The sequence below is a fragment of the Sinohyriopsis cumingii genome, unplaced genomic scaffold (assembly GCF_028554795.1).
Source record: "Sinohyriopsis cumingii isolate HCF-2022 unplaced genomic scaffold, ASM2855479v2 utg001870l, whole genome shotgun sequence".
Taxonomy (NCBI): domain Eukaryota; kingdom Metazoa; phylum Mollusca; class Bivalvia; order Unionida; family Unionidae; genus Sinohyriopsis; species Sinohyriopsis cumingii.
In genome coordinates, this window is record NW_028316076.1 from 674,655 (window position 1) to 796,550 (window position 121,896).

Genomic DNA, 121,896 nt, shown 5'->3' on the forward strand with positions numbered 1-121,896 from the left:
TCCTCACATTCCATCTCCAAAGTTTCTCCACTAGGTAAAGAGGGATAACAGTCTTCCATAGATTCTAATAGTCTAGAATGACCTCTCTCAAACTGTTGATTTCTATGGTATTGTCAAATTCTGCATACAGGAGGACGTTCACTGTGTGATCTGGAGGTGGATTTGCAAACTGAAGTTTCACACGAATCTGACCGGATTTTATAGGGTGGAAATGTCCCTCGTCGATGCTTTGGTCTAGAGTGAAATCAAAACCCCACAAAGCATAGCCTCCTGCATAATCGTCGTACGAAATACCGTGACTGGGGTTGGTTCCTGACTGTCCGGTGGCTTCGTACAGGGACAAGTACGATCTCAAATAATTCTTCGCGACACCAAAGTTAGGCTCAAAGGGTCGGGTACACAGGGTCTTGCCGTCGCGACTGACTTCGATCTTGGACACATTGTAATGTTGAAACTCAAAAGGATTTTGATCGTGGGTTCCGTTGAAGACTGAATTCCTGACGATACCAACAATCAAACGCTTGGGTAACTCTCCTTGGAACAGATGATCTTCGATCATGGATCGCTGTCCAGCGGTAATGGTGAACGTTTTCACTTCTACACGTCCTATCGGATACTTGGAGGTCGTTCTGCTCAACGTCTGACAGACGTAGTTTCCCACTTTAGGTAACACTTCCACACGACGCACGTAAAGTCGGGCTTCTTGAATGATAGTTTTGTATTCATTAGCATGGGCCATCAAATGCAAAGCGGCACTGCTACGATTCAGTCTCAGACGGATATCCACCCCGTTCAGCAAATACTTTTCTTGTAACCACATGTCCAAATGCAAACGATCCATCAGTTCTAAACTTCGCCCTTGCAGAACTTTCATACGACGGTCGTTAAACCCCACATTGTGAGGATTGTCATCTTCTCTGAGGACTGTGTCGCTAAACGTGCCTACACCTGCCGTGTCAGGTTTCCATACCACGCAAGCGTCCAGATGAGTATTCTTGGCTTCTTTTCCGTACGTCAAGAGATTTTCCAGGTAGGCACGATATGGGTAAGTATCCATGCTGCTGCTGACCACTTTGTTATTCAAGTACAAGTCCACTTCGCTGAACAAGGAATGCATGAAATTGTTGACAGGAGCTACTCTAGCATCGCCTCCTGGATTGGTCTTGTCCGTTTTGATCACTTTCACTTTCAAATACAGGTAACTGCTATTCAGATCGATGTAATCTTCGGGTTGTCCTTTGATTTCAAACTCGATGGGAGCGGAATCCGTCAAAGAGGAGACGGGATGAAATTCCACCCACTGGGATTCTTGCATGGTCATCATGGCAAACAGATCCAGTTCCGACTTGGAACAGGCGCAAGACTCTCGGTGCATCATTGTTTTTCTCTTTCTCAATAATCGAAAAGGTCTAAGTCTCGAACGGTTCTTCTTTTCTTTGCCTTTCTAGCTTTAGACGTGTGAAGTCTGGTGAAAGGGTGTTTTCTTCGTCGTCTCTTTCTGCCTTGTCCTTGCTGAATGCTTGACTCGGTAGCATGCAGGGCATTTATAGGTGTTTCTCGTCGACCCAAAAGGTTTTTGTCCGTTTGCAGCAAGACATTTTTGCCAGCCCTCATGAAGGCTTCTTTAGGATTTTGTTTGTCGATGATGACATTTTGGAGAAACTCTTTGCCTTGCGTCAGTGCCGCATCTTTCAAGGCGTGCAATCCGCGTGTCACCATCGGTTTCAACACCGGGGCCACCGAACGAAAGGCTGATTTCAGCATGTCTCCTAAACCGTGTCCTCGCTGTCGAGCAACCCCTCGGTAGACTGGATACATGACTTACGAGTCGTGAGATAACCGTTTTGGAAAATGGAGTTTCACCGTGACTTTTCCTTTGGTGAATGAAATATTTTGTCCCGGATCTCCTTTTATAGCAATGTTGACCTGTCCAAATAAGACTTACTGGCAGGCAAATAGTGAGGATGTACAAATTCGCGGTGACCGTGGTAAGTGTTTCCACCTTCCTCGTCAGCGGTCGTGGCAGAATCCACTTTGAAAGGAGTGACACGCAGTAACCGCACAGAGGTGTGTCCCACCACGTTGTACTCCACCACATCGGAGTACACGAACATCAAATTCAGTCCTTGGTTCAGTTCTACCGGGTCACGAAATAACTTGCTAAAAGACTCGTTGTCGTAAATGATTGGTAATTCGTTTTTCTTGAGCATGGCCTTTCTCATGTTCATGTCTCCTCCCAACATGTCAAACAATTCAGGACAAAATAAAATGGACAGGATTTTACTCCCGTCAAATTTCATCAAGAAGCGACGAGCTGCTTTGTGGTATTCCATATTGACACTTTTTTTACACTTTCCAAATCTTTCAGAAACACGACATTAAACCTAGAGGTTATGGTGCTCACCAAATGTTGACCACTAAAATAATAGCCTGGGGGAACGAACAAGAGATAGGTGGTGTACTTTTGATTTTTTGTGCCAGGTGTTTTCTTGTCATATTTGCCATAGGTATCCAAGCACTGTTGCAATTGTTCGTCATGAACGTCCACATCAAAAAAAATTTGATTGGGAAGGACATTGAGGACTTGAGTCGGGTGAATGATTTCCACTAAAGCCACTTCCCAATGGGCTTCGTGATCTAATGGGATGGTCTGAGGTAATTTGGCCGTGTAACAGCACAACGTGTTCTTGGGAAACACCTCCAAGGAACTGTCACTGGGTAAGGTTAAGTAAAATTGCTTTTGGTGACTCATAACTCCAGAGTTCTGTGGCTGTCCGAGGGATTACTGGACGTCAAAGGCGTGTCTCCGCCCAAAATAGGGTTGTTGTTGTTATTGGAGTGGTGGCTGACACTGGCACTGGACACAAGGTTCCTGTGGTTCCCATTCGAGGAGAATTTCAGGGAGGGATTGGGAAGCAGGTAACCGATGCAACTGCTCAATAAAATGGTCCACAGTTGTTTGTCTCCTTGTTGCAAACTCAAATTGGCAATGGCTGCCCCGACGACACAATACACCACGAAGATTTGGCAGAAAAAGACGATTTGCGTTTTAGGCACACATTCAAAACACCACACCCACAAAGGTTGTTTTTTGTAAATCTTGCAGAGAAGAACTAGGTGAAGGAGTGGTTGACGTAGGTGCGTCTGTGTGAAAGGGCATGATGGTCACTTCTTCTATAGTCGATGACTTGCGAAGCGTCGATCCAAGAATCAAAACTGGGTGGATATCCTTTCCAACGTACTTTGACTTCTTTGACACGTCGTTTGCCCACTTTACGAGTTCTGCGTTCGAGAATGCTTTCGCTGTCTTACACGTCGTCTTCTTTTTTGGTGACACGTTGTAACTCGGACAAATAAAACGTTCCTTTGAGCACTTCTCCGTTCATGTCTTCCAATTTATAGACGGCAGGATCACGGCCATGCACTCGTCCAGTGACGCGAAACAATTCGGTCGTCCAGTTAGGTAAGTAACCTTTGTCGAAAGTGCGTTTGGTTTTGCCAATGCGTACCCAATCTTCTACGGTCAACACTCCACTTTTCTTGGGGGCAGCCCTCGTCGGGGACGTACCAAACAGACGCTCAAACACTAGCACTTCGCTCTCGGGAGTCACTTCTTGCGGGGCACGTCCGATGCTTCGATGGTAAGAATGGTTGTACGCTTGCACCAGGTGCGGTAAGATGTCGATGTACTTCAGAGTGTGGTGATGCGTAAAATATTTCCACATGCGTTCTTTCAAAGTGCGTTGAAAACGTTCCACGATGCTGGCTATGGTTTCAGGATTCTCGGTGGTACAAAAAATGCATGTCACTTTTCTTTAATTCTTTTTGGAAAGCTTGGTTCAGAAATTCGGTGCCTTTGTACGTTTGCCATCGAAGAGGGTGACGACCGCTTTGTTTTAACCCTCGTTGCACTTCTCGCACTAACTCGCTGCTCGATTTGGAAGTCAAGGGCACGACCCAGGCAAATTTGGAAAAGACGTCGATGACACAAAACAAATATTTGTAGCCACGATTGTAGCTGGCCAAATGAGAGACATCGGCTAAGTCGGCTTGCCATTGATGATCGATGCCTTCCACTTGGGTGCGATTTGTGGAAAACTTGCGTCGAATGGGTTTGTGTAAAGTGTAGGTACCTTGTTCTTGTAACCATCGTTGCACTTGAGGTAAACGGAGACTTTTCAGTCGAGTTTTGGCAGCACGATACAATTTTTAAACTCCTGCGTAACCTGCAGGATGGGAGGGATCGTAGTAAATGCTGGCTTACACTTTTCCATTTTGTGTTTGTGTGTTAATAAGGCATCCACTCTTGGAAGATGCTACTCTTTTTCTCTTGGGGTACTTTCTTGGATTGCAATGCTTTGCGTGTGCGACCAGCAATAGATGTCGCAGAGGAGGATGTCGGAACAGGGGATATCGGTTCTTGTTTCACTTCTGTCTTCACTTCTGTCTTCACTTTCTTTTTCTCTTGTAATGAAGAAGGGGTGGTCATCATCTTTTTAATCCATTCAATTCTGGAGGTAGGTGGTGTTGTTAACTTGCGTACTTTTTCTAGTGGAGTTTGAAACCCTTCTTCTTCTTCTCCTTTTTCTGTCTTGGTCACTGGTAGTGGTGGTGGTGGTACTGGTGATGGTGCTGGACTTTTCATCAAGGTCTTAAAATCTTTCAGAGTGGGTAGAGCTGTTTCGTCTAAAGCTTTCTGGTGAAAGAGTTGCAGTCGTTGCAAGAGTTGACCGTACTTTTGCGATTTTTCTGTTTCGGACAAATCTTGGCGATCCATCAAGGACTGCAATTCGTGTTGTAACTGGGACATTTCGCTCAAATGGGGATTAGGAGGTAAATGCGGGGTGCGTTGTTCTTGCCAACGATGGTATTCCATCCATCGTTTGTAAGGCACTAAAGCTAGTTTTCGTCCTTCCATGGGGTTGCCAAGGGTCGATTCTGAGATCTTGAGACTTCAGAGGGCCTTTTTATCTTGCTCCCATTAGTCCTCCCAACATGGTTCCCAAGACTCCTTTCAGTAAGGGGCCTAACAAGAGGGGTAAAATGCCTCCACGTTGGACCAACATCTTCTTCTTTTGACGAAGGGGGATTTTCTTTTGAACCATTTGGCGAAGAACGTGACGATGTTTGCCTAAGCATTGTTTCTGGTGTTTGGACAAAGGGATCGTACCTTTCAAGACGTTCAAACAACATTCGCACACGGTATCGATGACCTCTTTGGAAGCTGATTGAATGAGTTTTTTCGTAGGGGTGGAGAAGCTTTGCACAGGACAGATAACATGTACCCGTGTTTGACTAAACGTGGAGGCAGTCCTTTCCTTTTCTTTCCTTGGTGCTGTTTAGAAGAGGGATGTTTTCTGGAGGGTGACATCTTCAGGAGCACCAAAACACTGATACCCTACTTGGTCACACTCCTTTTTTATACTGGATCGCGTCGCCACTGATTGTCTTTACGTCGGATCAACTTGAGGACAGGTATGACATGTCCTCCAGGGGTACGTAACGGACTAAATCGAGTCAGTTCTTGCTTGGACAAATCCAGTAAACTTTGTAACATGCCCGATCTTTCTTGGACTTTGATTTTGGGACAAGGTACTTTGTGAGCAGCGGCCGTTGCCACTAAATTGGAGGGTCCTGCCACTGGAGAAGTTCTTGGGGTCATCAACGGAGGAGTTCTTTGTGTGATCAACGTCTAAAAGTACTCTTCAGTTCTTGGTGACATCAACGGAGAAGTGAATGAACCTGAGGTTACCGGAGAAGCGGTAACCGCCGTGGCAGGTCGTGGCTTGCGAGTGTAAGGTTGCGTCCTGGCCGAATTGCCTCTCTTGCGGCTAATTTTCTTCTTTGGACTTTTCTTTTTCTGGGAGTTTTTCTCTGTTTCTTTTTCTGGGGGATTTTTTTCTTTTTCTGGGGTGGTGTCTGGTAAGAGGAGGGTCGCGCCACTGGAGAAGTTCTTGGAGACACGGGTCTCCTTGGGGACCTGGTCTTTTTCTTCTTCATGGAGCTTCGTTTGACTTTTTTCTTGGGGAGAACATTGGGGGCATTAGGATCCCATCTTAAGAGAGAGCGAATGATGACCCCTCCTAGAGTACCGCTCCCTCCAGGTTTCAAAATGATTTGTTTTTTGGTTTGAGTGTCGATGCGGGGATCGGCCAGTTGGGTCAAAGCGACTTTGGTTCGATCAAAAAAGCGTTTGGTTTGATGAGGAATCTGAATGATCCCTTGCAGTAATTGACGTGCCGTCACCGTGAACAATCGTAAGACTTCTTTGAGACTAGCTTCTAAGACACTAGCTCGTGTTTGTGGATTTTTTCTCGACTGATGCCATACAAGGCACGAATCAATTTGACGGGAAGATGCGACTGAAGGGACGTCATGTTGACTTTGTGTGAGACAGACGAAAAGTGTCTGAGGTTTTTATAGATTTTTTTGTGGAATGAAGTTAAGTCGAGGACGGAGACGTGTACAGGACAGGCCCTCCGTCTTGGCCCCAGTAGTGAAACAAGTGGGTACGAAATCGCAAATCATCGGGGGTCGTAGGTTTCAAATCGACGAGTAAATAGGCGTGTGGAGTTTGAGTGGCATCGTCGTACGCCTGAGTGATCCAAGGCGTTCCTAACTGTTTGGCTAAGACGTGAAAGTGAACATCCACCTTTAAAACGAAACCCAGTAAAGTGTCCAAGAGGACGAGCGGCATCGCTTTCGCATCCCTCAGGTTTGACACGCACAGCATCCCTTTCCATGATAGGGGTAGTGAGAACAAAGTTCCCATGATGCTTTACGGCATCGCTAAGGTCACAGCGTACAGCATCGTACCCATCGTAAGGCTCACAATCGCATTCCACTTCAGAAGCTCCACACTTGAATTGTGCCTTTCGAAACTTGTTTTGTGTTTCTCTGAAAGTATTCATCTTGTTCGCTTGGTCTTGGTAGTCACAATGAACTATCGATCTTGCCTAGGGTTCCTTTTTATATACAGACCAATACCGACGTGTCCATACGGTAAGGTGAAATGATTGGGAAGTCGCACTCGCTTCTGGTACACGATTTGATAGACTTTTTCCTGCCTTCGTTATTCTCGATGTGATCTAAAGTAATGCCTTCTTGTGCCCAGTATTTATCTTTGAATGTCTTTTGGTCTTCCGGAGTGTGATATCAGGAAGGATAGCCACTGGCTTCTTGTTTCAGTTTCAAAAAGGCATCCACGTAGTCAGCAAAAATGCGTTTCTGCGTGGGGTCACCCTTGTGGTATTGTTGTGTCTTGGGAAAGTGACAAATTTCGTACACTTCTAACAGTTGATATCCCATGTCCAGAGCTTTGAACAATTCTACGCTGACCCAGGTTCCCGTCAAAGCCCGTTCTTCCTGGGTGTGCTGACAAGGCTGATCTTAGTTGCACGTTTCGGCACAAGTACGGCACAAAGCAAACATCAGTTTGCCTTGGCAATGGTGAGGTAACACGGGATGGTACAAGTTAGTGGGAGGCAAGACTTTGCACTTGATCAGACCTTCGTATTGTCCAATGTTTTTCAGGTCGATGTGTTCGGTGAACAATTGTGGGTGTCCTGCAGGAAGGCGACAATATTTGCACACGTAGGGATACAGCGAACACACGTCCAGGTATTTGTAACTTTCCACGACACATTTTAACGCGGGATCGGTTTTCAAACGGTGATCGTATTCGTGTTCCCACATTTCCACCACTTGGTATCCTTCGTGTTCTAACTTTAGGCGTCGCTGACAAGTGGCCTGTACAAGTCTTCCATGGTTCGTTGTAAAAACTGACTTTTAGTGCCACGGTTAGGATAACAGACGGGACATCTGTGAAATAAGCAACCGTTAAACTCGTACACGATCGTCGGGTTTTCTAAGTCCCAACCATCGACCGAATGCGTTCCGATGGTCTTTCCCCCCCCCCCCTTCCGTTGCGGGCATACTGAATCCACTTGTCTTCCTTGTCGCACAAGTAATGTAACCAGCGTAGGACTTTGACCGAGTATTGACGTTTGACATAGTTGGTCGTTTGAGGACTGATGACAGCTACGGTGTTTTCAGACATGAATCGTTGCCGGTACACTAAGGAACACGCTTTGGCAATGGTGCAAGCTTCTTTCAAAGGATCGACCCCTCCATGTTCCATGAACAGTTCTCGAAATTTTCCACAGCAACGTCGTAAAATGTCCACATCGGAACGACAATACTTTTACATTTCTTGCTGAAAGTCGAATGGGTCCGAGGCGTGAGCCTGGTACCAAGCGTAGAAAGCTTCTCGTTGTTCGGTACGCATGTTGTCAGGGTCGTAATAGTGAGCCTCAGGCAAATGGGGTAGAACGGCGTGTTGATTGGCTTCCGTACTGAAAAGGTGTGGAAAGTACCTTTTAGCCATTTCTGTCATTCCAAATGTTTTAGGCATTCGACTCAAAGGCATGGCTAAGTAACTCATCGAATCTTTAAACTGCACTTGTCCCACTTGCATGATAATGATTTTGGCTCCGTTCAAAGTGACTTTAGGACGCTCGGTACCTTGTTCCGTATAGTATCTTTAAAGAAACTGTCCATCGTATCCGGAGAAATTGTGAGCCATCACTGTGTCATGACGATGACAATCTCCGTAACGTTCGATGTCCTCATGGCTCCACGTCTTGTCGATGGGGTCTAAGACCCATTGGGCAAAATCGGTTAGCGTATTCGGTCCCCGAAATATTTTTTCCCGTCCTCCAGGAATCTTGCTGCAGTGAGGGCAATGACTGAAGATAGGTTCTTGAATGCACTTCTCGCACGCTCGGTGAGCCACGCAGAAATTAGGAATGTGAATGCCAGTCTCTTGCATGCATTCGAAATCGAAAAAGATGAAATTACCTTTCTTCTTGTGATCATCCTCTTTCTCTGGTTGGGGTTGGTATTTTTGCACGTAGCATTGGTGTTCGAAGTCCACGATGTGGTGACAAATGTGACATTTTTTCTTTCCTGAACATAGGTGTGCCTTGGCACTGTTGGTACGTATGCCTTGTCCACACGTAGGGCGCAATCTCAGGAGTTGACAAGCACATTTCTGCTGTGAACCTTGCGTCTTCAGATGTTTTTGGTAACAGGCAGGGCTGACAAACGTGCGCAGACAAGCAGGACAATGCACTCGTTCTTGCCCTTCGCTCAGTCAGGGTGGAGAGGCCAAACATCCTGAGCATTTCCATCCGCAATGTTTGTGTTGCTCTCGATTTTTATAGCCATAGTCACATTTCTCACAGTAATAACTGTATCCCAGGAATGCAGTGATACTGGTAATGGTATCGAAATGGTCATCGTGATAATAGACATGAATGTATTTTCCATCCTTAAAGTCTTTCCCTCGAAACAACAGAGGCCCACGCACTTCTTGCGGGTGCACCTTCAAGGTGTAGAATGGAGCTAGGGCATCTTGCAAGTTTTGCATTTCAGGAATGCCACAGGGTGTGTCTTTGGACAGGCCGGCATGTTGCAACAGGAGTTCTGCTTCGTTTCGTTGTTTGGCTCGGTTCGATTTTCGAATGTTCTCCCAGTCTCTTTTCCATTGTGCCGTGTCGTTCTTGTCGGCATAGGTTCGTCCCATCACGATGGCTCGGGCTAAACACATCTGGTCTTGAGAATTGTGAATTTGGACGAGATTCTTTTTGGTGCTGCGAAGGTCGTTCACCAATAACACGTTATTGCGTTGTCCAGTCCCTTGAGGAGGAGAGACGTGGGTCATGTCGAGTGTGGCTTTTCCATCGGTGATGTCAATCTGGTCATTGGATTGTTGCACGTGTCCAATCTTGTCCATGACTTTGGAAGCAGTCAATTATGCAGGGGTGCTAAACTCGATCCAAACAGGGGATTTCAAACCGTCGTGTTGTATGGAGAGTCTCAAGCGATCGTCTTGTTTGGGTAGACATTGTCGCTTGAGTGTGGTGAGCAAAGAATCCCACACCCCAATGATGAACCCTTCTGCTTTCTCTAACGGTACTTCGGACTTGAAATCTTTAAACTTCACCGTGTATTTGTAAGCCGTGGTTCTAAATTTTCTAGACGAGCGCCTTCCGTCTCTCGAATGGAATAGTATTTTTCAGGGTTGACTAAGGGTGGCAAACTTGGTTTAGAGGGTTTGGATTCTGGTTCACTCATGTCCTCTTCAAAATCACTGGCATGAATTTGTGCCAAGACTTCAGCTCTGGTACGAGGCGATAGATCACGTTTCTGCCTCTTACTCTCTTCTTTCTTCTCAAATGAATTGGATCGTTTCATCTTGAAAGCAAAAAAGTCAAATGACTAAAGTTTAAACACCATGTGCTACTTTATAGTCATGGCAGACCAGCGTATATAAAAGGGTATGTGTCTTGTCCTTTCACTATTCATTTCACTCTCTAACCGAGCACAACGATGGAAGAGACTAGCCAAATCGAATGTTTCATCAGAGCTTTGCGAGGGGTCATTAGAAAATTCTCTTCAGACCAGTCGACAGACTACTCTCCTTCCTAGCGAGATAAAAGTCAAGATACTTGCTATATCTGTCAGAAGAAAGGGCATTGGTCTTCAGAGTGTCCAGACCGTCAAAAAAGCAAAAAAGGGGTTAGAAAAGACAAAAGTCAAGATACCTGTTATTATTGTCAAGAAAAAGGACATTGGTCTCCAGATTGCCCAAAATTAAACAATAGCAGTCAGAAGAAGAGAGGAATTATTTAGAGGAAGAAGAGGAAGAAGAGGAGGAAGAAAGCAGACAGGTGAAGAAAAAGAAACAGGAAAAGAAACGAAGAAGGGAAGAAAGTGAGGAGGAAGAGGAGGAAAAGACTGTGACGGTGAAGAAATTTAAAAAACAGTGAGACTAAACAGTGAGACAGAAGAAGTGAATGTACTTTTTAAAGTGCTCTGCTGTGAATTGTCATTTGGATTGTAACTATTTATAAAAGAATAAATTAGCTATAAAAAGGTAAATGTCTTTGAGTTTTGATTTTAAATAAGAAGCTACACTCACGCACTCATATACACGTACTATATGAGTAAAATGTTTTTTTTTTTAGTTATTGGCAATTGAAAGTCTATCTCTTTTCGAGAGCCGTGGGTGGCCCTGAAAAGGGCCTTTGGTTTGTGGTGTAGGGGTGAGTTTCAGCAATCAACTTTAACTGCCTAAGCCTTTGCCACGGCCGAGGCCTACTTCTGATGATGATGATTGAGTTGAAATCACTAAGGGTGATACGGTAGGCTTAGTCACAGGGTTGGCGTGTTTAGCTCGGGAAGGTCGTATTTTCTTCGGTCGTGATAAAGAAGTCTGATACATTTGTTTCAGACTTCTTAACTCCGCTAAAATGTCTAACAGTACCGTGACCGTTTGATTTTCACCCTCTTGTTTCTTTGCTGCTGCTTCTTGTTGTTGTTGTTGTTGTTTTTTGTTACCTCTTCTTGCTGTTGTTGCTGTAAAAGAAAAGCTTGTTCCGCTTCCTTTTGTCGTTGTATAAATTTCTCCAATTCTTCTTTCTGACTCTGTCTAAAATTCTCCACGAATGGTAATGAAGGTGACGAAGGTTCCTGAACAAATTCTTGCGAGGTAAGAAAATCCACAAAATCCCAATTCACCTCTTCTGAAAGTAAGTCCGGGTTCCCTTGGGTGGTCTCCACTGCTGGCGCACCCCAATGGATCGTTTTTTGAGTTTCCGTCATGTTGAATAACTGTCGCATAGATTGACTGCACACAAGCGCTAGCGAATCTATATAGACCACGTGACGTCACAGACTGCTCTCTTCAAATTGGATGCGGGCTGACTGAATTTTGTAACGCGTGTTTGGATTGGTCAACAAACTCAATCCGTTTCAATCCTACCTCTACCTATAAATAACCTCAGTTCACTGCATTGATTCGCCTGTTCTCGGCGCCTCAAGATGTGGACCGATGTGCAATCTTCTACGCTTGTGTCTTCAATGATATTCCGGACGGACATACCCATGTATGTCCGATCGAACTGGACAGTTGTCCACAGGACAGACACCAGTCTGTGCATACGGATCATCTACGTAGAAAGACAAGGATGCCTCAACAGTCCTGATTTACGGTCCTACAGTGAGACGCAGCCTAAGGACAATAAGAAGACCAATGCGGTGCCCCTTATGTTAATGGCAACATTAACATAAACCCAAAGACCCTTTTCAGGGCCACCCACATTTCTCGAAAAGAGATCGACTTTCAATTGCCAACCCATTTTTTTATTTTTTTTTATTTTTAAAAAAAAAAAAAACAATCCCATGTTCAATTCCCCTTGTCCCTAGAATTGCTTTATTCTCCCATGTTAAATTGCCCTTGTCATTAGACTGACCCAAAATATATTCCCATGTTAATTCCCATTGTCCCCAAAGTGCCGGGCCAGTTTTCCCCATGTTAAATTTACATAGTCCCCAAAGTGCCGGGACCCTGTTTTTAATGGTAAGTCCCATTGTCCCTGAATCGCCCCCATTCACTACTCAAGGAACATATGGCAGTATTTCACACAAATTGATAACCCAGATTCTTTCGAAGTATCATGAAGCAAAGACGTTTAGAGGCATTATTCAACATTACCTCGACAACTTCAAAATGTGATTCACTCTGCCAGACTACACTACATCATAGCAGAGATTATAAATGACATCATAAATGCCTCGCCAGTTCGGTCGTACTCAACCCATCCGCAATTAATTAACTTGTGAAATCAGCAGAGAGGGCCAATTATGTCATCCAGAGTTTGGCAGCCTCCTTCAAGAACTTGTCACGGATATTATTACATCTTACAACACACTCAGTTTTTTGGCCTGATCGATCGGGAAAGTTGTTGTTCAAACAATCGAAATCAAGACGATTAGACATAACACGGGAGGTGCAAAATAGATAGAACTTCAATGTAGGAAAGGACGTGATACCATCTCTGAGTAAGCAAATAGTTAGTAGACTCGGTAAGTGGTTTAAGGACTTTTTGAATAACATTGAGAGTGTGGAAGATCTCAAGCAAATGCCAAAGACTTTCTTGAATAAATCAATGAGTTGCCTTCCTGGGTAAATACAGTACATTGTGTTACCAACATAGTATTCTATCAAAAATCGTTTTTCCACTTACAGATTTCCAAGTCTAATTAATATCAGTAGAAACAGTTCAAAGAATGTTCAATACATAACTATTATCGGTAACAGAGGGGTCCAAGATAACCAAAGTCTAGCATCTTAACAACCGCGTAGGTGTGGGAAATAGAGAGATATGCTAGCCGACAAACTTCAGGAAAGTGCCTGTCTGGCTTCCTTTAAATTAAAGCTGTTGGTTTTTATCAGTCTTCGCTGTCGGCCACTCCATACCTTTTCTTTGGATATCCTATTTTGTGTACTCTATTTTGAGCTAAGGATGACAAGGATTACAATCCTTCAAATGGACGAAAGAATCAAATATTGACACCACGTTACAAAAAGTAGCTTTTAGTCTACAATCCAGGCCGTACTCTCATATTACGGAAAGTGTAAGGAATAATGAATATGCACACTTAAAGCCGATCGAGCATCGTTCCTTCGACGAATACAGTATATGGTCTGAGATCTTTTCATACCAATTGTCGCACGGCCAAAGCACTACATACCGATTGGGTTATAGTATGGTGTACGTTATACTTGTTTCCGTAAAGACAGAATCTACTTTTAAAGGAATCAATCTTAGCATACCAATTGTCGCACGGCCAAAGTACTACATACCGATTGGGTTATAGTATGGTGTACGTTATACTTGTTTCCGTAAAGACAAAATCTACTTTTAAAGGAATCAGTCTTAGCAATTGCTACTTCCTTCAACTTTGTTTCTTTAGCTTGTTAGGCCATCGGCACGTAACACAAAATATATTTAATAAAGTTTGCAATATAAGCTGTATTATAATTTGTATTAATTTAGTTATTGACATTGATATATTTTCAAAGTTCATCATTTAGTTTAAATATAAATGCGAAAACGTTTAAACCGTGATAATTAAATTTATTTCTGATTTGAGATTATCTGCTAAACGGCTGATATAACATATCGTGTATATATATCAATATATTAGTGTTAAATTGGTGATTGAAGCACATGTACATAACAGATGATAGTAACCTTCTACACACGGCAGAATATCTTCAAGAAAAACGTTTGCAAAGAGTTTGATTGTTTTGTGTTGCAATTTCGCTTGTTCTTCTTTCTACCATGAAATGATAGTTAGAAACTCAAATAGTGCTCTTTTATTTTTCTGAAAATAAGATTTAATCTCAGATACTGTTTTAATATCCAGTAACTACTTACACTGCTTATAATATACATTTCGTTTGGTACTTTTGTGTAGTGGCGACATTATTACTTACAATAATAATAATAATAATAATAATAATAATAATAATAATAATAATAATAATAACAATGTGGGCTTAGTGCAGTGACTATGTTTAAGAAGTTAGAAACGCTTTGCAAAAAAACTAATATATGCCAGAAAATCATATACAATGACAAGATTACAAAACAAGCAACTTGAAATTACAATGCAAAAAACATGATGATAATAACTGAGACCTAAACAGTATTAAGTCTTTAAGTTTTTTTCGAAAAAGGTTAGTTTTAAGAGAACTCTTGAATGACATCAGTGTCCTTGTGTCTAAGAGCTATGGCAATTCATTCCACGTAGCTATACCAAAGCATCACGGCATATCCACAATTGTATCCTGACAATACTGTATCATGGAACTCAATACAAATCTTAGATCAAGAACAATCCTGGTTTGAGTGGCGGTTAAAGAATCGATCTGCATTTGTGCGCACAAACCGACGCTGAACCGGGACCAGCCTTATGTGAGACATATTGTGCCAAATTTTAATTTGCATAGAAATATATGGCCATATTGATATAGATCTCATTGTTTTATTTCTTCCGTAGCCACGCTGGTCGTAGGGGCCACTGCTGAATTTGCCACAATCCCTGTCTATTTGTTATGTCCTTTGAAGACTTTGCTACGTACATGCCTCTTTGACTTTACTTTCTCCTCTATTCTTCTGTCTGCCTTTCTTTCTCTTTCCACTCCTTGTAGCCTTATGATTGTCTTTGACATGCCAGATAAGCGGGAGACGTGACCATAACATCTTAGTTTGCATTTCTTTACGGTGGTATGCTTATCTTCACACGGTCCAATTGCATCTTGGATTCTAATGCATATCTCCTCATAAAAGACGTGGTCTACGCATGAGATTTTCAGGATCCTTTGATGATATCTCGTCCCTAAGGTATGGATTCTTCTCTCTAGTTTTGCTGTTACGGTCCATGTTTTATATGCATACAGGAATATGGAAATGGCGACGGAGCACATCAGCTTCATCTTTGACCTAAGTGTGATGTTGCAATCCTTCCAAATGGGCTTCAGCCTAGCTAGTTCTGCTGTTGTCTGTGCAATCCTGTAAATAACCTCAAATGTTGAACCCTCTCCAGAGACGATATTGCCTAAATACTTGAAGCTTATCACTGTGCCCAGCATCTGCCTATTCACTCGTCTTTCCGTTTGGATGCTACTTGGGTTGTTTGTCATTAGCTTGGTCTTTCCAGCTCTGATCTCCATCCCGTACCTTCGTGATACTTGGTTGAGACGATTCACTAAAATTTCCAGTTCTTGTTCATCTCACGTTAGACCATCGATATCATCAGCAATGAACAGGATGGCGATTGGTCTTCCAAGGCATCGGATACGATCCTTTCCAGGTAAATTTTGAAGAGAGTGTGTGAGATAAAGCTGCCATGTCTCACTCCGATTGTGGTTCTCGCCCAATATTGTTGCCATTGAAGAGAAGTGTGCGCTAGTCGCCTCGTCATACAGGTCTTCCACGATGCTGATTGGTTTTGTGTTTATTTTTTATATCCGCATGGTGGCCCAAAAGGCTGCATGCCATACATTGTCAAGAGCCTTCATGAAGTAAATGAGGACATGACAGAGGATTCTAAGGTTGAGAATCTGTTCTATAGTGCTAGGACCTGACCTGAAACCAACCTTTGCTTCAGTAATGATGTGAAAGACTTGGGGTTTCAGTCTGTTGGTGGTGGTTTTAAGCATAACCTTGACTGAGTGACTGTTGAGGCTGATATGTCAGTAGTTCTGGCGCAGCGGCAGATTCCCTTTCTTAGGAAGAGTAAAGATCAGAGAGTGAGTCCATGGGGTGAGCCATTAACCTGCTTGCCAGATTGTCAGTTTGTGTTGACGATTGTTGTGAGGACACCAATCACGGACGTTCCTCCTGCTTGAACAAGTTCTGCTGGAGTATTGTCTACATCAGGTGACTTCCTTTTCTTTAGTGCCTTTACTGTAGCCCTACTTCTTCATTGATGATTGTGTGGTCGAAATATGTTGTGGTCAGTGGGAAGTTTAGTATAGCTTGGAATCCAGAAGTTTCCTTGTTGTAGAGGTCTGAACAGTATTCGGTCTGTATGTTAATAATCTTTTAGTCTTCTCTGAGACTTTTAAAAATCCTGTCCTAGATCCTGGTATATCTCCATTTTTCTCTCTTGTCAGGTTTTTCACAAACAGTTATGCTTTTTACAGCTTTTCTGGTTCAGTATGTTCTCGACTTCCTTACATTGGTCTTCTATCCATCTTTCCCACGCTCTATTTAGGCTCTTCTTAATCCTGTTGTTCAAGGTCTCCCCGGTTCCTCCTCAATTTTATCCTCAATTTACCTAGGTCCAGGATATATGTTGTGACCTAGGGCTTCTTTATTCTATAATGTTTTCTAAGGATCTCGCTGGCTGTGCCTTTTAATGTCGTGTTAAATGTATTCATCAGGTAGCCAATGTTTATTTCTTCATCACTCAGAATTGTGAGTGGTACACATTTGCCCCCTAGTGATACCTCAAATGCTTGTGCCACTCGTTGATCGTTCAAACCTGACACTAACCTGTCGTGGCTTATTGGCATTCCTCAGACGAAGTTGGATAGTCATCACGTCGCTTCCTACGTCAGCTCCGCGGAAGCTACTCGTTCTGGCAATGTTGACCAAGAACTGAAGCGCTTCCTCACCAAGATGTAGTCAATCTAGTTGTGATTTTGTTTCCGTCTGGACTGTGCCACGTCCATCTTCTAGATGGCTTGTGTGGGTCGATGGTGTTCGGTAGCACTAGGTTAGTGTAGGTGGCGAAGTCCAGGAGCTTCAGTCATATCTCTCTCGTCAGTCTGTATGTATGTCTTCTCTTACCTTGTTATTCTAGTATCCTTGAGTAACTAGAATATCGTTCTTGGATATCTGGTCAATTAGAGTTTGAAGCTGGGCGTAGAACGCATTTACTTCCTCGTCAACATGGTCACATGTTGGTGCATAAGCCTCTATGATGCCGATGCAGAAGGGATAAGCCCTCAAACAATTTTAATTCTATAATATTTTCATGATTCTTTAAATGGAGCTGCATAATATTCGTGAATAAATTTAGGAATATTATCCTTCACAATACATACTTTCAGAAGGGTTCCTTTATGTGTTCATGCACAGAACGGAAGCAAGGAAGGCGAAAAGTGTTAATTTTAGTAGTTGGACACAACATTCTCCTGTCCATATATGAGAATAAAAATAAAAATGAAAAAAGGAAGATTCGAATATACTTCAAAGTAAGCCCACAGATTAATTTCTTCAATGCTAAAGTTGCCGTGCAATACTTTGATTTTCGCTCCGTTACACAGAAGGAGGCCTGTTTTAACAGAATATATCTGCGTTGAAGTAAAACTGTAGAAGTAATCGCATCACTACCTTCTCTGTGAAACTTGTTAACTCGAAATTCATAGCATAATTGTAATAAAGCACAAATATTTCAGATTAGATTATGTTGAGGAATCTACCGTTGATCAACAAATGTATGCGATTCACAGTTACTAATTTAGGTACCTACCCACACAACTATCTCGTTTCCAACCTACCTAACTCATACATACGTTAGTACGTTTGAACATATATTCATACGTTAATGCCTGTGCACCTACATGTATATGTATGTATATATATATATATATATATATATATATATATATATATATATATATATATATATATATATATACACAAATTTTCATGCGAACACATATATACATATATATATATACAAACTTTTATCCGAACATATGGTAGGTAGAACAATAAAACGCTTGATAAGTACCTTAGATAGATATATATACATAGACAGGTAGGTAGATAGACATGCATTTTAATCCTTTCCTTTTCACAATTTTGTAATTAGGTCATTGGCGTAGCTTATTTAGCCCTCTGTGCTGCCTCTTCTATGAAGTCTTTGTCATAGTCTCGTTTCATCTATTCAGACTAACAGCTCACCCTCATATATGCCCATGAGAATTACATTGATTTAAATGTAGTTTAGTCTTCATTACATATTAGGTTGCTGAGTTTTATACAGACATTAATCCACGATATCATTGTGAGGTTATTGTACGGTGTACGCCAGTATCCCAATATTATGCGGTATACTAGGATGCGCTGTTGCGATATCTAGAAAATCAAGGGTTGTATCTGGAGGAAGTCGTACACTTGCTTTGCTTTAAATGAGATAATCCGAAGTGCACTGATTTGTATGAAAGTACCTAGATATTCTGGTATCCATTCTGTATAATGCCCATTACCAAAAAGTATAGGTCTTTACTCGTGTTTGGATTTCAGGTATACAAACTTCAAACTCTCGGATTTCACGAGTTAAATGAAATCTCGTTTGCCATTCTCTATGTCCTATTTGAGGGGATTCGTCCATAACATTATTAATAGCGTTTGCATAGTGCAGTGCTGGATCTTTATCTAGTACTTGGTAGAACTTGGAGTCGCTTTATTATTTATTCGCTTCATTCGTGATGTCTTCTGTATCACTGATGACTATACCGAGCTCTTATCTCCATGGTTTATTTCATATATGTTCTGTTTTGTTGATCAGTTAATATAAGTCCTCTGTCTCTTCTTTGTGCAAGTGTAACTGTTTGCGAGAATGGTTGACGTGCTTAGAAGTAATGTTTTTGACTAAGGTGATGATCGTCTCAAGACATACAACCGATCATCTGCTCAAGTGATCTTAATCTTCTGGTAAAGTTCAACAACTTGTCTTTCGGAATATGCTTCTCTAGAGGCGAATATCTTCATCTGGCCTACTTATGATTGTGCATGCAATTGGTCTTGTGTCTAAGTCTGCGCAAATGTCATCGGTGTCCTTCTGAAACTTACATATGTAATGTGTCTGTCTTAGGGGACATGAACTCAAATCAGTCGATACCAATTTTATATCTCCTATGTTCATTCTGCTTTAAAGATACCTAAACCTGTTTTCGCGCTGTTTGAAGGATATATTGTTACGAATTGTTTATTAGTTGTCTTCACTTTTAGTTAATTTTCCTTACCTGAATGCTCCCATAACAGTGAGTTGATATATAATTGTGTCTTTTTAGTTAACTTTACCCAGTTTTGATTAGCTATGCAGGCAGTCTCTTATGATCCCATATTAGTTACTACTCAGTATGCTTATAGAAGCATTACGAATATCATTGAAAGAATCAAAGTCTATATGAAACAGATGGACATGATAGCAACCCTCCTCTTTCTGGTAGTGGATGCGTTGCCTCATAGTAGTAGACTGATCCAGAAGAAAAATCATTTTTGACTAACTCAAGATATCCTCGCTTTGCTCTCAGGAGAATAAGAAAGATAATAGGATGAGATATACAAGAGAAAATAGACTAGAATCATCTTCCATAAATGTTGGGAGAGACACCAAGAATGTACAGCAGCCAAACTGGAAAGGGTCAGCTCAAGTTTCAGCAACGAGCTTGCAAGAAAATCACCACCAGGCTCTCTGTCTTTGTCCGTACCCAGAACGTAGATGTATCAACGTATGTAGTAAATCAAACCTTTCTTTAACCCAAAACTCTGCAAGAATCTAGTTATTAGGTGGGAAAATTTCAGAAATATTGTCGAGAATATTTTTCAGTGAATTATGTTTCTGATGCCACTGGATCCTCGATTTCACAATAGCTGTGAACCGGAGGAACAGTAGTTAAGTGGGCGGAGCTTAACTGTAGATATCGCAGCTATCCATTCACGCGACAGTGAAATCGAGCAACAGTTTGCCATGTTGTGGAGCCCGACCTGGAAGATATTGCTGCCCCGATTATTAATAAGGTTCTTCTCAGTTCTCCACCAAATATTTTTTTCAGGACCACTCTATTTCTCCAAAGAAGATGATAATACTCATAATTGCCATCTTCGTTGTAAGTATGTGAGAAACCAAAGAGCCTATCATACCACCTTACCTTCCCCAGTTCTTCGGTTCTAAATACGAATGATAGTCATCATAACGTATTTCTTCTCTCTAGTGTGTTGTAAAGATGAGTTCAATATTGTATCTACACGTATAAGTAATCACATGATGCCATACCGCAGAAACCCTAGACATTGTTTTCTAATGATGAGTTCTGCATTATATCATGCATAGGAAATGACATGATATAATACCCTTCAAGCACTTGACATTCGTTTGTAAATGTCACTGTGGGATTTTAAACTGTAGGATTTTAAATATGTTATAGAACGTTACATTCCTTGTCCTTTGAACGGTTGTAATGATTATTGTTTTTACCCTCTGTGTGTACTCATCAACCCATTTCCCTTTCCCGACAGTGTCATCCATGTCAATGTTTAATTCAGTGCCATAGTAGACCATTCATATTAAATCTCGTTATCATTCCCAATAGTAAATCGACCTTTGTTCTGCGGCATAGTCCATATCCCCTTCCACCATATCCCCGATAACTACTGTCTTCTGTACTATATATGCTTTATAATGACATTTTTCCTTCAGTACGTCTCTATGCAGGCATTTATATCTAAGCTTTTAATCACTCAAATGTGAAACGAAAAACGTTGGGTTTTCTATGTCTGTTATATACAGTGTTGACATAAGTCTTTAAACGTGGCACTATGAAAAAAGACATTTGACTCAAAAAAGATTTTTGTAAAACTAAACTAGAATTGTTAAGACTTCATGGTTTTAAACTAAGTAACAGATGAGAGCGAAAACCAACACGTTTTATAATAATCAAAAAATAATTTATTTCCCTATAATGCAAAATGAAAATTGAACAAGAACATACAGTTGCATTCCAAATAGTCCAAAAATGTATACCACCAGTCCTAATGAATAAAGTTCTAATTAAATTCCAGTGGTCTTCGAAATAAGATTCAACGCTGAAGGAGTTGATGTTACTGTACTTTTGAACGTACCAATGTAACAGTGGCCTGGAGTGTGATGTGCTAATGGTCATCCAGGATATCTTTCTCTGAATTCACTAAATTTTCAAATTGATATGTTTGTTCAAGAATATTATTGAGTTCTTTGTAAGTCAATTGAATAATGATTCGAATAAATAAATCCATTCAAATCAAAACCTGAATACAACAATATAACGTGATTCTGCTTCAGATGCTATCGTATGAATGAACAATTGTTCTAGCAAACAAGATTTTATCAGACACAGACGTAGAGCCAGGATGTTGATCAAGAGATCATTTCTAGAACATTCTTCGTTGTAAACAAGATCAAATCCGCTGCTAAAGTCACAATAAAGAACATAGTAAACATATCCCTGACTCAGACTAAGATAATGATCCAAATATTTAACCCAACGCTAACAGAAAAGTATAAACTATGTATTACCTTGTTTACAGAATGACTGGATCTAATCAGGTACACAATGAACATGATTTTGGACAAGGTCAATTACAAACTGTAATTATACATAACATATACTGATGGAGAAAACAAGCACTAACAAATGAAAACTTTATATACACACAAATATGTATGCGTGTATATAAGTAATAGCTCCTAACGATCACTAGTCTTGATTTCACGACCAGTGATAATCTGCGACAACTAACACCTGATTGATATGATTTATTTGAAAGTGGATTTGAGTCATCATTTCAGGCAGAAATGTTGTTGCCATGTGCTCATCACGTAAATCACCTTTGAAACGGGTCTACTGTACAGCGATCAATCAGTATGTATATAGCCCCTCGTTATAATGTATGTTTATTTTGGATAAATGTTTGGTTTTCACTGATATTAGTGGTTATTTATATCGCTTATTTAAATTTCCTGTCCATTGAAAACCAACAGTAATAGCTGGATAACGTAAACATAATTCCACATGAACATTATTATTCAGCGTTGATATCAAAAAGATAAACCATTCTCATTCAAAGCCAACTTATTTTATTTATCTTATCTTTTATTCAAATAGTGAAGTATTTGAAGTAACGAGTGGTATAATAGTACATATGAAAGAGAGTGTATGGTATCCAGCTTCTCCAATACTAACTAAACCGATCATAAACTAATAGGATTAAAAAATACATAACTTCCAATAATAAGCATCCCAGTCACCTTCATAACAAAGACGTAGTTTTCATAAATATACAATTCATATTCATATCAAAGATACATGTCGTATCGTAAACTTCATATGTATTTTGGTCAGGTGATACATAATAATTTACAGGCAAGTACACGGATGTGCCATGCAGATCAAAAGGAGTATTTTCTTAAAGTATGTTTTCCCCTTAAGTTTAGCTTATTTTTAGCTTTCTATGATCTCTCGTGCTGGAGTATCATTGAGAAAACCAAACAAATTTCTGAGAAATTAGAGTCGATACTTCTCTATCATTCCAGCGATCATCCATAATGAAATACTTTCAGTTTTCAATAAATCATTAAATACGTTTTAGAGGCTTATGTTAGTTTTAATTTATGAAGCAGGAAAAATATTAAGATCAGATAGGTTTTGCGTATGTTTGGGTCTGGAAAGACTAGCCTTCTCCCAAGTATGTTTATGAATGAAGCTTCAGAATAAGTATATATATATATATATATATATATATATATATATATATATATAGACTTGTGTGTATGAGTACAAATTAGTTAATGATGTGATTTACAAAATATTTATCTTTGATTTTAATTTTGACCTTTTAAAGTGGTTATTTTGTTTTAATAGGTTTTAACAGTCTAAACTTGTTGCAGATGTAGCTAAGGCCTTTGTTTTTAGTATCTCTCTTGTTTAAAGTTTGGTAATAATTTTGAATGTTTGTATTTGTGATCATTAAGTTTACATACATACATACATACATACGTACATCCATCCATCCATCCAAACATCCATACATACGTACAAACATGCATGTATGCATGCATACATGCATACATACATACATACATACATACACATGCATACATATATACATACATACATGCATACATACATACATATATACATACATACATACACACACATACATACATGCATACATATATACATACATACATACATACATACATACATACACACATACATACACACACATACATACATACATACACACACATACATACATACATACATACATACATACATACATACATACATACATACATACATAAATACATACATACACATACATACATACACACACACACACATACATACATACATACATGAATACAAACATACATACATACACACACATGCACGCACGCACGCACGCATGCACACACACAAACACATACATACATACATACATACATACATACACATCAACCTGACCAATGACCAAAACATACCTATTTTATCTACCTACCCACTTATATAACGCAAGGAATGTGAAAGCAAATATTGTATTTCCCAACAGCATTGGTATGACTATGACTGTTCCAAGTGCATTAACCAAAAACTTTATTGGAACGCACTGATGCGTTACATTACCTCGACCAGGAAGATATGATTGTTGCATTTTGAGCACTCTGTGCTTGAATTAATTTAAAATATTGATTAACCTTATATGATTGATGAACAAGGAAGACATGGATGTTTCTCAAACAAAGTGCACTCACAAATGAACATATAATAGCAGAGAACATAAAACCATCCTATACCTGTATTTTGCCACTCCGCCCCAGATGCCCATCAATGTCTTGTTTAATTATTATATCACCAGCGTTACAGTTTACCTTAGTCAGGCACGCATACCCGCATTCCAAATTCTTTACTTTACGTTTGCTTGTTTCGACATATGTGGATCTTCTTGCAACAGTTATGCAGAAGACTGCACTTAAAAAATATCTAACCACAAAGAAAAAAAACATTTTCTTTTTGCCTTTTCCGACTGGTACAGACAAGTATTGAAGAATTCATGTCTACGAAAATGTTATATAGGACGCGGTCTTCCTTGAACCTGCCGTTATATGGAATGCAGTCTTCCGTTGCCATGCCATTATAGGGATTACATTTCTCTTTGAACGTGTCGTTATAGTGATGGCGGTCTCCCTATTAACATGCCGTTATACAGTCTGAATAGGCTGTGTTGAAATAAGTAGTGAAGGGGGATACCCTAGCGACAATGGGAATTAGCATTACAGACCCCCCTGGGACAATCTGGCGACAATGGAAAATTAACATGGAGAAAAATCGTGGGACAATCTGGCGACAAGGGAAATTAACATGGAGAAAATTTGTGGGACTGTTGAGCGACAAGGGAAATTAACATGGAGAAAAATCGTGGGACTGTTTAGCGACAAGGGAAATTAACATGGGATTTTTTTTTTTTTTTTTTTAAATTTTAAAAAAAGGGGTAGGCAATGGAAAGGCTATCTCTTTTCGAGAAATATGGGGGCCCTGAAAAGGGCCTTTGGGTTTTCTTCTTCTTCTTCTTCTGCTTCTAATTTCTTCTTTTCCTCCACCAACTTCTTATTTTATCTCCAACACTCTTTCTCTTCTTTTCTTTCTTTTTTTTTCTCCTCCTCTTCTTCTTTCTTCTCTTCCTCCTCTTCTTTCTTCCTCTTCTCATTTTCTTCTTCTTTTTCAATTTTTTCGTTCCATGTTCTTATTCTTATCTTTTCCTCTTCATCCTCCTTCTCTTCCTTTATTTCCTTCATCACACCACTGATCATGTCCTTTGCTTTTCTTAAGTTGTTAATTTCCATTTTTACTCTATGCGGACTATAAGAATAGTGGTCTTCAACGAGTCGTACGAGCATTTGTTCTATCATGCCCAAATTGTCAAGGACGTCTTGCAATGACTGAAATTTATCCAGGTGGTTTGAAGCCATCTTCTATGTAGAATGGTTTGAACAAAGAATACTGTGGGTTCTTATACTTAAAGCGCGTACGTGAAGGAAAACATCCCCCTAAAAACATAAAATGGATCTTACCTAGATCATGACCAAACAACGCGCGGACGTGAAGGAAAACATCCCCCCTACTTTTTCATTTCATATAATATAACCCAAACTATACTCTCCACATTTGCTAAGAAACAATAAAGAAACCCATAATCTACTATTCACACAAACATACCTGAGCTCTTACAAACACAAACACATACCCTCACATTTTTTAATAAAGAGTTAGTGTTTATTTTCACACTACTCTACCTACACACATTGGCAAATTGATCGTTATTTCTTTTCTAGAGTATTGGGTAGCCCTGAAAAGGGCTGTTTTTTGAACTCCTGATGCACCTATCTAATGGTTGCACCTTCCTGGCCTGGCGCCACACACGCATCTTCTTCCTCAGTCTTCTTTCACCTTTCTTCTGGGGAGCGCAGAGGGAGGATGATTCGCTTCAACACCCCAATCCTCTGTCTCGGGAATATTGAACGACATCCTCTCTTCTCTTTTCTTTTCCTCTTCTTCCCTCTCTCTTCTCTCCTCCTCTTCCTTCTTTACTCTTGCTTCTTCTACTATAGCCTCCGCTGATAGTTCGTTTACTATGCGCCTGGCATATTCCAGGTGCATCTGGAGTTCTAACAGTTTCACTATTCTGCTATTTATTCTTCAGGCTGTGTTGATCAATCAACAAGGGTAGCTAGACTGCCCAGCGAGTTTCAATTTATAGTGAAAGCGCGGACGTGATGGAAAACATCCCCTTAATAACATAAAATTGATCTTACCTAGATCATGACCAAAAAAAAAACAACAACGCGCGGACCTAAAAGAAACACTCACTCACTTTTTTATGCTACCCATCACTATTGTAAAATTTTTTATAAATCACTTCAATAGACTATCCACATACGCAAAGCAATCCAATCTAACCCCAAATATACACCTCAAACAGCCCAAAAAAGCAAACAAAATAGACTATCCACATACGCAAAGCAATCCAATCTAACCCCAAATATACACCTCAAACAGCCCAAAAAACAAACATCATTTTAATCTACTATCCACACCAACCTACTTTATCACTTACAAACACAAACACACAAACACATACCCTCACATTTTTTTAAGAAAGAGTTAGTGTTTATTTTCACACTACTCTACCTACACACATTGGCAAATCGATCGTTATTTCTTTTCTAGAGTATTGGGGTAGCCCTGAAAAGGGCTGTTTTTTTTTGTTTGCTATGGCATTCTTTTTTAGTTTCTAAGAATGCGATGTCCTCTGAGGATAGACTTTCTGGCGATAGGTCTGCTTCTTCGGAAAGAAAAGAAGAACTCTTTGGTGTCGATACGACAATCGACAAAGCCTCTGTCAGGTTCAGGTTGCTGCTGCTGCTGTTGTTGTTGTTGCTGCTGTTGCTGCTGTCTCTGAAGTCTGTACTTCTCTGTCCATTCTTCTTTTTCCCTGTTCATTTCTTCTCTGAAGAGCTCTTCTATCAGGTCTTCAGTGATTTTTAACATTCTCACATTCTCTATTTCTTCTGGCTTCGGTATCAGACTGTGTCTGACCCTATGCAAATTCACGTAGGCTTCGTTGAGTTTAGCTAGTTTGGAGCACATCTTCTTAGGAGGATGAGTCGACAATGGATGGTTAGACTGGAAACAACCCCCGGTTCTTAAAGTCAAAGCGCGGACGTGAAGGAAAACATCCCCCACACGGTTTTTGAGTCGCAACGTTTAGTGAGTGTCATGAGAGGGATAGTAAGAAATGAAAGAGCATCAATCCAACATTCTTCTAGCTAAACAAAAGACAAAGACATTTTTTCAAAACACAACATTTTTTATTCAAAAATCACTTAACACTAAACAACAACTCTAACATTTTTTAACAATAATCCAACACTATAACATCAAACAATTTTTTTCAAATCACAAACATTTTTTTCTCAATTGATAATCTACTTTGAACAGGGCTGACAACGTTGTGAATGAAATTGTGACTTCCACTGTTGGAAATCATTAGGCCATTGATGGACACTACGTTTTCTAGCTTGAGACAAAAGATAAGCATAATGGTCACAAAACCATCGATCTACTTTCACATCGTTTCTAGCAGAAGAACGAGGATCGAAATGAGTCACTAAATGTTCTAAGGAATAGCCCAGGCTGCGATAATGCAGAAAATACACACAATATTGTCCACACACCAAGGAATCTGTGCCTTGTAATTTCACATTATTGAATCGGGTGGTCTGAGTTTTTCTTCTCATAAAGTCGATGACATCGTCTTCCAAAGGGGGCAATCCGTACGAATCGAAATATTCCACACATCCTTCTTGAGGAAAGTAGACGGCTACCCAGTGGGTTCCTGGGAGATGACTGTCGTCCGTGTTGATCACGTAAGCTTGATGGTCTTTAGGTTTGCGATGAGGGAGTTCATCTTTAGCACAGACGACAGGATTCCAAGAAGCCGTATACGAACTGTGGTTCAAAAGGTAATAAAGTTCCCAGGTATCCATTGTTTTGTGTTTTTTCTTCTTCTTCACAGGTAATAATAAGTCGTCAATTCGATCCTGACTTTTTGCTTGAAAATGTCTGACGAATAAACGGTTATTCGTTCTGTTTCCTCACTCTGATTCAGGAGAGCTTCGATACGATGGATCTCTTGAGTGGTTAATGGTGGACAAGAATGTTCACGCAAGTCTTTATACCACTGGTGCAACACGTCTTTGTTCGAGATGAGACTCCAAGCTTCGTCCAGATACTCGTCCAATTTTTCTTCTTGACTTAACATTAGGCATTTATCGTGTTGAATTTGACTGGGATGATCGTTTTGACATCCATAACAATTTTTCTTGATCAATTCTGTTATTTTGTCGACCAAGTGTTTGGCAAAACAGGAGACTAAATGGGCTTCTTGTTCTGGCCATCTCGACTTCATCATGATATCTTCTTCGTCTTTATCTTGAGATTCTTCTCCTTCCACGGTCTCCTCACATTCCATCTTCAAAGTTTCTCCACTAGGTAAAGAGGGACAACAGTCTTCCATAGCTTCTAATAGTCTAGAATGACTTCTCTCAAACTGTTGATTTCTATGGTATTATCGAATTCTGCATACAGGATGACGTTCACTGTGTTCCCTGCATCCAGTGGACTCGCAAACTGAATTTCCACACGAATCTGGCCTGATTTTATAGGGTGGAAATGTCCCTCGTCGCTGCATTGGTCTGGAGTGAAATCGAAAGCCCACAAAGCATAGCCTCCTGCATAATCGTCGTACGTAATGCCGTGACTGGTGTTGGTTCCTAACTGTCCGGTAGCTTCGTACAGGGACAAGTACGATCTCAAATAATTCTTTGCTGCACCAAAGTTAGGCTCGAAAGGTCGGGTACACAAGGTCTTGCCATCGCGACTGACTTCGATCTTGGACACATTGTAATGCTTAAACTCAAAAGGATTTTCGTTGTAGACACCATTGAAAGCTGAATTCTTGACGATACCAACAATCAAACGTTTGGGTAACTGTTCTTGGAACAGATGATCTTCGATCATGGATCGCTGTCCAGCAGGAATGGTGAACGTTTTCACTTCTACGCGTCGTATCGGATACTTGGCGGTTGTTCTGCTCAATGTCTGACTGATGTCGTTACCTACTTTAGGTAACACTTCCACACGACGCACGTAGAGTCTCGCTTCTTGGATGATGGCTTTGTAAGTGGCATCAGCAGCAGCCATCAAATGGAAAGCAGCACTACTGCGATTCAGTCTCAGGAGGACATCCACCCCGTTCAGCAAATACTTTTCTTGTAACCACATGTCCAAATGCAAACGATCCATCAGTTCTAAACTACGACTTCCAGCAATTTTCTTTTGTCGTTCTACAAATCCCGTTGGATTTGAAGCATCCCCAGCAAGTGTAATGCCGTTGAATTTAGTCGCTTGGTCAGGTTTCCATACCACGCAAGCATCCAGATGAGTGTTCTTGGCTTCTTTTCCATACGTCAAGAGATTTTCCAGGTACGCTCGATAAGGGTAAGTATCCATGCTGCTGCTGACCAGTTTGTTATTCAAGTACAAGTCCACTTCGCTGAACAAGGAATGCATGAAATTGTTGACGGGAGCTACTGCTTCATCAGCGTCTATGTTAGCGGGAGGTGTTCCTTCCATCACTTTCACTTTCAAGTACAAGTAACTGCTATTCAGATGGATGTAATCTTCGGGCTGTCCTTTGATTTCAAACTCGATGGGAGCGGAATCGGTCAATGAGGAGACGGGGTGAAATTCCACCCACTGGGATTCTTGCATCGTCATCATGGTGGGGGGCATGGCAAACATATCCAGTTCCGTCTTGGAACAAGCACATGACTCTCGGTGCATCATTTTTTTTTTGTTGCTGTGTCTCAATAATCGAAAACGTCTAAGTCTCGAACGGTTCTTCTTTTCTTGGCCTTTCTAGCTTGAAGTCTGGTGAAAGGGTGTTTTCTTCGTCGTCTCTTTCTGCCTTGTCCTTGCTGAATGCTTGATTCGGTAGCGTGCAGGGCATTTATAGGTGTGTCTCGTCGGCCCAAAATGTCTTTGCCCGTTTGCAGCAAGACATTTTTGCCTGCCCTCATGAAGGCTTCTTTAGGGTTTTGTTTGTCGATGATGACATTTTGGAGAAATTCTTTGCCTTGCGTCAGTGCCGCATCTTTCAAGGCGTGCAATCCGCGTGTCACCATCGGTTTCAACACCGGGGCCACCGAACGAAAGGCCGATTTTAACATGTCTCCTAAACCGTGTCCTCGCTGTCGTGCAACCCCTCGGTACACTGGATACATGACTTAAGAGTCGTGAGAGAACCGTTTTCGAAAATGGAGTTTCACCGTGACTTTTCCTTTGGTGAATGAAATATTTTGTCCCAAATCTCCTTTTATAGTAATGTTGACCGTGTCCAAATACGACTTGCTGACAGGCAAATAGTGAGGATGGACAAATTCGTGGTGGACGTGGTAAGTGTTTCCACCTTCCTCGTCAGCGTTTGCGGCAGAATCCACTTTGAAAGGAATGACACGCAGTAACGGTACGGAGGTGTGTCCCACCACGTTGTATTCCACCACATCGGAGTACACAAACATCAAATTCAGTCCTTGGTTCAGTTCTACCGGGGTACGAAAATACTGGCCAAAAGACTCGTTGTCGTAAATGATTGATAATTCGGGGGGGGGGGGGGGGTTGTTGTTCTACTTTCTTCCTCATCTCCATGTTACCGCCCAACATGTCAAACAATTCATCACAAAAATAGAAACCCATGATTTTATCCCCCTCAGGAAATTTCATCAGGAAGCGACGAGCTGTTTTGTGGTATTCCAGGGTGACAGTTTTGTTCTTGACATTCTTAAAAGCTTCCCCAAACACGCCATTAAACTTGGTGGCTATGGTGCTGACCAAATGTTGACCACTAAAATAATAGCCTGGGGGAATGAACAAGTGATAGGTGGTGTACTTTAGATTTTGTGTACGGGTTTTCTTTTCATATTTGCTATGGGTATCCATCCACTGTTGTATTTGTTCGTCATAAACTTCCACATCAAATTTATTTTGATTGGCAACGACATTGAGGACTTGGGTCGGGTGAATCATTTCTACTAAAGCCACTTCCCAATGGGCTTCGTGATCTAAGGGGATGGCTTGAGGTAATTTGGCCGTGTAACAGCACAACGTGTTGTTGGGAAACACCTCCATGGAACTGTCACTGGGTAAGGTTAAGTAAAATTGGTTTTGGTGACTCATAATTCCAGAGTTCTGTGGCTGTCCGAGGGGTTAGTGGATGTCAGAGGCGTGTCTCCGCCCAAAATGGGGTTCTGGTTGTGGTTGTTGTTGTTGGAGTGGTGACTGGCACTGGCACTGGACACAACGTTCCCGTTCGAGGAGAATTTCAGGGAGGGATTGGGAAGCAGGTAACCGATGCAACTGCTCAATAAAATGGTCCACAATTGTTTGTCTCCTTGTTGCAAACTCAAATTGGCAATGGCTGCCCCGATGACACAATACACCACGAAGATTTGGCAGAAAAAGACGATTTACGTTTTAGGCACACGTTCTCCACACCACACCCACAAGGGTTGTTTTTGTAAATCTTGCACAGAAGAACTAGGTGAAGAAGGAGTGGTCGACGTAGCTGCGTCTGATGTGTGAAAGGGCATGATGGTCACTTCTTCTTTTTATAGTCGATGACTTGCGAAGCGTCGATCCAAGAATCGAAACTGGGCGGATATCCTTTCCAACGTACTTTGACTTCTTTGACACGTCGTTTGCCCACTTTACGGGTTCTGCGTTCGAGAATGCTTTCGATGTCGTACACGTCGTCTTCTTTTTTGGTGACACGTTGTAACTCGGGCAAATAAAACGTTCCTTTGAGCACTTCTCCGTTCATGTCTTCCAATTTATAGACGGCAGGATGACGGCCATGCACTCGTCCAGTGACGCGAAACAATTCGGTCGTCCAGTTAGGTAAGTAACCTTTGTCGAAAGTGCGTTTGGTTTTGCCAATGCGCACCCAATCTCCTACGGTCAACTCTCCACTTTTCTTAGGGACAGCCCTCGTCGGGGACGTACCGAACAGGCGCTCAAACACCAGCACTTCGTTGTCGGGAGTCACGTCTTGCGGGGCACGTCCGATGCTTCGATGGTAAGATTGGTTGTACGCTTGCACCAGGTGCGGTAAGATGTCGATGTACTTCAGAGTGTGGTGATGCGTAAAATATTTCCACATGCGTTCTTTCAAAGTGCGTTGAAAACGTTCCACGATGCTGGCTTTGGTTTCAGGATTCTCGGTGGTAAAAAAATGAATGTCACGTTTCTTTAATTCTTTTTGGAAAGCTTGGTTCAGAAATTCGGTGCCTTTGTCCGTTTGCCATCGAAGAGGGTGACGACCGCTTTGTTTCAACACCCGTTGCAGGGCTCGCACTAACTCGCTGCTCGATTTGGAAGTCAAGGGCACGACCCAAGCAAATTTGGAAAAGGCGTCGATGACACAAAACAAATATTTGTAGCCACCATTGTAGCTGGCCAAATGAGAGACATCGGCTAGATCGGCTTGCCATTGATGATCGATGCCTTCCACTCGGGTGCGACTTCTGGCAAACTTGCGTCGAATGGGTTTGTGCAAAGTGTAGGTAGCTTGTTCTTGTAACCATCGTTGCACTTGAGGTAAACGGAGACTTTTCAGTCGCGTTTTGACAGCACGATACAATTTTTGAACTCCTGCGTAACCTGCAGGATGGGAGGGATCGTAGTAAATGCTAGCTAAGACTTTTTCCATTTTTTTGTGTTGATTGGTGTCTTAATAAGGCACCCACTCTTGGAAGAGGCTACTCTTTTTCTCTTGGGGTATTTTCTTGGATTGCAATGCTTTGCGTGTGCGGCCAGCAATAGGTGTCGAAGAGGAGGAGGAGGAGGATGTCTGAGCAGGGGATATCGGTTCTTGTTTCACTTCTGTCTTCACTTCTGTCTTCACTTTCTTTTTCTCTTGTGAGGAAGAAGGGGTGGCCATCATCTTTTTAATCCATCCAATTCTGGAGGTAGGTGGTGTTGTTAACTTGCGTACTTTTTCTGGTGGAGTTTGAAACCCTTCCTCTTCTTCTTCTTTTTCTGTCTTGGTCACGGGTACTGGTGGTACTGGTACTGGTACTGGTACTGGTGATGGTGCTGGACTTTTCATCAAGGTCTTAAAATCTTTCAGAGTGGGTAGAGCTGTTTCGTCTAAAGCTTTCTGGTGAAACAGTTGTAGTCGTTGCAAGAGTTGACCGTACTTTTGCGATTTTTCTGTTTCGGACAAATCTTGGCGATCCATCAAGGACTGCAGTTCGTGTTGTAACTGGGACATCTCGCTCAAATTGGGATTGGGAGGTAAATGCGGGGTGCGTTGTTCTTGCCACCGATGGTATTCCATCCATCGTTTGTAAGGCACTAAAGCTAGTTTTCGTCCTTCCATGGGGTTGTCAGCGGTCGATTCTGAGATCTTGGGACTTCCGAAGGCCTTTTTATCTTGCTGCCACTAGCCCCCCCCCCCCAAACATGGTTCCCAAGACTCCTTTCAGTATGGGGCCTAACAAGAGAGGTAAAATGCCTCCACGTTGCACTAACATCTTCTTTTTTTGACGAATGGGAATTTTCTTTTGAACCATTTGGCGAAGAACGTGACGATGTTTGCCTAAGCATTGTTTCTGGTGTTTGGACAAAGGGATCGTGCCTTTCAAAACGTTCAAACAACATTCGCACACGGTATCGATGACCTCTTTGGAGGCCGTTTGAATGAGTTTTTTTCGTAGGGGTGGAGAAGCTTTGGACAGGACAGATAACAGGTCCCCTTGTTTGGCTAAACGTGGTGGCAGTCCTTTCCTTTTCTTTCCTTGGGGTTTTCTGGAGGGTGACATCTTTGAGTCTTTAGGAGCACCTAAAAACACTGATACCCTACTCGGTCACAGGCCTTTTTTATACTGGAACGCGTCGCCACTGATTGTCTTTACGGCGTATCAGTTTGAGGACAGGCATGACACGTCGTGCAGGGGTACGCAACGGACTAAATCGAGCCAGTTCTTGCTTGGACAAATCCAGTAAACTTTGTAACATGCCCGATCTTTCATGGACTTTGATTTTGGGAGAAGGTACTTTGTGAGCATAAGCCACTGCCGCTAAATTGGAAGGTCCTGCCACTGGGGAAGTTCTTTTGGGGGTCATCAACGGAGAAGTTCTTGGTGTGATCAACGTCTCCAAGTACTCTTCAGTTCCTGGTGACATCAACGGAGAAGTGGACAAACGTGAGGCTGCCGGAGACGCAGTCACTGCCGTGGCAGGTCGTGGTTTGCGAGTGTAAGGTTGCGTCCTGGCCGAAGTGCCTCTCTTGCGACTAGTTTTCTTCTGTGGACTTTTCTTTTTCTGGGGACTTTTTCTCTGTTTCTTTTTCTGGGGGCTTCTTTTCTTTTTCCGGGGTGGTGGTGGTGTCTGGTCAGAGGAGGGTCCTGCCACTCGAGAAGTTATTCTTCTTGGGGACCTGGTCTTTTTCTTTTTCTTCTTGGGGCTTCGTTGGACTTTTGTCTTGGGGATAACTTTGGGGGCATTAGGATCCCATCTTAAGAGTGAGCGAATGATGACCCCTCCTAGAGTACCGCTCCCTCCAGGTTTCAAAATGATTTGTTTTTTGGTTTGAGTGTCGATGCGGGGATCGGCCAGTTGGACCAAAGCGACTTTGTTTCGATCGAAAAAGCGTTTGGTTTGATGAGGAATCTGAATGATTCCTTGGAGTAATTGACGTGCCGTCACCGTGAACCATCGTAAGACTTCTTTGAGACTAGCTTCTAAGACACGAGCTCGTGTTTGTGGATCTTTTTCTCGACTGATGCCATACAAGGCACGAATCAATTTGACGGGAAGATGCGACTGAAGGGACGTCATGTTCACACTGTGTGAGACAGACGAAAAAGGGTCTGAGGTTTTTATAGATTTTTTTTTCATGGGGAGTGAAATGAAGTCGAGGACGGAGACGTGTACAGGACAGGCCCTCCGTCTTGGCACCAGTGGTGAAACAAGTGGGTACGAAATCGCAAATCCTCGGGGGTCGTAGGTTTCAAATCGACGAGTAAATAGGCGTGTGGCGTTTGAGTGGCATCGTCGTACGCCTGAGTCAGCCAAGGCGTTCCTAACTGTTTGGCTAAGACTTGCACTTGCGATTTATCTCGAGGGCTTTTAAACAAGACCACGTAATGTGCATTGAGACTGATGGTGCGATGGGCTTTACTTTGTTGAAACAAATTTTGGGTGATGTAAACGACACTGGCATTACGGTGATGCCCTTTGCGCGTGAACCACAGTTTAATTTCTTCTTCGTCTTCTCCTAACATGTCGTCGAAAATGACCAAATGGATTGAACGGGAGTCAGAGACGATGCCGTCGTCTTCTTTAGGAATACCTTCCACAAACACGATGGAATCGCCTTGACTTTCTCGCAAGAGGCTGTACGCCGATTGCCACTCTTTGTAACACCACACGATTCGTTGAGGGGGTCGATCGATCAAATGATGTTTATGTTCGATCAAACGTTTGACGAATTCGGTTTTGCCTGAACCGCTAGGTCCAGCAATGAGCATGTTAAAGGGATGGCGAAGATACAAAGCCTCCCAACTGGCACGATCTAAGTGTTCGTCGATGACTTTGACAGTAGAGGAAGAGGGAGCAGAGACAGTAGAGGTAGCCATGGTGTGAGAAATGTCACTTGTGACACGAAAAACAAACAAGACAAGAGTTTATATACTTTTTCAGAACACGTTTATTGAATGTTTTTTTTATCAAACATGAATACGAAAGACAAAAATACATAAAAGCCAAAGGCTTAAGTACAAGGATAAAAGGCACATGATAACGATGAACGTGGAATAAACACAAGTGTCTGTACAACAACATGTTTTGGGTAATGTTCTAACCAGTTCTATAGTAGGGGGTAAGGTCACACAAGTGTCCTCCCGAAAGGGTCTTTCAGGTCTGTCCACGACAGTCCTGTCCTGGGTGACGGTTTCTTCTGGCACCGTCACTAACACGGGTTGAAAAGTAACTTTTTTCCTTGAACAACTCTTGTGCATACTGGGCCACTTCTTGGGTCCAAGCCTCAAAACCCCATTCTTTCCAGGCACGGACATCTGTCCAATGGGGATGTAAGTCACAAGCTACACACACATCGTCATACACGTCTTGAATAGCTAAAAGTTGACGAATCTTTTTTTCCTGTTGAGGTCGAGAAGTATCCAGATGAAAACGCAAGGCTTTGAGCAAAAGGAGTTTTTCGTGACCATTTAAGGCCATGGAGGTGGTAAGTACTGATCGTAAAGAGTCCACAAAGAATCGGCTGGTAAACGAAATCCCAGAAAACAAGTCACTAAGACACACACCACTTGTCGTCCCAAATTGAATGGATACAATTCTTGTAATAATCGATGGTAATGATCCACGGTTTGAATATGGTCATTGAGTTCCTTCCACGGAATCTGTTGGATGACATACGACATAAGTCGTGGCATAGCAGCCTGTTTTTATAGTCTCTTTGTTTCGAAAAGAATACACGTACTTTCTAGCCAGTGATCTTCGTTCTCCAGTTGGGAATGTAAATCTTGCATACTGTAACCGAAACGTCAGAGTTCGATTAGAAGTTTCCTCTTCCGCTAAGTAGATTCCACGTAACAAATGTTGGTAATCCTTTACCTCGTCTTCCTCAATGGGTTGCTCTAGGTGAATCTCGAAGTAACCAAAATGATCAACACGTGAATCATCCGGGGCCTGGAAGTATTGAACAAGGTCTGACCACTGAAACAATTTCTGACGAATCAGTTCTCTTATACCATTCAGGTACCAGTGGTTAAAGATCTGGTGACGTAACGGATGCAGTTGTTCTTTACGTTTCACTTGTATTTTCACCAGCTCTCGGTAAATGCGTTCTCTCAGCTCCACAGGCAAAGCACGAATGTTCTCTAGCAAAGTATCTATGAATAGGTCATACTAAATCCTCTTTGGTCTGACACAAGAAATGTACTCTTTGCACAAACATGGTTTCACTTCAGTGTCAAATTTAAATCGTTGAGTCACTAATCTACACATTGCAATTCGTTCAGAAGTTTCCTCTTTCACCAAGTTGACATTGTGTTCAAGATGTTGGTAATTCGTTAACTCTTCCTCTGGAATTCGATGCAGTACGTTTACAATGATGTAACTACAATCGTCCATACCAAACCAATCCTTTTTAAAACTAGAGGATCGTTCATCAATGTCTGTCCGATGGAACACTTTCAATTGAATCAATCCTTGTATAGCCTTCAGGTACCAGTGGTTCAAACACCGGTGACGTAACGGATGCAATTGTTCTTTACGTTTCACTTGTATTTTGACCAGTTCTCGATAAATGCGTTCTCTCAACTCCACAGGCAAAGCACGAATGTTCTCTTGTAAAGTATCCATGAACAGATTATTATGGTAAGAAGTTACTTCAATGTCTCGGTCCCACTAAAGGTAAGTAATGACAATTCGGTGACCATCGAGCATGTTCAACGTAGGCCGAATCTTGCGGTTCCCAGTGGTGAAGTGACACACCGCAACTGAAGCACTTGACTTTATCTCCTTCGCCCAAGTAGAAAAATCCGGCTCTGGCTAATTCTTCAGGGGTCGGTCCTCCCAGATACTTTGGCCATTTTCCTTTGAACGATTGAAGACGATTTTCAAAGTCGCAGTATTCCGACAAACGCACAGGAAACGAATATTCGTCTTTCACAGGTTCGTTTCGATGAGGGTTGAGTGACATGGGTAGGAGTTTGCTCAGGGCTGGATGACATCCGTAGGGGGGTAGACGTGAAGGTGAACATTCCCCTTTAAAACGAAACCCAGTAAAATGTCCAAGAGGACGAGCGGCATCACTTTCGCATCCCTCAGGTTTGACACGCACAGCATCACTTTCCATGATAGGGGTAGGGACACTAAAGTTCCCATGATGCTTTACGGCATCGCTCAGGTCACAACGTACAGCATCGTACCCATCGCAAGGCTCACAATCGCATTCCACTTCCGAAGCCTCACACTAGAATTGTGCCCTTCTAAACAACTTGTTCTGTGTTTCTCTGAAAGTATTCATCTTGTTCGCTCGGTCTTGGTAGTCACAATGAACTATCGATCTTGACCATAGCCCCCTTTTTATACTAGTCGCAATGCAGTCTCCAGCTTGTACATCTTTCCTTTTTTACGTTTTTTATGTCCTGTTCTGGAAGGCACCATCTCTAAGGTACCGTCAACATTGTACCGTAGTGTGATGGGTGGAAAGGCCAAAGAAAGGTAAGGACAGTGCGGAGACCATCGAGTATGTTCCAGAATAGCTGAATCTTTATAGATACATAGATCCATTCGTAACTTCAGTCCGCAAGCGAAACACTGTACCTCGTATCCCAATCCTGACTCAGGTCCCAAGTAGACAAATCCTGTTCTAGCTAAAACATGCGAAGAAGGTAATCCTTCCCTATCCGTAGGCCATTTCTGAAACGTGTCCAATCGACGGGCACAATCACAATAGTCAGGTAAGAAGACTGGAAAATGGAAGGGTTTGAACTTGGAGTTCTCATCGGGTTTCTCACTCGATTCTTGCTGTGGCGAAGTCATCTTTCTGGTGGGGTAACTATCCTCTTACAACCAATGTTTTATACCAACGTGTCCATACGGTCAGGTGAAATGATTGGGAAGTCGAACTCGCTTCTGGTACACGATTTGATAAACTTTTTCCAAAGGTCGACTGACGATGTGGTGAGTGGGTAAACGTACAATCTTGTTCGGTTGGTAAGTGGTCACTTTAAAGTTTCCATCCTCTCCCGATTGCAAGGCTTCTTTCAATACCCCAAAGTTGACCACTCGACTGGTACGATAATTCAGAGTCAGTCCTTTCACTTTGCACGTCGTGTGCACTTCTCCTTGTTTGTCCCGGTATTCGTAGCCGTAATTTTTGGGACCGCCACTGACGAAACTTAGAATCTTGTCGTCGGGATGCTCGTCTGTCCAGGCTCCTAAACGGTCTCCTTCGATGTTAGGGTGATGTTGAATCGGGTGATGGATGTAAATGCAACTGTCGTGTCAAAGTACAGGACGCGTTCCCCTAACAGTTCTAAAGCTTCGTACAATTTTAAGCGAGCATGGGCTGTCACGTAAGCCGCAATGATGACATTTCCAAAAGGGTCGTCTTGTACAAAGTCCAGATCTTCTTCGTAATTGACCAAGATCAAATTCTCTCGAACGACGTCCACGTGTTTCATGTATTTGGTTTTGTCGTGAATCATCTGGAAGTAGCGGGAAGGTTCTGTCAAATATTCCGTCTTGGGTAAACACGGTCGTTGTGCCATTTTACCCCACAAGCAATTTAACATCACTTTGGCAAACGATCGCCTGCCTTCGTTTTTCTCGATGTGGTCTAAAGTGATGCCTTCTTGTTCATAGTATTTCTCTTTGAATTGTATTAGGTCTTAGGGAGTGTGACACCAGGAAGGATAGCCGCTGGCTTCTTGCTTCAGTTTCAAAAAGGCATCCACGTAGTCGGCGAAAATGCCTTTCTGAGTGGGGTCACCCTTGCGGTATTGTTGTGTCTTGGGAAAGTGGCAAATTTCGTACACTTCTAACAGTTGGTATCCCATGTCCAGAGCTTTGAACAATTCTACGCTGACCCACGTTCCCGTCAAGGCCCGTTCTTCCTGGCTGTGCTGACAAGGTTGGTCTTGGTTGCACGTTTCGGCACAAGTACGGCACAAGGGAAACATCAGTTTGCCTTGACAATGGTGAGGTAAGACGGGATGGTATAGGTTCGTGGGAGGCAAAACTTTACACTTGATCAAGCCTTCGTATTGTCGAATGTTGACCAGGTCGATGTGTTCCGTCAGCAATTGCGGGTGCCCTACAGGAAAGCGACAATATTTGCACACGTAGGGATACAGCGAACACACGTCCAAGTATTTGATTTCTTCTCCTTTCTCTTCGTCGGCTTGGTACAGCAAACAGGTGGCACTGGTCCTTCCTCCGTACAAACTATCCCTCGGGTTCAGCGGGTCCATGAACTGGTAACTTTCCACGAGGCGTTTAAACTCGGGATCGGTTTTCATACGGTGATCGTACTCGTGTTCCCACATTTCCACCACTTGGTATCCTTGCTGTTCTAACTTTAGGCGTCGCTGACAAGTGTCCTGGTACAAGTCTTCCATGGTTCGTTGTAAAAACTGATTTTTAGTGCCACGGTCAGGGTAACAAACGGGACATCCGTGAAATAAGCAACCGTTAAACTCGTACACGATCTTGGGGTTTTCTAAGTCCCAGCCATCGACCGAATACGTTCCGATGGTCTTTTCGCCCCCTCCGTTGCGAGCATGCTGAATCCACTTGTCTTCCTTGTCGCACAAGTAATGTAACCAGCGTAGGGCTTTGACCGAGTATTGACGCTTGACAAAGTGGGTCGTTTGAGGACTGATGACAGCCACGGTGTTTTCAGGCATGAATCGTTGTCGATACACTAAGGAACACGCTTTGGCAATGGTGCAAGCTTCTTTCAAAGGATCGACCCCTCCGTGTTCCATGAACAGTTCTCGAAATTTTCCACAGCAACGCCGTAAAATGTCCACGTCGGAACGACAATACTTTAACATTTCTTCCTGAAAGTCGAAAGGGTCCGAAGCGTGAGCCTGGTACCAAGCGTAGAAAGCTTCTCGTTGTTCGGTACGCATGTTGTCGGGGTCGTAATAGTGAGCCTCGGGCAAATGGGGTAGAACGGCGTGTTGATTGGCTTCACTATTGAAAAAGTGTGGAAAGTACACTTTAGCCATTTCTGTCATTCCAAACGTTTTAGGCATTCGACTCAAAGGCATGGCCAAATAGCTCATCGAATCTTTAAACTGTACTTGTCCCACTTGCATGAAAATGATTTTGGCTCCGTTCAAAGTCACTTTAGGACGTTCGGTGCCTTGTTCCGTATAGTATCTGAGAAGAAACTGTCCATCGTATCCGGAAAAATTGTGAGCCATCACCGTGGCATGACGATGACAATCTCCGTAATGTTCGATGTCCTCTTGGCTCCACGTCTTGTCGACGGGGTCTAAGACCCATTGGGCAAAATCGGCTAACGTGTTTGGTCCCCGAAAGACTTTTTCACGCCCTCCGGGAATCTTACTGCAGTGAGGGCAATGACTGAAGATAGGTTCTTGAATGCACTTCTCGCACACTCGATGAGCCACGCAGAAATTAGGAATGTGAATGCCAGTCTCTTGCATGCATTCGAAATCGAAAAAGATGAAATTGCCTTTCTTCTTGTGACCGTTCTCTTTCTCTGTTGGGGGTTGGTATTTTTGCACGTAACATTCGTGTTCCAAGTCCACGATGTGGTGACAAATGTGACATTTTTTCTTTCCTGAACATACGTGTGCCTTGGTATTATTGGTACGTATGACTTGTTCACACCTAGAGCACAATCTCAGGAGTTGACAAGCGCATTTTTTCTGTGAACCTTGCGTCTTCAAATGTTGTTGGTAACAGGCAGGGCTGACAAACGTGCGCAGACAAGTTGAACAAGGCACTGGTTCTTCGCTCAGACAGGGTGAAGAGGCCAAACATCCTGTGCATTTCGATCCACAATGCTTGTGTTGCTCTCGATTGTTATAACCATGGTCACATTTCTCACAGTAATAACCGTATCCCAGGAATCCGGTGATACTGGTAATGGTATCGAAATGTTCATCGTGATAATAGACATGAATGTATTTTCCGTCCTTAAAGTCTTGGCCTCGAAACAATAGAGGCCCGCGCATTTCTTGAGGGTGCACTTTCAAGGTGTATCGTGGAACTAGGACATCTTGCAATTTTTGCATCTCAGGAATGCCACAGGGTGTGTCTTTGGGCAGTCCGGCTTGTTGTAACAGGAGTTCTGCTTCGTTTCGTTGTTTGGCTCGGTCGGAACGTTGAATAGTTTTCCAGGTTCTTTTCCATTCTACCGTGTCGTTCTTGTTGGCATAGGTTCGTCCCACCACGATGGCACGGGCTAAACACATCTGGTCATGAGAGTTGTTAATTCGGACGAGACTCGTTTTGGTGTTGCGAAGGTCGTCCACCAATAACATCTTTTTGCGTCCTGTCCCTTGAGGAGGAGAGACGTGGGTCATGTCCAGTGTGGCTTTACCATCGGTGATGTCAAACTGATCATTAGATTGTTGTACGTGTTGAATCTTGTCCATGACTTTGGAAGCAGTCAATTCTACAGGGGTGCTAAACTCGATCCAAACAGGGGATTTCAAACCGTCGTGTTGTATGGAAAGTCTCAAGCGATCGTCTTCTTTGGGTTGACATTGTCGCTTGAGTGCAGTGAGCAAAGAATCCCACACCTCAGTGATGAACACTTCTGCTTTCTCTAACGGCACTTCAGCCTTGAAATCTTTAAACTTCACTGTGTATTTGTAAGCCGTGGTTCTAAATTTTCTAGAGGAGCGCTTTTCCGTCTCTCGAATGGAATAGTACTTTTCAGGGTTGACTAAGGGTGGTGAACTTGGTTTAGAGGGTTCGGATTCTGGTTCACTCATGTCCTCTTCAAAATCACTGGCATGAATTTGTGCCAAGATTTCAGCCCTGGTACGAGGCGATAGATCACGTTTCTGCCTCTTACTTTCTTCTTCTTTCTTCTCGAATGAATGGGATCGTTTCATCTTGAAAGCAAAAAGTCAAATGACTCAAGTTCAAACACCATGAGCTACTTTATAGTCATAGCAGACCAGCGTATATAAAAGGGTGTGTGTCTTGCCCTTTCACTATTCATTTCACTCTCAAGCCGAGCACAACGATGGAAGAGACTAACCAGATGGAACGTTTCGTCAGAGCTTTGCGAGGGGTCATTAGAAAATTCTCTTCAGACCAGCCTACGGACTACTCTCCTTCCTTTAGAGATAAAAGTCAAGATACTTGCTATATCTGTCAGAAGAAAGGGCATTGGTCTTCAGAGTGTCCAGACCGTCAAAAAAGAACAAAAACAGGGACTAAAAAAGACAAAAGTCAAGATACCTGTTATTATTGCAAAGAAAAAGGACATTGGTCTCCAGATTGCCCAAAAAAGAAACAAGAGGAGTCAGAAGAAAAGAGGGATTCTTCAGAAGAAGAGAGGGATTCTTCGGAAGAAGAGAGGGATTCTTCAGAGGAAGAAGAGGAAGAAAAAAGACAATTCTATTTACAAGAGGCAAAGAAACAGGAGAAGAAGAAAAGAAGAAGGGAAGAAAATGAGGAAAAGACGGTGAAGAAATTCAAAAAACAGAGAGACTAAACAAGGAGAAAGAAGAAGTCAATGAACTTTTTATTAAAGTGTTGAGTTGTGAATTGTGAATTGGATTGTAAAAAATGGATAAAAGAATAAATGAATGATATAAGGTAAGTGTCTTTGAGTTATGATTTTAAAATAAGAACGTACACTCACGCACTCATACACAGACACGTACTATAAGGGTAAAATGGGTGGGTTTTTTATTGAGTTATTGGCAAATTGAAATTGCATTTCTTTTCGAGAAATGTGGGTGGCCCTGAAAAGGGCCTTTTTTTATTTATGGTGTAGGGGTGAGTTTAAGCAATCAACTTTAACTGCCTTATGCCTTTGCCACGGCCAAGGCCTACTTCTGAACTGCGTAATGTTGATGATTGGGTTGAAATCACTAAGGGTGGTACGACAGGCTTAGTCACAGGGTTGGCGTGTTTAGCTCGGGAAGGTCGTATTCTCTTCGGTCGTGATAAAGAAGTCTGATACATTTGTTTCAGACTTCTTAACTCCGCTAAAATGTCCAACAGTACCGTGACCGTTTGATTTTCACCCTCTTGTTTCTTTGCTATTACTTCTTCTTGCTGTTGCTGCTGTTGTTTTTTTCTTACCTCTTCTTCTTGCTGCTGTTGCTGTAGGAGAAAAACTTGTTCGGCTTCCTTTTGTCGTTGTATAAATTTCTCCAATTCTTCTTTCTGTCTCTGTCTAAAATTCTCCACTTGCGGTAATGAAGAAGGTAACGAAGGTTCCGGAACAAATTCTTGCGAGGAGAGAAAACCCACAAAATCCCAATTCACCTCTTCTGAAAGTAAGTCCGGGTTCCCTTGGGCAGTCTCCCCTGTTGGTGCAGCCCAATGGATCGTTTTCTGAGTTTCCGTCATGTTGAATCACTGTCGCATAGATTGACTGCACACAAGCGCTAGCGAATCTATATAGACTACGTGACGTCACAGACTGCTCTCTTCGGATTGGATGCGGGCTGACTGAATTCTGTAACGCGTGTTCGGATTGGTGAATGAACTCAATCCGTTTCAATCCTTTCTGTCCCTATAAATAAGCGCAGTTCACTGCATTGATTCACCTATTCTCGGAGCCTCAACATGTGGACAGACGTTGAATCTTCAACCCTTGTGTCAACAATGATGTTCAGGACGGACATGCTCATGTATGTCCGATCCAAGTGGACCGTTGTCCACAGGACCAACAGCAGCCTGTGGATAAGAAGAGTCTATATAGAGAGACAAGGTTGCCTCAAGAGGACTCTGATGTATGGCCCTGATGTAAGACGAAGTTTGAGGAAAAGAAGATGTCGCAAATGCCCTTTATGTTAAGGGCATATTAACATAAACCAAAGGCCCTTTTCAGGGCCAGCCATATATCTCGAAAAGAGATAGCCTTTCCATTGCCTACCCCTTTTTTTAAAATTTAAAAAAAAAAAAAAAAAAATCCCATGTTAATTTCCCTTGTCGCTAAACAGTCCCACGATTTTTCTCCATGTTAATTTCCCTTGTCGCTCAACAGTCCCACAAATTTTCTCCATGTTAATTTCCCTTGTCGCCAGATTGTCCCACGATTTTTCTCCATGTTAATTTTCCATTGTCGCCAGATTGTCCCAGGGGGGTCTGTAATGCTAATTCCCATTGTCGCTAGGGTATCCCCCTTCACTACTGAAATATCATCATGCTGTTCGAGACTATTACAAGGGAAGCGGTACATACTCAAGCGCGAGACGATATTACGTCAGAACAGATCGGAAACAATGTTACAGATATACATGCTATACATATCCAAACTCTCTTAATAACTAAAGCAATCCAGTGATAACCGGAATTGTGCTATGCTAAACCTGCTATATTTAATCTTTGTCAAACACCGATTGATCCAATATAATCAAATACAAGCAAGCAATCAGAAATATAACTGCATTTACCAGACATACTGGATCATTTATCTGTCCACACTTTGTTTTGAAAGCAAATTTCCCTGACGCATATTGTTGCAGTGGTAAGAGCAACAAATGAAATTTTCTCACGATAGAAAATATCAGCCAAAAACCATGCAATAGAAAGCCTTCGCAAGCTTATCAGTGTTTTTAGGGTCTGTCACGCATGAGAGTAATTTATAATCAATATCAATTTCAGCATCAGTAGGTCACAAGCAGTTTCACTTCTTCCAAAGAAAGGCAGAGTTATGTATGAGAGTTATAGCTCTAATTCTCCAGAATAATCAAACTTATGGTTACTAGATCAATGTTTTACTCTTCACTAGAGATATGTACCAAGCATAGTATCACTGAAATGGTGAAAGTTGCAATGACAGTTAAAAGACATCCTTGTAAACAAAAAACTTATTGTTAATTTGATAAGATCTCGTTACTTTTCTCAACGACTGTACGTGTCTTTAGACCCTTCGTGTAATAATTACAACTCGTAACAATTATAATTATTAAATTGTTGGGTGGGGTGGGGATTTAGGCATATACGGTTGGTTTGTACTGAAACTATTGTTTTGGTTTTCAATAAATATAATAAGTACATACTGGTCTTTAGAAAACTGTAAGGAAATAACTATTTGACCAATGATGTTTGTGTTTAATGTGCAAAACATAATTTGGAATAATAAATGGTTTTTTATTTTAATTTAAAAATTAGGAAAAAAAGACAAGGATTGTTGGGATTTGCACCGTGGCACTGAAATCCAAATCGCGAGGCTACATTATTTGTCAGAGCCCTGCAGGAAAACAAATAATGAACACGTCGACTGTGATTTTCTTGCTTCGGTGCAAACCACAATGGAGATTCTTGCATTCCAGCACATAAAGGCATACTGTTTATAAAAACTTATATTTACAAAACCGTAAACGATAGATCAGAGAAGAAAGGGAAAACAAAACGAATGAGAATGACACCGATTTGTTATGGCCTGTCATACGCACCGTTATTAACAGCTATGTTCTGATTCCTGTGCACTTCTTATCTCAAATTCAAAGAGTGTTTCCCCATAAATGACCAAACCTTGGCACGATTTGGATTTGTTTTCACCTTCTAATATATCAGCAATGTTAAGTATTGGGACATCTTATTGGGACCACCAGATAAGATGTAGACACTATATAAGGGATGTGATAAAATAAAATAAGAGTTGCGTGTTTAGAAAGGCTGCTCGCCATTCAGTTAGTCAAGATGTTCCAAATTGTTGTGCTGGCATCACTTCTGTCCCTGGGCTGTGCTATTCGGCTTCACAACTACACCGACTGTAAGTATGCTTATCAAAAGGAATGAATTCCCACATATCTATTTCACCGTAGCTAGTCTTGTCACATACATGGTGTGGACCATTGTGTAATATTAAAGGTTATGCATAGCTTTTAGGACACATGATGATCTAACGGTTATACGATTATGCATTTAATCCCAAATAAATTAATTACTTTATTCAGATTGTTCGTGGAGTTTTCAATATCAGCCTAAAGTGTCTCTCTGATAAAGTGGAAAATTGCATTCAAGAAGCTAGTTGGGTTTTTATGGTATTGAGAGACGTGATTGTCATGATTCTGACAATTTAACCAATACACTACTAGAAGTGGTCATTTCATGCACTACACAATATATAGTCGCATGGCCTATTCGGTCTTTTAAAATTTAGCTGGATGGCAAACAAATATAGACGCAGTTCAGGCATGATCGATCCTAATCATATAATTTTGCATATTCATGATAGATGGAAATTTGTTTTGAATCTTCTAATGATTTGATAATAATGTACTGGTAACCTTAAATGAGCTTATCGTGGTTTGGTTTGTTTGGCTTTTTGGGGTGGGGGGTGAGTGGGGGGTTAATTCATTGTCACTCTATGCAGGTGAACAATGAGGAAATGCTGTTTACTCTTTACTACTTTCATGAAGATACTACAAAATACTCTAACATGTTTATTGCTCACAATGCACGTATATAAAATTGCATACAAATAATCTCCAGACTTACAAACACCTATGGAAACTTCCAGTCGCTCTCAACTCCCTGTTAACTTGTGGCACTACCAAATTGGATTAAGCTACGTCAAGGAATAGACCTTTTACTGCTTTCATACGTAAAAAATTTAGAAATGAGACATGATTTTGTGCATTCATAAAAGCCCATAATTGCAAAATTGAGAGACTATCCCATAAAAGACTGCTAGGAAGAAGCTCTTTTTCGGTAAATATCTAATAATCCGCATGCTTGTCATTTCATAAAACTGGTTTGTCACAAGCACTTCGCTTCTTTTAAATAAGAAGTGGATCACAAAATAAATAAAGGTTGTCAATAGAAATTTATTACACTGCTTGTTTCCTTGTGAATTCCATCAGTATTATGTTTTTCGTTTCCATTCATAAGTTAACAAGCTTGGCCTGTCGAACTGGGGAAAAAATCTTAACAATATCAAGTCAAACAGCCTCAGAAGCATCTACCCGTTATGATGTATTTATATTTAGACGATGATTAACATATTTAATATATAATTAGGTGTTATCATAATGCTGAGATAAACACTCGTAATTTTACAAAAGGTTAAATGGACAATGCCGCGCTTAATCCCCAAATAGACCGGTTAACTAAACAATAGATGAAATAGCAAGAAGACAAAATATTAAAATAAATATTTGCGCATAACAACTGCAAATTTACTGAAAATACAACCCCAACCTTGCACACCCTTTCTGAGTAATTTTGTAACTGTATATGGTTCAACTCCCTAACGTAAAAGACTGTTTACCCTAGGGCACACGAGGGTATCTCCATAAATTTGGCTCCAAAATATATTGTAACAAATCCCAGTCATTCTAATGATACTTCAAGGAGGTGGTTGACTGCGCTATGTGCGACGTATATTCTGTCTGAACATCTTTTAAAATGCAAATTTTAATACTTATACAGTCATCAAGGCTAACTACATATTCATTCTCAGCGTACTTAACGGGTCGTTTTCCTTTTATAATTTCCTAACTGCACAAAAATTACTTCTGTTTTTTTCTGTTCTTTTTTATTTAAAACTACAAAATATACAAAACAAAAGTATGGTTGCAATACATCCGCACTTTTACTTTGCCGTCTAATCATACTAAAACAAATATAGGGTATGTGATTTTGTATGTACGTGTCAAGTCATAGCTGTGTTAGATTTTTGTGATTCTTTGATTATATGTGTGTGTGTGTGTGTGTGTGTGTGTGTGTGGTGAATGAAGTTTTAGCCGCAGGATAAATATAATACATATTTTGTGTTACGACATGTGGGTGAATACAACCATCATAACAGGTTAGAGGGTGGGTGGTGTGAGGTATGCATTATAATGGAAAGGGTGTGGCTTTGCCGTATCTCTAGTTCCCCATATGTTTGTTACTTTAAAGTAAACCAACATAAAGTTCAGTTCGTCTTTTTTAGAAGAGCCCATTAAAATCAACATTTATTCTGTTTAAATTGTAATGATTTGTAAATGAGCATGGACTCGGAACAGTTATACCTTGTATATTTATTTTAGCTCCATTTGTTGCGTATATTCATATGTATCATATCCTGTGCTGCATTTTTTACTTTTAGATCAATCAGCATCCATGATATGTGTTCTCAAAGAACTATTTGAAGAAAATCCAGAAAGTTATATATGCTTATAATTGCATTCTACTTAAAGTACGAACAGTCAAAACAGTGGGTTTTTTTCGAGAATACGGAGCATGACACAACATAAACCCCTCGACTTTTCTGGTGTGTGAATTAGATCTTCGATTCAACATTAAACCTGCAGTTATATGCTCTTGTTTCAGGCTCTGAAGGCGCTAAAATCCTCTACATCAATTTCCCTCAGTGCAAGAAAGAACCATGCGCACTTATGAAAAGAACGAACTACACAGTTACCGTTGGTTTCATATCAAGTAAGTTCCACTTGATTCATATAACCTATACGAGATAGTGGGTCGATCAGTGTTTAGCGTGCCGGTCTTGCGACCACAAGGGTGAAGATTCGAATTATACCATTGACTCGGGCAAGTGTATACCTAGATAAGGTGGGTTACTCTTAAGTTAAATTAAGTGCCCATATCGCACAAAAGACAAAAGAAAAAATATTTAAAAAATGGAAGTTCCCTTAATTATGTCGGAAGACGGAATACTGGAGTTGAGCCGCATTCATACACTATTAAACATAAATGCACTTATTTCTGTAAAACAGACGATACAGTGACTCTATTAAAATATATTTTCTGTGGAGTCCCAAAGAATTTCATCTTGAAAGAGTACTTCCGGACCCTAAATATTCAATATCAGTTAAGGACTTAAAATTTCAGAGCATGTGTATTACTTTTATGTACATATACTTTTCGTGAAAGTAAGCGATTGTGCCATGAATAGTCGACAAACCAGATTTAAATAGCATGGTCAAATAAATTTTAATTCTGGTAGATATGATGATGGACGGAGGATGACATTGTATGGCAGCCAGAACTGTTTGAAGATATTGTTTCTTCATCAGTGCATTAACATGAAATGTTTATCTAAAGGAACATGATATTTGTTAATATAAAATCAGAGTAGTTTTGAAATGCTTTTAAAAATATGAAATGATATATTAACTATCGGCTTTTGAGCTTGAACGTAACCAAGTGATTGATTTAAGTCCATGAAAATTGACATTCATTCCATATTTCTACTTATTTGTGTATCCGGTTGTTTGTGCCTCTGTTTACTTTATAGAACGATTTGTTTAGGGAAAAATCGACGATGGTTGAAAATATCAATGTTGTGTTTTTTTAAGACAAAGGGGAACAGACACGAATTTGGTCTCGTGTGACTGACTTACCTAACTGAATGTGATGTATTAGGATATGCTTACACACAAAACGAGACATGCCTTCATAATTTTTTGGGGAGAAAATCATTTCTAGGTCCCGGTTTTCCTAGTTAGAGAATCAAATGGCGGACATGGAAGTACGCATGTTCGATGATGTCACGTGAAAACAAAGTTTTTGTTTTTGTTTATATTTTGTTTGTTTTTGAAGTCAAACCCTAAATGCTGCGAACTCAGTGCGTTGAAAAGGTGCTCTGGCACCTAGGCATATATATATATATATATATATATATATATATATATATATATATATAGAGAGAGAGAGAGAGAGAGAGAGAGAGAGAGAGAGAGAGAGAGATGTATAACATAGTTTTCCTCTCTTAATATATACGTCAAAGATAAGCATTGCACGAGCTTATATCTTGTCTTGAGCAGGTGAACAAACACAAACAGCAACAGCAGAATTCCAGGTACTAATCAACGGGTATCCCTATTATACTGCTCCCCCAGTAGACAGCTGCAAGTACGACGACGTCAAATGTCCAGTGAAAAAAGGAGCCAAGGAAGTCTACAGACAAAACTTCACTATTCCAAGTTTTGCTCCCCCGGTAAGTGCACGTACTGTTGAAGCGTGGCTTGTTCTTCGTTGTTTCTCGCTCTGTCCAAACATTTCTTTGTTATTCTGATTCTTTTTGGGGCCTCGTGGGAGGGTGGACGGGGAGAGCAGGATTGGTTTTGGGTACATCAAGAAAGATATACGAATATGCGACACTCCAAACTAACAACATTTATGTTTCCAAACAAATAAATTGATTTAATATTAATCAAGAAAAGCGATTCCATACTTCAATTTTCTTAAGTTCTCGGCCTATTCATTTCCAAAGAAATAGTATTATTTTTGAGTTCGTTATTGTTTCCATTGAAAATGTAGACATCACATTTATTTTTAGAGTAAGCTTTGTCATTACAATGTTATCGGCTAAAACAAAAGACGCAGTAAATTATGTTTCAAATCTAGATTCTCACTTTTATTTTGATAATGTATTATTTTAGAAGCAGAATTGTTAAAATGCTTAAAGGAATAAAGAACGAATACCTTATTGATTACTTGAGGAACCGAAACAAAATGTAGTCGTATGAACTAAGAACAAGACTTATTTTCTATTAATTGCCAAGTCTTCTTTGACATAATAATATTATGAAGTTACAAAGTCAAATTGGTACACTGCGTACACTTAATACTCCAATGCATGGAAAATATATTTTATCCACAGTAGTTAATACATAACTATAAATAAGTGACATTGATAGAGAAAACGTTTAATTTGATAATATCCTATAAAGCCTATATTAAATATATTTCTACATATATCATTAACATGGCACTTTTTTTCAGGTAAAATTTGATGCAAAATGGTATCTTCAAGATGACAACAAAATGCCATTAATCTGCACTATAACTCCTATGTACATTGTCTCGTAAAGGCGTACAGCATGTACTTTGTGATTGTGTGCTGTATAAATAAAACCAATAAAAGAATTGCTACAATATATTTCTTTCTTATTTCCATAAGCATATAATCCTTGTCCAGCATTTTTTTAAAAATGTAGATACGAAAATTTAGTGGATATGATTTTATTTTATTTCTTTTCTGACTGAAATTTGAGTAATTAACTGGATTTTCAGCATTAATGTAAAATCACGATTTACATGATGCTCATTGTCTTGTTCTGCAAATTACACCCATGGTGAGAATGTTATGTATCTTAGCCTCCATAGCCAGTCATCTCTGATGTATAGAATACATCGCCGAAAATAGTATTAAACAAATACACCGACGAAACAGAGTATGATGAATAACTTGTCTTAAGGCGATATCAACAAGACAACATAAAATCCAACTACAGTCGCACTTTTGCTAACAGTTTGAATTATATCAGACTGAAGTGAAATTATTTTATTTGCATGATTGATTCGTAGCCATCTGCCTCATGACACTGGTCACTATGCGCCGTTTTAATCCTAACTTCGTTCGTAAATTCAAAATCTGTTTTGATTACCCACTACAGGCTCAGGTTGTGAAATTTTGCTAGATCTTCTAGTTGTACTATAAATTTAACCGAATATAAAATATGCGTACTTCTTTACATTAAATATGCAATTTATTCCTTCCACGTGCCTTGCTGTTTGGCCACTTTCTGTCAGTGTTAATGATGCTGATCTTAAAATTATTTTTTTTAAATGTCATATCTGAATCAACATCTGTAATAAAGAACTGCAGGATATCATTTTATGTTTAAAACCAAGACACCCACATTTGTATTCTCGAAAATGATAATTTGTAACAGAACTTGTTTTGGGCACATTTTACAATTCCAAACTTGTAAACAATTGCACGTTAAATATGTTTTTTCCTTAATGTTGCGGCTTTCGAATGGTTATTCTATAGCTTTTATAGACAATTTGCATAAAACTATACAATTACAAATGTCTAATGATTTTCTTGGAATACAAGTTAGCAAATTCTCTAGTACATTCGCGGCATTCAAATTGTATGGAGTTAATAATCAATTTATTCCCAAACTATGATTTCATGTATATTTTAGCTTTTCTTGGAACAAACATTTGTTTTTGTAACGTTTTTGGTTCTAATTATACTTTCATTAACCGAACAGTGGACATTCATAATATACCACACGCGGGTCTAAGTACTTTCAATATAGTCTAATGTTAACTGTAAGTCTTAATTTTGCACAAAAGCTAATAATTAGCCAGAAGCAGAATCGATACAGAAAAAACAGTAAGTTAAAAAATTATTTTAATGTATATTTCATAATGAGATACTGAAATGTATCTTTGTGCGAAAAATGATATTACCAAAGTAGCGATTCCATTATCGGCGAAGCGGTAAGCATCTCTTTTGCAGCTATTTTGTCGAAGACCGAGGACACTCAATTTATAAGTTATCTCCCTTCCAAGACGATTTTCTGCAAGAAAAATATCTTGATAATGTAATCAAAACTGACGGGTATTCTCCCTTTATGTTATAAAATTAAACTAAAACTAGATATCTTTAATGAACTTACCTGCTTAATGAAAGCAACACTGTAACGTTTGAAAGATCTATAAGTTCGTGCAGCATTTAATAAAATCTGTATATTAAAATCTGTTTTGAATTCTAATGAGATGAGTTATAACTGTTTATTGACATCTTCTAGAAATGCGTCTGTTACGCGACACATTGTGGGTCGGTGGTTCTTTCCGGGGTTTTCCTGGGTTCTTCCTCCACCATTAATACTGGCCACCATGTATAGCCTATCGTGTGATGAAAAATGGCGTTAAACCCTACAACAACGACAACAACAACGCGACACATTAGTCTACAGGATAGACCGTTTTTACACACAAGTTTGCAATAATTCTGCTAAATAAAATGAATCCATATATCACATAAATACAATTTATGAATTTAATGTGTGTGTGACACCAAAGTTTACCATAATACGACAATAACATTTTTCTCCTAGAACTAACAATTTTTTTGAAGACCCATTAGTTCTCCATCTGTATGGAACTGATGGTCTCTTTTTGTTTTACTATTATATTATCTCTTATTTTCTTAATGTCTCCCTCTGTAACTGTTCTGATATATGTAGAAGTTATCGGACACATAGTTCTAGTGAATCAATCTCAGTGGACATGCCTTGATTATATTCTAGTAGAATAGTGTGTAAATTGGTGTTCAAAAGTCACACCAGTTTTATAATGGAAATTGGGCTATGAGGGACCACATCCTTGTTGTACGATGTCTTTTGACACGGCTATACATAGGACCACAGATATGTTGGATGATGTCTTTTGACACAGCTATACATAGGACCATATATACGTTGTGTGATTTCTTTTGACACGGCTATGCATAGGACCACAGATATGTTATTTGAAACTAGGGTCTGGTCAGTACTGCACCACATTCATGCTGCATCATGTCTTTGAAAGAGCTACATGTTGGATCATAGCTAGATTATTTGAAGCCAGGCACTGTACAATATAGGACCACATCCATGTTGCACACGGAAACAGGATATGGATATACATGATCATGGCTATGTTATAAGAAGTCAGGGACTGTACTGTACTAGTCCAGAGCCGTTTTATATTATGCCAGTGACAAAGCTATACATGGCCACAACGATGTTATATGAAGCCAGGGCCTGGGATATGAAGGACCAGGGCCATGGTCAGGAACTGGTTACACAGGCCTAAGTAGTGTATGGGGACACTATAGGCCAAATGAGAACATATAAGGAAAAACGGAGGGTTGTACCGTTGGGCAAAGGGGAATTTAACATGGGGAATTTTAACATGAGTGGGGTTATAGAGGGAGAAAAGTATTGAGACTGTATAGGGACAATAGGAATGAAACGGGAGATTACGTCACAGTACTGACGATCAGCAACAATGTAGCAAGGGGCTGACCTCAATCGGGACCAAAGAGCGGGGAAAAAACCTAGAACGCATGGCGGGAACATGACTGGCTAGGCAAAGACATAGAGAGAGATAACACAGACAGCAGACATTATACAAACAACTATAAAACACACTAAAAAAATTAGGCAAGAAAGCAAATCTTTTCGAGGCATATGAGTGGCTCTGAAAAGGGCCTTTGGTTTTTTGTTAACATCATTCCGTTAACAAAGAGAGCAAAGCATAGGACTTCTACTCTTCCTCAACTTCTTCTGACGACTGGTTCGTAGATAAGGACCATCTTCAATCTGCCTTGTCTCTCCACATATATTCGTCTTTTCGAAACATTCGTATCCGTGATACTGATAATTGTCCATGATGATTTCATATACATGGGTAAGTCCGTACCGAACAGCACTGACGATACGAGAGTAGATGATTCAACGTTTCTCCGCATCTTGCGACGAGAACAGGTGAAGGGAATGCAGTATCCTGCGGTTATTATTAGGGGAAGTGCGGATCGAAACGGATGAAGTTTATTCACCAATCCAAACACGTGTTTAGTCTCAGCACGGAGTCAATCTTCCAATCCGAAGAGGGCGGACTGTGACGTCACATTCCCTATATAGATGCGCTAGCTTCTGTGCCCAGTCAATCCCTGTGACACAGTAGTAGTGAAAGGGGTGTCACTACTCACAGTTTTCAAACATGACGGAAACTAAGAAGACAATGAATTGGGGTGCACTGCCGTTGAGACGAGAAGCGATGGTATAGTAGCGACTACTAAATTCAACACAGGCCTACTTCCAGAAGAGGTCGCTTTTAATTGGGATTTAGTGGATTTCCTTTCTTCTTCACAACAATTTGTTCCGAAACCAGTACCTTCGCCACCTTCTGCTTCTTTACCACATGTGGATAATTTTAAACAGAGACAGAAAGAAGAATTGGAGAAATTTTTACAATAGTAGCAAGAAGAAGAACAAGGTTTCTTCTTCAACAGCGAGAAGAAGAAGAGGCAAGAAGGAAACGACAGAAAGAATCAGCAGAGAAGAAACAAGGTCTAGGAGAGAAGAAGAATAGTGAAAGCCAACCGGTAACGGTACTTTTAGACATTTTAGCAGAGTTAAGGAGTATGAAACAAATGTATCAGACTTCTTTATTACGACCCAAGAGAAAAAGACCTTTACAAACTAAATAACCCATCCCTGTTACTACGCATGCGATACCACCCTTACTGATTTCTACCAAATCATCATCGACAGGAGCCAGACCAGAAGTAGGCCTTGGCCGTGGCAAATTCTTGAGGCAGTTAGAGATGATTACGTTCCGTTCCTGAGTTTGTTTTTTAAACAAACAAATAACTAACGGTCCTTTTCAGGGCCACCCACTTCTCTCGAAAAGAGATAGTATTTCAATTGCCAAAATCAATTGACCTCAAAAGCCATTTTTACCCATTGTGTACGTGTGTGAGTTAGTGAGTGCGTGAGAGTTGGTCCTTATTCTAAAACATCAAAACCAAGAGACACTTACGTTTTCTGACTGGTCTATTCTGGTACAAATTTTACAATCCAATTCGCAACACATTAAAACGTTCATTGACTTCTTCTGTGCTTTTGCTCACTAGTTCACTTTCACAGTTTTTTCCTCCTCTTCGTCCTCAATTTCTCCTCGTCTTCTTTTCTGCACTTTTTTCTCTTTCTGCACGTGAATGTGTTCTTTCTTTGGGGAAGGTACCTATTCTTTCTAGTTGTTTCTTAGGGTATTCTGATGACAAATGTCCTTTTTCTTGACAATGATAACAGGTATCATGACTTTTCTCTCTTCTGGTACCTGTCTTGATTTTTGGACGGTCTGGACACTCTGACGACCAATGCCCTTTCTTCTTACCGTTATAGCAAGTATCTTGACTTTTATCTCAAAAGGAGGGGGGAGTAGTCCGTCGGCTTGTCTGAAGAAATTTTTTACGATACCTCGCAAAGCTCTGATCAAAAGTTCGATCTGTGTGGTCCCTTCCATCGTTCTGCTCGGTTTGAGAGTGAAATGAATATTGGAAGGGAAGTCACACACGCTTTATATATACGCTGGTCTGACAAGGATATAAAGTGACCCTTGGCGTTTAAAATCTAGTCATTTGACATTTCGCAGTCAAGATGAAACGATCGCATCATTTCGTAGAGAAAAGGGAAGAAAGTAAGAGGCAGAAACGAGCTTTATCGCCTTGTACAGTAACTGAAGTCTTGGCACAAATTCATGCCAGTGATTTTTGAAGATGGCATGAGTGAGCCAGAATCCAGACCCAGAGAGTCTTCACTTAACTAAAGTTCACCACCATTAACTCCTGAAAATTACTAACACATTCGAGAGACGGCAAAGCGCCCCTCTAGAAAATTTAGAACCACGGCTTACACGTACACGGTGAAGTTTAAAGATTATAAGGCCGAACTAGCATTGAAGAAGGGAGAGTGGTTTATCACCGAGGTGTGGAATTCTTTGTCAACCACACTGAAACGACAATGTCAAGCCAAAGAAGACGATCGCTTGAGACTTTCCATTCATCACGACAGTTTAAAGTTCCCGGTTTGGATCGAGCTTAGCAGTGCAGCAGAATTAAAACCTTCCAAAATCATCGAGAAGATTCAACACGCGCAAAAATCCAATCAAGTTTCACATCACCGATGGAAATGCCATACTGTTTATCACCCACGTATGTCTTCCTGAAGGGACCGGACGCAAATAGATGTTATTGGTGGACAACCTTGGTAGCATCAGGCGTAGCCTTGTCCAAATTAACAACCCTCAAGACTAACTACGTTCAGCCCGTGCGATCGTTGTGGGACGAACGTATGCCGACAAGAATGACACAGCAGAATGGAAAAGAGTCTGGGAGAACATTCTTAAATCGAACCGAACCAAACAACGAAGTGAAACAGAACTCTTGTTACAGCCAGTGGGGGCTATCCAAAGATATAAAATGAGGCATTGATGAGCAAGACGTCTTAGCTCAACCTCTACACACTGAAAGTGCACCCTAAAAAAGTGCGCGGATCTCTCTTGTTCCGAGGCAAAGATTTCAAAGACTGACAATTCATTCACGTCTATTATCACGATGTCACATTTGTCGCCAAATCGTGGAATTGGAACACGAATGCTACATTCAAAACTACCATTTCAAACAACAGGAGGAAGATGACCATAAGAAAGGCAATTTCATCTTGATCGATTTCGAATTCATGCAAGAGACCGATATTCAAATTCATAATTTTTGCGTGGCTCATACGGCGTGCGAAGAGTACATCCAAGAACATATCTTTAGTCTTTTGCCCTAGCTGCATCAAGTTTCCCGGAGGACGTGAAAAAATCTTTCGGGGACCAAACACGTTAGTCGATTTCGCCTAATAGATCTTAGACCACATCCGCGATACGTGGAGCCAAGATGACATCGAACGTTATAGTGATTGTCATCGTCCTGCCAAGGTAATGGCTCAAAATTTCTCGGGATACAATGGGCAGTTTCTTTTGAGATACTATACGGGACAAAGTACCGAACGTCCTAAAGTGACTTTGAACGGAGCCAAAATCATTTCCATGCAAGTGGGGCAAGTAAAGTTTAAGGATTCGATGAGCACCTTGGTGATGTCTTTATGTCGAATGCCTAAAATGTTTAGAATAACAGAAATGGCTAAAGGGTACTTTCCGCACTTTTTCAATAGTGAAGCCAATCAACACGCCGTTCTACCCCATTTGCATGAGAATCACGATTACGACCCCGACAACATGCGTACCGAACAACGGGAAGCTTTCGACGCTTGGTACCGGGCTCACGCCTCGGACCCCTTCGACTTTCAGGAGGAAAAGTTAAAGTATTGTCGTTCCGACGTGAACATTCTACGGCGTTGCTGTGGAAAATTTGGAAAACTGTTCATGGAACAAGGAGGGATCGATCTTTGAAACTACCCTACACCATTGCCAAAACGTGTTCCTTAGTGTACCATCAACGATTCATGCCCGAAAACACCCTGGCTGTCATCATCCCTCAAACGACCAACTTTGTCAAACGTCAATACTCAGTCAAAGCCCTCCGCTGGCTTTATTAATTGTGCGACAAGGAAGACAAATGGATCCAATATATGCCTGCAACGGGGTAAGCAAAAAGACCATAGGAACGTATTCAGTGGATAGCTGAGACCAAGAAAACCCCAAGATATTGTACAATATTAACGGTTGCTTATTTCACGGATGTCCTCTCTGTTACCCTCAACGTAGCAATAAAAATCAGTTTTTACAACGGACCATGGAAGACTTGTACCAGGCCACTTGTCAGCGGCGTTTGAAGTTAGAACAGCAAGGATACCAAGAGGTGGAAATGTGGGAACATGAATACGATCACCGTTTGAAAACTGATCCCGAGTTTAAATGCATCGTAGAAAGTTACAAGCTGGTCGACACACTAAACCCGCATGATAGTTTGTACGGAAGACGGTCAAATGCCACCTGTTTGCTCTACCACGCTGACGAAGACAAAGTAGAAGAAATCAAATACTTAGACGTGTGTTCCCTGTATCCTTTCGTGAGCAAATATTGTCGCTTTTCCACAGGGCACTCGCAAATGCTGACGGAACATAACGATTTGGAAAACATTCCACAATACGAAGGGTTGACCAAGTGCAAAGTCTTGCCTCCTACGGACTTGTACCATCCAGTTTTACCTCGCCATTGCCAAGGAACACTGATGTTTCCCTTGTGCCGTACTTGTGCCTAAACGTGCAACAAAGGCCAGCCTTCTCAGCACACTCAGGAACATCGTGCCTTGAAGGGAATGTGGGTCAGCGTGGAACTGTTTAAAGCTCTGGACCTGCGATACCAACTGTTAGAAGTGTACGAAATTTACCACTTCGCAGGACACAAAAACACCACCAGGGCAACGCGACTCAAAAAGGCATTTTCGCAGACTACGTGGATGCCTTTTTCAAACGAAAACAAGAAGCCAGCGTCTATCAATCATGGTGCCACTCCCAAAGACCAAAAGAAATTCAAAGAGAAATACTGGGAGCAGGAAGGAATCACTTTAGACCACGTAGACAAAAACGAAGGCAGGCGATCGTTTGCCAAAGTGATGTTAAATTGTTTGTGGGGAAAAATGGAACAACGACCGTGTTTACCGAAAATGGAGTATTTTACAGATCCTTCCCGTTGCTTCTTGATGATTCACGACAAAACCAAATGCATGAAACACGTGGACATCGTTTGTGAGGATTTGATCTTAGTCAATTACGAAGAAGAACTGGACTTTGTACAAGCCGACGAATTTGGAAATGTCATCATTGCGGCGTACGTGACATCCCATGGTCGCTTAAAATTGTACGAAGTTTTAGAACTGTTAGGTGATTGCGTCCTGTACTTCGATGCGGACAGTTGTATCTACATCGATTCCCTGGGTCAACGTCACCCTGACACCGAAGAAGACGAACACCCCGACGATAAGATTTTAAGTTTCGCTAGTGGTGCTCCTAAAATGTATAGCTACGAATACCGGGACAAACAAGGAGAAGTGCATGCGGATTGTAAAGTGAAAGGATTGACTCTCAATTATCGTACCAGTTGAGTGGTGATCTTTTGGGGTATTGAAGGAAACTTTGCAGTCTGGACAGAATGGAAAATTTAGAGTGGTCACCTAAGAAGAGCACAAGATTGTGCGTTTACCCACTCACCAAATCGTCAGTCGACCTTTGGAAAAAGTGTATCAAATCGTGTACAAGAAACGGTATAAAAAATGGTTCCAAGAGGATAGCCAACAACAAGTAGGATTACTTCGCAAAAGCAAGAATCGAGTGAGAGATCCGATGAGAACTCCAAGTTCAAACCATTCCATTTTCCTGTCTTCTTGCCTGACTATTGTGGTTGTGCCCGTCGATTGGAAACGTTTAAAAAATGGCCCACTGATAGGAAGGGATTACCAACTGGGAATGTTTTAACAAGAACAGGATTTGTCTACTTGGGACCTGCGACTGGATTGTGATACGAAGTAAAGTGTTTAAGTTGTGGTCTGGAGATGCGAATGGATCTATGTATCTATAAAGATTCAGCTATATCGGAATATACTCGATGGTCTCTGCACTGTCCTTGCCTTTCAATGGCCTTTCGCGCCCATCACACGACAGTACAGGTATGACAGTACCTTAGAGAAGGTAGTACCGTTGTCCACGAAGAAAAAAGGAAGACTTCCAAAACGAGACATAAAAAAGAAACGATGTACAAGATCGAGACTTCATTACGGCTAGTATAAAAAGGGACAACGTCCGACATTTATAGTTCATTGTAACTACCAAGACCAGACGAGAAAGTTGAATCCATTTAAACAGACATGTTTCAAGTTCGGTGATTCTGAAGTGGAGTGCCGTACGCTTTGACTTCAGCGATGCAGTAAAGCATAATGGGAACTTTGTTATATATAATACTACTACCATTACACCTACCATGGAGAGTGATGCTGTGGGTGTCAAACCTGACAAATGCGAAAGCCATGCCACTCGTTATCTTGGACTCTTTACTGGTTTTCATTGTCAATGTCAACCTTCACGCGAGACCATGCGTCTACCACCCTACGAATGTCATCCAAAACTGAGCAAACTCTTGTCGATTTCACCCTGCCCTCATCGAAACGAACCTGTGAAAGACGAATATTCGTTCCCTGCGCGTTTGTCTGAATACGGCGACTTTGAAAATCGTTTTCAATCGTTGCAAGGAAAATGGCCTAAATATCTGGGAGGACCTACCCCCTAAGAATTAGCCAGAGCCAGATTTTTCTACTTGGGCAAAGGGAATAAAGTCAAACGCTTGAGTTGTGGCGTGTCACTACACTAGTGGGAACAACAAGATTCGGCATGCCTAAATCATGCTCGATGGTCTCTGAATTGAGAGTATTAAAATATGAAAGATTACCAACACCTATTAAGAGAACTGTCTCCATTGAATTGGGGTCAACGTGTGGTGTGTGTCTTAGTGACTTGTTTTCTGGGATTTCGTTTATCAGCCGATTCCTTGTGGACTCTTTACGAACAATACTTGCCACCAAATAAAATATGAAAGTGGTCCCTTTAAATGAGCACAAGAGACACATTTTGTTCAAAACCTTGTGTTTTCATCTGGATACTTATCGACCTCTACGGGAAAAAAAAAGATTCGTCACTTTTTAGGTACCGAAGATGTCTATGGCGATGTGTGTGTAGCTTGTAACTTGCACCCTCACTGGACAGATGTACGTGACTGGAACAATTGGGGTTTTGAGGCTTGGATAAAAGAAGTGGCCAATTATTCTCAAGAGTTGTGATCTTCCATTCTTACGTTCAAGGAAAAAAAGTAATTATTAAACCTTTGTTAGTGACATTGCTAGAAGAACTCGTCACAGAAGACAACCACTCCCTTCAGGACAAGACTTTCATGGTCATTCCTGAAAGACCATTCCGGGATGACATCTGTGTGAATGTACCCCATGCAGAGACAGTAAGAACGTTACACACTGTCCCTAGGACACCTTGGTTACCAAGAACATGTTGTATAGTGACTTGTTTATATTCCATTTTGATGTTTTGATGTGTTTTTATTGCTGTACTTAACAATATAGCTTTTATGTATTTTTGTCTATCGTGTTGTTCCATATTACTTTGCAATAAACGTGTCCTGAAAAAGTATAAAAACTCTTGTCTTGTCTGTCTTCGTGTCAGAAGTGACATTCCTTGCACAATGGCTACCTCTGCTGTCTCTGCTACCTCTTCCTCCACTTTCAAAGTCATCGACGAACACTTAGATCGTACCAGTTGGGAGGCCCTGTATTTTTGCCATCCCTATTACATGTTAACTGCCGGACCTAATGGTTCAGGCCAAACTGAATTTGTCAAACGTTCGATCGAACATAAACATCATTTGATAGATCGTCAACCTCAACGGATTGTGTGGTGTTACAAAGAGTGGCAATCGTCGTACAGTCTCTTCAGAGAAAGTCAAGGCAATTCTATCGTGTTTGTGGAAGGCGTTCCTAGCGAAAACGACGGAATCGTGTCTGTTCCCAGTCAAACCCATCTGACCATTTTCGATGACATGTTAGGAGAAGGCAAAGAAGAAATTAAACTGTGGTTAACGCACCGTCAGTCTCAATGCTCATTACGTGGTCTTGTTTAAAAGCCCTAGAGATAAATCGCAAGTGCAAGTCTTAGTCAAGCAGTTAGGAACGCCTTCGCTGACTCATGCGTACGACAATGCCACTCAAACCCCACACGCCTATTTACTCTTGGATTTAAAACCCACTAGCCCCGATTATTTGCGATTTCGTACCCAGCTGTTTCAACACTTGTGTCCAGACTGAGGGCCTTTCGTGTACACGTCCTCGTCGTCGACTTAACAGGCAATCAATAAAAATCTCGGACACTTTGGTTCTGTCTCACACAGCGTCAACATGACGTCCCTTCAGTCTTATCTTTGCGTCAAATTGATTCGTGCCTTGCATGACATCAATCGAGAACAAAATCCACAAATACGTGCTCGTGTCGTAGAAGCCAGAAGTCATTCATCTTCTAAATCCAAAGGAAAGGAAAGGAAAGGACTGCCTCCTCGTTTAGTCAAACATGGGGACATGTTGTCCGTCCTGTACAAAGCTTCTCCACCCATGCGAAAAAACTCATTCAAACTACCTCCAAAGACGTCATCAACACCGTGTGTGAATGTTGTTTGAACATCTTGAAAGGCACGATACCTTTGTCTAAACACCAGAACAAATGCTAAGCCAAACATCGTCACGTTGTTTGCCAAAATGTCCAAAAGAAAATCCCCATTCGTCAACCCCAAAACCATCATCCAAGAAGCCAGACTATACGTGCGCCGGGTGGAAGCGTTACCTAAAGTAGGAAACGACATCAGTCACACTTTGAGCAGAACGACAGCCTAGTATCCGATACGACGCGTGGAAGTGAAAACGTTCACCATTCCCAAGGGCCAGCGATCCTTGATCGAAGATCATCTGTTCCATGGACAGTTACCCAAACGTTTAATCCTTGGTATCGTCGAGAATTCAGCTTTCAACGGAGCCTTCAATTTTCAACACTTCGGTGTGTCCAGAATCGAACCTGACTTTAAAGAGAAGACTTACTTGAGATCGTATTTGTTCCTGTACAAAGCCACTGGACATTTAGGAACCAACACCCGGTCACGGCATTACGTACGACCATTATGCAGTAGGCTATGCTTTGTGGACTTTTGATTTCACACCAGACCAAGGCAGTTACGAAGGACATTTCCACCCTATAAAATCCGGCCAGATTCGTGTGGAAATTCAGTTTAAAAACCGAGAACCTGATGAAACGGTGAACGTCACATTGCATGCCGAGTTCGACAATACCATAGAAATCAACAGCTTGAGAGAAGTCAGTCTAGACTATTAGAAACTATGGAAGACTGTAATCCTACTTTGAATAGTGGAGAATCTATGGAAATGGCATGAGAGGAGACCGTGGAAGTAGAATCTCAAGATAAGGACGAAACGGACAGAGTGATGAAGTCCAGATGGCCAGAACAAGAACAACATTTAGTCTCCTGTTTTGCCAAACACCTGGCAGGAACAATTACAAAATTGATCAAGAAAGATTATTATGGATGTGAAAACGATCATCCAAGACAAATTTAGCACGATAAATGTCTGATACTGAGTCAAGAAGAAAAATTAGACGAGTATCTGGAAGAAGCTTGGAGCCTCATCTCGGAAGAACCCGTGGTGCATCAGTGGTATAAAGACTTGCGTGAACATTCCTCTCCTTCATTGATGACTCTAGAGATCCATCACATCGAAGTTCTCTTGGCTCAGAGTACGGAGACGAAACGAAGAAACGGTTACTTGTCAGACATTTTCAAGCAAAAGGCCAGGATTGCACTGAAGAAAACACAACACTGCTTCTTGGAATCCTGTCGTATGTGCTAAAGATGAACAGCCTTATAGCAAACCTCAAGACCATCAAGCTTATGTCACCAACACGGACGAAAGTCATCTCCCAGGAAGCCCCTGAGTATCCTTCTACTTTCCTAAAGAAGATTGTGTGAAGTATTTCCGTTCGTATGGATTGTCCCCTTTGGAACACGATATCATCGACTTTATGAGAAGAAATGCTCAGACAACACGATTCAATAACGTAAAATTACAAAGCAAAGATTCCATGGTGTGTGGACAATATTGTGTGTATTATCTTCATCAACGCGGACTTGGATATTCTTTAGAACATTTAGTGACTTATTTTGATCGTTACTAATCTAGAAACGATGACAAAGTAGATCGATGGTTTTGTGACCATTATGGCTATCTTTTGTTTTTAGCTAGGAAACGTAGTGTACATCAATGGCCCAATGACTTCCAACATTGGAAGTCTAGCTTCACTTCACAGCGTTGTCATCCTTGTCCAAGATAGTATGTTATTAGAAAAAAATGTTAGTTTATTGGACTGTTTATTTAAAAATGCATGTATTGTTACTTGTTGAATGTTAGTTATTTGAATTAAAATGTTGTGTTTTGAATAAGGCGTCTGTAGTTTATTTTACATTTTTATGACTTCTCTCTATCCTTCAAATCAAACTATTCTAGCGTTCCGATTCTAAACAGTGTAGGGATGTTTTCGATCACGTCGGCGCTTGCACAGTAAAAATCGGGGTAGTCTCCAGTCTAACCATAACTAAACAAAAGCACACACACACCCATAAAGGGAGCACTATCCTCCAATTCTAATAACGAACCATTGGCAGGACCAACACTCGAAAAACTACTCAATGAAATCAATACATATCTAATTAGCAGCCTCTGCTCTAAGGAACAAAAATTAGAACAGGTAATTAGCAAACTCCAAAACATCCTAAAGGTAACAACATAGCACACACACACCCATATAAACAATCAATAAAGGACCACTTTACCAATGAACAATACAACAAAACCGCAATATAATAATATGGCAATGGAATGCTAGAAGTTTAACAAGTAATATTAACGAACTAAAAATTAAGCTACAAAACCTAGCTGTCAAACCAGATATAATTTGCATACAAGAGATCAAAATAACTATCAAAACTAAACAACTACCCAGAATTCCAGGTTACGCCACAGGCTATTTCAAAAATCAACCACATGACAAATGGGGGGGGAGGGCTTATCCATATTTATAGTAGAAAACATACCAAATGTAACAACAGTAACCGTAACACCATCCACAGATAGCAATGAAGCAGTTGAAATACAGTCCATTATAGTCCATACAGGAAGGAGTCACATCCAATTATTTAACATTTACGACCCAGGGGGAAATTGCAACGTATCTAACTCAACTACATATGGACAAATAAACGAACACAGACGGGTGGACCAGATCATCATCTGTGGAGATTTCAATGCCCATAGCGAGCTGTTAGTGGAGGGGAGGGGGTAGTACGACGGACAAAAGAGGCAGGTTGATTGAAGCTTGGACTGCTGAGTCCAACCTGAGCATTCTAAATGACGGCACAAAAACACGCCTTAAACCTGAAAATGGTCTCATGCCCGCCATCGATCTCACCATTTCCTCGCCATCAATAGCTCAGGCAGCAAACTGGTGGGTGAATCAAACTGACCCTCTGGGCAGTGACCACTTCCCGGTAATAGTTATCCTACAGATGACGGTCCAGTTTCACTCGCTCAAAAGAACCCCCAGATGAATATATTCTAAAGCAGATTGGACAACATTTAAAGAATACCTAAGTAAAGCAAACACCAAAAACTTAGAAAGCGATAATACTAATAACTACTATGAAAAGCTGATTGATATCATGCTACAGACAGCCGCCACCAACATACCCAAAACTAGTGGTAACCCTAATAAACAAGCTGTCCCATGGTGGAACGAAAAATGCAAGCAAGCCATAAAAGATAAGAAAAAAGCGCTCAATAAATTTAGATGCTCAGATAACTCTATCGATTTCACTACCTATAAACAAAGGGAGAGAAACCTTAAAAACCTAATAAAGCAGGCAAAAGAAACAACTTGGCATGATAACTGCACTAACATCAATATTACTACTAGTACTAAAGACGTCTGGGATAAAATTAGAACAATTAGAGGGAAGTCAACTAACACCACCCCCAAAATAATTGGTGCCATTACAAACAAAGAAAAAGCTGATCGTCTAGCTCAGTATTTCTCAGATATGAGTAGTAACACCAATCACACCCCAGCATTCCAATTACATAGGGACAAAGTAGAACAAACTCATAAAAATTTATTTAGAGACCTTGGTCACAAAGAATCTAACCTAAATAGGGACATTACAACTTACGAATGGGACCAAGCATTAAAAACAAAAAATGAAACATCTCCAGGGGAAGATCAAATAGGATACACCATATACAAAAACATACCAAATAACATTAAACAGTCAACTATTAAACTACTAAATAAAATATGGACCACAGGCAAGCTACCTGATAAATGGAACATGCAATAGTAATACCCATACCCAAACAAGGTAAAGACCCAAATGACAGCAACTCTTACAGACCCATCTCCCTAACAAATAAAATCTGTAAGATCATGGAAACCATAGTTACCAACCGACTCAAACACCATCTAGGGAGCAACAATTTAATTTCTCACAACCAGTGCGGGTTTAGAAACAAAAGAGCCACCACGGATCAACTCATACGATTGGAAACCGCAATCAAATTAGCGTTCAACTCTAAATGCAAAGCTGACAGAAATTGAATTGCAATATTCATTGACCTTGAAAAGACATTCGACCTTGTATGGACTAAAGGCTTATTAGCAAAATGTAACCACTACGCTATCACATGACGAATTTTAATTTCATTGAAAATTTACTCACCGACCGTAAAATAACAACTAGAGTTAGCGTTACCTGCTCTGAATTACACCCCCTTGAAAATGGTACACGACAAGGGAGCGTACTCATCCCCACCCTATTCAACATCATGATTAATGACTTGGACACAAACTTAACATCTACTCTAATTGAACTTTCACAATTTGCTGATGATATTTGACTATAGAGAGCGGGGAACCCCTCCAACCACAAAGTAATAGGTGAAATTCAATCAAGCGTAAACAATATAGGGAAATGGGCTGACAATTGGGGCTTCAAGCTATCCCATGAAAAAACTATTGCAGTGCATTTTTCCGCAAAACGTAAATTCCAACTTCAGTACCCAAAACTCACCATTCAAAACCAAGAAATACAATTCGTAAAGGTAGCTCGATTTCTAGGTATGTATTATGATTCTCACCTAAACTGGGGGCACCACATAAACGAACTAGTCAAAAGATGCAATAAAGACTTTAACCTTCGAAAAAACCACCTGGGGATCCAATCAAGAAGCCTTACTAGTATTATATAAAACATTAATTAGGTCCTAACTAGATTACAGGTGCCAAATTTATAACTCAGCACCCAAACATCACCTAAAGAAATTAGACAGCATACAAAGAAATGCTTTAATAATTTGTACTGGCGCACTACCATCGACATCACTAGTGAACTTAAAATCCTAACTGGAGAACTGCCGCTCCACCTTAGAAGGCAAGAACTCATCCTCAGATACCCAGCCAGACTAACAACGCACCCTGATACACACCCCACCCAGCTAGCTATTAATAAATATAACAGACCTTTCAACACTAAACTATTACAAAACTTACCTGTAGGGAAACTAATACATCAACTAGCCGAACAACTTCCCATAGAAAACTTTCAAGCAGAAATGATGAACCACTATGGCACCGAGCCATGGATTAATATCAGCCCTTCAATTAACACCCTCATCACGAAATGTGGTAATAAAAAGGAACACGAACACCAACTAAAAACAATTAGTATAGAAGATATTAACACCAAATATCCCAATTTTATTGAGATTTACACTGATGGCTCCAAAATAGCAGAACCACCTTGAACAGCAGAAGCTTACGTAAGTCCGGAATTTAACATCAGAATAGGACAAAGATTACCTAACCATTGTTATATATACACAGCAGAATTCTGGGCCATTCCTGAAGCCCTCCAATGGATAGTAGAAAACAAATTACCCCAAGCGGTAATAATAAGTGACTCGCTAAGCGTCATAAATTCAATACATAACAACACCACCAAATCAAGAGAAAGCTATCTTAGACAAACTAATATATTGCTTAAAAAACTAAACAATAATAACATTCAAATAGAGTTCATGTGGATACCATCCCACATTAACATACCAGGTAACGATTTGGCCGACTTAACAGCAAAACAAAAACTAAACGAACCCACGCACATACACCTAGACTATAGCACATATGAACTTTATAGCATATCAAAAAATCTCATTGACAGCAAATGGCAGGAATTATGGAATTCAAACACCCAAGGCATGACACTAAAAACCATCATTAAATAAGTCAGTAGAAACAGGCAACCACCCAAAATCAATGGCAATGACCGGAAAATCATAAATAAACTACTCACTGACAAAACCAAGTTGGCCAGCAGCTTCGGACAGTATTTAGGACCACAACCACACAACCCTAATTGCTACCATTGCCGGGTCCCAGAAGATTTAGAGCACATCTTCAATAACTGCCACAAACATACAACGGAAAGGGCTAAGTTTAAAGCTAAACAAAGTAAGATTGGATCCCCAGCCACGTACCCAGAATTCTTGATGAATACCAATCCCAATATTAACCTAACATTTGAAAACATCATTAGTTTCATTTACGAATCAAATTTAATTTTTAAAAAAAATTTAATCAAATCAATATCAGTCATGATACAAAAAGAAAATTAACCAGTCAAAGATATAGGTAATCAGGCTAATTAACTAGGGGACCCAGATCAATTGTCTTTGAGCGTTCACAAGACCCGGAAGCTCGGCAAAGACACCTATCTGGAACAAAAATATACCTAGCCTGAAATTCTAAATGTCTCAACCTCAAAATAAATAACAATCAAAGTTTAATCAAGTAAAACAAAACTAAATAATAAATCTAATAAAAATTACATTAAATTAAAATAAAAATTGATTAATTAAAAATAGGATCTCAAACTAAAAAAAAAAAATATAGAAAAACATGCTAATCAACTAGGGATGGCCCAGATCAGGTGTCTTTGAGAGTCCACAAGACCCGAAAGCTCGGCAAAAACACCTATCTGTAACACAAATATACCTAGCCGGAAGCTCTAAATATCTCAACCTCAATAATAAATAGCAATCAAAGTACAATCATGTTGAACAAATTTAAATAATAAAACCAATTAAAATCACACTAAATTAAAAGAAAAAAAATGTTTAATTCAAAATATGATCTCAAACTTTTTATTTAATACATACATACATACATACATACATACATACATATATATATATATATATATATATATATATATATATATATATATATATATATATATATATATATATATATATATGAAAACAGGCTAATTAACTAGGGGTGACCGAGATCAAGTGTCTTTGAGCGTCCACAAAACCCGAAAGCTCGGCAAGGACACCAATCTGGAACAAAATATACCGAGCCTGAAATTCTAAATATCTCATCCTCAACAATAAATAGCAATCAAAGTATAATCAAGTTGAACAAAATTAAATAATAAATCCAATTAAAAACACACTAACTTAAAATAAAAACTGATTATTAAAAATAGAATCTCAAACTTTTTTTAAAAAAACATATAGAAAAACAGGCTAATTAACTAGGGATGACCAGGAACAAGTGTCTTTGAGCGTCCGCAAGACCCAAAAGCACGCCTGTCTGGAGCAAATCAAGTAAAACAAAATTAAATAATAAATCCAATTAAAATCACACTAAATTAAAATAAAAACTGATTAACTAAAATAGGATCTCAAACTCAAAAAGAAACCCCAATTCTTCCCTATTTCTTTCTTCTTAAACAACATCCTGCATTCATACTGATGAACAAACACGCCTGTCTGGAGCAAATCAAGTAAAACAAAATTAAATAATAAATCCAATTAAAATCACACTAAATTAAAATAAAAACTGATTAACTAAAATAGGATCTCAAACTCAAAAAGAAACCCCAATTCTTCCCTATTTCTTTCTTCTTAAACAACATCCTGCATTCATACTGATGAACAAACACCTCTATGAAATCCACTCACTCAACCTAGGTGACAGCCATACAAATACCTAGAATTACTCACAAGACCCCAAAACTAGATCACATAAGGTGGTCTTGAACCCAGACCATCAGGACCGTCCACATTAAGTGGCTCAACTCAAACAGTTTTGGAAACAAAGACCCCAAATTATCACATATATGGTGGTCTAAACTCCAAAGACCATCACGTCCAGCAGCACAAGGCTGCAAAATAAAACTCAGACTTAGGAAATAAGACCCCAAATTAGCACGCATAAGGTGGTCTAAACTCCAAAGACCATCAGATCCAGCAGCACAAAGCTGCAACACAAAAAGCAATTATAGACCGCTAAGACCCAAAAACACTCATACCAACTAAAGTGGTCTCAAAACCCAAGACCATCAAGGCCCGCCACACAAGGTGGCAATATCAATAAAATATTGCTGTCAACCTAGGTACCTATCTCTAACCATCTCTAAACAGCACAGAGTTATCCTCCAAATTATGCAGGACAACACTTTAAACAAGGTACCCTGGAGCTTGGAAGTGCCATCCTGTGCCATGAAACCGCCTCCCAACCCATAAACCACTCCTCCTTTACCACGACCGGACATAAAAACACCATGCGTACAGTGCACGCCCAAATTAGCAGTATAGACGAGTGTGTGTTGGGTCTAATCCCACTCATTACATTCAGCAAACATAACAACTTAAGTAATGAGTGCGTCCAATCGCACTCACTACGGCCATACATTCAGACCGCTAGGAACTAATTAGTACCTCGATCTGACGGTCTAATTAATACGTGTTCTATGAACACATAAAAGCCTGGGGGATGTTGCTCTCCTTCCTTCCCCCAGGAGTAATTAACAAGCAATCTGTGCGTGCATAAAACAGTCGCACATGTCCGACAGGACGAAACGATTTACATCGTGTCAGGCAAAGTCTGATACAGAAGCCTGAAGAGATAGAGAATGTCAGAATGTTGAAAGTGACTGAAGACCTGATAAAAGAACTTTTCAGAGAGGAATTCAAAAAGGAGAAAGAAAAATGAACGGATAAGTACAAACTTCAGAAACAGCAGAGAGAGCATCAGCAACAAAGCAGCTGCAGGAACCAGACAGAGGTTTTCTCGACTGCCGTGTTATATTAGACCATGAACTAGCTATATGCTATACATGACATAGCTCTCTCATACAATTTGAAGGACTGGACTGTCCTGGGCCACATCTGTATTATATGAGGCCATGTATATACAAGACCATAGCTATGTTATATGATGCCAGAAACTGAACTATACAGTACCACAGCCATATTACACAGGACCATGGTCATGTTATATGATGCCAGGAACTAAATATACATACCATGACCATGTTATATGAAGCCAGGGACAGAGCTATACAGGACCACAGACATGTTATATTAGACCATGAACTAGCTAAACATGACACATCTATGCCGTAAGAGGCCAGAGATAGGGCTATTCAGGACCACAGCCGTGTTATATGAAGCCTAGCACTGTTTTATAAACTGTGGCACTTATAGTGAGTGATAACAGAATTTGACAACAATTTATCTTGAAATAAAGTTGCAAAGATATTAACAGAACAATTATTGTGGATTAAACAGCACGGCCGTCACATGTTAATTTTGCACCGTGTGTATGATACCAATTCCTTACATGTCAATGACATGTAACAACCTGTTCAAGGCTGGCAATTTTTCTGGACGCTCTGATGTCCTCCGCGTCTAAGACAAATTTATACTAATATCTGAGCTATTGAGAGTGCCTTAATAAAGTTTAGGTACATCCTGACGGGACTCGTTCAATCAGCAAAGAGAAAAAGAGAAAACGGTTTCCCATTTAGTGCAGGATTTTTTTTTGATTAAGTTATATTTCATTTCACATCTTAAATTCATGCATTTGCCGTGCTCTGAAAGGAATACAGGAAATTTGACAAATCTGAATATTTTAAAGTATCCTCAAAGGGACATTGGGCCCAATGAGATGAGAACACACAGGGCCCAGTGAGATGCAATCGAATCAAATATAAACTTATTCAGTGAGGAATAACAATTAGTGTTTGTATAATTCTTCAATTTGCACATGATGCAAATTATGCTTCCTTTCACTGACATTATAAAAACGTTCACAGATATTACAAAATTATTATTGACAAGAATGTTCCCTTCATAATACATGTAAGTCTGAATTTGTAATTGCTAGGTTAAAATTGGGTTTGGGAAGTTAGACACATTACTGTGTAGGAATAAATTCAGGGCCTTAAAATATGATATGTGTTAAATGTGGAGCCCCACCTTGTATGTGTTGTCCGTAATAGTGAGTGGTAATTGAAAAACAAATCAACAACAAACGGCTCTTTTTGGGGCCATCCAAATTTATTCGATCCCTATGTCTAAAATGTCTTTATAGTTGCGTTATGTCTATGCTTACACACAACTAATACGTAAAAACCTCCACATATGCTAGTGGACAGGGTTTGTCTGTAAACACTATCTATCCTTGATATATTTGCGCGTGATAAGTCTGTATATTTAGCCCCTTCGTTTAACGTCCAACGCTTTTCTTGTCTGATAGTATCTTTATGAGTTTGCCAGTACAAATATCTAAGTATTAATCACTACTTACAGCTTGTTGAATAATATAATGCTGGAAACTGGAGAGTAACCAAAACATGGGTGTTGGAGAGTAATACCGAAATTTGTGTTGGATAATACTCACGCATAGCTGTTGGAGAGCTATCAAAAAGTAGGTATTGTATAGTGCTCAAAGTTTTGGTGTTGTATTGTACACACAGAGCGGGTGTTGGATATTCCTCAAAAAGTGGGTACTGAGTACTAATCAAAAAGAGGATGCTGGATAGTACTCAGACGTAGGTGTAGGATAGTATTTCAAAAGTGTATGTTGGATGTTAATAAAAATGGTAGGGTTTATGTTGGATAGTATATCAAAATGTGTGCGCTAGATAGCAGGTGGTATGTGCTTGATTGTCATCCCGAAAATTTAACATTACATTCCTTAAGGGACCAACAAAAAATCAACATGAAAATTGCCATGACACTCAGAAGCGAACATTATATTTCTATCAGAGTTCCACGCAGCTAAATACATTTTTAGCATTGTCGTTTCTATCAGGGACCATCTTCGCTCGACATAGTTATGATATGTTAACTTATCTACACCTTGGCGGATCGATCCGATATTGCAGTGCGTTGCTCTAGCTACATCCATTGGATTTCACGAGTTGCATCCCTTATTATATAATACCAACTTACCAACAACGTATTTAAGCAGTACATTTGCCAAAAATGGTGGAGTCAATTGACTTCAAAGGATGCCTTGTATGTTTAACATCGAAAGTCTGACAACGTGTCATAACGAGGTCATACATGTGTATTTTGAGAGAAAGGATGTATTTATGCAAAAACGGACCGACAATGGAAATCGATTATTTATGAGTGAATTCCAGTTGCGTGCTCCCTTTGTCTCGATCATAGAAGGATAGTTCTAATTTGAACAACTTGATTTTGATTGGATTCAGTGGACTGTAACTTCTCCAATATAATTCACAAACTCGAAGCACTGAAATGTCAGGTCGATCCGTCAAGGTGTAGATAGGTTAACATATCGGAACCTTGTCTAGCAAAGATGATAGGAGGCAGGAATAGCATCCCAATGTTAAATCTAAAGACACTTTTAACATAGTCTTTCCCATCAGAGGCTAGAGTGTCATCTTCATGTTAAACCTAAAGACACTTTTAACATAGTCTTTCCCATCAGAGGCTAGAGTGTCATCTTCGTGTTAAACCTAAAGACACTTTTAACACTGTCTTTCCCATCAAAGGCTAGAGTGTCATCGTCATGTTAAACCTAAAGACACTTTTAACACTGTCTTTCCCATCAAAGGCTAGAGTGTCTTCTTCATGTTAAACCTACCACTCTCATCGGGATTCACAGTGCCATTTATCTCTAGAGAATAGTGATATCGCTCATTAGGGGTCAAAATGTGGCCAGAGTTTTACATATTACTACCGTTAATCCACCCATCAAGTAAATTATTGTGATTATTGCCTAACCAGACTTCGCGCACATGGAACTAGTATGCTGTGCTGCCCCCCAAGCAATGAGGTTATTACAGAATTCATTCGATAAATAATCCACAATTATACATAACAATTTTTGTTAATATTTATTTCATTGTTGATATTACAAAATCCATTCATTGTGGGGTAACAATTATTACCATGTGGAGATATATCAACCAAAACGGTAGACACTGGATGTTTACTCGAGAGATCACAGTTGCAAATATGACCAAGAGAATAGACTAAGAAAGTGCCAGAAATGCTGCAAAAATAAACACAGATGACCAGGACAGATTGTCAGGTTATGCACTTTCTGAATTCTATGAGGAGAAATAAAAAGTGGGGGGAGTACTTCTTTCGTGAGTTTTGTTGGTTGGAATACAGTTTTTGTTTGGAGCTGATATTACCGAATAACACACGTTGAGTTAGAAACTGAACTGGATTATGTTTGATTTTTAGCAGGATCTGTAAAATTAAGATAGGATTTGGATATCGTGTGGGGTAGCGAAAAAATGTTACTTTCGAGACACACATTTCTTTGACGTATTTTGTTTCTTCTAAGAAAAGTGTCTTATATACTGGCAAAATATTTTCAAAAATACTTTACAAAATTCTCCTCAACTAATATGCCATCACACTTAGAAAAAGGGGAAAAGTTCTCACATGATTAAATATTCAAATTCCCAGGACCGTAATGTCTGAATAGATTAAATTTTAATGTTGTTTTAGTACTTGTGTAAGAGAACTCTGTAACAACTGTTTTCAAATAACAGAGTGACCTCCCGTGAACAGCATATTCGCGGTTATGTTACTGCTTTTCGAATATAAATATGGGGCGAGCACAGATCACGTTAAATTGCACTGATTAATCACCGGTAACTTGACCAGTTGTTGCATTAGCGGTTAGGAAGGAAATTAAAATATTAAATGGCTGCCTATTCACTTGCGAGAGTATGGCGAGCCTACCTGGGTGTCCTGGCTAAGTATCCTTTACGTACAATGGCTTGCACAACCGGTGAGTGTATGTCACGTGGACCCAACACAGTTTGCAACTGTTTTCACAGGCACTTGATTCTGGGTAAACTAATGTGTACACTCGCCATATAACACATTAGTTTCCCAGAATCAAGTGCCTGTGACTGTTTTGTGCCGTTTTATTAACATCTCTCTCTCTCTCTCTCTCTCTCTCTCTCATTTGAGGGTAAGAATCAGTCAAGACCAACCAGAAGTGTCTAATCACCAAAAGTGAACCAACTGAATGAAGGAAAAGAAACCATCAATGAACGAGTTTAATGACTGACTGACTGAACTTGCATTTGTTAATGAAGTGTGTGGTCATTTGACAATGTACATCAAATGAAAATGCTGATTTTTTTAATTGCAGACACCATTTAGTTTTAATGAGGGTTGGAGCCGGGATTTTTTTATTAAAAAAATTGTCTTTTAGGTGAAGATCATTATTTATATTTTATTTTTTCAACTGATTTAATGGACATAATACGTTTCTTCGTTAAAATCATAGATACAATTAGTCCTACATGTAAGACCTTGACGCTGATATTTATGTTATAATAATAATCATAATAAGGACTTTGTATAGCGCCTAATCTTTTGAAGCTCTTAGCGCTTTACAACATTAGACAACACCTATAAGATAAAAAAACATATAATGATATGATTAAAAAAAAAAACACCATGAAATTAGAAAACATTAAAAAAACATGCTGAGAATATTTAAGGTAGGAAACATTATTAGGTCTTTAAGTTTGTTCTTGCAGTCGAAAGTAAGTGAGTTTTGAGAGCCCTCTTGAATGTGATCACCGTGTCTTTGTGTCTAAGTTCAGTGGGCAATTCATTCCACGTTGCTGGGCCCAGGTATGCAAAAGAACGCTGTCCATATGACTTTGTTTTCATAGTGGGAATAATGAGTGTATGATTGTCAGAAGAGGAGCGTAAGTAGCTTGCTAAGCGGTCCCTCAATTAAATTATTTTGTGAAAGCTATTGGGAGCAGTCAGATTAAAATCAAATCTCTACTGTCCTGGAATATCTAACAGCGACCACTTAGGGGTCACATTTTGGTGATCTTTGAATTGGCCAATGGAAATGCAGCTTTCAGAAATCTGAAGGTGAATCAAGTGGTTTTGCACATGTTGATGCTCTTCAGCCATACTGCACTAAAACAAAAACAACATGTGCTATGTCCTACATTGTAACAATATTTTCATGCAAGCTCTTTGTGAGCCAGGATTTTCTGCCCATATGTTCTGGCCCTCCGGGCCCCATCTCCATATCACCAGGAAGATTAAGTGGTCCCTCGATTAAAATTATTTTGTAAATGCTGTTGGGAGCAATCAGATTAAAATCAAATCTCTACTGTCCTGGAATATCTAACAGCGACCACTTAATGGTCACATTTTAGTGATCTTTGAATTGGCCAATGGAAATGCAGCTTTCAGAAATCTGAAAGCGAATCAAGTGGTTTTGCACAGATTGATGCTCTTCAGCCATACTGCATATATGAACATCTAAGACTACATCTGATTGGCTGATAAAATTATCATTTGTGCTAATAAATTAGATCCCCAGAATGTGACCCATAAGTGGGCGGAGTCGGATCTTCATGTTGGGCAGTGGAGATCTGATTTCAGTTAGATTGTTTGTGTTGTAATTGTGAAATGATGCATGAAAGTAACTCTTGGGCTGTCTAAGTTATGTTTGAAATTTGTTAAATAATCAAGCACAACAGATATTTTATTAATAAAAACATAGATTGTTAGAAAGCAGGGAAACATCGATGTGGACATATATTTTCACATTCCAAAGACTTATAAAAATGTTACTAACAGCCTCCTTGCTAGGTGCTCAGCATTAAGAGGTTAGTATTAGGACTGGTCAGACTGGTGTAAGGATAATGTGACTGGGTGGGACATCATGCTGTATTTCTACTGTATGAGGTCCCAGTGCTAGACATTACTATAAACTGCCACACTGCAGACATCATAGTGATATGACTGAAAATTTTGTAAAGGTACATTAAAAATCCAAATCACACACGCACACATACATTAAATATATGTTGTATACATTGTATACCTATCTTTCCAACAAAATCATAATAGAAATATCTTTACCAATATCTGCATTAAGTACACACCATTTAAAAATAGAAGGTGGCAGATATGAACAAATTAAAAAATAATGAAGGCCAGCCTTTGATTATGTATAGGACAAAAAGAGTATGCATTTGTTTTCTCTTGAGAGAGTTAAAGAATAATATTAATCCTGAATAATGAACTTAGAACAAAGATCAAAGACATCACTATAAACTGCCACACAGCAGATATCATAGCGATATGGCTGAAGAAATGTTAAAATCAAAATCACATGCACACACACACACACATGCTAGACTAATATATGTGTAGGAACCCCATTAAGGCCCTGAATCGATTCCTACACAAGAATGTGTCTAACTTCCTAAACCTAGTTTTAACCTGGAAATTTCAAATTCAGATTTATATGTATTATGAAAGGAAATTCTTGATCAATAATAATTGTTAAATGCCTGTGAACTTTTTAAAATAATAATGAGGGAAGCATAATTTACATTATATACAAAATCAAGAATTATACAAATACTCATTATTATTCCTCGCTGAATAAGTTTAAATTTGATTTGATTGCGTCCAGTGTTATCATTTGACTTGGCCCTATGTACCTTCGAGGATATTTAAAGTTTTCAATCACATGTGCTCCTTTCAGACCACTGCAAATTCATGAATTTAGGATTTGAAATGAAATATCACTTCATCAACAAAAAAAAACATTTCACTCAGTGGGAGATAATTGGCTTGTCTTGATCTCTTCGGTGATTGAATGGGTCCCGTCAGAATGTACCTAAACTTTATTAAGGCACTTTCAATTGCTCAGGGGGCCCCGAGTGGCCGAGTGGTCTAAAGCGCTCACCGTTCCGGATCACTGCCATCTCACCTCTGTCTGTGTATGTTCGAGTCCAAGGCTCGGCTAGCGTGGGTACGTGGGAGAGCCTGCCAGTAGCTTCTCATGGGTCGGTGGTTCTTTCCTGGGTTTTCCAGGGTTCTTCCTCCACCAGTTATACTGGCCGCCATATATGGCCTATCTTGTGCTGAAAATGGCGTTAAACCCCAGAACAACAAGAACAAAATCAATTGCTCAGATATTAGTATAATGTTGTCATGCATGTGGCAGTAGTACTATATGGCTAGACCCATGTTTCATATAACATGCCTATGGTCCCATATAGCCCTGTCCCTGGTCTCGTATAACAGGGAAGTAGTCCTGTATCAGTAGCCCCTGACCTAGTGTCACATGGTCCTTTATAACCCTTACCCTGGCTTCATATACCATGGCCATGGTTCTGTATAACATAGCTATGGTCCAGGACAGTCCAGTCCTTGGTTGTGTATGACATAGCTGTGTCCTGTATAGCAAGTGCCTGGCTTCATATAACATGGACATTTTTCTGTATAGTTAGTCCCTGGCTCCTTATGACATATGTGGGCCTGTATAACCAGCTCCTGACCCCTTATAACATGGCTCTGGTCCTTTATATCCCAGTCCCTGGCTTGATTTAACCTAGCTGTCTTCATGTATACCTTTGTCACTGGGGTAATATAAGTACTAGTACAGTCCAGTCCCAGACTTAATATAACATAGCCAAGATCATGTATAGCCAATTCCTGGCTTAATGCAGTGAAGTGTTCCTAACTAGTCCATTTCATGGCTTCAAATGACCTAGCTATGATCCTGCATATAGCCCTGTCAAAGACATCATACAGCATGGATATGGTCCAGTACAGTCAAGACCCTGGCTTCAAATAGTATATCTCTGGTGTGTATAGCCCTGTCAAAGACATCATACAACTTAGATGTGGTCCCTTATAGCCCACAACCTTCATTCATATAACATAGCTGTGGTCCTGTGTATGTCCCTATCAAAAGAAGTCATATAACATGGCTGTGGGCCTTTATAGCCCAATCGCATCGTAATGTAACATGAATGTGGGCCTCTTTAACCAGCCCGTGGCCTCCTATACTTGGGATGTCATTATGGATATAATTTTCAGAATCTACATTACAGAGTCTATAGCATTATAAACTTTATAGTTATTTCTGAAATATAAGGCAACCTCATATATTGGCAGGGACGTCTGTATACATGATTCCTTGCCTGATATGCAGCTCAATTTACTTGACTTGTAAGCCTGTATGGCACAATGGTAACACTCATGTTGTATCCTTTCAGTCTTGGGTCTGATCTCTGAAATACGTATATGTAGCAGTCCACCCTGTTCTCACTTGTAATGACATAAGCCATAATGAACACACCCAGCCTACATCTGGGCAGGCAAGATGACATAAGCCATAATGATCACCCCATGCCTACATCTGGGCAGGCAAGAGGGCATAAGCCATAATGATCACCCGATGCCTACATCTGGGCAGGCAAGAGGATATAAGCCCTAATGACCACGCCATGCCTACAACTGGGCAGGCAAGAGGACATAATGATCATAATGGCCACATTTCCTTTGTTTTAATATGGAAGCATAAAATACTATTAAGGGAAAAACATGGTTCATTTGACTCCACTATCATGTCTGAGTCCATAGCCACACTTTACACTGATAATATTTCTAGAGAGAAAAGAATTGTTTCAGGTTTTGTACGACATTCAGCAAGGTAGAGAACTTTCACACTTATGTTTTATTTCAGGGACACTGATGTGTGCAGGTGATTTTATTGCACAAGTAGCCATTGAAAAAAGGGGATTTTATCGTCTTCAGAAATATGAAGTCAAGCGAAGTTTACGTTTTCTCGGATATGGTCTTTTTCTGGCTGTAAGTAATGTCTTCACTGTATCTCAATCAAACATTGATTTTGCTTTGAATTATTTTTATGCCAGTAGGCATCATTATTATGCATTTGTCCATTTCTATCAAACTTAAATGTACAGTCAAGAAATTTGATAGTGCATTCATACTAAGTAGAACTTCCAACCAGCAATGGTAGGTCAGAGTGGCTTGCTTTCATGCTTTACTTCTTATGCTATGATTTCTTTTACGTATAGTGCCATATCTTACAGTTATTCAGTGAGATATAACTTATTTGTGGAGTGAAAAAAAGAACTTAATTGGATCTTTGATTTTAAGATACCCAACTTACATACAGTATCAAAAGTCACTTACAGTGACCTTTATAATGCCACTGATTATAGGTCATACATTTGGTGGGCATGCAAAACATCGCATTCCTGATCTTTGTATCATAAAAAGGTGGTATGGGTTTGAAGCTGTAACTAGCGCTTGACACAGATTAAAGTCACAGTTGTACGGATCATTAGCTTCAATCTTCAAACCAATATCACACAACTCCAAGTCCTGTGGCAATGGGAAAGTGACGAAACAGCAAGTGAGGATAACACTTTAAGCTGCAGACAAGAGTATGCACTCAGGAAGCTAGGATATTGTGTTGCTTCTACTGGACTTGAGCAGAGTGGAACTCTGCTGCCCCTGAGTGGCTAAGCGGCACATTTTAGGATTGCTCTGCTCACCTTTGTAGCATGAGGAAGGGGCTAAAAATAGCCTGCTTCATCTTACCCAGCCAACATACCAAAGATTGCAGTGATCCCATCCTTGTGGTTGATCATTGTTATGTATATTTGATTTAATTTAATTATTTGTTTTATAGTTTTAATTTTTTTTTAAATTCCATTACATGGTATTGTAATGTAACTTGATTTACTGGATTTGACATTGTCCAGAAATTCAATTCAATTCAGTTCTGTTTGACCTGACTGTTACATTTTTTTAAACAACTAATAATAGAAATACTGCATCTAGTTTCTGACCGATGATAGTTTTGGTAAACAACTTTAAAAAAAAAATTTTATTCTTTCTCAGAGTAAGAAGTGTTTAGTGAAGACCATACTATGACTACGTGATAATTGTCATGTAACAAACTTCTATTTCCTTCTGGAGAGATGAACTTTTGATCCCCATCCAGGAATCTGTTTTGCGTTGTAGTTAGTCTTATAAATCATGATAAAGGATTATCAGTTTGGCTCCAAACATATGTTGTGACCAGTTTGAGTTGAGATTTTATTTTATTGAATTTCAAGTGATTCTTTTTCCTGGAAATATATAAGTACTTGTACAAAATTCTTGGATAAAAACATTTATTGGAAATTATACTGAATTCAAGACTGGAATAATATTTTCTTTGATTCAACAAAAAACTGTTGACACATCTACACTTTGAAGGTTACAACAGATATCATTGCCTTCCAGTTTGGATTTCATCGGGATTCGAACTCAGTTTCATTCAGGACTTTTAATTAATAGGACTTCTTGTTTTAATTCTTGGATTATTGTTGGATTTGATTTGTAAAACCATAAGTTCTTTTTTCTCATTTTTCACTTGATATTCTAGGGAAATTATTTGTTAAATTTTACAAAGCTTGTTGTCTTCACTCTTTTCTGTTACTTTTTTGTAAGAGCCTAGACTCACAACCATATAACCAAAGAAGAAAAAGAAAACAGTGCTAACCATCGGAACATGGGATGTGTGAACTCTTTTGGACAATGCAGATAAACCAGAGACTGCACTTGTTGCTAGGGAATTTGCAAGATACATTGTGGACTTAGCAGCCTTGAGTGAGACTCATCTAGCAGACAAGGGCCAGCTGTCAGAAGTGGGCAGCAACTATATGCTCTTTTGGAGTGGTCATGGGAGAGAAGAACAATGTGAGAAAGATGTCAGATTTTTATCTAGAGTGCAAACTTCGTAGCCTTCACCAGGACTTCTGTGATTGTGTAATGATTTTACATCTCCCACTGTGAAATAAGAAGAGTGCCATGTTGATCAGCGCTGATACTTCTTGACCAGTGTTGTGAAAGGTAATCAGGCACCCCACATTGGAAAGCTTATAATTCTCGGCAACTTATAAACTAGAGTGGGGACTGAACACCAGGCTTGGACAGGAGTTGTTGGAATGGATGGCATTGGCCAGTGCAACAGCAGTGGGCTACTACTGCTCAAGATGTGCACCATCCTACCAACACCTTCTGTCTACCCACCTGAAACCAGATGTCATGGATGCACCCTCGCTCTAAGCATTGGCATCTCATCAATTATGTCATCACCAGGATGAAGAACAGACAGGATGTACAAGTGATGAAGGCCCTTTATGGTGCTGATTGTTGGATGGACCACTGACTAATTATATCCAAGTTCAACACATTCAGCCCAAGATACATCCCCAAAAGAAAAGGACTGTAAGAAGACTAAACATCTCCTAGCTGGAAAATAGCTCAATCCTCAAAAACATCTTTAGGATCCTGGATAGCAAACTGGAAGACCTGTAGATTGGCCATGCTACTGTGGAAGAGGACTGACACTCTCAATTCCACCACCATTACATTTGGGACTGATGTTATGCAAGAACTTGGACTTGTTTGATGAGAATGAACAAGAGATAAAGACACTGCTAACAGAAGAATACTGCCTACACAGAGTCCATCTGAGCAACCCTTCATCAGCCTCCAGGAGAGTTCAGGTGAAGCTTTGTAAGATAGATGATTTCTTGTTCAACAGTAAAGCAGACAAGATCAGGCATGCAGACAGAAATTACTCTAAGTGCTTCTATGATGTCCTGAAAATTGTATATGGCCCCCAGTCCTCTTGGTCCTCTCCCCTCTTCCTGTGCAGATGGGACAACAATGCTTACTGAAAAGGCTCAGATCCTGGAGTGACAGGCAGAACACTTCAGTGCTATCCTCATCTATCCATCGTTCATCAATGACAAAGCCACAGAATGTTTGCTTCAAGTGGAAACTAATGCTGAGCTGAACACTGCAAGAGATCAAGAAAGCCATCTGTATCTGTTCTGTAGAAAAGCCCCAGATCAGATGCGATACCTGCCAAGGTGTACAAAACCCTATAGTGCTGCTGTAGCTCACAGACCTCTTTGAATCAATATGGAAAGAAAGAGTGGTCGCACATGAATTTAAAGATGCCTATATAGTCCACCTGTACAAGTGAAATAGTAAACATCACTGCTGAGACAACCAGAGAGGAACTTCCCTCCTGTCAATCACTGGCAAGGCACTTTCTTATGTCATGCTCAATTGCCTCAATCATCATCTTGAACAGGGTCTACTGCCAGCAAACCATTGTGGTTTCTGCTCAAGGCAAGAGACAGTCACCATAATATTTGTACACAACAACTCCAGGAGAAATGCCAGGAGCAAAACAGAGACCTATTCACAACCTTTGTTGAACTGACCAAGACGCTTGACACAGCAGCGATAGACATCAGAAGATCATGGCAAAATTTAGCTGCCTGAATAAGTTCATTGCAGTCACTTGCCAGTTCCACGACAGCATGATAGCCCACATAATGGATGATGGCAAACCCTGAAATGCCTTCCCGTTCACAAGTGGAGTCAAACGAGGCTGCTTTATGGTACCCACACTCTTCAGCATAATGTTGCCTCACTCACAGATGCATTCCAAAATAGTGATAAAGCCATCCATGTCAGATACTGATCTGATGGGAAGCAGTTCAGTCCCAGGCAGTCATAAAGATGAAGGAAACAGTCATTAGGGAATTCCTCATTGCTGACCACTGCGCCCTCAATACCAACTCAGAAGAAAACATGCAGACCAGCATAGGCACATTCCCTGAAGCATGCGACAACTACTTACTCCCGATCAGCACCAAATGGGACTGAAGTCATATATCAACCTGCCTCTTGGAAGCCATGTTGCGCATCAGGTATCACAATGAAAGGTCAGAAATGTCAGGCTGTTGACAGCTTCATGTATATGGGCAGAAACCTCTCAAAAATAGACATTGAGGTCAATAGTAGAATTGCCAAAGCTAGCTCACCCTGTAGGAATCTATGTAGGAATGTATGGGACCGCAGAGGAATCAGTCTTACCACCAAGCTGAAAGGATACTATGCTGTAGCGCTCACCACACTCCTGTATGCCAGCTAGATGTGGACTGTCTGTAGCAAACATTCCAGACAACTTGATCAATTCCACATGAGCTGTCTCGGCAGGATTATGTGGATTAGATGGTAAGACAAAATTCCTGACACTGAAGTTCTCATGAGGGCTGTCATCCCATCTGTCTTCATGTTACTGCATACAGCCCAAGTTAGATGGGCAGGACACATCGTCCGCTTGCATGAGGAAGAGATTCCAAAACAGATGCTCTGTAGTGACCTCTGCGAGGAAAATCCCGCTGTTGGAGGACAAAAGAAGCATTTCAAGGACAAACTGAAGATGTCCTTGAAAAATCTGCATATTGACAGTGCCTCAAGGGAGACTTTGTGCAAGACTGTCCCACCTGGCACAGCAAAATCACATCTGCATACATGAAGCAGAATAGCAGAGAATTGTTGACACTCAGAGAAAAGCTGCCAACACCTTTACCTCCATACCAACCCTGTGTGCTCTACATGCTGAAGAGACTTCTGTGCCTGCAATTTGATGATTGTTGCTGACACTGCCATCTGCTTTATGCAGTGTATATTTTTGGATTGCATAAATATTGCAGTCACTGCTGTCTGCTTGTGTGATATATATTTCAGGTTGTATAAATTTGGCAAAGCCATTTCCATCTGTTTGTGTTTAAGTTTTACAAGGTCGCTGCCATCTGTGTTATGTATATTTAAAGTTGTGTAAATATTGCAGTCACTGCCATCTGATTTTGTGATGATTATTTTCTAAGGATGTGTAAATATCTAAAGAACTTAATATTTGAGATTGTAACATGAAAAAATGAATAATATGGCAATAGATCAGTTATTTGTCAGTTTGAAAAGAGAAACAAGGTCGAACAAGTGCATTGGTTTGCTGTGATAAATCTCCATACTCTACACTGGATACCCCCACCCACCACCACTCAGTTTCCTTCTGCATTAGTCACCTAGCTCTATATAATGACTCAGAGGTCTTCATGCATAATGACTCAGAGGTCTTCATGCATAATAACTCAGAGGTCTTCATGCATAATAACTCAGAGGTCTTCATGCATAATGACTCAGAGGTCTTCATGCATAATAACTCAGAGGTCATCATGCATAATGACTCAGAGGTCATCATGCATAATGACTCAGAGGTCTTCATGCATAATGACTCAGAGGTCATCATGCATAATGACTCAGAGGTCTTCATACATAGTCTGCCACATATGCCATGCATCTTCCATTATGAACTTTGGTCTGAAGATACTTGAAAATGTAATACTAACTGAAATTGCGATACATTTGACCTTTGACCCACTTACAAGGACAACATGTGCATGAGCCAAGTATCCAACATAGCCACACAAGTTTGGTGAATTCCTATTTTGGAGTTTAGGAGGAGATTATGATAATATTCCTGATACTATTTACAAAAGCTTGTGAATAAGAACTAGATAAACAAACTATAAACTATTGAATAAGGTGCATTATTTGTTTATACAAAGTTGTAAGAGAGTTAGAACCAGAAGGTAAATTCCACAGTTCAGATATTTTTGGGTAACTTGAATCATCAAACATATTGATCTTGTTTTAGAGTATGAAGTGAGGACTAGTTCAGATTTTCAGATTGTGAACCTTGAGCAATTCTAATGATGCTGTTTCAAATAAGGGACATAGCTACCTCATTTAAATGCATCCTGATAATTCATCATCCCACCTACCATGTGGAGGCATGTGGAAATCACAGTCAAAATTGGTTCTTAAAAAAAGGCCTGATATATTGTTCACCTTATCATTGAAAATGGCACATTAATTTGAATTCTGCATCAAGAAATTTTCAAATTTAAATTTTTTTATTTTTTTATTTTGTAAGATTGTCTTTGACATAAACGTTTTCTTAATAGCAGTATGCAGTGAAATATCAATCAGTGAAAAGTTTGGGATATGCCAGCTGATGGCAACATGGTATGAAACATCAGTTAAAGAAGTTTTTCAAGTGAAATTGGTGCTTTAATTTTATACTTGTTTAATTTGGTTCCAGTCTAATTATTTTCATTTTGATAAAGCTTTTTCTATTCAGGTGTAAGGAGTCAACAGACTGTAACTTTGATGCTCACTTCCATGGAAACATAATTGTTTACTTAGTGCATTTCTTAGGATAACCATTGAAAACTTAATTGTCATTGGGCATAATACAGACTAATTAACAGCTTATTTGTCTCAGCCAGCTTCATTACACTGAAAGATACAGACATCACAGTAACAGCTTTATGTAGGAACAGCCTAAATTTTGTCTTGTTTTCTTTCTTTTCAGTCAATTTATTTTCTCGGTCTATAGTTGTGCTCCTTGACTTACTATTGTAAGTATTAAATGTCAACTTGATCTGTATTACAAGTCTTTATCAGTTTATTGAATTTAGTGGACTTAAACATTCAGTATATTACATTCCAAGTTTGTGTGGAGCAATGGGCAATGTAATCTTTATGTACCAAAAACATTGCTTTTAACCAAATTTTAAACCTCTTGCATCATATGTCTATGCTGCAATCTGTGTTTGTGTTTATGGACCCCCATCAGCTACGAGTTATTCAGGGTGAGGTTTATTATGTAAAAATAATTGTGTGAATTTTCAAAAGAAATGCACTGCAGTTGCCGAAGTATTCATCTTGACCAGAATATATTTACAGGTAGGGTATTAACTATCATGAATTGATACATTTTACAGGTAGGGTATTAACTATCACGAATTTATACATTTTACAGGTAGGGTATTTACTATCATGAATTTATACATTTTACAGGTAGGGTATTAACTATCACGAATTTATACATTTTACAGGTAGGGTATTAACTATCACGAATTTATACATTTTACAGGTAGGGTATTTACTATCATGAATTTATACATTTTACAGGTAGGGTATTAACTATCACAAATTTATACATTTTACAGGTAGGGTATTAACTATCACGAATTTATACATTTTACGTTTACTCACAGGGTCCAATACAAGAGGTTCCTGACTGGGTCACAATTGTTCTGACTGCATACATGTAGAATTGATACATTTTACTTTTTGCCACATGGTCCAATATAAGAGGTTCCTGACTGGGTCACAGTTGTTCTGACTGCATATATGTAGAATTGATACATTTTATGTTTACTCACAGGGTCCAATATAAGAGGTTCCTGACTGGGTGACACTTGTTCTGACTGCATACACGTAGAATTGATACATTTTACTTTTTGCCACAGGGTCCAATATTTGGAGTATGGTATGCATGGCTAGACAAAACGTTCAAGGTAACCAAGTTCGGAAATTGGAAGATGGTATTTTTTGACCAGGTAAGATAATATTGCTTTTCTTTCTGTGCAGATGGAATATTGGATATATTTAGATGTGCAACAAATTTTTAAAATATTTTTGCCTGATTTGCCTCTTCCTATGTATGTCAGAGTCATTCTCTTTACATCAAAGTTGCATGGTGATACATGATTTAATTTAAAAATTGAAACAATAGATGAAACTTGATCAGTCAGTAAAGGAAACACAAATCCCTCGAGTCAATATTTTAATTCATATTTGATCACAGTTTTGAAAACTTTTAAAAAGCAAGATGAATATCAAGGGTCCAAGCAATGTTGTGCCCTTAACCCAGGGGTTACCAGAATGATACATCTAGGCTGCTGTGTTAAAGTCTTTCTTCTGGTATCCAGGTCATCTGGTGCACTATACTAATTGTCAATTGTTGTATATTTCTTCAAAACATGCCTGAAAAAAATAGTTTCCTAATGGTAAGTGACAAATATCCAATTTGCCCTGACAATGAGGTCCTTGTTTATAATGCAGTTTCTGCTATTAAGCAAGTATGGTCATGGGTGACATTTTATTCAGTTGTAATAAAATTATACATATCATGTGCTTCATTAGAAAGAAAACTCACTATAGGACATTATGGCCAGTATCTCCAATGGATCGCATTACAGTGAAGGAGAACTGCACAAGTAGCTTGTGCTTCATTATAAGGTAAATTCACAATAAATCACTATAATACATGAATCCAGTGGACATAAGTATAATCAGGGACTTATACATATGTGCCATGTACTTCAGTATAAGGCAGTCTCACAGTCAGACAGCATAGTCTATGACTCCAATTGACAGCATTATAAGGAGGGACCTATACACAGTCAGACAGCTTAGTCTGTGACTCCAATTAACAGCATTATAAGGAGGGACTTATACACAATCAGACAGCTTAGTCTGTGACTCCAATTAACAGCATTATAAGGAGGGACTTATACACAGTCAGACAGCATAGTCTATGACTCCAATTGACAGCATTATAAGGAGGGAATGCTGTATATGTATCACGTTCTTTATCACCTGGCATTCACTATGGCCTGGGTCATTAACCTAGTTTTTTCTGGCCACAGGTGTGGCCAATCAATCACTAGATTAGCAGTGATATCGGCCACATGTCAGTGTGAATGAATTATCCACAAATTTTAGCCAATCAGCCACACATGGCTAATGGTCAAAGGGTTGCTGACCCAGGTCTATAGCTTCCATTGACAGCATTCCAATGAGGGAGTAGTGTATAAGCTCCATTGTATGGCATTCGCACTATAAAGCAGTATAATGTATACATTATAAGGAAGGAATGCTATATATTATTAAGACATTAAAGATTACGTATTAAAGCTAACAGTTTCATATTCGAAGTGCCTTCTTCGCCTTTGGCAACTAAATTTAAATTTGGCTGCTATACAGTTGTCTTAGTAACCCTTACCATCAAATTTTGAATTTGTCAGACCCCTTGTTGCAGTTTTAAAAAAATTTCTTCCATTTCAGTGTGTCTTCACACCTCTATATCTTCTGTATTTCTTCATCGTAATGGGTGCCTTAAAAGGAGATAGCTGGGCTCAGATCAAAGCGAAGATACAGAAGGTAATCGTTAAAAAGCCTAAAAAATATGTTTCTGGTTTCATACAAAACAAAGCATTTGGTTGGTCAATTGGTAGAGTGTGATTTGGATTTGTAACATAGCTTTAACAGTTTTTCAGTGATATTGCTCTGATATCTGCATCTAGCACTGGGACATCATGCTGCTGACATGTAGCATGATGTCCCACACAGTTCCGTTATCCTGACACCCAGCCCACCAGCCCCAACACTAACCTCTTAATGTTGGGTGCCTAGCAAGGCAGCTGTTATTACCATTTGTACAAGTCTTTGGCATGATTTGGCCTGTGTTTGAAACTGTGACCTACTGCATCTGAGGTGGACGCTATAACCACTAGGCCACTGGAGTGGTCCAGTCAATTGGAAGAACATTTTTCTTTACTAGTATTTAGCTAACCTAGTTTTAAGACCAGGCAAGGACCAGGCAAGGTTATGGTCCTTTGTCCATCATCTGGCATTCATCCAAAATTGCTATTTTGAACTTTTAAAAAAAATTATGGATCAGTTTCAACCAAACTTGACAGACAAAATCCTGGTAAAAAGGTCTTTCTGGTTTTTAAGATCAAGATCCACAGTCAAATATGGCTGCTGTTTCTAAAATTAGACAATCCTTTAACACATTAACCCCTAGCAATGACTTTACAGGACAGTTGCCTACTGCCGAGCTCTGTACCATCATGGTCATGCATGATACACTAAAGTTGGTGGTATTATAGGAAGGTAGACAGATGTAGCTCTACAATGATACCAAATAATCTGGAATATCTAGTTGCACTACAAAATACAGATAGAAAAACCTCATTTTTTGGATCCGACTTTTTTTTACCCAAAGTTCGCCTGTGGTCAGAATCCGATTTTGTGTCAGGATTTTAGACCTTTTGGTCTCAGATTTAAGGCAAATTGGTATGAACTGCAAATGGACAGATGAGCCTTTGCAAAAAGTAGGATAAGATGGGCATTTGAAATAAAGAGTGGTCTCCATACATAAATAATGGCTCTGTTTAGCACAAAAAAAGGAAGTCCAATGTTTACCCTTCTGCTCATGCACGAGTCAAATAGCCAACGAAAAATGATGTTTCTAACACAACTAGGCAGTATGTTATTGAAAGATGACCGGGGATTTGGTGTTTTCGAGTCTATTCAGAAATAGCTTTCAAAATGTGTTTCCTACTCGCTTTTCAGGCAAAAATGACAAAAAGCTTCAGGGGTTAATGTGTTATACAGTATATTATCCCAAACCACAGCTTGAAATGACTTCATTCCTCAACAAAACATATCCTGGCATGGAGATCATTTCAAGTCTGAGCACATGATGTTGCTCTGCCATAACAATAGAAAAACAGAAATAAATGAAGAAAGTACAATGACTAAACTTGATTGAAAGCATTCTGGCATGACCACCTCCCATATAAATGATGCCAATCTTTCATTAAATATTGCAGCTGTTACTAAAAGTAAAAAAAAAAATGTTACGGTCTTGTAAATAACTATTAAGTTGAATTTTACCAAATCTGACAGCGAATTTCCCAGCATGATTGTCTTGCAGACTTAAACAAAAAATGATGATCTGCCATTAAATGAGGCTGTCGTTACTAAAATTGGAGAAACATTTGTTTTAAAAGAGAACAACAATCTAGGTCATAGATTCAAACCCCGGCCGAGTCATACCAGAGATTTATAAAAATGGTACTAACAGCTGCCTCACTAGCCACTCAGCATGGCAGCCAAAAATTGCTGTAAACATGCAGCCACTCACTCAGGGTGAACACAGAAGGTTGAATTACCTCAGCAACAACAAAATTCCACAAATTGCACATAACCAGACATGCATATTTGGTATGACACAGCTAATGCAATGTGATTTTCTAATGATGGTGAAGACAAAACTAATGTAATATGGTTTCTAGTGACTGTCACAATACAACTAATGCAATGTGGTTTTCTAGTGACTGTCATGTCATAGCTGATAGAAAATGATGCAGTCTTATTAGCACGACTTTTTAGCACAACTAAAATCCCACTTTTTGTTGGATTATTATGAAACTTAATTGTGTAAAAATGCACATATCATTAAATCACTTTGCTCCAGCAAATTGTTAGAAATCCATTATCTCTTGTGTCCTGCATCTGAATGCATTCTAAGATAAGAATCTTGTGAAAGCAACTTGTACTTTAGTTTTTTCATGGATTCCTGTAAAACTTGGTACATATTATAGTCATTATTTAAATATGCACATATTGACAAATCATTGTTTTTCATTCATATTTAATGGGTTATTGTCCATTTTATAAGAGTTATTGTCATGTTTTACTTGTAGCTGAATGCAGTGCATGACAGAATTTTAAGAATACTTCTTGTCTTGCAGTTTACAATGGATTGTAGTAAAACATGGTACATACAACAATGGTTATCATTTCAAGATATATATGCAGACCAGTCATTGTAATTATCATTTTTTCAAAAGGGTTATGACCTTTTCTAAATATAGATTCGTATCCATGATGGGGTTTGGGTGGCCTGCTGGAAGGTAGGAGCATATTGTTCATCATTCCTCTTGTTTACATAAATTATAGTAAAGTGAAATTTTGTAAGAACGTTTAACCACTTTATATATATTTTTGCACCTGTCTCGATAAAGTTGAATGTCTAATTTTTATCACATGGATTGCATATTCTTTTTCAGGATTATTTAGATGTGCTGCTTACCTGTTATAAGGTAGGTGTTAGTATGCAATTCTAAATTGGGTTGGAATTACCATCATGTGATTTCTTAGTAGAAGGCAGTTCATCGGAGTCATTAAAGTGTACTATGGTACAGTGATTTCTCAGTAGAAGGTAATTCATCAGAGTCATAAAAGTGTACTATGGTACAGTGATTTCTCAGTAGAAGGTAGTTCATCGGAGTCATAAAAGCATATACCAGTTCATTGTTCTTTCAGCATAAGCTTGTTCTTTGATTCCCAAAAAGTGTTTTATCGTACAATGCTCTCTCTCAGTTTAAGGTAGTTCATGGGAGCCATAATAATGTAAAATGGTACAGTGATCTGACAGTTTAAGGTTGTTCATAGGAGCCATCAACGTGTACCGTGGTACAGTAGTCTCAGTATCAGGTAGTTTATGGAAGCCATAAAATTATACCCTGGTACAATGCTTTTTCCATAGAAGATGGTTCGTGAGAGCCATACAAGCTACTGTGTGTATCACAGTACAGTGCTTACTCAGTATAAGGTTGTTCATGATAGCCTAAAATGTGTATCAAAGTACAGTGCTTACTCTGTATAAGGTTGTTCATAATAGCCTAAAAAGTGTATCACGGTAAAGTGCTTACTCTGTGTAAGGTTGTTTATGATAGCCTAAAAAACTGTTTTATGGTACAGTGCTTACTCAGTATAAGGTTGTTCATGATAGCCTAAAATGTGTATCAAAGTACAGTGCTTACTCTGTATAAGGTTGTTCATAATAGCCTATAAAGTGTATCACAGTACAGTGCTTACTCAGTGTAAGGTTGTTCATGATAGCCTAAAAGGTGTATCAAAGTACAGTGCTTACTCTGTGTAAGGTTGTTCATGATAGCCTAAAAAGTGTAACATGGTACAGTGCTTACTCTGTATAAGGTTTTTCATGATAGCCTAAAACATGTATCATGGTACAGTGCTTACTCAGTGTAAGGCTATTCATTATAGCCTAAAAAGTGTATTATGGTACAGTGCTTAATCAGTATAAGGTTGTTCATGATAGCGTAAAAAGTGTATCAAAGTACAGTGCTTACTCAGTGTATGGTTGCTTATGATAGCCTAAAAAGTGTATCATGGTACAGTGCTTACTCAGTGTAAGGTTGTTCATGATAGCCTAAAATGTGTATCATGGTACAGTGCTTACTATGTATAAGGTTGTTCATGATAGCCTAAAACATGTATCATGGTACAGTGCTTACTCAGTGTAAGGCTATTCATTATAGCCTAAAAAGTGTATCATGGTACAGTGCTTACTCACTATAAGGTTGTTCATGATAGTGTAAAAAGTGTATCAAAGTACAGTGCTTACTCAGTGTAAGGTTGTTCATGATAGCCTAAAAAGTGTATCATGGTACAGTGCTTACTCAGTGTATAGTTGTTCATGATAGCCTAAAAAGTGTACCATGGTACAGTGCTTACTCAGTGTAAGGTTGTTCATGATAGCCTAAAAAGTGTACCACGGTACAGTGCTTACTCAGTGTAAGGTTGTTCATGATAGCCTAAAAAGTGTATCATGGTACAGTACTTACTCAATATAACATTGTTCGTGATAACCTAAAAAGTGTATCAAAGTACAGTGCTTACTCAATATAAGGTTGTTCATGGACTACATAATCAGCATCAAGGCCATTTTAATGGGATTCATGAATATGCTAGTGTTAAGGAGATGATGGAGTGTATACAGAGGTCCTTTATGGTGAATGAACAGTATCAAGATACAATATAGGATTCATGGTCATGCCAGTGTTACAGGAGGTGTTGGCATATACATATGTCCATTACAGTGAAGAAACAATATCCAGATACAATATAGGATTCATGGTCATTCATATTACAAGAGGTGTTGGAGAATACAGTGGCCCTTTATGGTGAATGAACAGTATCAACATACAATATAGGGTTCATGATCATGCCAGTGCTACAGTAGGTGTTGGCGTATACATAATAATAATAATAAGGCTGTATTGATAGAGGGTGACTCATTTGTCATGGACTATTGTGCCTTGAGGCCCTCTTAAGGAGAGTATAACAATGCACATTATATGAAGATAGCAATAATTCCTGTTTATTTTTGCATGTTTAGTATTAAAATACTAAATTCCATTATCTGTTAGAAGCACATACATGCTCATGATATCTCTTCTTAAATACTCTAATATTTTCAGCAGATTTTACATATAGTGGAAGCTTGTTCCACATAACTGTACCAGAGTATCGGAAGCTCTTTTTAAATTGCTCTGTTCTTGGTTTTGGTGCTAGAAGGTTTCCATGTAATATTGATCTCAGCTGGTATTGTGTTGAAAAAGGCCTGAATAAGTCCTGAAGATACTCTGGTGCCATTCCATGTAGACATTTATATAAAAGACTGCCTTGTGAAAATCTATCCTGTCATATATTGTGAACCATTTGAATTTTGTAAATAATGCTTTTGAGGGATGATCAATAGATGCATCTAAAATTACATGTGCTGCTCGTTTCTGAAGTTTATAAATCCTGTCAAGCTCAGATTTAGCACAGTTTCCCCATACATTTGAATAATAATCCATTGTTGGAAGAATATATGACTTGTAGTATAGATTTCGAGTTTCCATAGGTAAATATGTCTTGATTCTGCTGAGTAGGGCAGTTTTGGATGACATTGTTTTACAGAGCTTATCAGTATGGTCATTCCATAATAAATTATTATTTATGGTGACACCTACAAGCTTTTCATGTTTGACATTTTCTAAGGGATGATTATTTATTGCAAGAGATAGTTCTGTGCTCCCTGACTTGTGTAGCTTTTGTGATGTCCCCAAAATCATACATTTTGTTTTACCTTCATTAATTACCATCCTATTTTTTTTGTGCCCAGTTTTGGACTCAAATAAGGTCTGAGTTTAATCTCATTTGGATAACTTCATTATCAGAACTAGATGTATACAAGGTTGCATCATCTGCAAAACAATCTGTATTTGTGGATTCATTATTTAATGGTAGATCATTGATATAGACAAGGAAGAGGAGAGGGCCAAAACTGAGCCTTGAGGGACCCCTGAATGAATAGTGCGAATTTGAGAGCTAATATTGCCAATGCTTACTTGTTGAGACCTTTGGTTTAGATATGATCTAAACCAGTTTAAAGAAGGATTGTCAAACCTGTAACAGTTCAACTTTTGCAGCAGAATTTCATGATCAACAAGATCAAAGGCTTTCTTGAAGTCAGGGAACACAATCCCAGTCATATGTCCATTATCCATTTCCTTCAGCCTAAGATCAGTTAATTTGGTACGTTCTGTTTGGCACAAGTCACTGAAGTGATACTTTCTAAATCCTGATTGCGCTTTATGAAATAGAGAGTATGTTTCAAAATATGTATAGACCTGAATGGCTACATGCTTTTCAAATAATTTTGACAATACAGGTAGAATTGATATTGGTCTGTAATTCCCTGGATTCTCCTTTCTTAAAGATAGGTGTAACCTTTGCACATTTCAGTGTTGACATCAGCTATGTTGCAGAGTGATTGGAAGGGTTTGCAAACTAAATCATTTAAGAACATTTCTTTATCAAACTGTTTGAAGTCCATTTATTGTATTTCAATGTGTTGACCATTTTTAGATGATTTTGGAACATGTCTAGTTATACAGACTGGGTGGTGGTCACTCAGTGCATACACTGGCACATTAATTTCACTTATCTTTTCAGGTTTATTAGTATAGATATGATAAATGATAGTAGCAATTTTATCCGTTATTCTAGTTGGGATGTTAATTAATTGATTAAAGTTGTAAGTTTCAAAGTGATTTATCCATGTTAATGGTGGAGTTTTCAAGTAGTCAATGTTAAGATCACCTAATAAGATAGATTCTAAATCTTCCTTTCGTAATGCCTTTTGAATTTGCACCTCAGATAATTAGCTGTGGAACTAGGTGGCCTGTAAACTGAACATAAGTGTATTGGCTTTGATCAGGCAAGGGTTACTTCGATCCACATACTCTCTACCCCAGTAGTCTCTAGATCAGCATGTATGTTATAACTAATGGAACTGTCTACATAGAGAATACACCCCCCATGGATTCCCTATCATTTCTTTCAGAGTTAAACCCCTGTATTTGGAGAGCCAAATCATCAGTATTATCAGAAAGAAAGGTTTCACATAGACCTAGAATATTGACTGATCTAGTTTGCTGTAATATTTACTTTATCTCATTCAGTTTGGGGAGGATGTGTTGAATATTTAGGTTGATTACTTTCAGACCTCTTTTGAAGAGGTCAAGGACATGACAATTTTTGATCAGAGGATTGATTTTCAATCAAGGTACTATGCAATGTATTGTTTTTAGACTTGACATTTCTTTTCATCGCCTTGATTATTTACATAAACACGTGAAGACGATAACATACAAGATCCATTTGTTGTACCATGACCACATGTAGTGGATACATGAGAATGTTCAATATGAGACTGATTTACATACATACAAGAAGACATTTATATATTACGTACATGAGGAGCCTCAGAGGGAGAAGTAACTTGAACAGTATCACATAGTTGTTTACATGTTAACAAGTTACACTTTGTACACAAATCAGATAGTGCCTGAAATCTGTTTATAGAATTATAATTATTACATTGAAAATTATACACATATTCTAATGCATTTTGTTGCTGGATATGTGTTGCATAAGCCTGCATTTCATTGCCTTCTACCTATTGGTATGTGCACAACTTTTGTTTATGTCCTAGTTCGTTACAAAGATGGCAACGAATCTGTTTTCCATGCAGACATCGCTGTGTTACATGACCGTGCTCTCCACAGTACAAGCAGTTTTCTGACTCATGCTTATCCTCTTTAATGTTTTATGTACTGGTCTATATTCTAAAGGAGCAAGGCAGTACCTTCGTTGGACAAGTGGATTCGGTCTCACTGGTATAACTGTTCACTCGACTGTCTTTGAAGAAGGTCCTATATTGCGGAACAAAGAGCATTTGGAAATTTTCACACAACGTACTTAGGGTGCCATTTAGTGGAGTCATAAGTACATCCCTTCTTGCTGGTAGACCTGAGATGATTATTTTACATTCTCTGTTTTTGGACCTGATAGCATACAACAAGCTTTCATAATCATCCTCAATGCCCTGAGGAACAAAGGTCCTTTACAGTGAAGGAACATTATCCAGATAAGATATTTTCATATTTTTTACCTATTTTTATCTTTAAATCTTTTTTATATCTTTAACCTATTTTCATATCTGCAACTTATTTTTATATCGTTAATCTATTTTCATATCTTTAACCTATTGTTATATCTTTAAACCTATTTTTATATCTTTAATCTATTTTCATATCTTTAAACCTATTTTCATATCTTTAACCTATTTTTATCTTTAAACCTTTTTTATATCTTTAAACCTATTTTTATATCTTTAACCTATTTTCATATCTTTAATCTATTTTAATATCTTTAACCTATTTTCATATCTTTAAACCTGTTTTTTATCTTTAACCTATTTTCATATCTTTAATCTAATTTCATAGCTTTAATATATTTTTATTTTATCTTTAACCCATTTCCATATCTTGAATCTATTTTTTTATCTTTAAACCTATTTTGTATCTTTAATCTATTTTCATATCTTTAATCTACTTTCATATCTTTAATCTATTTTTATATCTTTCACCTATTTTTTATCTTTAAACCTATTTTCATGTTATTATTCGGTTGGGCTACTCACAAATGAAATTAAAACTATTTGACCCTGACATTTATGGTGGGGGAGGTATGGCATCCATGTGTCACCCACCCATCCTACATTGTAACTGTCATGGATGGCATCTTACATTGTAGGACTGTGGGTCCAAGTATTATAATGTTAATCTTTGGAACCCTCTTCCCCTAATCCCTATATCCATTTAGCCCTAATTTTAATTTAATTTGAAACCTGCTAATTAGCAGCAGTGAAAGTGCTGTAGTCCCCTATGTTCACCAAGGTTGATTTTGAGATTCCCCACTGTTAGGTAGGGGTCAACATAAGAGATCTTACTCTTTTATACATTTTTGAACATTTCCTTCCTCCTCAAGAGATTTTAATTGGTTTTATTTCTGGTCATCCTATTGTTCAACTGGTATGTGTCTGAAGTTGTGTTGGTCAATTCAGAATACTTAGTAATTCAGCTTGTGAAATATTGTCCACTTCAGAAGACATGCCAGATATTGGTCTATGAATTCAGTGGCCCCTATGTTTCATATGTTTCTGATATTTTCAGAATTCTGCCATTTTGAACACAACAGTTGCATGTGAAATACTGGTGACACAACAGACCTTGACTTAACATACATGCAACATTTTCTTCCAGGTCTATCTCAAATATAATTTTAAAAAATTATTTTTCTTGTGAACAAATCCCAGATATTTACTGCATGAATCAGTCAAAATGAATTCATTCAATTTTCAGAAGACAAAAAACCACCAACATTTTTATTTCATTTTGTAGCCATAGAGTGTGTATGCCTTCTGTTTCATTGTTTACATTGGTTACTTTGCACATAACTCAATTTATAGGTGTTGAAAAAAGAAGTTCTCCATACAGTTTATAACAAAATAAACACAGCTTGGCCTGATCACATTGTTACGTTCTGACCTCTGGAAGTCTTTGCTACATTTACCAACTAATGCAGTTGCAACTTATAACTGATGAAAATCTGGATTGATATGCATCATTGATTTCATTTAATGTTTCTGTCTTTTACAGATATGGCCACTTGCTCAAGCATGCAATTTCACTTTTGTACCTGTCCAACACAGGTAAGGACTCATAAATTGCCAATCTGAAGCTTATTTGCACTCTCTTACTCTCTTCTCAGTAATATAAATATTTTTTTTTAAATGATCTGTCGGATGTAAGTAACTTAAACTCATGTTGCATGTTCAATACTTAAGTACCAAAATAATGTCAAATAAATGTACAAATATAATAAGGTGTGAAATCTAGCTGAGTTTGGTAATGATAAGAGTCCATAACTAGGGAAGTGTGCCATTCACTCCACTGCTATTAACTGAACACCATACTCTTTTACCAGTCAATTAGTGTATTATTTATGATTATCAGGTAAAACAGGTGTTAAAATTGGATCTAGTGTGTATGTGGTGCTTGTGGCTGAAACTTTACCTTTCATTAGTGAAAGCACTAGTTCATGTACTCTGTAATACAATGACTGCAGGTGTTTAACTACTAGGCAATGTATCAGTTTAATTGCAACAGATCTGGTTGGTAAACTTTACCTAATGCCTGACTGAAATATTCAGGAGAAAAGTGCCACATGGGACAGGATAGAGGCATGGCACACTTCACCTAGTAAGGAACTTCTGGTAATAAAGATATGTCTGTATTTTGGACAGTATTCCCGTTGTATGAATACTGAAATCTATTTTTGGTAATAATGTTATAATATGTTTTGCAGTTTCCTATTCACTTCCTGAACAATTGTTCTTTAATTACACATGGTTTTGAAGAAATTACTGTTTAATGAGCTATAGCTTGTATGTAAGGCTGGTACGTTTTCTAGATTCTTATTTAAATGTTACCTGTTACCTGAAAGAATATTTTAGAAGGGTTGTTCCTTTTCTCGAAAGACGGCCAGTGTGGGTATGTGAGAAAGCTTGCCAGTAGCTTCTTGTGGGTCGGTGGTTTTTCCCGGGTTCTTCCTCCACCATTAATACTGGCCGCCATGCATAGCCTATCGTGTGCTGAAAAATGGCGTTAAACCCCACAACAACAACAACATTATCTCGAAAGAGGAAGGTTCTGTACCATCCTGGGTAAAAATACATTTTGATAGAAGTTACTTCTGCAATAGGCAAATGGAGATTTGATCTATCATGAATCGGCCTATTACTTATCTGTTTGTCATTGGTGGAATCAAGACTTGCAGGTATACAGGAGTCGTATCACTATGCATTTTAACCTGCAGGTATCCAGGTGTTGTATCATTGTGGATTTTAAAAGATGTTCTCATTTTTGGTTTATAATATCTTATAGAAAGTAATTGCCAGTTTGTTGTGTCCACTATTTGATGTAGATTTTGTTGCCCCACAAACAATTCTTCCTCCTTCGCTTTGAATTCCGTCTATTTCATCTTTTTCATAATGAGTGCAGTTATCCCATATAATATTCCTGTACTAAAAAAGCAGTCTTGTAATGGTGAAATAAAGAGGTTTCTAAGACTTTTCAGTCAAGTGTGAGCTTCCAGCTATGTTATAATAGATACCCTTTTCCACACTTTTGTAATTATGTCCTGTATGTGTGTCTTCCAGTATAGGGTTTCATTGAGAGATATATATAAAACTTAGTAAATATGCTTAAATCTCCCAGCTAGAATAAGTTCATTATTGGGCAGAATTGATGCCTTGTAAAGGAAATATCTGGGCACATGCTAATTTATATATAAAGTTCAGTATATTATTATCATCCATTCATCAAGTAAGGAGAAATGGGCTCTTTATTTTTCAGTTTAGTAGCAACACTAGAAGTTTTCAGATTCATTGTAGAGGGTGCTACATCTTTGACCTGTTGTCAACAGTTTAAGTTGTTACTGTGTTTTGTGCTGTCAGTGAACTTCAATTCAAACCTAAATTCACGCATATGATTTTTTTTGTGTTGCAAAGAACATACCAGTTAAAAGCTGATTCCTATTCAAATTCTAAATTGGAAAATGAAAGTGGAATGGTGAATAATATTATTTTTGCTGCATACATTCTAAACATTCATTATTTCTCAAAATCAGAATTAAAAAATTTCAAACATTGTTCAAATACTTTGGTTTTAATTTTGTATGCAGTAAACCTAGCAAATTGTATCATAAATATTACTTGTTATAGCTATCATGTACGAGATGTGGTTTTGCCAGGAAAGATGAAAGTAATCAGTTACATGATGTGCATAATATTTATAATTGGTAATCAAATTATTTACATGTCGTTGGTACATTTGGTAATCAACCTGTTATTTACATGTAAGAGAGCAAGGCAGTGGGAGCCGATGTTCATAACTGCTCTGCATGATACTGAGCTCTCCTTTGAACACATTTCCCAATCACATTAATATTTGGAATATAAGCTTGCTACCTCCCAAATCCAGGTTGGCTAAAAGATGAAAAGTTTGAGTCTACATCATGTAGACAAAGGGCAATAACTCTTGCCCATTGCATTTTTATGCTACCAGTGGGTATCACTAGTTTTTAAGTTTCACTCTCTTGCAGTCAACATTGTATGAAAGCCTGTCAGTCTGTGCCAATATTGGTAGGAATATGACTCATCCATCCAGAAATTTGAGTTTATATTTTGTTTTATTCACTCCAATACAGGTGGTGTACATTATATTTTAAAAATTTACAATAATTTTGTGAATTTGTCACTTTCTTGGATTTTGTTTAGACTGCATGGTATGACATGCTATCCATGGTGCATGTTGTGATGCAGTTTTGCATACACTGCCTACTTTATAGTGATACATGTTGATGAAGTGTAAAAAACTCATTGAGCTCAAGGCCAAGGAAGACATGCAAGTGTTGTACCCTGCATGTACAAAATGTACTTCATTATTACCATGCTTTGTGTGTGCCGAATATCCATGAGTGTATGGACTGCATTTTTTCCAAAAGTCAACCAGGGCAAAGAGAAGAGGAAGGTGATACAATTACAGAGATCTTAGTGATAAATCTCTCTCTTATGGCTATATAAACGTATTGCGATGTGGATTTTAGTCGTAGATCTGTTTGTCCTGACTTGCCAAAGTCAAGCCAGTACCAAATGGACTACTTTTCACACAGCTGGTAACAGTGCCAACCATACTACTATTTAATCAGCCGTCTGTACCTGTATGACACATTAACCCGGCAGAGCTGGCTTACCGTATATTCCTGGCTTATGCAAATGTAAGTTACTGTGGCTTACACAGAGATGATGCGTCATCTATGCCACCAGAGATAATTTCCAGATATGAAGGCAGAAACAGATAGTTCCTTACTCAGATACAACCACAGTGTGGATTGTGTTAAGCTATAAGGATGCTGTATTGTCCAAGGCAGTGCATGACCATAAGGTCAAGGCTTTAGTAGATACTGATGATGAGGAAGATATTCCACACTCCCAGCTGCATCTCCAGCCATTGAAGACCAGGAAGATTAATGACTGCCTGTCAGGAAGAGTCTGTTATTAGCGGATAACGAATGCCATTATCTGTATAAGAATTTAGAAGTTGTCAACATTCTGCACCACATTGTTTATAAAGTTGCCACAAATGTGTTTATGTCAAATTCAAACTTGCTCAGAACACTGTTGTCACATCGTCAATGTTTGATTTGGCCAAGTTTGCAAAACTCTGACTGGCAGAAAAATTGACAAACAACATGCCAGGAAGTTGACAGCCCAAATGTCGTTACCATCAACACACGATTCAATGGCAAATGCATTGTCTGCCATTGCTGATCTTTATCTGATATACAGTGATGTGTGTCTGGCTTTAAGGGTGACTGATTTTCTTGCTGTTGAGGGCAAAATTGAAGAAATTCAGATGCAGGCAGCTCAAGAACTGAAAAGTGTCTGTAGTGACTTAACTAATTAAACATGGACCACCAAATCTTCCGAACTGTATATGCTGGTTTGGCAGTTGCTCCATTAGTGTTCCCATCTTCACATCAAAATACAAATAAGACACATTCCCTGCAGACTTAATGACCTGGCCGGTGTTCTCTCCAGAAAGGGTCAGAAAATTATATGGAATGGTCCCTTCATCTCAGGTTTTTTTTTTTTTTTTGATTTGTAAGCTTTAAGCATGTCTGATAATTGGCCTTTTTGTGACAAGGTGGAACTACAAATTTCTTAAGTTGCACCAGTTCCAGACCCAGAAGCTTGGGCCATGGACATAATGTCAGTCAGCAGAGAAGGTCTGATGGGCATTTTACACGCCCACCCCCACCCCCCATGTTCTTAGTAATGAAAATAATACAGAAAATATGGGTCAGAATTGCAAGATTGTCTCAGATGGGACAAGTCCTGGGTCAACAAGCCACTCAATCTACATGTTTTTGAACAAGGTTGAATGTCAGTCATTGGGTTGATACATTCCGTATTTGGTGTAAGACTGTTGCTTCAGAGATAACTAGTCCAGCTGAAATATACAAGTAAACTCTGCCTCCTTTACAACGTATTTCATCAGGCCTATACTACTCAAAATCTTAGCAAAGGGGAAATCTATGAAAAAAATATATTTTCCACCCAAAATCAGAAATGATGGATAAATCCTAAATTCAAATGGTCACTATACCATTTCACACATTCTGAAAAATGGTGATAAATGTACATGTAGTGATGATCCTGTCTTGCAAATTGTGTTGTGTGATGTTCACAGAAAACTATATTTAATGTTTAGTTGCAAAAAAATCTAATATATACTTCTGCCATGTTCACAAACAAAAGTATAAAGTTCTTTAAATTTTTGCAGTAAAGATTTTATTTGCTTTCAGAGTCCTGGTAACAAATTTTGTGGCAGTGGGATGGAATACATATCTCGCATGGAAATCGGCAAGTGACGACAAGCCATGAAGAAGGAAATTATTGCTGAGTTTCATTGCTACTGTAAGATATTGTGAAGGGCAGAAGTAGGTTATACAACTGCACCATGTATACTTTGCAGGGAATGGAAAATCTGATCAGTAAACTGATTGTTGTGTACAACCTGTTGCTTTACAGTCATATAAAGCTGCATTTTGACGGAGCATGAAAATCACATGACTTTTAATACTTCATTGAAGAGAGAATTGCACGGAATGGGGAAGGAGACATGAATTGATTATATTGTGCACAAAAATGAAGCAGTTGGGAATATTTGCTTCAGATCAGCCATAATATTGTGCATGTTTATGAAATATTTTCCATTGGATTAGGGGCCAGTTTTTGGCTGGCAAGGACTTCCTAAACAAAGCCCCTAATTGGATTAACAACAATTTGTTTTTCACAAATTTACTCACTCAGAAAATTTATAAAATTAAATAAAAGCTAAGAGAAGATATGCAGCCACTCATACGTGTCTTAGATCTATATGCACTCTCAGACTTAATTGACACTCATATGTGTCTTAGATCTGTATGTATGTACTGGCAGCCAAAATTTCAACTTAGAAATTCTGTGTGGATTTTATAACCAATAGATAGATCTTTATAAAACTAAAAGAACAAAACAAAGATTACATGTCTACCTCGTCTGGTTCAAAAGTTATGGGTAAAAATATTCTCCATAAAATGCAGAGATTTTCTTCAAATTTGTCAAATTGCATAAATGGCCAAATTAAGTAGTTGATATTATCGAAACTAATTGCAGTTTAAGTCTGGAACTTTCCAGATCTCTTACATTCTATACAGAGACATTGCTCAATATTTTTGGGAACTCAATTATCGGAAATAACAATGTAACAGACCCCCCAAATTAACGATTGTTGATAGCATGCTTGTATCATCATAAGTGGTGATATCTTCAAAAGAATAGCTCGTAGACGAAAACACAAGTCACGTGTTTAATCAACACACACGAAGGTAACTCCTTCAAGACCACTACAGAATAGAGAGTAACAGTTGTCTTTCTTAGATCATATCAACATCCCTTTTTCTCTAACGAAACTAATTGAGATCTAAACAAAACATCAATTTATGAACAAGTTAACAGGTTATAAAATTTACAGTTACAAAAAGTACTGGCTTTGGATTTTTTGACTTAGATAAAAATTATTGACTAGACTTTAACTGAAAATGATTTAAAGAAGACAGGATTTTATACTATGCAGTCATCAAAATGCAATGCAAATAAATTCAACTAATTTAGCTAACAATAACTGTAACACTTGAAAACATTTCTAGATCACTACAGGGGATTATTATGTCCCTCACAACTGCATAAAACTGACTCAAAACCTCACATAGTCTTTGAGATAGGTTGGCGTCTTCACTTCGCGCCTGGGTCTTATAACTGGTGTAGTCGCTGATTCCAGGCATGTCGACTCTGGTACGGGACGCCTCTGATCAGGTTCCTTTACATGCGTGTCAGCCATTTGCTCCTGTACAGTTGTTCTTTCCGGTGATTTATCGCGGATTTGTACTGGGATTGATGTCGGTCTTATGTGTTCACTATTTCTCTTGTATTGAACACCATCCGTTGAAGTTACAATACAGTTTCGGTCGTTTGATTCTGTAATAACACCTTTTCTCCAGGGTTTATCTGGTTTGTGTCGGAAATATACAGGCTGACTGTTTTCAAGTTTTAGTTTAATTCTAGCACTGCGGTCATAACTTTTCTTGATACAGTCCTTCCTAGCATCTCGCTTCTTGTTTCTGGGTGACTTCTTTTGAACCAAAGGTAGCATTGATCTTGTTTCTCTCCCAAACATCATTTGGGCCGGACTTAGACCAGTGTCCTGTCTTGGAGTATTCCTTAGTTCTAGCAGTGCTTCGTACTGATCAGTCCTAGAGTTCAGGCATTTAACCATCATGCCTTTTGTAATCTTCACACCGGCTTCGGCTTTGCCATTTGACTTTGGGTGATGAGGAGAAGTCACGTGATGTTGAATGCCCCACTGTTTCGTGAACTGACTGAATTCGTCAGACGTAAATTGTGGTCCACCATCGCTGATGATTATTCTAGGTACTCCAAATTGCGCAAACTGCTTCTTGAGTTTGATAATGACTTGACTTGATGATGTTGTGGTGAGTAAATCAACGTCTATAAAATTTGAGTAATAATCAATCGCCAGCAAATAGTTTCTACCCTGTATTTCAAACAAGTCTAACCCAATTTTCTCCCATGGGTAGTTGCCGTCATCATGTTGCCGCAGGGGCTCTTTCTGGAGTTTTGGCTTTCTCTCCATGCAGTGTTCACAATTGTCTGCTAATTGTCTTATTTCTTGATTCATTCCCAGCCAGAAAACGGTTCCTCGTGCTCTCCTAACCATACTGTCAAAGCCAAGGTGGGCACTATGTAAACGTTCTTTAATTTGTCCTCTCCAAGCTTTTGGAATTAAAACAGCTTCCCCTTTCAGTATTATACTGTCATAAAAGCTCAGTGTGTCTCTGATAGAGAAATAAGGTCTCACTTCAGGCTTTAGGTCATTTTTGTTTTTGGGCCATCCTTCTATAATACGGTCAATCAACAACTGACAAGTTGTGTCTTTGGCAGTTTCTCTCCTGATTTCTGTAATTCGCGCATCCGGAATTTTATCAAACATTTCGACCTCACATACTTTCAGCCTAGTCAGTTCAGTGTCATCTGACAAACTATAAGCACGACTTAGTGTGTCCGCAATGATTAATTCAGATCCTTTGACGTACCGAAACGTAACATTGTATCTAAACATCTTCATTAGAATGTCTTGTAGCCGCTTTGGTGCTTGACTGAGTGGTTTCTTCAGGATGGTTTCCAGAGGTTTATGGTCGTTTTCAACAATCACTGGGCGACCATATGTGTACTGATCGAACCTCTCTAGCCCATACAATACTGCAAGCGCTTCTTTTTCTATTTGTGCCCAGTTCCTTTCAGCTGGTTTCAAAGATCTTGATGCAAACTCAAGTGGGTGTCCATCTTGCAGCAGAGCAGCTCCTAGGCCATCTTTACTACTATCAACTTGTAGTACCAAGTCCTTATTTGGATCGTAGATTGCTAACACATCTGTTTGCTTTAACAGTTGTTTCACTCTTTCAAAAGCTTCCATGCATTGTTTTGTCCATTTCCACGGTGTGTTCTTTCTAGTCAGGTTTCTCAATGGTTCAAGAGTCTCGGACAGATTTGGCACAAATTTAGCCATATACTGTACCAATCCACAAAATCGTTTGATTTCAGTAACGTCCATCGGAGCATTCATTTCAAGAACAGCTTTGATTTTATCGTTATCTGGCTTGATACCTTGTGGCGTGATTCTGTGTCCATGGAAAGTGATTTCAGGGCCCATATCCTTCTTTCCTTCATTCAAAACAATGTGCCTCTCTTCACAGCGTTTGTAAAGCTTTGCCAGCTTTTCATCATTGTCTTTCTGAGCTGCTATTTCATTATCACCACAACCAACAATGATAATATCATCCGCAATTGTAAATATGCCTTCAAGGTCGCTAAGAACTTCATTCAGTTTCCGCTGAAATATTTCACTGGATACATTCAGTCCGAACGGTAGTCGAGCCCATCTGTATCTTCCAAACGGTGTTATCATAGTAGTAAGTAGACTAGATTTTTCATCAAGTCTAATATGCCAATATGCTTCTTGCACATCGAGTTTCGTGAATACTTTGGCATTATGTAATCCTGGAACTACGTCATCAAAAAATGGAAGTCTATATCGTTCTCTCACTAACACTTTGTTCAGCGGTTGAGGATCTAAACATATCCTCCACGATCCATTGCTCTTCTTTGTAATTGCCATCTGGCTAACCCATTCAGTTGGTTCTGTAACTGGTATTAAAATGCCGCGTTCTGTCAGTAGGTCAATTTGTTCTTTCACCTCAGTTCTCACTGCCAGCGGTATGTTGCGAGCTGGCAATGCCCTGGGTTTTGCATCATCTGTGAGTCTGAGGTTCACTTCACCAAGATCTCCGAGGTGGCGTTTGACGCTTCCGATAAAATTATCGGTGTTAATTGTGACCAGTTTCAGTTCTTGAACCGCTTTCAAACCTAGCAAGCAATCTAGCTCATTTGGCACAATTACAAAAGTTACGTTACAAGTTTCATTGTTCACTGGGTTTGTCACTGTCAGAGTTGCCTCCCCTAAGGATTTCGCTGTTGACTTGTTCCACATTCTGAGATGTGACACTTTCTGTATTCTCTGAGATTTTCGGACAAATCTCTGTTGGATTGTATTTACCTGGGCCCCAGTGTCAATGTGAAATGTTACATCACAGTCATTTACAATCATTTTGGCTTTTGCCTTTGAACTGATCGAACTGTCAATGTAGTTAAGCCAGAATTCTTCTTCTGTAGCTTCTTCGGGCTTGTCATTTTGGTCAACTGTTTGCACTTTCTTGCAGCATGATTTGAAATGGTTCTTTACACCACAGTTGTTACATCTCTTTCCCCAGGCTGGACATTTTTCTTTGCTTCGTTCATGAAACAGTCCACAGAAACCGCACTTAAGTTTCGGTCTTACCAATCCAGTACCAGATACACCTGCTTGTGATCGTGGTTTCACGTTATCAACTTTGTCTTGTCTGATTTCTTGCACATGTCTATTTGACTGTTCAAATGCTCGGCAAGTTTGAAGACACTTGTCAAGTTCAAGTTTATCTTCTCTCAACAACAATTCTTGGAGCTTACCACTTGTGCTGAGTACAATTTTATCTCTTATCATTCTGTCTTTTTCTTTGAAATTGCACGACTCTGCTCTTCTCCTAACTTCGGTAAGGAAATGTTCGAACGATGTAAAGTCATCATATTTCACACACCAGAACCTGTGGGTTTCAAGAACTTCATTCCTCCGTGGATTACAGTAGGCTTCAATCTGTTGCAGAACTTTGTCTGGATCGTTTTTGTCATCTTGATTTGCCCATACAAACTGGTCATAAATGTCAATTACCTTCGGTCCTGCACAGTGTAAAATGATGCTGGTTCGAACTGTCTTGTCTTTGTTTTGGGAACCACTAGCGGTCAAATATATTTCTATCTGTCGCTTCCATCTCTTGAAGTTTTCACTTATGTTTCCTTCAGTAATATCTAAAGTCCCAGGTGGCTTTAACGAGTCCGCCATGTCGAACGAATCAAATCGGGACGAATGTTCAATTAAATGTGATCTATTTTCACGACCTGGCTTGGTCAAATTTTCGGAGTTTCTTCAACTCTGTGCGTTTATCCAGCGAAAATCAACGTTGCAGACGTTATCAGGATATGCGTTCACCGCTGCCACCATGTTGATAGCATGCTTGTATCATCATAAGTGGTGATATCTTCAAAAGAATAGCTCGTAGACGAAAACACAAGTCACGTGTTTAATCAACACACACGAAGGTAACTCCTTCAAGACCACTACAGAATAGAGAGTAACAGTTGTCTTTCTTAGATCATATCAACAACGATCTTCACTAAACTGGTCAGCGGCAAATACAGCCGCAAATATTAAAAATTCAATATCTTGGCCATTTATTTATCAATTTTTAAAATTTAAGGTGTATTGCGTTCAGATTGCTGTAATCTATCTAATAATTCAATATTCCGTGGATTTAAAAGAATTTAAAAAAAAACATCTCCCTACCCCCTGGGCAGAACTTACATGACATCAACATACAACCACACAAAAAAGTAAAATCTGCACAACCAATAACAAAATTTTATTGAAATATAAAAATTCATGTTATATAACAAATTCAATATCAAAATGTCATGTCTGTTTGGAAAATCCCCAGTCAGCTTTGCATAATATCAAAATCTCAATAAAACAAATACTGCAGGAAAACTTTAAGAAACAACAAAACATCTGATTCAGAAATTGATTCTAAATTTGCTTCTGCAGCAGCTGTCAGCGCATGATGCATCTCCTTCTGCAAATTTGTATGCCTAAAATCATCTTGACATGAGGCTGAGCAAATCTTTTCAAAAAGTTCTTTAATTTGATCAGAAGTGACCGGAAATTTACTTTTAAGCTGATGGAGCTGGATCAAAAAACTTGAAGGTGATGACATCTTGCTCTTGATGCTCAAGGGCTATTTTTATCCCTTTGCCCTTTTTAATCAACCATGTAGACATACGGTGGAAGTCTTCATTCTCTGTAAAAGTGAAAAACAGCACAGTTAATAATTTATAAGTGCAAGATTTGGGAAACTGATTTTTTTTCTTCCACAGTTTGAAACTTAAACATTGCAAACAAAAATTATCAAACTTTTAATATTTTTTTTGTGTATATTCTAGATTGAGATATTCAGGTGGTAGAATTTTAAATGTTTAACTTTGTGAGCATATTTTGTTTTATTTTACTTTACCAAAAAACGTTTTGATATATTTATACATAATACCAAATCATGACATTGAATGATTGATTGCTAGATTGGGAGGATGGAAATGTGTTTTTTATTTATTTTTATAGCAAAGAAATAGACAGACATACAGAGATTAATTACTATTTGTGTATGATAACAGTATAAAAGTGTTGATTTCCCAGAGAGACCAACTAAAAATAACAACAAAACTTCGACCAAGAAAAATATTTGGATGAAAACAACAGAACGAAGAAATATATCATAACAGAAACCTACTTCCGGTTTATAAGCGTCCAATAACTGTGAGAAAATGAGCAAAAAAACAAAATATTTATGAACAGAATGATTAATTATTCACTCATTTTACTAATTCATCGAATCAATATAGATAGTTACTATTTATTAAAATTAAATCACTCTCGCAGTCTCGGAATGCAAGATAGGTTAAAATACGGTAATTGTGAACTTCCTGTCGCAGTATACACGCATTTTATCGAAGAGTATCTTATTTAATCCATTAAAATTAAAATAAAAGAAATGCATAAAAATATTCATGAATGTTTGGAAAAGCAAGAAAAACAATACTTACCAATGTGCTATGCAATTTCTCACAAACGAGACCAAAATCTGGACCACCTGTCGATGAGAGGTCAGCCATTTCATTCGGAATCACCTCACAGGGCGTGACTCGAGATATTTGAATATGACCTTGCGGTTTACACGCTTGCGATTGGCTGCCTTTAATAAGATCTCGAAGCCATGCATATCATTAAATTCAGCGAAAATTGGGCTTTCCAGCTTATATAGGTATCATATATCAATTTTTAAAAATGGCCGAGATATTTAGCCGGGAAAATGAACCTATTTTTTGAATGCTTACCAAGAAAAGTTAATTTAAACATACATATTTCAAACTTATATGAAAATAAAGGCTGTTCCCTGCTCTACCATGTGGTGCTATTTTTAGGTGTTGACCCGGTGACTTCAGAGTTTAAATGGAATTTCCCTAGCGAAGGCAATATTTCTTGCTTTCACTGCGAGGCGGTCAGCTGACCGAATCGTGCCCAACAATGAAACTGTGTTTTTTTTAGATGAAAATTACTGTTCATTCTCTTATTTTTATCAACAAACCAAACAAACAGTTAAAAAGAGCAAGAAATGAACTTTATTTCAGCATAAATTGTAATACTGGTGGTTCATCTAACAATGACGATATAGCTGGTAGAAGATGATCGTTTTTACGTTGCTCTGTCGAAAGTGCTACACGTCTTAAGGGAGGCTGCCAGTACATACTGTATGCACTCTCAGACTTAATTGGCACTCATACGTGTCTTAGATCTATATGCACTCTCAGACTTAATTGACACTCATACGTGTCTTAGATCTGTATGCACTCTCAGACTTAATTGACACTCATGTGTCTTAGAACTATATGCACTCTCAGACTTAATTGACACTCATACGTGTCTTAGAACTATATGCACTCTCAGACTTAATTGACACTCATACGTGTCTTAGAACTATATGCACTCTCAGACTTAATTGACACTCATATGTGTCTTAGAACTATATGCACTCTCAGACTTAACGGACACAGCTATGTTTGCACACTATAATTGTTCCTTTAAAATATATTATTCACAGCATGCAATATTTTATGGGGGAATGGGGGATGGGACACATTTTTCAAAACAATAAGTGAATGCAATGTACCACAAACTAAAAGAAATCATGATCTTTATATTGTTATTGAAGGAAAAAGTCAAATACCATGTTAAAAAGGTAAAAAGTCAAATACCATGTTAAAAAGGTACAAAGTCAAATACCATGTTAAAAATGTACAAAGTCAAATACCATGTTAAAAAGGTACAAAGTCAAATACCATGTTAAAAAGGTACAAAGTCAAATACCATGTTAAAAATGTATAAAGTCAAATGTTGAAAAGGTACAAAGTCAATTCCATGTTAAAAAGGTACAAAGTCAAATACCATGTTAAAAAGGTACAAAGTCAAATACCATGTTAAAAAAGGTACAAAGTCAAATACCATGTTAAAAAGGTAAAAAGTCAAATACCATGTTAAAAAGGTACAAAGTCAAATACCATGTTAAAAATGTACAAAGTCAAATACCATGTTAAAAAGGTACAAAGTCAAATACCATGTTAAAAAGGTAAAAAGTCAAATACCATGTTAAAAAGGTAGAAAATTACAGCACTGCAGAAGGAGAGGAAGATATACAGGGATTAGTTATGTACATCTCTACTGTCATAAAGTTCACCCCGTATCAAGCATTTGGGACTTCTGAAAATTCACCCCGTATCAAGCATTTGGGACTTCTGAAAGTTCACCCCGTATCAAGCATTTGGGACTTCTGAAAGTTCACCCCGTATCAAGCATTTGGGACTTCTGAAAGTTCACCCCATATCAAGCATTTGGGACTTCTGAAAGTTCACCCCGTATCAAGCATTTGGGACTTCTGAAAGTTCACCCCGTATCAAGCATTTGAGACTTCTGAAAGTTCACCCCGTATCAAGCATTTGGGACTTCTGAAAGTTCACCCCATATCAAGCATTTGGGGCTTCTGAAAGTTCACCCCGTATCAAGCATTTGGGACTTCTGAAAGTTCACCCTGTATCAAGCATTTGGGACTAATGAAAGTTCACCCCGTATCAAGCATTTGGGACTTCTGAAAGTTCACCCAGTATCAAGCATTTGGGACTTCAGAGGATTACCTTATGTTCTGCCTTTACCCTTTGTTTTCAGAGACCAAAAAGTAACATTCTTTTACTGTGTCGAAAATACATAGAGACAGAAGTAATAATCTTGCCCCCAAAACCGCCAGAAAACTAAAGGTTGAGTTGGCGGTGGCGATGAAACACGATGAGATCAATTACCATTTTCATTTCTGGAGTCAACCAACTAATAATTCATATGCAATGTACTGCATATATTTGCTTGCAAGTTGGAACCGACTACAAACTGCAGAGACCCCAATCTGCCATCAGATAAAGTGGGTCTATGAAGTTTGTTAGGAATAATCAACATAAACCTTGATTTGCCCGCACATTATCTGTATTGATTTCCAGCTGGACAAGAGTTATAAACAAATATATAAGGTAGATATGAAAAAATAAACTCTTTTGTAATATTTTATCAGTTGCTATAATAACATTTTATGTAAATCTTGTAGTTTCCAAATGAGAAATAATACTTATTAAAGAAAGTAGTTTGTCAGTGTTCATATTTCATGCTGTATTATATTAGACTCATTCAGCATAACTGGTGGACTGAACAGAAACTCGGAGATTACTGAAGCCTTTGTTCAAAAACTATGAGAAGCATTGCTTCTTTTATTCAGAGTTCCTCATTTATGTGCCAAGGTTTGGCTGTCCATATTTATGAGTAGCTATTTTCATACAGACTAATCTTTTTTTGAGCATCATGGTCAGAAGCATGCTTTCTCCATCTCCGTTTCATTTTACCTAAATGCAATTAAAACATAACATATTTTGACATATGTAAGGGTGAGGTTAAATGTTAACTGAATTTTGTAATCTGCTAAAGCAAGATTTTAATCCTTGAACCACAATATGTCAGTTAGATATAATGCAAATGTTTTTTTATAATTATTTTTAGAAATTTCATTATTTGGATAAGGTATCATCAGTATGATTTTTGAGGGACCAACCGTCTTCAAGAGTCACAAAGAAAGTGCATATCACTAACTGAAATGATTTTCAACATTGAATTAAATAATACTAGAAATTCAAGTTTTGTCAGTTTATGCTTTCTTTGTAATGGCTATCATGCTATAATGCTTTTTTCTTTGTGGACATAATGAACTTCTTCCTGCAAGAAAGTTTTCAAGACTTGTATCATAGCTGTTAGATACAGTACAGTGGGAGACTTAATCCCCTCCACTTTTGCTCTGTGATAATGCTTCATCATGGAGAAGTAAAATACTTACAGTTCAAATCACGCCTCAGACATCATGTCATTGGCATCACCACCAAGGAGAGGATGATCAGCATTGTTGATTGACATTTGAACAGCCAATCAATGAAGACCACCTAATGCAAAGACAGAGACATCACAAATCATTAACAATCAAATACCATTTCACCAATCAGTGATCTTTATTTCAGTCATATATATATATATATATATATATATATATATATATATATATATATATATATATCTGGACAACAGAAATTAATTTTTAAATTCTTGTACATTTAGAAAACTTATGATTGACTTGATGAGAGGCCCACCTTGTTGAGCTTCTCATGAACAGTGTAAATTGATCCCACTGTTTAAACATGAAAAGTAATCCTCTTAGGTATGGACAGTTAAATTCCAGATAGCAGCAGGTTTCTTTTGAAATACACAAACAACAAGAAAGAAAACACTGAATTTATACTTAAATGCAAACCACATGTTTGTCCTTAAGCAGTAATGGTCCAGTTACGAGATTGAATATACATGTACGTAACTCTCAACTAGTTAAGTTCTGATGCACATGTACTGTAGGGGACTGGCCATTTATTTTTATGGAGTTATAGTCATCACAAGATTAGTTTGTTTCAAGTAAAGCAAGGAATGGCATTAGTGTCCTTTTCTATACCACAAATCAGAATAAGACGAGTTGTCAAGCATTTACCCCCCCTTTCTTCGAAACTAAAATGGTCTTTCCAGAGCAAAGACTTGGCTTCAACTGATGTTCAGCGGAAATCAAGGCAGTGACCATTGTTTATACTGTTTTAAAATGTTAGCAAATGACTTCCTCAGAGAAACCGCTTACAGAATTTGCTCAAATTTGACATAAGTCATCCTGACATGATGACATTTCACCTTTATACAGGTGATGCAGGTCTGTCTCCAGATATAACCACAGGTAACTAAAACTTGAGAAAAATATTAAACCAACTTTTTCAATCACCACTTGACAATATTGCCTGCAAATGATGCTGATCTGACATCAGATATTGCAGCCATTGCTAGGCTAAGGTACTCGGAATTAACTGTGTATGACACACTGAACAGGAGATGCCGCTTGGGTTAGCTTAATTGATAAAGGATGCGCTGCATTTATTTATGTTATGCACTGCTTACACTTCTGCACTGTCTCAGAAATTCTCCTCAGGTCAAACTGCAGCCAAGTTATAGCAAAGACGTTTAAAAAATACTACTAACAGCTGCCTCACTAGGCACTCAGCAGTAAGAGGTTAGTGTTAGGATTGGTCAGCCTGGTGTCAGGATAATGGGACTGGGTGGGACATGATGCTACATGTCTGCAGCATGATGCCCCAGTGCTAGACATGACTATAAACTGCCACATTGTTGACATGTAGTGATTATATAATACGAGATCTTCCTAAGGCTCTGGTCAGTGTTTAAGTATGGCCTCATGGTCTGTTAACCTATGTTAATGCTTCTCCTCCAAAAATTGTCCTTAAACTTAATACATGCTTTCATTCCAAGTCTAGTTGGTCCTAAAGAAAAACGGTCATTTAAAAATCTTGTTTTTGCTATACATGGACAAATGCTCAAATCGACTTAAAATCTTTTTGCACTATTATACTTCTCAGAATGTCGATTTTGGACAGTAATAAAATAGTGCCTATTTGACATTCATTAGAAATTCTACATGTTCCTCTTTACACTTTAGGGAATAACAAAATCTTGTCACTAGTCCCCCTGAAAGGATTGTCATATTTAACATGCGGTTTTCACTAAAGACATTTTATAATTTTCAGCTGGTCTTCACTATACTGTCATCTGAACTTTTCCTTAACTGATGTTTGTAATGACACTGGTTTTTCTCTAAAAGTTTTCTTATGATAAAAATGGCCCAGATCATACCTCCACTATGGCTGCCATGGTAGCCATTTTGAAAATGTTGACATGGCTCTGTCGTACAAGACTGATGTTCCCACTACAAACTTTCAAATAATATCTTGTTGGCCCTAATTGAAAATGAAGATTATCACACCTCAAATTTAATTGGCCAAGGTGGCCATCTGTAAAATCTTGTTATAGCTACTTTTCCTAAATAGGTTGTTGTAACAACATGGAGTTTTCACAGAAAAATTAATTATACAATGTTATTTATCATGAATAAAAATGGTGTTGATCAGACTTACGATATGACTGCTTTGAGAGTAATATGAAACATCTTGCAGGAATGGTGGTAATGACATGGGATTTTCAGTACAACACTTGTAATATATAATTGTTTCTGAATTAAAATGGTCCAGATCTCACTACCATCATATTCACTGCAACGACCAGATGGATATAGCTTTCAGTGTCAATGACCGTATTCATTTCTGTCCAAAAACATGTAAGAATACGCCTAACCAGAACATATAAATATAGAGAGATAGAGATCATATGTTTGCTTTATCATATATATATCATGAGATGTATATATTTTTCATTAAATGAGAATTATGCTGGGTGAGTTGTTGTTGTTGTAGGGTCTAATGCTATTTTTCAGCACAAGATAGGCTATACATATTGGCCAGTATCATTGGTGGAGGAAGAACCCGGAAAACCCCAGAAAGGACCACTGACCCACAAGAAGCTACTGGCATGCTTTCTCACATACCCACATTGGCCGAACATGAGACTCAAACCCATGCAGACAGAGGTGAAACGGCAGTGATACGTAACGGTGAGTGCTTAAGACCACTCGGCCACTCAGGGCCCCCAGGAGGAGTTTGAATGAAAAATTTCAAAATTTAAACGTGGTATCAAAGATACAGCGTACATACTATACCAATATTTTGCATATATCACATACAAATTTACTACAGTATTTGCATTTCCAACTCAGTTAAGATTTACTTCTGGCAACTGTATATTGAAGGAATAAATGCAATCTCCACATCCCTACCTAGCGAGTCTGTTACACAATGTAGCTCTTTACCTATTGTGGCTAATAACAATCTTCCTTGCAGACTGACAAGTTGTTTCTATTATTTATTGAAATTATATTTGCATTCATATTGATTAAATAATTATATGACTTATGATTTAAAAATGAAAGATGGATTAAATAAAGATAGCAAAGCACTACAAACACAGCTTGGGTAATTACTTGAACACTATGTAGCCACTCACATTCCAGCTAGCATATATAAATGAGTGGGAAATATAAACTAAGCAAAATGATGAACCAACAAGAGGTAATTAAAACATTTAAATGTATTTACACTTGATTATTAAAGTCATTATTTTGACTTAATATTGCTACCAACTATACAATTGTTTCTGTCCTCCATTTATATCTGTCCCCTTTGCATTGATCCATATTACAAAATTTACCATCGTTCATAGGTTTAGAGTCATTGTCACATGACGCTGGCAAAGATCCACGACAGTGAGGTTTTTCCCACAGCTTTTCCCGCAGTGGTCCAGAATTAGCGAAAGACTGATATCCTGACGGACCAACCAAAGGAGAGAGATATTGTGGTTTGTTGGGTTACGGAGACTTGCCATAAACACGTTTATATATTGCCCATCCCTACATTTCATTGTTGGTTGATTAGTTAGCTGACTTACCAATCAGTGAGTGAGTAAGGTGGGAGGGGATAGCCTTCAGACATTTTGATATTAAATAATCTGTTTTTGGAAACTTAAATGTTTTATAAAGTTGGAAGAAAAGAAGTAAGCATTAAATAGATTACAGAATGTGTGTTTCTCCTAACCAAGAAATGTACCATATATTCTTGATAGGCTGTTGCAACTTTGTATCATAGGTTTTTTGAACACTGTATTAAAATCACATGGAACATGTACATCTAACTGTTATGAAGACTCTGGTCCTTGTAGATTACTTGGTGCATGTTCAGTTTTCTTCTTCTCTCACACCCCAACAGATTTCCAGTTATTTTGCCCATTATGCGTTATAGAGAGATATTAAAGGGAAAGCAGAGAGGATTTAGATGAAATTGTGTACTATGTTTATGTCATTTAGAAAACGGAGATAATTAGTATTTTTGTCATTATTTTTCTTACTTTGCTAATGATTATTCAGTGCAAATTCATTACTGATAGTATAGATTGAAGCGATAACCATCTGCTGAAATGTAACCTAGTTTGAAGCAATATTATTATGTGTCATGGGCAGATTACAATTTGATATACATATATATATATATATATAAGATGGTCACACTGATAATCGTGTACAGTCAGCTCCACTTAAATGCATATCTCTTAATTGCATAGATCACTTAAGTGCATAGCAAAAGTATGGTCCCATTTTTCTTTCATTATTATACATGAATTCCACTTATATGCATAGCTTGGGTCCAGTCCCAAGGCTATCCATATAAGCAGAGTTGACTACTTCCTTTCTGGTGTTATGAATTAATCACTTCAAGTTCTCAGCCATACATGACATGCCAGTTTCATATCGTCTCTTAGGATAAACAACCGTAGTAAACAAGAGTGTTGTTTCCTAGTCACATTATACAACTTTATAAATCCAATCCAATTGCTCATTCCAGTCTTGTTGAAATGTGTGGATGATGCACACAGACACCAATTACATATGCCTTGACATAAGTCAAATTATGGAATGATGAGACATCATGGTTCATAATGTCTTTCAAGGCCTTGAAAATGTGGGAAAATTGAGCAGATTACACTGTGGCCTTTACAAGTCTTTGAAAATTGAAATAAACACAAACATTTTAGTTTCTTTCCATAATCACAAATAAAATTGTCCTGGGTTGTTAGATTCAGATGTAGTAGAGTTTTCCTGGTTTCTTTTGATAAACCTTTCAGTTTCATTTCATCATTAAACAATATTGTAGCATTTTGCATTCATTGTTTTCTCATATAACATGACTTGTATACAAAAATGTTAGCTAAAATAGGTCTTAGAAATCTATGTTTGTGGTCTTTGAAAATTTGGGAAAAGTCTTTGAATTTATCATTCAGAATTCTGTATGAACCCTGGACAAAACTCAAACTTAATACTTGAAATTGGGCTACAAGGGACACATCGAGTAAACACCAAGTGATGTCTTTTCTGTAAATGTGCCTTCTTATGGAGGTCAAGTATTAAAGTGAAGAAAACTGTTCATAAGTGTTCTTTATGAGCAGGTGTCCACTATATAGAACTAAAAGATGTCAGTTTTATATTTACATTACAGTGACACACATTCATCATATAAGGCATATGTAGCTAACTGATGAAGATACATGATACAATATTACGTCAGTTTTGTTGAGGTTTACCGTCAACATGAAATATTTCTAGAGGGATTGGAAAGTCTGAAATAAATGTGCAGTTTATTTTACATTTTAAATTGACACTGTGTCAAGACCTAAGATTTGTCTCCAAATCAGAAAATATTCCCTAAAGTGTAAAGAGGACAATTTTAAACACACATTCTTGTGAAATAGTCCCTAAAGTGTAAAGAGGACAATGTTAAACACACATTCTTGTGAAATATTCCCTAAAGTGTAAAGAGGACAAGGTTAAACACACATTCTTGTGAAATATTCCCTAAAGTGTAAAGAGAACAATTTTAAACACACATTCTTGTGAAATATTCCCTAACGTGTAAAGAGGACAATTTTAAGGACACATTCTTGTGAAATATTCCCTAACGTGTAAAGAGGACAATTTTAAGGACACATTCTTGTGAAATATTCCCTAAAGTGTAAAAAGGACAATTTTAAACACACATTCTTGTGAAATATTCCCTAAAGTGTAAAGAGGACAATTTTAAACACACATTCTTGTGAAATATTCCCTAAAGTGTAAAGAGAACAATTTTAAGGACACATTCTTGTGAAATATTCCCTAACGTGTAAAGAGGACAATGTTAAACACACATTCTTGTGAAATATTCCCTAAAGTGTAAAGAGGACAAGGTTAAACACACATTCTTGTGAAATATTCCCTAAAGTGTAAAGAGGACAATTTTATACACACATTCTTGCGAAATATTCCCTAAAGTGTAAAGAGGACAATTTTAAGCACACATTCTTGTGAAATATTCCCTAACGTGTAAAGAGGACAATTTTAAGGACACATTCTTGTGAAATATTCCCTAAAGTGTAAAAAGGACAATTTTAAGGACACATTCTTGTGAAATATTCCCTAAAGTGTAAAGAGGACAATTTTAAACACATTCTTGTGAAAAATTCCCTAAAGTGTAAAGAGAACAATTTTAAGGACACATTCTTGTGAAATATTCCCTAACGTGTAAAGACGACAATTTTAAGCACACATTCTTGTGAAATATTCCGTAAAGTGTAAAGAGGACAATTTTAAACACACATTCTTGTGAAATATTCCCTAACGTGTAAAGAGAACAATTTTAAACACACATTCTTGTGAAATATTCCCTAACGTGTAAAGAGGACAATTTTAAACACACATTCTTGTGAAATATTCCCTAACATGTAAAGAGAACAATTTTAAGCACACATTCTTGTGAAATATTCCCTAAAGTGTAAAGAGGACAATTTTAAGCACACATTCTTGTGAAATATTCCGTAAAGTGTAAAGAGGACAATTTTAAACACACATTCTTGTGAAATATTCCCTAAAGTGTAAAGAGAACAATTTTAAGGACCCATTCTTGTGAAATATTCCCTAATGTGTAAAGAGGACAATTTTAAGGACACATTCTTGTGAAATATTCCCTAATGTGTAAAGAGGACAATTTTAAGGACACATTCTTGTGAAATATTCCCTAAAGTGTAAAGAGGACAATTTTAAACACCCATTCTTGTGAAATATTCCCTAAAGTGTAAAGAGAACAATTTTAAGCACCCATTCTTGTGAAATATTCCCTAAAGTGTAAAAAGAACAATTTTAAGCACACATTCTTGTGAAATATTCCCTAAAGTGTAAAGAGAACAATTTTAAGGACAAATTCTTGTGAAATATTCCCTAACGTGTAAAGAGGACAATTTTAAGGACACATTCTTGTGAAATATTCCCTAAAGTGTAAAGAGGACAATTTTAAACACACATTCTTGTGAAATATTCCCTAAAGTGTAAAGAGAACAATTTTAAGCACACATTCTTGTGAAATATTCCCTAAAGTGTAAAGAGGACAATTTCAAACACAAATTCTTGTGAAATATTCCCTAAAGTGTAAAGAGAACAATTTTAAGGACACATTCTTGTGAAATATTCCCTAACGTGTAAAGAGAACAATTTTAAACACACATTCTTGTGAAATATTCCCTAACATGTAAAGAGAACAATTTTAAACACACATTCTTGTGAAATATTCCCTAAAGGGTAAAGAGAACAATTTTAAGGACACATTCTTGTGAAATATTCCCTAATGTGTAAAAAGAACAATTTTAAGCACACATTCTTGTGAAATATTCCCTAAAGTGTAAAGAGAACAATTTTAAACACACATTCTTGTGAAATATTCCCTAACGTGTAAAGAGGACAATTTTAAGGACACATTCTTGTGAAATATTCGCTAAAGTGTAAAGAGGACAATTTTAAACACAAATTCTTGTGAAATATTCCCTAAAGTGTAAAGAGAACAATTTTAAACACACATTCTTGTAAAATATTCCCTAAAGTGTAAAGAGAACAA

General features: G+C 38.9%; 3 protein-coding genes and 1 long non-coding RNA gene across 4 annotated transcripts; 2 read left to right on the forward strand and 2 right to left on the reverse strand.

The window, feature by feature from the left end:
- Nucleotides 1–14,959: 14,959 nt before the first annotated feature.
- Nucleotides 14,960–15,586, reverse strand: LOC149771400 (uncharacterized). The gene has a single exon (XM_089948504.1). The coding sequence runs from the start codon at nt 15,584–15,586 to the stop codon at nt 14,960–14,962; it is 627 nt and encodes a 208-aa protein (XP_089804630.1).
- Nucleotides 15,587–46,137: 30,551 nt separating this feature from the next.
- Nucleotides 46,138–51,406, forward strand: LOC149771401 (NPC intracellular cholesterol transporter 2-like). The gene is made up of 4 exons (XM_089948514.1): nt 46,138–46,292; nt 48,839–48,946; nt 50,293–50,465; nt 51,254–51,406. Exons 1-4 carry the CDS (start codon nt 46,220–46,222, stop codon nt 51,338–51,340), a joined length of 441 nt encoding a protein of 146 aa, XP_089804640.1. The 5' UTR covers nt 46,138–46,219; the 3' UTR covers nt 51,341–51,406.
- A 23,982-nt stretch (nt 51,407–75,388) lies between these two features.
- On the forward strand, nt 75,389–104,385 carry LOC149771402 (mitochondrial inner membrane protein Mpv17-like). Its single transcript, XM_089948495.1, has 7 exons — nt 75,389–75,618; nt 80,359–80,483; nt 87,878–87,967; nt 89,478–89,573; nt 92,273–92,305; nt 99,062–99,114; nt 103,833–104,385. Exons 1-7 carry the CDS (start codon nt 75,531–75,533, stop codon nt 103,909–103,911), a joined length of 564 nt encoding a protein of 187 aa, XP_089804621.1. The 5' UTR covers nt 75,389–75,530; the 3' UTR covers nt 103,912–104,385.
- Nucleotides 104,386–109,643: 5,258 nt separating this feature from the next.
- LOC149771403 (uncharacterized) lies at nt 109,644–114,061 on the reverse strand. The gene is made up of 2 exons (XR_016418294.1): nt 110,893–114,061; nt 109,644–110,093 (listed from the first exon to the last, which is right to left on the reverse strand). It is a non-coding gene; the product is annotated as an uncharacterized LOC149771403 (long non-coding RNA).
- Between the last annotated feature and the right edge of the window lie 7,835 nt (nt 114,062–121,896).

Excerpts from the sequence above, each read along its gene's own strand:
- LOC149771400 (XM_089948504.1), bottom strand. The coding sequence starts at position 15,586 with ATGGAGATCAGAGCTGGAAAGACCAAGCTAATGACAAACAACCCAAGT.
- LOC149771401 (XM_089948514.1), top strand. The coding sequence starts at position 46,220 with ATGTTCCAAATTGTTGTGCTGGCATCACTTCTGTCCCTGGGCTGTGCT. Across the intron at positions 46,293-48,838 it reads GCTTCACAACTACACCGACT|GCTCTGAAGGCGCTAAAATC; the intron begins GTAAGTATGCTT and ends CTCTTGTTTCAG. Across the intron at positions 50,466-51,253 it reads TTCCAAGTTTTGCTCCCCCG|GTAAAATTTGATGCAAAATG; the intron begins GTAAGTGCACGT and ends ACTTTTTTTCAG.
- LOC149771402 (XM_089948495.1), top strand. The coding sequence starts at position 75,531 with ATGGCTGCCTATTCACTTGCGAGAGTATGGCGAGCCTACCTGGGTGTC. Across the intron at positions 80,484-87,877 it reads GATATGGTCTTTTTCTGGCT|GGTCCAATATTTGGAGTATG; the intron begins GTAAGTAATGTC and ends TTTTTGCCACAG. Across the intron at positions 99,115-103,832 it reads TTTGTACCTGTCCAACACAG|AGTCCTGGTAACAAATTTTG; the intron begins GTAAGGACTCAT and ends ATTTGCTTTCAG.